This window comes from Hyla sarda, chromosome 9 (genome assembly GCF_029499605.1).
Source record: "Hyla sarda isolate aHylSar1 chromosome 9, aHylSar1.hap1, whole genome shotgun sequence".
Classification (NCBI taxonomy): Eukaryota; Metazoa; Chordata; class Amphibia; order Anura; family Hylidae; genus Hyla; species Hyla sarda.
In genome coordinates this window covers 112,415,579-112,559,757 of record NC_079197.1, presented here as the reverse complement: position 1 = coordinate 112,559,757, position 144,179 = coordinate 112,415,579, and the positions used below count along the sequence as shown (strand labels likewise).

The following is a 144,179-nucleotide window of genomic DNA, read 5'->3' as shown; positions in this document are numbered from 1 at the left end:
CACCCAGAACATGTATAAATACACAGGACAAAGTAATGACTAAATATAAAATCATCAAATGTTGCCAAGATGAAAGGGGTATTCTGGTGGAAAATATTTTTTTTCAAATCAACTGGTGCCAGAATGTTAAACATATTTGTAAATTACTTCTATTTGAAAATCTTAATTCAGTACTTAATGGGGTTATCCAGGAAAAAAAAAATTATACATCAACTGGCTCCTGAAAGTTAAACAGATTTGTAAATTACTTCTATTAAAAAATATTAATCCTTTCAGTACTTATGAGCTTCTGAAGTTAAGGTTGTTCTTTTCTGTCTAAGTGTTCTCTGATGACACGTGTCTCGGGAACCGCCCAATTTAGAAGAGGTTTGCTAAGGGGATTTGGTTCTAAACTGGGCAGTTCCCGAGACATGTGTCATCAGAGAGCACTTAGACAGAAAATGACAACCTTAACTTCAGAAGCTCATAAGTACTGAAAGGATTTCAGATTTTTTAATAGAAGTAATTTACAAATCTGCTTAACTTTCTGGAGCCAGTTGATATATATATATATATAAAAAAAGTTTTTCCTGGATAACCCCTTTAATCTTTCAGTACTTATTCAGCTACAGTATGCTCCACAGGGAGTTGTATTTCTTTCTGGAGTTCTTTTCTGTCTGACTACAGTCCTCTCTGCTGACACCTCTGTCCATCAGGGGCTGTCCAGAGTAGGAGAGGTTTGCTATGGGGATTTGCTTGTACTCTGGACAGTTTCCGATAAGGACAGAGGAGTCAGACAGAAAAGAACTCCAAAAAGAAATACAACTTCCTGTAGAGCATACAGCAAATGATAAATACTGGAAGGATTAAGATTTTTAAATAGAAGTAATTTACAAATCTGTACCAGTTGATTTAAAAAAAAAATGTTTTCCACTGGAATACCCCTTAAACATTAGCAAAAAATAAATAAATGCTAAATTTGGAAAAATGCATGCAAAAAAGATTCATATAAGAAATTAAGCTAACATTAAAGATATTCCCTTCTCTACACTTATGGCATATGAACAGGATATGCAATGAAAGTCTGATAGATGAGAAACCTTGAATCTCCATTTAAAGGGTACCTTTCATCAAAAAAACTTTTGATATATTATAGTTTAATGTATGCAGAATAACTTTCCAATAGCATGTTATTAAAAAATATGCTTCTTTCTATTTAATTTTCCACTTTGAAAAAATGACCACTAGGGGTCTCCCTACCAGTCCTTTTTTTATAGATTTCAGACTCATGCAGGAGTCCTAAATCTCAGACTGCAGCCGGGACACAGGCAAACTCCCTGGCAGTGAGCAGTGCTGAGTTTGTCTGTGTTCTGGCTGCAGTCTGAGATTTAGGACTCCTTCATGAGTCTGAAATCTATAAAAAAGGACTGGTAGGGAGACCCCTAGTGGTCATTTTTTCAAAGTGGAAAATTAAATAGAAAGAAGCATATTTTTTAATAACATGCTATTGGAAAGTTATTCTGCATACATTAAACTATAATATATCAAAAGTTTTTTTGATGAAAGGTACCCTTTAAACTAAAAATAAAGAAAAGAAAAAAAGTAATTGCATTAATAGGTAATAATTACTTTGTGCCTTACTTTGAGTTTTTGATTTTATTTTGCATACAACAGAATTTTGGTGCCTTGGTTGACTTATCCATTGCCAGTCCCCAAAATCATTAATAGAAAGATGTGAACACAAATCATCAACTTACCAAACAAAGCAACATCTATCAATAAAATAAATTATAAATATCAGTTAAATAAAAGACATAAAAATGTCTTTGCAGAGCTAACATATGTCCCTTTAGTCACATTTAAAATAGGGTATCTTTAGGTGGCACTGGCTTGTGGTATCATCATGTATCACAATGTCCCCGATGGTCCAAATAATGTCCACTGATCAAGAGGGTTGGTTTATTTATATACGAATCAATCAATCTTCTTCATGCCAAATATACGGTACTATTTACTCAGTTCTGAAAACATGACTCTTGTATGACTAACTCAACTATCCATATTCTTAGAAGCCTACCTTTGCTTTAACAGATAAAACTTGCCTGATTGTGTACCTGTCAATGCGTTTATTTGGTGTTTGATTTTAGCTTAAAATAAAAGTGCAATTAAAAAAGAATCATACACACATTGGGGGTCAAATTCAAAACTCTTCACATCAAAAATGTTGTGTTTGCGCCAAAATTGTGGCGAAAAAAGTTTACATCAGATATTCAGTGTTTTACATGAGAATTATCCAAGGTTTACTAGTCCTGCTGTGTCCATGCATCATCACCTATGTCATGGACACACTTCCTTAATTGACAGCTGTGAGTGCAAGGCTCACAGCTGGAGGAAAAATCCTCCCACTGTCAGCTTGTGTCTCGCTACTGTCAGAGAGGACAAGCTGGGAGTTGTAGTTTTGCTAATGCTAGGGGAGATGTGCATACTGAGGGTGCGGGCAGAGACCTGCACAGTGAGGCCACGCCCCCTCCCTTTGAGAGGAATTCAGACTAGTGAGCTAAATTAAAAGTGTAATAAAAAAATAAATTAAGGTGCTAGACACATAAAAATTAGATGTACATGGTCAGGATTAGGTAATGAGTGATATATATAAAAAAAAAATTGGGGGGACCTGACGGGTTTACGCTTTAGGCCCTAGAAATGTTTTATTTACACAGTGAGTGAGTTTGAGTGAGCACTAGTAATCATGGAATATTACATGAGATGTTTCCGCCAGAATTTTTCGTTATGTAAAACTTGGCGACAAAATCTGCAATTTTGCTGCCAAAATTGCAGATTTTTGGTGCCAAACTCGGCAATTATGGTGCAAAAAAATCCAATATGGCAGCAAAAAAAAAAACAATCATTGGGGAGCCAAATTTGGCAACTTTGGAGCGTAAAAACAAAAGTAGCACGGAAATGAACTCTTTAATTAATTAATATCGCTGGAACAGAAATTACAGTAGTTTTTGAATATCTCCTCCAAAGAGCAACATGTTTCATGCCTCTAATGGACACATCCTTAGATTCTTAGATGGACATTTATTCTCCTACAAAGAAGTATTGCAAAATCGGGAGCCCCAAGGAAGCCTGTAGATGGTTGAGGCAGCAGCAGACATCTCATATGTGCTAAAGAGTGTTATGCCTATTGAACACAGCTTGCCTAGGTAAGATCACTTCATATGAAAGAACCCTTTTGTTATTTTCTTGCTTGAGTTTCTCTACAAATACACAAATAAACTGTTACGCCGAGCGCTCCGGGTCCCCGCTCCACCCCGGAGCGCTCGCAGCGTTTTCCTGTTCGCAGCGCCCCGGTCAGACCCGCTGACCGGGAGCGCTGCGATAATGTCCCTAGCAGGGATGCGGGACGCGCCCGCTCGCGGTTCGCATCCCAGCCCGCTTACCAGACTCGTTCCCCGTCTGTACTGTCCCGGCGTGTGCGGCCCCGCTCCCTAGGACGCGTGCGCGCCGGCTCTCTGCGATTTAAAGGGCCAGTGCGCCGCTGATTGGCACCTGGTTCTAATTAGTGTAATCACCTGTGCACTTCCCTATATAACCTCACTTCCCCTTCCCTTCCTTGCTGGATCTTGTTGCCATTGTGCCAGTGAAAGCGTTCTTTGTATGTCCCAAGCCAGTGTTCCAGACCTCTTGCCGTTGCCCCTGACTACGATCCTTGCTACCTGCCCTGACCTTCTGCTACGTCCGACCTTGCTCTTGCCTAATCCCTTGTACCGCGCCTATCTCAGCAGTCAGAGAGGTTGAGCCGTTACTGGTGGATACGACCTGGTTGCTACCGCCGCTGCAAGACCATCCCGCTTTGCGGCGGGCTCTGGTGAATACCAGTAGCAACTTAGAACCGGTCCACCGGTACGGTCCACGCCAATCCCTCTCTGACACAGAGGATCCACCTCCAGCCTGCCGAATCCTGACATAAACAAATAGCTTGAAGGAATCACTTCTGGTACAGGGGGACTACAAATGGTGCCCCACCAGAAAACTCTCACATGACAACAGAGGTCAAGGGGATAAGCATAATGGTGACTTTTTTTTTTATTTTACCTTTCCCCCATCCCAAGTTTTCCATGTCAATATGGAGCAAAAAATAAATAAAAATGGTGACTCAGTGGGTAGCCATGTTGCTTTGCAGCACTTAGGCCCTGCATTCCATCCAATCAAGGATAACATATACACAGAGTTTGTATGTTCTTCCAATGCTCGGTTTCTCCCAAAATCTAAAACAAACATACCAATAGGTAATTTGGCCCTTGTGTTCTTGTCTGTGATATAGGACAATTAAATTGTGAGACCCCTTTGGGAATAGTAATGTTATGAATGGGGCAGAAGTACTATTTCAGATGCACCAAAATGTTCAAGCAATTTGCACCAATAAACTGGTGCTAATGCTAAGCATCCCATTTGTAATATGTTTAAGAAGACTTTTGTGTCTTGTACAATAAAGTAAATGGCTTTGTGATAATGGATGTGGTTTTAATTGAAAGAGGTGTGGCTTTTAGTATGTCTAAACAGATTTTTGAAATTTTGTTGCCAATAAATGAATGAAATGACTTAGGTTTTAGGTTATTATTTAAATGAAAGGTACTCCAGCATGCATAAAGCCAAATATACATTATACATTTTTTTTCAAATGCAGCCAAGGTTTAATGCTTAGTACTCAGTAGTGATATTAAAGTAATTTTCTGAGGAAATTACACTGGAATATGTTCAGAGTAATGGACCAGTTATCTGTCAAAAAATATCAATAAAAGGGGTTAAGTGGAAAGCAAAGCATAGTGTTATGTTACTTAATTTGGTTCTCTTTATGTCATCTTCCCACTTATGTGGTCATAATACTTAACATAAGCTGAAAGTGAATGTCAAACATTTCTTAACAGGATTTTGCAATTACTTTTTTTCAAGCTCCACAAATAATTAAATATCACATTAGAAAAAAAAAGCTCTAAAATATATGAATATTAAATACTTAATTCCATCTTTAAAATCCCTCTTTTCCAGTAAAATTAAGCAAGACAGGTTAATGACAAGATGAAACATGTAGCAAATAATTGAGACTGCGATATGCACTTCCTTCGCAAGTTGTAAGAAAACCCTTAAGAGTCCCATAAGGGATCTGTGCACAGCCTAATTTAAAGATTAAAAGGATTTCTTTCTCACTCTTTTGTTCTGAATATTGTGGTTTCAAAAAGAAACCCATAAAAATTAAAAATGATGACAGTAATATAACTTTGAGAATTACAAATGACAAAAAAAAAGAAAGAAAGCAAAAACATTTAGATAATGTTTTTTAAATCAATGTCACCCTTTTAAGAATACAAACACGCTACATTAGAAAGAAATAATATGCAAAATAAAGTATTTTAACACCAATTTATAGTCTAGCACGTGCATATGACAGCTTGTTTTAAAAGACTATACACAAGATACCAACCTTTATGCTTGCTATTATTGTCTTGCTCTTCATGTAACTAAGAACCATGCTAATTCATGGCACAGTTGTGTCTGAAAAACACCAACGTTGTCCACTGTAAACAAGCCACTAACAGAATATATTGTATTGTAGTAATTTCTCCAGATTCACAGATTCATCCCATCCCACAGGCCCAGCTAACATGGCTCTCTTTTTGCTCTGGATATTCTTGATGCCCCTGGCGAATTTCATTTTGCTTGCAAAATACAGATTTTAAAACAGAAATTAGTTATAATAATAGTTTTGATCACAAATGTTAAAGGAAAATTGACACCCAGTTCACTCACACTAAACTCAATACACAGAGTTAAGGAGTGGGTGAACCGAATTCAAATAAGAAATAACTTACCCGGATCCATGATTTGATTCCGGAGACTTGTTATTAGCCTCCATTGCTAATATGTTAATCACTGGCTTAGTACAATAGAGGTGGTACCCGTCATACCGAGCATCCCTGCCTCCATACCTTGGGCTCTGATATGTCTGCCCACCTCATGAATATTCATGGTAGACCCTTTGCCCATTTGAGTGTTCTGTGGGTAGGAATAATATTAAATAATATATATACAATATAATACAAAACAATATGATATATATATATATATATATATATATATATATATATACAGTCATGGCCATAAATGTTGGCACCCCTGAAATTTTTCTAGAAAATGAAGTATTTCTCACACAAAAGGATTGCAGAAACACGTTTTGCTATACACATATTGTCACGATGCCGGCTGGCAGGAGGTGGATCCTCTGTGCCAGAGAGGGATTGGCGTGGACCGTGCTAGTGGACCGGTTCTAAGTCACTACTGGTTTTCACCAGAGCCCGCCGCAAAGCGGGATGGTCTTGCTGCGGCGGTAGTGACCAGGTCGTATCCACTAGCAACGGCTCAACCTCTCTGACTGCTGAAGATAGGCGCGGTACAAGGGAGTAGACAGAAGCAAGGTCGGACGTAGCAGAAGGTCGGGGCAGGCAGCAAGGATCGTAGTCAGGGGCAACGGCAGGAGGTCTGGAACACAGGCTAGGAACACACAAGGAAACGCTTTCACTGGCACAATGGCAACAAGATCCGGCGAGGGAGTGCAGGGGAAGTGAGGTATAAATAGGGAGTGCACAGGTGAACACACTAATTAGAACCACTGCGCCAATCAGCGGCGCAGTGGCCCTTTAAATCGCAGAGACCCGGCGCGCGCGCGCCCTAGGGAGCGGGGCCGCGCGCGCCGGGACAGGACCGACGGAGAGCGAGTCAGGTACGGGAGCCGGGGTGCGCATCGCGAGCGGGCACCACCCGCATCGCGAATCGCATCCCGGCTGGAGGCGGTATCGCAGCGCACCGGGTCAGTGGATCTGACTGGAGCGCTGCAGTAGCGAGAGTGTAGCGAGCGCTCCGGGGAGGAGCGGGGACCCGGAGCGCTCGGCGTAACAGTACCCCCCCCCTTGGGTCTCCCCCTCTTCTTAGAGCCTGAGAACCTGAGGAGCAGACTTTTGTCTAGGATATTGTCCTCAGGTTCCCAGGATCTCTCTTCAGGACCACAACCCTCCCAATCGACTAAAAAAAAAGTTTTCCCTCTGACCTTCTTGGAGGCCAGTATCTCCTTTACGGAGAAGATGTCCGAGGAGCCGGAAACAGGAGTGGGAGAAACAAGTTTGGGAGAGAAACGGTTGATGATGAGTGGTTTAAGAAGAGAAACGTGAAAGGCATTAGGAATACGAAGAGAAGGAGGAAGAAGAAGTTTGTAAGAGACAGGATTAATCTGGCACAAAATTTTGAAAGGACCAAGATAGCGTGGTCCCAATTTGTAGCTAGGGACACGGAAGCGGACATATTTAGCGGAGAGCCATACCTTGTCTCCAGGAGAAAAAATGGGGGGAGCTCTTCTTTTTTTATCAGCAAACTTCTTCATGCGTGATGAAGCCTGTAAGAGAGAATTTTGGGTCTCTTTCCATATGGTGGAAAGATCACGAGATATTTCATCCACAGCGGGCAAACCAGAGGGCAAGGGAGTAGGGAGGGGGGGAAGAGGGTGACGGCCGTACACCACGAAAAATGGGGATTTGGAGGAAGATTCAGAGACTCTGAAGTTATACGAGAATTCGGCCCATGGTAGAAGATCTGCCCAGTCATCCTGGCGGGAGGAAACAAAATGCCGTAAATAATCACCCAAGACCTGGTTAATTCTTTCTACTTGCCCATTGGATTGAGGATGATATGCAGAAGAAAAGTTTAATTTAATCTTGAGTTGTTTACAGAGAGCCCTCCAGAATTTTGACACGAATTGGACGCCTCTATCCGAGACGATCTGCATGGGCAACCCGTGAAGACGAAAAATGTGTACAAAAAATTGTTTTGCCAACTGAGGCGCTGAAGGAAGACCAGGAAGAGGGATGAAATGTGCCATTTTGGAGAATCGATCAACGACCACCCAAACAACAGTGTTGCCACGGGATGGGGGTAAGTCTGTAATAAAGTCCATACCAATCAGAGACCAAGGCTGTTCGGGGACAGGCAGAGGATGAAGAAGACCAGCGGGCTTCTGGCGAGGAGTCTTATCCCGGGCACAGACAGTGCAGGCTCGCACAAAATCCACGACATCCGTCTCCAGAGTCGGCCACCAATAGAAACGAGAGATGAGTTGCACGGATTTCTTGATGCCCGCATGACCTGCGAGATGGGAGGAGTGACCCCATTTGAGGATTCCGAGGCGTTGGCGTGGAGAGACGAAGGTCTTCCCTGGAGGAGTTTGCCTGATGGAGGCTGGAGAAGTGGAGATCAGGCAGTCAGGAGGAATGATGTGTTGCGGAGAGAGCTCTACTTCCGAGGCATCCGAGGAACGAGAGAGAGCATCGGCCCTAATGTTCTTATCGGCAGGCCGAAAGTGAATTTCAAAATTAAATCGGGCAAAGAACAGAGACCACCTGGCCTGGCGAGGATTCAGCCGTTGGGCAGACTGGAGATAGGAGAGGTTCTTGTGATCGGTGTAAATAATAACTGGAAATCTTGATCCCTCCAGCAGATGCCTCCATTCCTCAAGTGCTAATTTAATGGCTAGAAGCTCTCGATCCCCGATGGAGTAGTTCCTCTCCGCCGGAGAGAAGGTCCTAGAAAAAAACCCACAAGTAACAGCATGCCCGGAAGAATTTTTTTGTAGAAGGACCGCTCCAGCTCCTACTGAGGAGGCATCAACCTCCAATAGGAAGGGTTTAGATGGGTCAGGTCTGGAGAGCACAGGAGCCGAAGAAAAGGCAGACTTGAGCTGTTTAAAGGCGTCTTCCGCTTGAGGAGGCCATGACTTAGGATTGGCATTCTTTTTGGTTAAAGCCACGATAGGAGCCACAATGGTGGAAAAATGTGGAATAAATTGTCTGTAATAATTGGCGAACCCCAAAAAACGTTGGATAGCACGGAGTCTGGAGGGGCGTGGCCAATCTAAGACGGCAGAGAGTTTGTCTGGATCCATTTGTAGTCCCTGGCCAGAGACCAAGTATCCTAGGAAAGGAAGAGATTGGCATTCAAACAGACATTTCTCCATTTTGGCATAAAGTTGATTGTCACGAAGTCTCTGAAGAACCATACGGACATGCTGGCGGTGTTCTTCTAGATTGGCAGAAAAAATCAGGATATCGTCCAGATATACAACAACACAGGAGTATAAGAGATCACGAAAAATCTCATTAACAAAGTCTTGAAAGACGGCAGGGGCGTTGCACAGGCCAAAGGGCATGACCAGATACTCAAAGTGTCCATCTCTAGTGTTAAATGCCGTTTTCCATTCATCCCCCTCTCTGATGCGGATGAGATTATAAGCACCTCTTAAGTCCAGTTTGGTAAAGATGTGGGCACCTTGGAGGCGATCAAAGAGTTCAGAGATGAGAGGTAGGGGGTAGCGGTTCTTTACCGTGATTTTATTAAGACCGCGGTAGTCAATGCAAGGACGTAGGGAGCCATCTTTTTTGGACACAAAGAAAAATCCGGCTCCGGCAGGAGAGGAGGATTTGCGGATAAAGCCCTTTTTTAAATTTTCCTGGATGTACTCAGACATAGCAAGAGTCTCTGGGGCAGAGAGAGGATAAATTCTGCCGCGGGGTGGAGTAGTGCCCGGGAGGAGGTCAATAGGACAGTCATAAGGCCTGTGAGGAGGTAGAGTCTCAGCTTGTTTTTTGCAAAAAACATCCGCAAAGTCCATATAGGCCTTAGGGAGACCGGTTACAGGGGGAACCACAGAGTCACGGCAAGGAGTACTGGGAACCGGTTTAAGGCAGTCCTTGAAACAAGAGGGGCCCCAACTCTTGATCTCCCCAGTGGACCAATCCAGGGTTGGGGAATGGTGTTGAAGCCAGGGTAGGAGAATTTCGGAAGTGCAATTGGGGAGGACCAAAAACTAAATTTTCTCGTGATGAGGTCCGATGCACATTAGGAGGGGCTCCGTGCGGAAACGTATGGTACAGTCCAATCTTTCATTGTTAACACAATTGATGTAGAGGGGTCTGGTGAGACTGGTCACCGGGATGTTGAACCTGTTGACGAGAGAGGCCAAAATAAAATTTCCTGCAGATCCGGAATCCAAGAAGGCCATAGTAGAGAAGGAGAAGGTAGAGGCAGATATCCGCACAGGCACAGTAAGACGTGGAGAAGCAGAGTTGACATCAAGGACTGTCTCACCTTTGTGCGGAGTCAGCGTACGTCTTTCCAGGCGGGGAGGACGGATAGGACAATCCTTCAGGAAGTGTTCGGTACCGGCACAGTACAGGCAGAGATTCTCCATGCGGCGTCGTGTCCTCTCTTGAGGTGTCAGGCGAGACCGGTCGACCTGCATAGCCTCCACGGCAAGAGGCACAGGAACGGATTGCAGGGGACCAGAGGAGAGAGGAGCCGGGGAGAAAAAACGCCTCGTGCGAACAAAGTCCATATCCTGGCGGAGCTCCTGACGCCTTTCGGAAAAACGCATGTCAATGCGAGTGGCTAGATGAATGAGTTCATGTAGGTTAGCAGGGATTTTTCGTGCGGCCAGAACATATTTAATGTTGCTGGATAGGCCTTTTTTAAAGGTCGCGCAGAGGGCCTCATTATTCCAGGATAGTTCTGAAGCAAGAGTACGGAATTGTACGGCGTACTCGCCAACGGAAGAATTACCCTGGACCAGGTTCAACAGGGCAGTCTCAGCAGAAGAGGCTCGGGCAGGTTCCTCAAAGACACTTCGAATTTCCGAGAAGAAGGAGTGTACAGAGGCAGTGACGGGGTCATTGCGGTCCCAGAGCGGTGTGGCCCATGACAGAGCTTTTCCAGACAGAAGGCTGACTACGAAAGCCACCTTAGACCTTTCAGTAGGAAACTGGTCCGACATCATCTCCAAGTGCAGGGAACATTGGGAAAGAAAGCCACGGCAAAATTTAGAGTCCCCATCAAATTTATCCGGCAAGGATAGTCGTAGGCCTGAAGCGGCCACTCGCTGCGGAGGAGGTGCAGGAGCTGGCGGAGGAGATGATTGCTGAAGCTGTGGTAGTAGCTGCTGTAGCATCACGGTCAGTTGAGACAGCTGGTGGCCTTGTTGCGCTATCTGTTGTGACTGCTGGGCGACCACCGTGGTGAGGTCGGCGACAACTGGCAGAGGAACTTCAGCGGGATCCATGGCCGGATCTACTGTCACGATGCCGGCTGGCAGGAGGTGGATCCTCTGTGCCAGAGAGGGATTGGCGTGGACCGTGCTAGTGGACCGGTTCTAAGTCACTACTGGTTTTCACCAGAGCCAGCCGCAAAGCGGGATGGTCTTGCTGCGGCGGTAGTGACCAGGTCGTATCCACTAGCAACGGCTCAACCTCTCTGACTGCTGAAGATAGGCGCGGTACAAGGGAGTAGACAGAAGCAAGGTCGGACGTAGCAGAAGGTCGGGGCAGGCAGCAAGGATCGTAGTCAGGGGCAACGGCAGGAGGTCTGGAACACAGGCTAGGAACACACAAGGAAACGCTTTCACTGGCACAATGGCAACAAGATCCGGCGAGGGAGTGCAGGGGAAGTGAGGTATAAATAGGGAGTGCACAGGTGAACACACTAATTAGAACCACTGCGCCAATCAGCGGCGCAGTGGCCCTTTAAATCGCAGAGACCCGGCGCGCGCGCGCCAGGACCGACGGAGAGCGAGTCAGGTACGGGAGCCGGGGTGCGCATCGCGAGCGGGCGCCACCCGCATCGCGAATCGCATCCCGGCTGGAGGCGGTATCGCAGCGCACCGGGTCAGTGGATCTGACCGGAGCGCTGCAGTAGCGAGAGTGTAGCGAGCGCTCCGGGGAGGAGCGGGGACCCGGAGCGCTCGGCGTAACACATATTTATTCCCTTTGTGTGTATTGGAACTAAACCAAAAAAAAAGGGAGGAAAAAAAGCAAATTGGACATGATGTTACAACAAACTCCAAAAATGGGCTGGACAAACTTATTGGCACCCTTAACTTAATATTTGGTTGCACAGCCTTTGGAAAAAATAACTGAAATCCTATAACTATAAATAAGCTTCTTACACCTCTCAGCCGGAATGTTGCACTCTTCCTTTACAAACTGTTCCAGGTCTCTCTTATTGGAAGGGTGCCTTTTCCCAACAGCAATTTTAAGATCCCTCCACAGGCATTCAATGGGATTTAGATCTACACTCATTGTTGGCCACTTCAAAACTCTCCAGCGCTTTGTTGCCATCCATTTCTGGGTGCTTTTTTACCTATATTTGGGGTCATTGTCCTGCTGGAAGACCCAAGATCTTAGACGCAAACCAAGCTTTCTGACACTGGGCTGTACAGTGTGACCCAAAATCCGTTGGTAATCCTCAGATTTCATGATGCCTTGCACACATTCAAGGCACCCAGTGCCAGAGGCAGCAAAACATCCCCAAAACATCATTGAACCTCCACCATATTTCGCTGTAGGTACTGTGTTATTTTCTTGATAGGCCTCATTCCTTTTTCAGTAAACAGTAGAATGATGTGCTTTACCAAAAAGATCTATCTTGGTCTCATATGTCCACAAGATGTTTTCCCAGAAGGATTTTGGCTTACTCGAGTTCATTTTGGCAAAATGTAGTCTTGTTTTTTTTATGTCTCTGTGTCAGCAGTGGGGTCCTCCTGGGTCTCCTGCCATAGTGTTTAATTTCATTTAACCCCGTAAGGACACAGCCCATTTTGACCTTAAGGACACAGCATTTTTTTTCCTCCTCACCTTCTAAAATTCATAACTCTTTTATATTTCCATTCCCAGACCCATATGAGGGCTTGTTTTTTTGCATGACCAGATGTATTTTGTAATGACATCACCCATTTTACCCTAAAATGTATGGTAAACCCCTAAAAATATTTTTTGTGTAAGGAAATTTAAATGAAAATCATAATTTAGCAAATTTGGGGGGGTTTCGTTTTCGCGCTGTACAATTTGCGATAAAAATTACATATTTTCTTTATTTTCTGGGTCAATACGATTAAAATGATACCCATGGTTACATACTTTTGTATTATTGCACTACTGTTAAAAAATCTAAAACTTTTTTTTACAACATAAGTATGTTTAAAATTGCCCTATTTTGACCATCTCTAACTTTCTTATTTTTCCGTATTCAGGGATGTGGGAGGGCTAATTTTTTGCGCCATGATCTTTAATCTGTTTTGGTACCACATTTGCATATATGTTGATCGTTTTTTATTTTTAAAAAAATTGCAGTTTGATGTGACAAAAAGCTGAAATGTTTTACTTTTTTTTATGTTAACGCCATATGGGATCATTAACATTATATATTTATAGTTTGGACATTTACGTACACTGCAATACCAAATATGTTTATTATTTATCTTTTTTTTTTACACTTTTTTGTATTAATATGGGGAAAAGGGGTGATTTAAAACTTTATTGGGAGGGGCTTTTTCCCTTTTTTTCACTATTTTAATAAACTTTTTTTACATTTATTTTACACTTTTTTAGTCCCCATAGAGGACTACTTATAGCAATCCCAAACCATTATAAGTGCCGCACTGCCGCAGATGCTGTGATCTGTATTTATCAAGGCATCTGAGGGGTTAATGGCAGACATCAGCGCGATCGCTGCTGACAGCCGCCGGAACCCGCCGGGAATGAAGCGAGCGCATCTCCTGCGCTCGCATCACAGCCGCACCGTAAATGTACAGCGATGTGCGCTAAGTGACACTATGCAGCGCCGTACATTTACAGCGCATGTGCTTAAGGGGTTAAATGTTGACAGATAGTTCACACTGACACTGATGCTCCCTGAGCCTGCAGGACAGCTTGTATATCTTCGGAACTTGTTTGGTGCTGTTTATCCATCATCCAGACTATCCGGCGTTGACATCTTTCACCAATTTTTCTCTTCCATCCACGCCCAGGGAGATCAGCTATAGTACCATGGGTTGCAAACTTCTTGATAATGTTGTGCACTGTGGATAAAAGCAAATCAGATGGACTTGTATCCTTGAGATTGTTGATCAATTTTAGTTCTCAAGTCCTCAGACAGTTCTCTTCTCCTCTTTCTGTTGTCCATGCTTAGTGTGGCACACAGAGACACATAATCCAAAGACTAAGTGAACTTCTCTCCTTTTTATCTGCCTTCAGGGGTGATTTTTTATATTTCCCACACCTGTTACTTGCCCCAGGTGAGTTTAAAGGAGCATCACATGCTTGGAACAATCTTATTTTTCCACAAGTTTGAAAGGGTGCCAATAATTTTGTCCAGCCCATTTTTGGAGTTTGGTGTGACATTATGTACAATTTGTTTTTTTTCTTTCCATTTATGGTTTAGTTCCAATACACACAAAGGGAATAAACATGTGTATAGCAAAAAATGTGTTACTGCAATTCTTTTCTGTGAGAAATACTTCATTTTCTATAAAAATTTCAGGGGTGCCAACATTTACGGCTATGACTGTATTATATTACATTTTAACCCCTTAAGGACTCAGGGTTTTTCCGTTTTTGCACTTTTGTTTTTTTCCTCCTTACCTTTTAAAAATCATAACCCTTTCAATTTTCCACCTAAAAATCCATATTTCGGCTTATTTTTTGAGTCGCCAATTCTACTTTGCAGTGATATTAGTCATTTTACCCAAAAATGCACGGCAAAACGGAAAAAAAAATCATTGTGCGACAAAATCGACGAAAAAACGCCATTTTGTAACTTTTGGGGGCTTCTGTTTCTACGCAGTGCATATTTCGGTAAAAATGACACCTTATCATTATTCTGTAGGTCCATACGGTTAAAATGATACCCTACTTATATAGGTTTGATTTTGTGGCACTTCTGGAAAAAATCATAACTACATGCAGGAAAATTTATACGTTTAAAAATGTCATCTTTTGACCCCTATAACTTTTTTATTTTTCCATGTACAGGGCGGTATGAGGACTCATTTTTTGCGCCTTGATCTGAAGTTTTTATCGGTATGATTTTTGTTTTGATCGGACTTTTTGATCACTTTTTATTCATTTTTAATGGTATAAAAAGTGACCAAAATATGCTTTTTTGGACTTTGGAATTTTTTTGCGCGTACGCAATTGACCGTGCGGTTTAATTAATGAAATATTTTTATAGTTCGGACATTTATGCACACGGCGATACCACATATGTTTATTTTTATTTTTTTTACACAGTTTTTTTTTTTATGGGAAAAGGGGGGTGATTCAAACTTTTATTAGGGAAGGGGTTAAATGACCTTTATTAACACTTTTTTTTTACATTTTTTTTTGCAGTGTTATAGGTCCCATAGGGACCTATAACACTGCACACACTGATCTTTTACACAGATCACAGGCGTGTATGAACACGCCTGTGATCAGTGTTATCGGCACTTGACTGCTCCTGCCTGGATCTCAGGCACGGAGCAGTCATTCGCCGATCGTACACCGAGGAGGCAGGTAAGGGCCCTCCCGGTGACCTGTCAGCTGTTCGGGACGCCGCAATTTCACCGCGGCGGTCCCGAACAGCCCAACTGAGCAGGCGGGTCACTTTCACTTTCACTTTAGAAGCGGCGGTCAGCTTTGACCGCCGCTTCTAAAGGGTTAATACCGCACATCGCCGCGATCGGCGATGTGTGGTGTTAGCCGCGGGTCCCGGACGTTGATGAGCGCCGGGACCGACGCGATATGACGCGGGATCGCAGCGCGGGACGTAAATATACGTCCTGCGTCGTTAAGGGGTTAAAAAACATGTTTTAATTTTTTTCCCCCCAATTTTTTTATTCCCTCAAGGCGACTGAATAGAAATGATCAGTGAGATCTGCTCACTACTTGTACACCATGCTCTGGCAAACTGCATAAGAAGATCTCACTTCAGCCAGCATGGAGGCACTCTGGAGTCCTCTGCCTTCCATAGCATCTCGCAATTGCATTGCGGGGGTAGTGATCGGAGACTTGACAGGATTTTGTACAGTCACCATCTAGCTGCCATGATCTCCGTAAGGAACCGAAGGGTTAACTTGCACTGAGAGCTTTTGTTTGGTCTTGTTGCTTTCGTTACGCCTGACTGGTCAGCTGACCTTGATTTTACACCTGGTCTGGACCTGTTTTAGCTGGCAGTCTACTCCCAGTCTGCTTTCTAAAGAGTTCTGTTTGTCTCATAGCTAGCTTTATACTGTATCTGTGATATCTGCCATTTTGACCCTTTGGCTATGACTATTCTCTGACTATTCTCTCTGATATTAGCGATTTTGGACTTTGACATCTCCTGGCTTTTGACGCGGATCGTGGATATTCATTGTGTGAATGTGTTAGTTTTGTTTTGTTAGTCTGACTGTTCCCTACTATTCCATGACCTGAGTCTGAATTATTGTATTTTATTATTTTGACATTTTACGTACCTTGTCTAGGAAGGGACTGTTACCATGGTTACGGACCTGTCATTTAGAGCAGGTATGTAGTAAGTAGGCAGGGACAGGGGAGTGAGAATAGTGTGCACTCCTTCCCTGCCCATACGTGACAATCGCATTTGATCTTGGCATCTAGAGGGTTAAACTGCCAGGATAGGACGGACATTCAGTATCAACAGTAGCCATACGTGACATTTTAGCAACCCCAACTACTGCCTCTGTTTAGTTGTTAGTCATGGACCCCATAACAGCTCTGGTTGGTCAGATGCAGAACCTTACCCAGTTGGTCCAGGATTTAGCTGAGAAGGTACAGCAGCAAGATAAATCTAAATCTCAGTCTAGAGTCAACCTGATTGACAGGTTGGAACACCAAGAGCAACTGATTCAAAGGTGGCTTGCCAGAATCCTGGTGCTTGAGTCATCACGCACTACTGATCCTACTTCTCCACCCTAAACTCCTTTAGAGCTACAGGTTAGTCTCCCGGATTTTCTGGAAACCGGAAGGAATTCAAAACTTTCTGTGAGAACTGCAAATTATACTTTAGGTCAAGACTAGAGATGAGCGAATCGAAGCTGATGAACCTTAATTTGTTACGAATTTCATGAAATATTTGTTTTGCAACGAATGCGAATATCGCCTGCGGTCCAGGATCCAGGGCATCTAAAATGGCGTAACCACATGTCAGTACATGGGGCAAGGAACGCTGGGAAGGTTGGAAGGCAAGGCGAGAAGGGAAGTAAGCGGGATGACCCTTAATCACATGCAGGATGCAGCCTATCTGCAGCCAGTCACCCCTGTGATGTCACAGCCCTATATAATCAGCAGCCATTTTGTGGCTCGTCATATAATTCTTTACATTACATACAGATAGGACGGACATCACTGTGTGTGTGTTACACCGAAAAGCTAATTCCAGCAGCGTTTCACATCCTAGTCACATCAGCGTTCTGGTGGACAGAGAGCAGTGTTTTTTTTTTTCACTGAAAAGGATTTTTACTGCATCCATTAACCTCCCTGTTACTTTCTTCAACAGTGTATTACAGAGAGGGGCAGATTGCTGTGTGTTGCCTCATACATTTCAACAAGTTGTCTCAACTTCATAAACCTTAGCAGAAGAGGTAGTAAAAAATTTGCAGTGCAATTCAGTGTCTTTGTTCCACGACAACTCATCTGCTGGTTATACTAGTCTGTACAGGGTATTCAGATTAATATTTTTTATCCCTAAAAGTCTATGGAGGTTTAGTAATAAATAATATTTTATGATTATATGGTTATTGTTATATTGTTAAAGGTGGTACAGAGTCCAGCTTGTCCTCAGTGTACAGAGCCCTGCTTGTCGTCAGTGTACAGAGCCCTGCTTGTCCTCAGTGTACGGAGCCCTGCTTGTCCTCAGTGTACAGATTCCTGCTTGTCCTCAGTGTACAGATCTTGTCTTTAGAGTACAGATCCCTGCTTGTCCTCACTGCACAGAGCCCTGCTTGTCCTCAGTGGACAAAGCCCTGCTTGTCCTCACTGCACAGAGCCCTGCTTGTCTTCAGTGTACAGATCCCTGCTTGTCTTCAGTGTACAGAACCCTGCTTGTCCTCAGTGTACAGAGCCTTGCTTGTCCTCAGTGGACAGAGCCCTGCTTGTCCTCGCTGCACAGAGCCCTGCTTGTCCTCAGTGGACAGAGCGCTGCTTGTACTCAGTGTGCAGATCCCTGCTTGTTCTAAGTGCACAGAGCCCTGCTTGTCCTCAGTGTACAGAGCCCTGCTTGTCCTCAGTGTACAGAGCCCTGCTTGTCCTCAGTGTACAGAGCCCTGCTTGTCCTCAGTGTACAGATCCCTGCTTGTCTTTAGCGTACAGATCCCTGCTTGTCCTCACTGCACAGAGCCCTGCTTGTCCTCAGTGGACAGAGCCCTGCTTGTCCTCACTGCACAGAGCCCTGCTTGTCTTCAGTGTACACAGCCCTGCCTGTCCTCACTGCACAGAGCAATGCGTGTCTTCAGTGTACAGATCCCTGCTTGTCTTCAGTGTACAGTTCCCTGCTTGTCCTCAGTGCACAGAGCCCTGCTTGTCCTCAGTGTACAGATCCCTGCTTGTCCTCACTGCACAGAGCCCTGCTTGTCTTCGTTGTACAGATCCTGCCTGCCTTCAGTGTAAAGAGCCCTGCTTGTCCTCAGTGTACAGGGCCCTGCTTGTCCTCAGTGTACGGAGCCTTGCTTGTCCTCAGTGTACAGAGCCCTCCTTGTCCTCACTGAACAGAGCCCTGCTTGTCTTCAATGTACAGATCCCTGCTTGTCTTCAGTGTACAGAGCCCTGCTTGTCCTCAGTGTACAGAGCCCTGCTTGTCCTCACTGCACAGAACCCTGCTTGTCCTCAATGTACAGATCCCTGCTTTTCCTCACTGCACAGAGCCCTGCTTGTCCTCTGAAGGAGATATATATAAAAAAGAAGAGATGCGCTCCTAGTGGAGAATCATAAGGTGGGTTGACGTGTGGGCGTGTCTTTTGCACCTTACCGTGTAGCGTTGTGCTGAGGGCACAACACTTTGATGAGCTTGTAGACTCGCTGGGGTTTGTAGTTGAAGATACGGGCGGCAGCCTGGGCGTCCTTCACCGTGACCTCCAGGTCGTGGTGTAGCTTTAGTATGAGGAGAACCGAAAAGATAGGACTTGCTTAGCCCTTGGCGCCTATTCGCCAAGTAACGATTCCAGCCGGTAGTAGTCCATAAAACAACTGGCCTTTATTGGTAAAAAAGAAGGGTGCAACACATTGGTTTCTTTTTTACCAATAAAGGCCAGTTGTTTTATGGACTACTACCGGCTGGAATCGTTACTTGGGGAATAGGCGCCAAGGGCTAAGCAAGTCCTATCTTTTCGGTTCTCCTCATACTGCTTGTCCTCTGAGCACAGAGCGCTGCTTGTACTCAGTGTACAGATCTCTGCTTATCCTAAGTGCACAGAGCCCTGCTTGTCCTTAGTGTACTCAGCCCTGCTTGTTCTCTGTACACAGAGCCCTGCTTGTCCTCAGTGCACAGAGCCCTACTTGTCCTAGCTTTTGTTTGGTCTTGTTTCTTTGGTTATGCCTGTCTGCTGATCAGCTGACCTTGATTAAACACTGGCGTGGAACTATTTTAGCTGGCAGTATGCTCCCAGTCTTTGATTGCTATAGAGTTCTGTTTGTCTCCTAGCTAGCTTTATACTGTATCTGTGATATCTGGCTGTACTTTGACATCTCCTGGCTTTTGACGCAGATCTTGAACATTGACTCATTGTGTGAGTGTGTTAATTTTGTTAGTCTGTCTGTTCCCTACTGTTCCATGACCTGAGTCTGAATTATTGTATTTTATTATTTTGACATTTTACGTCCCTCACTTGTCTAGGAAGGGACTGTTACTGTGGTTACGGACCTGTCATTTAGGGCAGGTACATAAGTTGGGCGAGTATAGTGTGCATTCCTTCCCTGCCCATACTTAACAATCGCATTTGATCATGGCACAAAGCCCTGCTTGTCCTCACTGCGGAGAGCCCTGCTTGTCCTCTGTGCACAGAGCCCTGCTTGTCCTCTGTACGGAGCCCTGCTTGTCCTCAGTGTACAGAGCCCTGCTTGTCCTCAGTCAGTGGATAGAGCCCTGCTTGTCCACACTTTCTGCACAGAGACACACTGGCAATAGCTTCAGGGATAGACAGAATGTTTTCACCCAAAAATATACACATTTGTTAACCAATGTAAATTACAAATATACCTCAAATGTTATTATCTACATTATATTAAAAGGTTTTGCAAATGACAGTGCTCATTCCATTCATCGGTAATGCTTATTTATAAAAAAAAATAGTGTGTGCACATAACTACAGCTTCTTTATTGCCTAAGAGTACATACATACTGTAGATATAACAATAGATTACATCTTATGCAGAAACTCTGGGTTTATTGTTCAATCCAAATGGTAGCATAGATATGAGTACTAGAATTTAATAAAATGTAATAGTCACCTCTTGGCAGTTGATTTTAGTATGTGGCACACTTTAATTACATGCATTCTTACATAATCAGGCCATTATTCTGGGACTTAGTGATAGATTAAAATCTGGATATAAATTAATGCTTAGTTATCCCTTGGGTTCCACAGATCAAATTAGGTTATGAATGTACTGTAATTAGCTTAGGACTTTAGAATTCAAATGAACATATGATGTAATGTGGTTCTCATTCATATCAAATTTATAAAATGATAGCTGTTTCAATAGCCATTAGGATAACTAATAAAAGGATAAAGATGAGAGGGTGAAGGAAAGACTATAAGGTTACCACATTCAATAAGCAGCGGTGGTATACTCTAGGTGATTAACAGCAGCCAAGAACAGTAAAAGTAGCATCCTAAAGTGATTGTCTTGAAAATCTTTGTAAATTGCAATTAGCTTGAGTCTTATCTTATACCCATAGGTCATGCTTCAGATTCAATCCAGGAGATTAGCTGTTATTGCCAGGGAAGCTGTCCATACATTTCCCCTGCAGAAGGTAAAGTAGTTTTACATACAAGTCATTTAAATCAATGGTGGTCCATATAATACATGAAAAGGCCCAGTATGTAAGTAGATATTATTGTTTACATGTTTTTCAGTCAGACCCACAGAGGGGTCCTCAAGTATTAAACCAGCCAGATCTGTAAAAAATATTTGTGCTCAGGGCTCCAGACATGTACTAGTGACTGAAAACGTTGCATACATACCTATCCAAAAACCTTAACTTAGCGGTCAGAGGTGTGCCATAAACTGCGTACAAGGGCACGCCTATAGAGGACATACCCTATAATAAAATAATAAAATAAGGGAGGGTTGGGAGGGTTACGCAAATGTTACAAATGCGCTGCCTAAATGGAGAAGGGGAAGTTATATACTCACGCCCCTCACTTAATCCCTATAAGCTCCACCTAGAGGTGCAGGGGGCGTGAAATACTTACAATCCTCACACAAATACAGCCCCATGGGCTTTAATACTTGTGCTCAGGGCTCCAGACATGTACTAGTGACTGAAAACGTTGCATACATACCTGTACGCAAACCTTAACTTAGCATACCGGACAGAGGTGTGCCATAAACCGCGTACGAGGGCACGCCTATAGAAGGCAAAAAGCAACCATAATAGGATGAATAACAATTCATAAAATAACAGCATACACCCAGCATCAAGCTTCACATACCCTAAAGTAGACTCTACCTTGCGTGACAGAAAGAGTATTATCTACCAACTAGTGAGTACTAGAGGCGGTACATGTACCTGAGAAGCTGTGGTAGTAACGTCCGTTTGTGAAAGAACGAACTGACAGTGATAACCGGAACTGACAGACGTACTAACTGAATATACCTATTAACATACTTACTTGTGACATCACTACAAAGGAACACTGAAGGGATAGCTCTATGGCATGCCTGACAAACACCAATTCCCTGCTTATTAAGAGGCAAAATAAACTGTTAGGTAAACGAAAAGCAAGAACCTATCCACATGATAAACCGTGTGGGGTCATATCACCTGTCGATCAAAACAAGTCTCATGAAAGCACCTTACCTGAAGACTTAGAATGTATAGCCAAACATACCCAAACTGCCAACATTCTGGCCCAAATGGTCTCGGGAGTGATGACCTGTCGCAGATGACAGGTCCTTGCGTAACCAACGTACCTGTAGACTTGACAAATGTTAGTGAAAGCATCATGCCTGTAGAGGTGACAGGTCTTTGTGAACCCATCGTGCCTGTAGATATGACAGGTCTTTGTGAAACCATCATTCCTGTAAACTTGAGCCGGTCTTTGTGAACCATCATGCCTGTAGAGGTGACCGGTCTTTGTGAAACTCTCGTGCCTGTAAACATGACAGGTCTTTGTGAAACCATTGTGCCTGTAGACGTGACAGGCCTTTGTGAAACCATTGTGCTTGTAGATGTGACAGGTCTTTGTGAAACCATCGTGCCTGTAAACGTGACAGGTCTTTGTGAAACCATCATTCCTGTAGACGTGACAGATCTTTGTGAAACCATTGTGACTGTAGACGTGACATGTCTTTGTGAACCATCGAGCTAACCATATGCACCTAATAAACATACTAACCGCATGCACAGAATAACATGCTAAAAAAAACGCTAACTGTAACCTTACCCACAGAAAAAAACATACTAACCGTAACATGTGATAAAACATGCTAAAACATGCTAAAACCTGCTAAGCAAATACACAGGATAAAACATACTAACCGAAATACATGATAAACATGATAAAACCCACTAACCGTATACACAGAATAAAACCGCTAACCGTACACACAGAATAAAACATGCTAACCATGTACTCAGAATAAAAAAATGCTCACTGAATGCACAGAACAAAAAATGCTTACCGTATATATATAACAAAACCCGCTAATGGTAAGTACAGGATAATATACCCTAACCGTATGGCTAAGATATATGCACTGAGTAAACATGCTAATACCACATGCTAATAAACATGCTAACCGTAATCACAGAATAAGTCAACCATATGCACAGCATGAAACATGCTAATCATAGGTACAGAATAAACCTGCTAACAGTATACACAAAATAAAAACTTGCTGATTGAAATGTTATTGCTCTAGAGACATGTCCGTAACAATAACCTATGTGGTGCATCCCCCTGCAGATGTGGCAGGCATAATGGGTATACAATCACCTAAGAATCGAGATGTTATTACTCTGAAAAGGTGTCAGTAACAACAACCTATGTACTACATCCCCCTGCAGACGTGGCAGTCATAAGAAACATATCCTCGGTATAGCTGCTATGAACGCATGCACAGTATGAATGCTGTGAATGAAAATCATATGAATGTACAGTAAGAGGCTGGAACACACACCCAAACGATTGCTACATAACTGAATAAACTGATAACTGATGCACTCCATAACACACTAACCATATGCACAGAATAAAACATGCTAGCCGTAAACAGGATAAACATGCTAACCGTTTGCAAGAAATAAAAACACACTAACCGTATGCACACAATGAAAAGGTCTAACCATATGCACATAATGAAACATGCTAACCATATGCACAGAATAAAACATGTTAGACATGTGCACTGAATAAACACGCTAACGGAATGCACAAAAACCTGCTAATCGTACGCACAGAGTGAAATACACTAATCATATGCACTGAATAAACATGCTAATCATGCACAGAATAACTTTGCTAACAGTATGCAAAATATAAAACATGCTAATCGAGATGTTATCGCTCTGAAGATGTGTCAGTAACAATAACCTATTTGGTGCATCCCCCTGCAGACATAACAGGCACAAATGGGTAAACAACAACCTATGAATTAAGATATTATAGCTCTAAAGATATGTCAGTAACAACAATGTACTGCTTCCCCCTGCCAACGTGGCAGGTATAAGAAAGGTACGTTCGATATAGCTGCTATGAAAAGTATGCACAATATGAAATGCTGTAATCATGTATTATAATGTATGTATTGCGAGATGTGGAACACACAACCTGCTAACTGTATATCCAGAGTAAAACATGCTAACCATATGCCCACAATAAAATGGTAACCATATGCACAGAATAAAGCATGCTAACCGTAAGAACAGTATACAGCCAACCGAATGCACAACATCCTGACCGTATGAATGCTAGGAATGTATGGACATGATGAACATATACATACTGTGAAGGCTACGCACCTATGCACCAAGCAAAGCTATGAACTAATGCATAGAATAAAATACTACAACCGTATGCATGATCAATGCTATGAACTAGTGCATGTACAGTATAAGTGCTGAGCATATGGACAGTGTTAATGTAAAGAATGCTATGCATTTACGATATGCTGTGAGGGTATGTACAGCATTAAAGCTATGTACAGTGAAACGCTACATATAAACAGTATGAAAAGCCTACATGTACAGTAAAATGCTATGCATGACCGATAAACTATGCTACAAGTGTATGTAGTTTAAAAACTGCTCCAAGCGTATGTATGGTAAACAATACAAGTATGTAAACACTATGATTGCTAGAACGCCTGACAGTAGACTAGGAGCATATGTACGATATGAATGTAATGAACGTATGAACAATAATGCTACAAGCATAAAACAATACAGTATAATGCTATGAGCTTATGTAGAGCATGAATGCAATGAGCGTATAAACAGCCCAAAGCCCCGAGCGTACCCACAGCACCACACAAACGCTATGCCCGACACTACAATGACATACACTTGGTATACAACTAAAGTGAATTATGCAAGGTCTAGAAACATAGAAACATAGAATGTGTCGGCAGATAAGAAACATTTGGCCCATCTAGTCTGTCCAATAAATTGAATCCTATCTATAGTCCCTGGCCCTATCTTATATGAAGGATAGCCCCATGTTTATCCCATGCATGTTTAAACTCCTTCACTGTATTTGCAGCGACCACTTCTTCAGGAAGGCGATTCCATACATCCACTACTCTTTCAGTAAAGTAATACTTCCTGATTTTACTTTTAAACCTTTGCCCCTCTAATTTAAAACTATGTCCTCTTGTGGTAGTTTTTCTTCTTTTAAAAATGCTCTCCTCCTTTACCGTGTTGACTCCCTTTATGTATTTAAAAGTCTCTATCATATCCCCTCTGTCTCTTCTTTCTTCCAAGCTATACATGTTAAGGTCCTTTAACCTTTCCTGGTAAGTTTTATCCTGCAATCCATGGACTAGTTTAGTATCTTTTCTGAACTCTTTCTAGAGTATCTATATCCTTTTGGAGATACGGCCTCCAGTACTGTGCTCAATATTCCAAGTGAGGCCTCACCAGTGTTTTGTACAGAGGCATGAGCACTTCTCTCTTTCTACTGCTTATACCTCTCCCTATACATCCAAGCATTCTGCTAGTGTTTCCTGCTGCTCTATTACATTTTCTTCCTACCTTTAAGTCTTCTGAAATAATTACGCCTAAATCCCTTTCCTCAGATACTGAGGTCAGGACTGTGTCAAATATTCTATATGGTTTTTACGCCCCAGGTGCATTATCTTGCACTTATCCACATTAAGTTTCAGTTGCCAGAGTTCTAACCATTCTTCTAGTTTGCCTAAATCCTTTTCCATTTGGTGTATCCCTCCATGAACATCAACCCTGTTACCTATCTTTGTGTCATCAGCAAAAAGACATACCTTACCATCGAGACCTTTTGCGATATCACTAATGAAGATATTAAACAAAATTGGTCCCAGTACAGATCCCTGAGGTACCCTACTGGTAACAAGACCTTGCTCTGAATATACTCCATTGACTACAACCCTCTGTTTTCTGTCACTCAGCCACTGCCTAATCCACTCAACAATACGGGAGTCCAAGCTCAATGACTGTAGTTTATTGATAAATCTTCTATGTGGCACAGTGTCAAAAGCCTTACTAAAATCTAGATATGTGATGTCTACTGCCCCGCCGCCATTTATTATTTTAGTCACCCAGTCAAAAAAATCAATAAGATTTGTTTTACATGATCTCCCTGAAGTAAACCCATGTTGTTTTTCATCTTGCAATCCATGGGATTATAGATGTTATACAATCCTATTCTTTAGTAGGGTTTTCATTCATTTCCCCACTATTCATGTCAGACTTACTGGAATAGAGGATGAGTATAAGAAAGAAACTGTGCTTCCTGTGGATGAAGCCTGGCTGCTAGACAGATTATAGAAGTTTGGGGAAGCAGAAGCAGCAGCAGGGACAAAGTTTTCTTAATATTGTGGGGCATCCCGACTCTCCCATGCGGCTTTGTTATGCCGCTCTATGTGTTTACATACAGATGTAGTTTCTACATTCAAACCCTGTCCGCAACTTACTTTCTGTTTTCACTGGAGATGAAAGTGGTATCACTTTATGTTCGCAGGTTTAATTAACCTAAGTACTCTCTTGTTGTACACATGATGCATTAACAACACGCTCAGATTTTCCTTTTTCAGAAGTATTTTAAGCTAAATCATGTGCCCCGCTACCACTCCAAACACAGTCGCATAGTGGAGGCCCCCGAGGTACTGGGGGGGGGGGCGTCTAAGTAGGGGGCCCCAGCAGTGGCATTGCTAGGGGCGCCCACCTGGCAGCATCTCTTTTGAAAAATCACTTCTTGTGCGCCGCTGCCCGCCAGGCTGGGGTGATGTGCTGTATGTGCATCGTGTGGTCCTCATTCACAGAGCGGCACAGCACACGGCAGTCAGTGGCTGTGGGCCTGGCTGGGCGACTGGTGACATGCCTGTCTCTAACCATTCCACAGACACTGATCCCCCCCTCTGCTGTGGCACGGACAGATGCAGGTGAGGAAGAGGCCGAGGATTGGGGGGGTGTTATGTGTGATGTGTATGCGAGGGTGTAGGAACTGGGGAGCGGGGTCACGGGGGATGGATCCCCCCAGGAATTCATGCTGGGAGACCAATAGTGAAATTATCCCCCCACTGGGCTGCCGCTGCTTTAAATGACTGGCATCAGCTGCTAGGTACCTGCAGGCAGCAGACTTGAACTCCTTCTGGGCCACTGCCACTTAAAGAAAGAGATGCATGAAGGGAGCAGACACCCCTGCTGGGCCATTGCCACTTTAACAAACTAGTGCATGCTGGGAGAGTTGCTGAGAGAGGCTGTACATCCTGAGTACCTGTACATCCTGAGTCCCGCTCCCGCGATATTACACGGGGTCACGCAGCGACCCCACATCATATCGGGTAGGTCCCGGTGTCTAACGGCGTTAGACGCCGGGACCCGGAGCTAATAGCGTGCGACGACGCGTCTTAACTGTAAAAAAAAAAGCATTTCTGGCAGCTCAGTCGGACTGATTGGGACCATCACAGTGAAACCGTGATGTCCCAATCAGCTAGGACGTGAGAGGAGGGCCGTTACATGACTCTGGCACGTCCGATCGGCGATTGCTCCAAGCCTGAGATCCAGGCTTGAGCAATCGGCCGCTGACAACACTGATCAATGTAATGCTATGGCTTTGCATTGAACAGTGCTGGCAATCAATGTACTGCATGTTATAGCCCCCTATGTATTTATTTAAAAACCATGTAAATAAAAATAAATATAAACATTTGTAGAATCGCCGGGTGTGTAAATGTCCAAAATAGGGTATTTTGGGAACCTTTTATTCCATAAAAAAAATGAATAAAAAGCGATCAACACAAAAATGGTACAGATAAAAACTTCAGATCACGGTGCAAAAAATGAGCACTCATACCACCCTGTATACAGAAAAATAAAAAAGTTAAAGGAGTCAGAACGTATACATGTAGTTATGATTTTCTTTCAGAAGTAATACAAAATCAAACCTATATAAGTAGGGTATCATTTTAATCGTATGGACCTACAGAATAAAGACAATGTGTCATTTTTACCAAACAAATTACTGCGTAGAAATGGAAGCGCCCAAAAGTTACAAAATGGTGCTGTTTCTTCAATATCGCCGCACAATGATTTTTTTTTGGGGGGGGGGGTTGCCGTCGATTTTTGGGTAAAATTACGTATGTCATTACAAAGTAGAATTGGTGGCACAAAAAATAAGCCATAATTTTGGTCTGTAGGTGCAAAATTTAAAGGGTTATGATTTTTAAAAGGTGAGGAGGAAAAAACGAAAGTTCAAAAATGGAAAAACCCTGAGTCCCCAAGGGGTTAAGCAGTGGTAAGTTTATGCTGGGAGTTGTAGATTCACTCATCATAACTGTAGAACTTACAAGTGACTACAGCACTGATGGGACATAGTGAGAAGAATATATAATAATAATTCAGATGGTACATACCACCATGACTTGTTTCAGTTAACTCTTCTCTCTGCAGAATGTGACGCCCAGATGGCTCCTCACTATGTCAGCGGAATATGATGCTCTATATCAGTGGTTCCTAACCATTTTCAGCTCGGGTAACCCCTTGGAAAACAAATTTCCACAGGGTACCCCTATTGAATTTGATGAGCAAAAAAAAAAAAAAAAAGGGGGGGGGGTGGTAAACAGCCGCAATGCACAACATCAATTTATTTATGTAGCTATGTAGATTACAGTGCTGCTTGTCTTCTAAAATCAGCGTCATTCCCTTCTCTTCTCCGGGTCATAATTTCTTACAGCCACAATTCTTCATCGTTAAACCCGCAAAACACACATATTAGGCTCCGCACTTTTCCTGCATCAGCCTCCAGATTCCCCTTTTACAAGTGAAGAGGTATGCAGGGGCGTATAGGTGTAAGGGGGTAAAAGAGGGGTGTAGAATAGTGTACATGAGTGACAGAGGGGTGTAGAATAGTGTATATGGGTGACAGAGGGGTGAAGAATAGTGTACATGGGTGAGAGATGGTTGTAGAGAAGTGCACATGGGTGACAGAGGGGTGTAGAGGAGTGCACATGGGTGACAAAGGGGTGTAGAGTAGTGCACATGGATGACAGATGGTTGTAGAAGAGTGTACATGGGTGACAGGGAGGAGTAGGGGGTGACAGAGGGGTGAACATGGGTGTAGAAGAGTGTACATAAGTGAAAGGGAGGCGTACGGGTGACAGAGGGGTGTACATGGGTAACAGGGGTGTTTGGAGTGTAGAGGAGTGTACATGGGTGACAGAGGGGCGTTGAGGGGTGTACATGGGTGACAAAGGGGGGTAGAAGAGTGTACATAGGTGACAGGGGGCGTAGGGGGTGACAGAGGGGTGTACATGGGTAACAGGGATCTTGGGGGTGTAGAGGAGTGTACATGGGTGACAGGGGGTGTTAACGGGTGTAGAAGAGTGTACATGGGTGACAGGGAGGCATAGGGGGTGATAGAGGGGTGTACATGGGTAACAGGGATGTTGGGGGTGTAGAGAAGTGTACATGGTTGACAGAGGGGTGTTGAGGGGTGTACATGGGTGACAGATGGGTGTAAAAGAGTGTACATGGGTGACAGAGGGGTATTCATGGGTGACAGATGGGTGTAGAAGAGTGTACATGGGTGACAGGGAGGCGTAGGGGTTGACAGAGGGGTGAACATGGGTGTAGAAGAGTGTACATAAGTGAAAGGGAGGTGTACAGGTGACAAAGGGGTGTACATGGGTAACAGGGGTGTTGGGGATCTAGAGGAGTGTACTTGGGTGACAGAGGGGTGTTGAGGGGTGTACGTGGGTGACAAAGGGGGGTAGAAGAGTGTACATGGATAACAGGGTGTGTAGTGGGTGACAGAGGGGTGTACATGTGTAACAGGGGTCTTGGGGCTGTAGAGGAGTGTACATGGGTGACAGAGGGGTGTTGACAGGTGTAGAAGAGTGTACATGGGTGACAGGGAGGTATAGGGAGTGACAGATGGGGTGAACATGGGTAACAGGGGTGTTCGGGGTGTAGAGAAGTGTACATGGGTGACAGATGGGTGTAGAAGAGTGTACATGGGTGACAGAGGGGTGTTCATGGGTGACAGATGGGTGTAGAAGAGTGTACATGGGTGACAGGGAGGCGTAGGGGGTGACAGAGAGGTGAACATGGGTAACAGGGGTGTTGGGGATGTTGAGGAGTGGTGTTGAGGGGTGTAGAAGAGTGTACATGGGTGACAGGGAGGCGGAGTGGGTGACAGAGGGGTGTACATGGGTAACAGGGGTGTTTGGGGTGTAGAGGAGTTTTTTTTATCAGGTTTTAACCCTTTTTGTAAAGCTGTACTGAGCATGCTCAGTACAAAAACGGATGTTAAAAACACCTGACAATAACTGATGATAACAGATGTTTTTTTTTTAACATCTGGTTCCCATAGACTTCAATGTAAAATTTTAACGTCTGGTCTTTCACCATTTTGTTCATGCACCGTCTTTTGTGCCGGCAAAAACGTAAACTTTTTTTTTTTTTTTTTTTTTAAATCAACTGGTGCCAAAAAGTTGAACAGATTTGTAAATTACTTCTATTAAAAAATCTTAAAGGGGTATTCCAGGCAAAAACTTTTTTTTATATATCAACTGGCTCCGGAAAGTTAAAAAGATTTGTAAATTCTAAAGTGAAACTAAACTAATGCCGGTTAGCTAAGGGGGCTGTACGGGATCGCTGCGGTGAAATCACGGCATCCTGAACAGCTATAGGACACGAGGAGGGTCCCTTTACCTGCCTCCTGGTGTCCGATCGCCGAATGACTGCTCAGTGCCTGAGATCCAGGCATGAGCAGTCAAGCGGCAGAATCATTGATCAATGGTTTCCTATGAGAAACCATTGATCAATGTAAAATATCAGTGTGTGCAGTGTTATAACCCCCTATGGGAGCTATAACATTGCAAAAAAAAAAAGTGAAAAAAAGTTAATAAAGATCATTTAACCCCTTCCCTAATAAAAGTTTGAATCACCCCCCCCCTTTTCCCATTTAAAAAAAACAACAGCGTAAATAAAAATAAAATTTTACATATGTAGTATCACCGCGTGTGGAAATTATAAAAATATATAATTAATTCAACTGCACGGTCAATGGCGTACGCGCAAAATAATTCAAAAGTTCAAAATAGCGTATTTTTGGTCACTTTTTATATCATGAAAAAATTATACGATCAATAAGTCCAATCAATACAAAAATGATACCGCTAAAAACTTCAGATCATGGTGCCAAAAATGAGCCCTAAATCCCATACGCGGTAAAATAAAAAAAGTTATAGGGGTATAAATTTTCCTGCATGTAGTAATGATTTTTTTCAGAAGTACGTCAAAATCAAACCTACATACATAGGGTATCATTTTAATCGTATGGACCTACAGAATAAAGATAAGGTGTCATTTTTACCGAAAAATATTCTGTTTAGAAACGGAAGCCCCCAAAATTTACAAAATGGCATTTTTTCTTCAATTTTGTCGCACAATGATTTTTTTTACCATTTCGCCATAGATTTTGGGGTAAAATGACTGATGTCATTACCAAGTAGAATTGGTGGTGCAAAAAATAAGCCATCATATAGATTTTTTAGGATTTGTAAATTCTAAAGTGAAACTAAACTAATGCCGGTTAGCTAAGGGGGCTGTACGGGATCGCTGCGGTGAAATCACGGCATCCTGAACAGCTATAGGACACGAGGAGGGTCCCCTTACCTGCCTCCTGGTGTCCGATCGCCGAATGACTGCTCAGTGCCTGAGATCCAGGCATGAGCAGTCAAGCGGCAGAATCATGGATCAATGGTTTCCTATGAGACAGACGCCACATCTCACCGCATCAGGTGAGAATGTCCGGACACCTCCGGCACCCAGCGGAGAGCGGGGACGCGTCTAAGCACTCTGCTTACAACTAACCGTGGAGATCACGGAGGCAGATTGCCCCAGACTGCAACTATATACCACGTGTGACTACTAGGGAAAGCCTATATTATTTCTCTCCACAGGTTCCTAAGCTGTATAAGCTCCGAATGAGCAAATACTGTAGGGATAGAAGAAATATTCTTTTTTACAGGCACCCATGTCAACTTATGTGGTATTATTGTCTATCATGATAGCGGTCTGATCACTGAGCTAGAATTTTCTTTTAGCTGTAATTGTGGAGCTAGTAGGGATATAACAATCCTCTAGCAAATTATTTACATGATCACTTTCTATACCTCCTGAGGACACCTGCTCAGTACCAGCAGGTAGAAACGCGTTGTGGTTTAAAACTATTATCACCTTGTGGTGTGCATGTGCCGCCTAGGGTGATTGGTTGCACTGGACTGGCTGGGCCCTGCAGAGGCCAGTGTAGACCAATGATACTAGTGATCTAACAAATATCATTTATACATCACTAAACACTAAAAAATTTTTTTTTAGCATTTTTGATAAATTAAAAGCTAAGTTTTATATAAGCACATCCCTGGCACATAGTATTTGCCCTATATATTTGTGATTATGCTGGATGAATAAGTTATATATTGGGGAAGACGTGGACCCCGTTGATCAACAACTACGTCTCTTTATACAATTTCCTATGAGAAACCATTGATCAATGTAAAATATCAGTGTGTGCAGTGTTATAACCCCCTATGGGAGCTATAACAGTGCAAAAAAAAAAAAATGTGAAAAAAAGTTAATAAAGATCATTTAACCCCTTCCCTAATAAAAGTTTGAATCACCCCCCCCCCTTTTCCCATTTAAAAAAAACAACAGCATAAATAAAAATAACATTTTACATATGTAGTATCACCGCGTGTGGAAATGATAAAAATATATCATTAATTCAACCGCACGGTCAATGGCGTACGCGCAAAATAATTCAAAAGTTCAAAATAGCGTATTTTTGGTCACTTTTTATATCATGAAAAAATTATACGATCAATAAGTCCGATCAATACAAAAATGATACCGCTAAAAACTTCAGATCACGGTGCCAAAAATTAGCCCTAAACCCCATACGCGGTAAAATAAAAAAAGTTATAGGGGTATAAATTTTCCTCCATGTAGTTATGATTTTTTTCAGAAGTACGACAAAATCAAACCTACATAAGTAGGGTATCATTTTAATCGTATGGACCTACAGAATAAAGATAAGGTGTCATTTTTACCGAAAAATATTCTGTTTAGAAACGGAAGCCCCCAAAATTTACAAAATGGCATTTTTTTCTTCAATTTTGTCGCACAATTATTTTTTTTACCATTTCGCCATAGATTTTGGGGTAAAATGACTGATGTCATTACAAAGTAGAATTGGTGGTGCAAAAAATAAGCCATCATATAGATTTTTTAGGTGCAAAATTTAAAGAGTCATGATTTTTTAAAGGTAAGGAGGAAAAAACAAAAGTGCAAAAACAGAAAACCCCTGGGTCCTTAAGGGGTTAAGGTATGAAGTACTTAAAGGGGTAATCCCATGGAAAACTTTTTTTTTTAAATCAACTGGTGCCAAAAAGTTAAACAGATTTGTAAATTACTTCTATTAAAAAATCTTAAAGGGGTATTCCAGGCAAAAACTTTTTTTTATATATCAACTGGCTCCGGAAAGTTAAAAAGATTTGTAAATTACTTCTATAAAAAAATCTTAATCCTTCCAATAGTTATTAGCTTCTGAAGTTTTCTGTCTAACTGCTCAATGATGATTTCACGTCCCGGGAGCTGTGCATGATGGGAGAAAATCCCTTGCATGATGGGAAAATATCCCCATAGGAGCTGGACAGCTCCTGGGACGTGAGTCATCAGAAAGCAGTTAGACAGAAAACAGCGACTCAACTTCAGAAGCTAATAATAACTATTGGAAGGATTAAGATTTTTTAATAGAAGTAATTTACAAATCTGTTTAACTTTCCGGAGCCAGTTGATATATAAAAAAAAGTTTTTGCCTGGAATACCCCTTTAATCTTTCCAGTACTTTTTAGGGTCTGTATACCACAGAGGAAATGGTTTTCTTTTTGGAACACAGAGCTCTCTGCTGACATCATGACCACAATGCTCTCTGCTGACATCTCTGTCCATTTTAGGAACTGTCCAGAGCAGCATATGTTTGCTATGGGGATTTTCTCCTACTCTGGACAGTTCTTAAAATGGACAGAGATGTTAGCAGAGAGCACTGTGGTCATGATGTCAGCAGAGAGCCCTGTGTTCCAAAAAGAAAACCATTTCCTCTGTAGTATTCAGCAGCTAATAAGTACTGGAAGGATTAAGATTTTTTAATAGAAGTAATTTACAAATCTGTTTAACTTTCTGGCACCAGTTGATTTAAAAAAAAAAGTTTTCCATGGGAGTATCCCTTTAACATATTAGTCTGTGCAGAAGGCAGATATGTGTTTGTTAGGTTGAAACTAGAAAATACAACATACACAGTTGGAAAACGTCTATCTGCCAAATGTATAGCAAGGGATAGCATTAATAGATATTTTAGCTAAAGCCAACTCTTTTTTGGAAGGGTACTTTATGTTGGGAGGAAATTTTAATATGAGCCTGCAGCCAACTATAGATAACTGTACAGATAGATCGGCCGTTCTGAATTCAGTCACGACTTTCAACTTTAGATGCACATCAGCTAGTAGATGTCTGGAGAATACTCCATCCCAAGGATATAACTCCCCAGCACATGGGACATATAGTCGCCTAGATATGATTCTGACATCTCCATATGTGCTGTTACGAAACCCAAAGGCATCGATTGGTAGTGTGGTGTGTGCATTGAGATCTCGGAAGGCAAGCGTCGATTGTGGAATTGGCGACTTAATGAGGTTTTATTAATAGATGAGATTTGTTGCTTATCTGTGATCAAAGCAATTGAGACATTTTTAGAGACCCACTCAACTGATTCAACTACTTTGCCTATTTAATGGGAAACATTTAAATGTGTAATTATGGGAGTCCTTGTACAGAATGGAATAAAAAACAGCAGGAAGTGCTCCCTAGTGTGATACTGTAAGATGTACAGGTAACGCAGAATGTGAATGTGTGCTTACCAAGTCGGGTTGTACTGCGTCCAAGTACAACCATGGATAAGAGTGCATACAGTGTAAAGTTCCAGCAGCTGCTCCACCTTTCACAGATAACAGATCCAAACCAATTTCCTCCAAAATGGGCATAGTCAAAGAGGTGCTTGAAACCGAGGTGAGAGTAAAACTTCTACTTTATTCCCATAATGCAACGCGTTTCGCGGGGGTTCCGCTTCATCAGGCATCAGATGCCTGATGAAGCGGAACCCCCGCGAAACGCGTTGCATTATGGGAATAAAGTAGAAGTTTTACTCTCACCTCGGTTTCAAGCGCCTCTTTGACTCTGCCCATTTTGGAGGAAATTGGTTTGGATTTGTACAGAATGGGGCCCGATTGAAGAAAGAAAGGGAGGCTAGACTAAAAAGGCTATTAAAGGACCTAGATGAATTATCTAAGCAACATAAAAAACATATAGCACAAGATACATTAGTACAGATGACCGTGATCAGGTAACAAATTAAGGTGCTTGCTATAACTGTGAATGCCTAGAGGCTTAACAAGACTTGCTGCTTCATGTACAAACACAAATAAATTAGGAAGGTCGCTTTCTTGCCTTGTGCGGCCGCAGACCTCTACAGTCTATATACCACGTATCAGTGACCCCGAGGGGAATCTGGTACATGACCCACGTAGTATTGCAGGAATCTTTGGGAAATACTACGATAATCTATATTATATTAAAGAGCACTATGCTGAGGGGAACTATAGGGGAAGATTTCAGATTATATTCACAGGAAAGCACTACCTACAATTGATGAGGAGATCGGAGTGCTTTTTCCAAAAAAGTAGAAGCAATAATGCTTTCTCTGAAAAGTGATAAAAGTCTGGGATCTGATCTGGTTTACAGCGGCTTTTTTTTTAAGGGTTTTGGATGCACTTATTGCAATTTATGACTAAGGTATTTAATAGTGTGCCACCCTCTTGTCCCTTTACAAGACAATCCCTGGAAACCACAGTAGTGGTCCTCCCTAAGCCAGGCAAAGATCATTCACAATATGGAAGCTACAGACCTATCTTGCTTATTAATAGCAATATTAAAATCTATTCAAAACTGTTGGCAGAGAGGATAAGTTAGATCATACCCAGAGTGATTGATCCATACCAGATTGGTTTTGTGGCCAGCAAGGAGGCAAGGGACAACACATTGGCCCTGATTTATTAATCTGTCTGAGACAGAAACTGGAGTGATTTTCCCAAGCAACCAATAATGGCTCAGCTTTCATTTTATCAGAGCGCCTTAAGATATAAAACATGAGCTGTGATTGGTTGTTTGGGAAAATCACTCCAGTTTCTGTCTCAGACAGATTGATAAATCAGGGCCATTGTGTTTAATGTGCAAAAGCACCGACCTGCCTTCTAGCGGTGGACATAGAGAAGGCCCCCATAGGGTTTGGTGGGATTTCATGTATTTTGCTCAGATTGATTGGGTTCCCTCTTAATCAGTCAGGTTATGGCTGTAACATCTGCGCTCCGACCAGACACGCTGGCGGTGAGCGCTCTCTGGTCATGTCCTCACTGCCGGCGGGGCTGGGATTCACATGGCGGGATGCGCCCGCATGCGAATCCCAGCCCATCATTCACCTCCCTTGTCTTTCTGTTCCCATAGCCCCAGCACATGTGCCCCCGCCTCCTAGGGCGCGCCCACGATGGAGTTCTTACATTTAAAGGGCCAGTACTCATTTAATTACTTACACCGGCACCCTCTCTTTAAGTATCAGCACCTCCCTTGGTTCCCTGCAGGATCTTTGTTGCCTTTGTGCCCTAAAGAAAGCCACTGTGTTTCTGTGTTCCTGATTTCTGTGTACCTGATCCTTGTTCCGTTACCTGACCCTGCACCTGTGCCGCCTGCCCTGACCTACTGCTACCTTGACCTCATCTTGCCAGTTTCCTTTTGTGCGACACCACATCCCAGCAACCTGTGTGGACCAGTCGTGCCAGGGGTAGCCGCCTTGGGTGCCGCCTGACGCAGCAAGACCATCCCGCTTTGTGACGGGCTCTGGTTAAAACCAGCGGCACATTAGACTCCGCTCCCTTGCACAGCTCACGTCATCATCCACACAGGCGCAGAGGATCCACCACCTGCCGTGAACCGTTATAATGGCCCTGTACTCCTTGCCTACTGGGCGATTTAAGCGTTAACAGAACCCTATCGGAGGCCTTCAGCATGAAGAATGGCACTAGGCAGGGTTGCCCCTTGTCTCCCATATTGTACATATTAACAACGAAACACTTAGCTATAGCTTTACTGAATAACCCAGATATTAACAGGGTTATGGTGGGTCAGATACACTATAGACTGGCCCTATATGCAGATAACTTATTATTATATATAATCTCCTCTGGTGTCTCTACCATCTACCATACGGGAGCTAGAGAGATTTGAGCGACTAAGCAAATTCAAAGCGAATCTTAAAAAGATGAAGGGGCTTAATATCACCCTGTCAGAACAAGAATTAGAAGGCCTTAAGAACAATTTCTCATTCACTTGGAAAGATAATAGTATAACATATCTGGGAATACAGATTCCCTCTCAAGTTAAAAACTGTTCGCTCTGAATAATCCTCCATTGCAGAAAAAGATAGTAGCAGACCTGCAGGACTTTTACAATAAATTTGTGTCATGGTATGGCCAGATAAATATTATTAAAATGGATATACTTCCAAAGTGCCTATACATATTTCAGACGGTCCATATCTGTGTCCCTGAATATTACTTTAGGGCGACCCAGCAGGCGCTTTCACAATATATATACATATCGAGTAATGGAAAATCACTAATAAAGTAAGAAACCCTGACTAAAAAGAAAGAGTTGGGAGGAGTTGGATTGCTGGACATAAGGTTGTACCAGGAAGCAGCAATAATCACAGACTGGGCTAGACTGGGCTCACCAGGTAGAATCTAAAAAGTGGGTGGCATTGGTGGCATGTTTGTCACCAATGAAATTGGAGGCAATTCCTTGGTTGGTGAATGAGGATAGAGAGCATATATCGGGTTGGCTGTTTCTAGTGATTAATCAGCTATGTGTTTGGAATAATTGGCTTAATAAACATGAAATCTCACAGAAACCGGGAGGTATGACTCTGATTTTTGACAACCCGACCTTTCCACCAGACCTCATGAACACAAAGTATCTTCAATGTTTGGATATAGAGGAGGGCAGATTAAAGGATTTATTAGTAAATGGACAATTAGTTTCACTGGAGAGGTGGTCAGAAACTTTTTCAAACTCAAAAATATCATGGCCTGAGTATTCACAGATTAAATCTTTTTAGGCGTTAAGCTTGAAGGCTATAAAAAATTGCAAGATAGACAAGATGTTTACAAATTCAGATGCATGTTCAGGGGCCCTGTCATCATTGTAACAATTGCTGTTAATGGCGAGTAATGTAGGAGGGCAAGATTTTTCTCCAAATGGGAAGAAGAATTGTGGGCAGCTTTCAGCGAGGTGGACGTGAGTAAAATCTGTTTATTCTCTTATGAGATGTTTATTTCAGCCAGTGTTAAAGAGAAAAATTACAAGATCATTTCAAGATGGTACAGGCGCCCCAAAGCTTTGCATAAATTGTTCCCAGGACAATCTGATATATGTTGGAGATGCAAAATAGAAGAGGGAACTTTGCTGCATAAATGGTGGGGGTGTCAGAAGATTAAGGTTTTTGGGATAAAGAATTTGAGATATTCCTAGCATACACGGGAAAAGGAGTGGAAAATACACCCCCAAATAGCGCTATTGAGGCTGATTCCAGGGTCAGTCGGGTCATTTAAATCTGGGGTTCTGAGATTTCTTCTGAGGAAGGAAATTGTCATTTCCAAAACACGTTAAATTGACCCATACTGGGCACTTTAGTGGCTGTGTAGAAGTGCTCAGCTCACCTCCTTTGTCTCCTGCTGCGTACGGACTGGTACGGACCGTACCAAGGACAAATATGCAAGGAAAGAACTGATGTCCAGCGCTGCTCCCGTGTAAAATCAAACTGCTTTATTGATTCACATACACCAAAGGTACAAACGACACTGTAGACAAAGGTGACGCGTTTCAGCCCACCACGGGGCCTTAGTCATACAACAAATATGAATGAAATGTATCTATTTAAAGGATTCAGAGGAGGTGGTTCCTCCCACAAGAGGAGGGAACTCTCCCTCTCCGTTTCAGGTGCAACCGTGATCAGGTATGGACTTAATTTAACTATTCATGTACCTCTGTCCTTTATGATTCATTTGTTACCACAACAAAGACATTTCTAAAATAGTCGTGCGTGTCACTATGTTGCATATGTCAATGTATGGATCAGGGGAACACCGACCTAATAAACATATACCGGTAGAAATGATAGTTATTTGTCCCCAGAAAAACACATTATCGCAAACATGACCGCACTGTGTACATAAGTCCTTAAAATCCGAAGACCGACAGGTGACACCCAACACAGAACTCATAGTCTGAATAATGTTGTTTTGTAGTACGATATAATATGATCTTGTACGTATTGGGGGTTCACCTGTCAGTCATGGTGTGTTATGAAAATACATGAATGACAAATAACTGTGTTATCAATATAATGATCAATTATGAACAAACAAAAATAAAGAAAAATAACACAGAACCACTATATAAAAAAGAAAACAAATGATTTCATAATGCAGTGGGGGAGGCTCTTACATAAAACATGTGAGACTACTTTGGATGGGATAGTGTATCTCAACTTGTAGTGAGTTGATATATATATCCAAAGTCACAAAAGACTGGTATGAATTATATGAAGGTATTGTTATCCTGCATACCCCATTCGACTCTTGCCATATAGGAATATTAAATTCCGGGGATGTGGGGCATTATCTAACTTAAAATCAATTGATATTAAATTATATATTAATTTTAGATAGATAATATTATTTTTTAATGATGCAAAATTGTGTCCAGTCTTTTATTTAAGTGTCCTACTACCTAATTTTAATATCCAAAACACCTCCCTATCAAGCAACTTTTGTCTGATGTTTTTGTACCTGAGATTTTGTGTCTGAGATTTTGTACCTCCCGCATGTTGCTCTGCACAATGCCGAGACACCATCGAAACATACCTAGAGTTGAAGTGCGGCACGTCAGATAGATGTTTCCTCATCCAAACCTTTAACGGGTTGGAGGTACAACCGACGTACTGCAGTTCACACTCGCGGCATGTAAAGACATAAATTACATTAGCAGTTTTACAGTTAATATACTGTTTGATTGGATTAACAGTGGAGGAATTGGACACGAAGTTGCAACAAGTGCACCTTGTGTGTCCGCATTTAAATGATCCCACATGTCTCAACCAAGTAGGTCTATCTGATCTTTTGTCAGTGAATAAACTAGGGGATATCATCTGTCCAATCGTTTGTGCCTTCTTAGATACACATTTGTAACCATTAGAAAAAACATTCTTAAAAGCTGCATTGCTCGTAATTATCGGCATATATTTGTGCACTATGCTGCAAATGTTCCGGTACTCATGACTATACTGAGTGGAGAAAGTGACAGGTGATCCCTCCTTGTGGGGTCCACATATAGGGTTGTCACTGACTCTACCTTTGATCAATGATGTTCGATCCTTACACAGAGCCCTCGTCCTTCCTCTTTCTATATCCCACGGCATGTACCCCCAGGCCAACAGGCGTTGTTTGATTCGGTCCGCCTCCCTCAAAAAGTCTGAATCAGTAGAGCAGTTCCTACGTGAGCGGATCATTTCACCCGCAGGTAGGTTTTTTGTTCGGCACTGTAGTGACGTCACTAACAGCCATATGTCATTCAAGTTATTCCACCGGAGCGTGAGAAACCAGTTGCAGATGCCGCTGGCCGGGGCAGTTTCCCGGTGCATGCCACCTTAGACACCACAACAGGAGCGCTATCACCTTAAAGTGTTTCTTATATATATTTTAAATTTAGTTTATTTTGTGTGTAAGGCTGGTGGAGGGATTTGGGCAGAATAGGGGCCGAAGTGTGACCAGTGGAAGAGCATTGCAGGGGGCCTTTTCTTTTCTTTTTTGGTCCGGGGCCCTGAGTGTTGTCAATCCGCCCCTGAGAACAGGCAACAAGTGGTTAACAACATGAGACATGAGGGTGTTAACCCTTGACGCTTGATGATTCTCTACCACTTTACTCTAAAAAAAAATTAAAAAATATATAAATAAAAAAGGTGGAACACTTGTGTAGTCGCCCAAACACAAACTAAAAAAATAAAAATAAAAGTGCCATAATTAATTGGTAGAGGTTCCAGGGAGTTCCCAATGCTGAGAGGGTCGTGGATCCCCCTGTGTATATGACATATAGTTTAGTTCCACAGCTCTCCCGCTCCTAAAGCCTTCTCTATGTTCGGTCACTAGAGACAGTTCCTGAGGCGTCCAGTCCAGCAATGCTACACATAGGACACTCCCGGCGTCCCCCGCTCACACCCCTTCCCTCGCGTTCCTCCACCGCCGCCAGACGCGCTCTTCAGCCACACCCCTGTCTGCTCCTTCACCTCCATGGCAACCCCGGCCAAACGCCCCGCCCCCTTTCCTGACGTTCGCCGTGAACGTTCCTCACAGTCTGAATTAATAAATAAATAACTATCAGGGGATGTGCGCTCTGATTGGACGAGGCCAGTGAATGCCGCTCTCCCGTTGGCCCCTGCAGCTATCAATCGGCGCTGACGTCATGGAGCCACTAAGTTAGGCTGTGCCCGCTGGTTGTGAATGGGCGTGCTCGAAGCCGCGGCCTCCGTCACGTGATCGCGTTTTAATGTTTACATTCGAGGCGGGTGAGGGGGAATCCTTTTGCCAGACGGGGGCCCGTTTCGGTTTCATTTCCCGGGAGGAGGCGGAGTGGGGGACGGCCGCGGCCAGCGGAGCTCATGCTGCGGTCCAACCACTGACGAGAGGAGACAGAGGCCTGGAGGGACCGCCTTATCCGCAGCCAGTGACCAGGGCATCGCGCCGAGCAACATGGAGGAGCTGGTGGTGGAGGTGCGGGGCTCCAATGGAGCCTTCTACAAGGTGAGGCCTGTGCATCCCCGGCAGGAAGTGTCCTCCACGGGCAGGGATGACACAGGAGAGCGGCTGCAGGCCGGGGCTGTGTGAGAGCGGGGACAGGCCTGCCTCTGCTGCTGCTGCTGCACATAATGACTTGCAAACTTCCCCTCCCTCCATTCATATGGCATTCCTCCCCTGTCTGCAGCGGCAGCACCATCCTCCACCTGCTGCCGGGCACCTGGGCATCATCCTGGCCGGGCATCCTCCCCTGTCACCTCCAATCCTCTCCCAGCCATCACCTGAGATGGAGCCCTCCCCTTCTAGGTTGTCCACATATATCATGTCATCTCCATACTGGGCAGGGCATGATGCCTATAGCCTCTAGATTGGCACCAACAGGACTGTCTGCCAGGCTGATGGCTACAATCACAGCTTGTGGTTATTTGACCATTTCTTAGCTGTGTCTTGTTCCTGGGAAAGCAGGGTAACTGCTAATGTGGTTCCGCCACTGAGGGGGTCATGTCATTGCATATAGATCAGTGTTTCCCAACTGGGATGCCTCCAGATGTTGCAAAACTACAACTCCCAGCATGCCCGGACAGCCGAAGGCTGTCCGGGCATGCTGGGAGTTGTAGTTTTGCAACAGCTGTATAATCACAATAACCCGGGGCACAAAATCCCTAATAGGAACCCCCCCCTTATTAAAATGTAACTTATTTAATTATGTCTTAAAATCAATGTGACCAGTGACTTTTAAAAAAAAACTATGCAGTACAGGCCCTGATATTCCAATTGAATTAGGGATAAACCCACTCATATACATGTGCCAGGGTCAAGACCCCGGAACATGTATATGAGTGGGTATATCCCTAATTCATGTACTAGGGTCAAGACCCCGGAACATGTATATGAGTGGGTATATCCCTAATTCATGTACTAGGGTCAAGACCCCGGAACATGTATATGAGTGGGTATATCCCTAATTCATGTACTAGGGTCAAGACCCCGGAACATGGATATGAGTGGGTATATCCCTAATTCATGTACTAGGGTCAAGACCCCGGAACATGTATATGAGTGGGTATATCCCTAATTCATGTACTAGGGTCAAGACCCCGGAACATGTATATGAGTGAGTTTATCCCTAATTCATGTGCTAGGTTCAAGACCCCGGAACATGTATATGAGTGGGTATATCCCTAATTCATGTACTAGGGTCAAGACCCCGGAACATGTACATGAGTGGATTTATCCCTAATTCATGTGCTAGGGTCAAGACCCCAGAACATGTATCTGAGTGGGTTTATCCCTAATTCAATTGGAATATCTGGGGCTGTACTGCATAGTTTTTAAAGTCACTGGTCACATCGATTTTTAAATGGTCACTTTCATTAAAACTAATTTTTGCTATTCCACTCCTTTATGGTAAATTAAAAAAATATTTCTGATATACTTTGGTTAAAAAAAAAGTTTTCTATGTTTTAGTTGTGCTTAAAAAACCTCAAGAGCACATTTCCCCCCATCTTATACAGAGTTAGGACTGAAGCCCAAATACAGGAAGTGCAGCCTGGAGTGCTGAGGGGGGGGGGGTCCAACCAACAGCATATGGCAGTTAAGTGTGAGAGGAGCTATGATTGGATGAGGCTGGATACACCCCCCTCAGCACTCCAGGCTGCACTTTCTGTTTGGACCTCGGTCCTAAGTCTGTGCATGAGATGGGGGGAAATGTGCTCTTGAGCTTTTTTTTTAATTTTTTTAAGCACACATAAAACAGAAAACAAAATATATTAGAAATATATATATATATATATATATATATATATATATATATATATTTTTTTTTTTTACCTTAAGGAGTGCAATAGCAAAAATTAAAGGACATCTGTAGTGCAATATAACTTATCCCCTATAAGTTATAGATCGCGGGGGGTCCGAGCACTGGGGCCCCCCGGGATCTCCCGGACGGGGCCGCAGCAGTATGCTGGAAAGGGGGCGTTCCGTCCCCGCATGAGGTGGCGGCTGACACGTACCCCATAGAAATACATGGAGGGGGCATGTCTGCAGCGGCTTTCTGCTGGGGACGAAACTTCACTTCCTGCAGACTGCCGCTGCCCCGTCCAGGGGGCCCCAGCACTCAGACCCCCCTTGATCTATAACTTATCCCCTATCCTTTGGATAGGGGATAAGTTATTTTGCGCTGGAATACTCCTTTAAATTTAATGAGTTACCCTTTAAGAAGTAATTTAAATAAAAGTTATGAAAGTTATGTTTTAATAAGGGGGGGGGGGGGGGTCCTATAAGGGATTTTGTGCCCTGGGTTATTGTGATTATATTGAAGTGTGATCCCTGACCCTACCAAGGGGAAATTTGTGTTTAGTTTTGCAACAGCTGGAGGCATCCTAGTTGGGAAACACTGTGATGGATATACGGTAGGCAGATCTGCTATTTTGGAGCCTGGCAACCTTAGATATAGCAGAATCTATGACAGTATTGGTGGTCATCCTGCTTTATCAGGGGTCTAGATCAGTGTTTCCCAACCAGCGTGCATGCGGGAAGTTGCAGTTTTGCAGCAGCTGGAGGCACACTGGTTGGAATACCCTGATCTTAAATAGGCTGGCCTCTTTTCTTCACTTTTTTTTTCTCTCTGAATCCTTACACCTGGTAAAAGTTACCCACCCATAAAGGACTCTGGTCCCTTTTCTTGCCTCTGAAGGACTGAAGCAAGATTACACCTATGCCACACAGTCACCGTCACAATATGGTAGGAAATTCCAACGGGTATATCAACCCACTTGTTCTACATTAAGCTGGCTCGCTTTTCCACTTTTTTGTCTCTGATCGAATCCCTGCAAAAGTGGCCACCCATAAGATCAACTCATGTGCAAAATTTGGTTTCAATCGGACAATATATTCTGTCTCCACTACGAGCTTCATGGGAAATGAGCCTTGAATTGTGTGGAAAAAAGTTTTTCTACAGCACCTTGCCTGTGTGTAGTATGTTGAGTTACCCAGAACCCATTATGTGGAGGAGGCTGCGTTTCGGGCTCCTCCCAAACCCCAACCAACCAACCAACCATATATGGAGCTTGTGGGACCTAATCGGAGTCGTCTTTATCAGAAACAATGGTAATAAATTGACCCTTATTGTCAAATTTGGGCAAGGCCTGTCTAAATAAGAGAGTATGATGTGCCCCTTGACCACTTACTCTCCCAAACACACCTGTAAGAAAAAGAGAAAAAAAAGGACAGCGCCTCGCATATTACCCAAGATACCGTGGTCCCTGAATGACTCAGGGCAGAGGGGGGGCTCTTATAGATGGCCGCTCACCTGACCACGTAGAATATGCGCATATAACCCCTATGGGGTATGGAGAGATCCTCTGGAAATGAACTGCTGGGCCCAAGGTAGGAATGGGTAGAAGGGAACTTCTCCCATATGGTGCATGCAGAATATAGGAAAATAAACCTTGTCAGAAGGCGCTGTTCAATACATCAGACAAATCAGGTGGAAGCCAAATAGAGATGAAAGTGCTAGGAAGCACTGTGTTTATTTAAATACCAATAGACGCGTTTCGGAGGATCATATCTTCTTCCTCGTCTGATGTATTGAACAGCGCCTTCTGACAAGGTTTATTTTCCTATATTCTGCAAACACACCTGTAAGGCTGGGTTCACATCACGTTTTTACCAATACGGGACTGCATACGGTTTGGGGAGCTAAAACCTTGCACTCCCGTATCCCTGCCGTATGCCGCCCGTATCCAATTCATTTCAATGAGCTGGCGGGAGTGAAACGCTGACTCCGGTCGGCTCATTTTTGCCCCGTATGCGGTTTTTCACTGCACCTCAAACCATGGTTCACTACATTTTAGGTGCGGTGGAAAAACCGCACACGGGGCAAAAATGAGCCGACCAGAGTCAGCGCTTCACTCTGGCTGGCTCATTGAAATTAATTACATACGGGCGGCATACGGCAGGGATACGGGAGTGCAAGGTTTCAGCTCCCCCCAGCTATATGCGGTCCCATATTGGTAAGAACATGATGTGAACCCAGCCTCACAAGTTTTACAGTCCTCCCCACTGTATGACATGGGTATTTAGTAGGGATGTCCCGATACCCGGTATTTGCATTGTATTGGGGACTCGTCTAATGTCCCCGATACCAAAGCCAATACCCGGTGGAGTGCTCCGCTGCATCATGCCGCAGCTCTGTTCTGCCGTTCCGATTACTGCTCTGCTCCGTTCTGCCATCTGCATCGTGTGGTCTTATGGAGGAGCATGTGACACCTCACGTGCTCCTCCATAAGACCACAAGATGCAGATGGCAGAACGGAGCAGCAGCAGTAAAGGGAGCGGCAGAACGGGACAGCGGAGCGGCGACAGGAAGTAAGCAACTAGAAGGGCTAAAAGTCGGGCCTTGCTGGCTAAAAGGGAGGTCCTGCTCACTAAAAGTCGGGTCCTGCAGGCTAAAAGTGGGGGTGTCCTGCTGGCTAACGGGGGGGGGGGGGGGGTTCTGCTGGCTAACGGGGGGGGGGGGGGTTCTGGCTAAAAGGGGGGCCCTGCTGGCTAAAAGGGGGGTCTTGCTGGCTAAAAGGGGGGTTTTGCTGGCTACAGGAGGACTGATACAATTGTCAGCAAGGGGGGGGGGGTGGGGGCGGGGCTGCTGTCAAATGTCTTCAACTATCTATACTACTTATAAGGGGATACCACCTACTATTAAAGATGGCAATCTTACATCAGAGTCACCTGCACTAACTTAAATTTATGTGTAGATAGTGCAGATGACCCGGTTTTACCGCTGCTCACCATGTGGTCATCGTTCTCCCCGCCAATACAAATTCCCTGTTCTGTCCAATGGAGAAGAGAGAAATCTTGGCTCATACTACAGCAGCCGCCTCCATTGTACACAACAAGGACCCACATATCATATGGTAAGCAGCGCCAGAAACCGGGTTACCCTGGTGTCAGATTCCCTTTAAAGTATAAGTACTTGTACTTGGTATCGGCGAGTACTAGAATTAAAGTATCGGTACTCGTATTCGGTCTTAAAATGGTATCGGGACATCCCTAGTATTTAGTGAAAGACCACCCTGGCACTGTGTTATCAAATTGGGAAGGTTTGTCCATTGTTAGGTTGTTTCATACATATCACAACACAGGAAGGACTGATGGTGACATCTGGATTATCCCAGGTAATAGTTTAATTAGAATCCTTAGCTTCAAAATTGAGAGCGGGAACAATCCAAGGCACATTTCCCATGTACAACATGAAGCTTGTAGTGGAGACAGAAGATATTGTCCAATTGGAAACAAATTTTGTACGCGAGTATCTCTTATGGGTGGGCAACTTTTGCCAGGATTCGATCAGATAAGAATGTAAAAAAAATTAGCCACCCTAATCTAGAACCAAGTAGGATTGTGACACCTGTTGGTGTCTTCTACCGTGATGGTGACAACAACATACCCTTATGCCCAAGTCTTCCAATACTTTCCAAGCTCTTTAGCATTACGGAACATCAGCCTGAGCCTGAACTTGCTTCACTCTCAGCAGAACAGTTCACCTCTATGTATGTATGTGTGCTAAGCTCCGATGGATGAGGACAAAGTATACTGACATCTAAGATCCAGACAATGTCAACATAGTCACAGATTACAAAGTATGTGTTACATATTGCACTCACTAAATCCATATTATTCTTAGGGGGGGGTTATCCAATGTTTAAAAAAAAATTATAATAAATCTGGTGCTGGGGGAAAATAGAAAAACAAGAAAAAAAAATGTGGTTTCAAATGTCAGGAAATGCTCAACCCCAAATGCATGTATATATACTGGGGGAGCAGATCCTGCCCTTGTGGCCTGTTGCGAAGTGCGATCCCCTGCATAAAATGCATACAATGGGGGATGCCTGCAGCAGACTACAAGTGCCACAATCCTACACCCGATGAAAAGTTTGGGAAAATAGAAAATAAATTTGTACTTTCCTAGACACAGTCCCCTGCAGCTCCTGTTCCTCTCCACCCAGTCTTCTCTATTCTTTCTGCTTCCAAGATGAGCACTTGATGCAGGACCTGCTGGCTCAGCCAATTACCGGCCCAGACGGGACATCACTGGCTGAGCCAGCAGGTCCTGCATCAAGCGCTCATCTCGGAAAAGAAGATTAGGGGTCCGGATGGAAAGGAACACAAGCTGCATGGAACTGGGGCTAGGTAAGATAACCCCTTTTAAAGGTGTTGTCCAGGAATCTTATTCCTGAAGGTCAGGATTTTTTTTTTCTGTCAAAGAGGTGGTGCAAAGCTGTTGGTAAGTGTCACAGCCTGGCATGCCTCCTTACTGGCACTCATCTTCCAGCCCTTCCTTGAATGTCATAGAGGGCTGGGAGGCGTGCCAGGTTATGACAGTTGAGCAGTTGAACGACCTTTTATTTTTTTTTATATTCCTATAAGGTCACATGAACGTTATAATGGGTCAGCCGTCTAATAGCTACAGTGGAGAGAAGCCTCAAAGAAAAGCTGTCCCTCTAGAGGACATAACCTGCTGAGGATTCTAGCTGCTGGACCAGCGGGTCTATATTAGTGTAGGTTTTCACCTGAGACATCTGTTGGTCACCTGTCAAGATGTGATGCCAACATATTAACATACAGGCCCCATTGACTTCAATAACCTAAACATAGTCAGTTATTGATTACGTCCTGGTCGTTTTCTGCACAACTTATTTTGTTTCAGACTTAAAACTGCAGCATGCTGTGCTTTTTTGGCTGAGATTAAAACATGTATGTGCAGGTAATGAATTCAATGCAGTCACTAGCTGTTTGCGTTGTTGAAGTCAATGAGGCAGTGCCTGTCTGTGCTCGTATACTTCAGCATTCTATTTGAAAGGTTATCCACGTATATGTGCCTCATGAAGCATATTGAAAAAGCCAGTCAAAGAACTGCCCCCCTGCCTCCTGGATTGCATTGAGTGCTTTTGTCTACACTGCTTCGTCCTGGACTCCAGGACGTTTTGGAGGGGGGAGGGGCTGTACACACTGCAGATGTGAAGAGAAGGGGGAGGGGCAGGAAGACTGCTGCCGGCTCTCACACAGCAGACATCAATAAGAGGCAGAAACATGCATTGCAGACGAAAGTGTCCAAGCATGTCTGTTTGTGTGTGTGTGTGTATGTATATATATATATATATATATATATATATATATATATATATATATGTGTGTGTGTGTGTGTGTGTGTGTGTGTGTGTGTGTGTGTGTATATCAGCGTGTCTATCTAATGTGTAAGAATATATGAACCCAGTGTGTGTGTGTGTGTGTGTGTGTGTGTGTGTGTGTGTGTGAGATAAAGGGGGACTACAATCATATCCTCCAGCTGTTTCAAAACCAAAACTCCCAGCATGCCTGCACAGCTAATAATGTGTAAGCATGCTGGGAGCTCTAGTTTTGCAATAGCTGTAGGCACCCTGGTTGGGAAGCACTGGACTGAGGAGAGGGAGGGGGAGTGGTTATCACAGTGAGTACCCGCCCCCTGCTTCTGGTGGACAAAATTAAGGTATTTCAGAAATAAAGCTAATTCTGAGAGAAATGTAGGTCACAGACACATACAAAGTACATGTACATGATCAGGATGAGATACTGAGCAACATAGAACTGTTTCGTTTTTTTTGAGTGATCTGACGGGTACGCTTTAAGCTTCCTATTTATATTGAAACTTATAGCCAGGTATATTTTATCATTACACCATTTTTAGGTAGAGTCCCTGCAGAAGATAAGCAAGTAGGGAACCTCCTATTTGGTAGATGCCCTCACTAAGTATTTTCCCCCAATAAGTCCTCTCTAAAAATAAAATACCACTCACCTTTTCTTTGCTCCTGTGCTTAGGCCTCTGCAACCCTCTTTTAATGGTGCAGGATCCTCTCCTTTATCCAGACTGGTGCAAGACCTGCCGCACAATGAAATCGTGTCATCACACCCAGCAGGTCCTGCACCACTCTGGGTAATGGAGCAGAGCAGAAGCTCCTGAACCACTCTGGATAACTGTGTGAACAATGAAGAGGCCAAAACACAGGAACAGAATAAAGCTGAGAGGGATTTTTATGCTCTGCAGGTACTGCAATGGATATTGGGGACATTTGTCCAAGTACTCATGCAAATGTCTCGGCACCAATGCCAGTATTGGGACATCCCTGATCCTAAGTGTTAACGCTCCAACAATTTTTTTTGGCCATAATGTCTGAGTACAAAAGGGTGTTCTTTTCTGAATAGTCTGTATGCTCTGATGAATTCATGGCTATCTTTAAGGGGTTATCCAGGAAAAAAAAATAATAATTATATATCAACTGGCTCCAGAAAGTTAAACAGATTTGTAATTGACTTCTATAAAAAAAAATCTTAATCCTTTCAGTACTTATGAGCTGCTGAAGTTGAGTTGTTCTTTTATCTCTAAGTGCTCTCTGATGACACATGCCTCGGGAACTGTCCAGAGTAGAAGCAAATCCCCATAGCAAATCTCTTCTACTCTGTGCCGTTCCCGAGACAAGCGGAGATGTCAGCAGAGAGCACTGTTGCCAGACAGAAAAGAACAACTCAACTTGAGCAGCTGATAATTATTGGAAGGATTAAGATTTTTTAATAGAAGTAATTTACAAATACTTTTGTTTTCTTGGAATACCCCTTTTTAATTGCAGTTTGGGACATACAGATAAACACAGGAGGGTACAGGTCACCGAAGCTGTGTAGACATTGGATCATATAGATACACATAGGATGCTACGGCTCACCAAAGCTACGTATGTACACATTTACCACAAAAAGCTTTCATATAGTGATGCAATATCTTTTTTAATCTACATCAAATCATTAATGTAATGTATGTTTAGTCTTTTAGAATATTGCAAGGCTGATGGTTTGTGGAAACCTATATGCAGAAAATCTTTTTGCAAGAGAGTTAAACTAAAGGAAGGAAAAAGTTAGTAAGATGTCCTTATATTTGGTGTCCTCTTCACCATGCCAGAGCTTGTGCTTCGAGGAATTTCCCTAAAGGCAGCAATGGACAGAAAATGACCACAAATGTGGTGTCCAGCCCTTCTACAGAGATTTCCTCAGATCCAGAATTAGTCTGAAGAAGTTCCTTGGTCACCTACCTGTGTCCTTGGCCATCCAAAAGAGTCATTTTCTTTTTTCTCACAAGTAAAACAGCTTGAAACTGTTTTTACAGCAAATGAGAACCCGGTTATAGTCACTGGATGATAGTTTAGTATTATAAGATACTATTTGTATTTACAATCACATTTTTCAGGTATTCAGATATGAAGATAAGAATTTCTCATTGTTTTTCAAGTACCTGCTGGGACAAAGTCAAGTCTGAGTCTTATTGAAAATAGAGTAGGTCTTGTGTCAACCAATAGATGCAAAGAACATTAGACAGGAGTTCACATAAACATCAAAGTTTGGGAACTGTAAATGCCTCAGACAGCAAATGCTATGAGTGTTCTTTCCCAGAGGATCAAAGCTTTTCTGAGGCAATGCTTCTCTGTCGTTATTCTTATAGATATTGCTAACTTATGAGGATAGATGTTAATAGTGTCCCAATAGCAGGACTCTATATAGTCATCGTATTATTGGGGGGACCTTTCTAACTCTAACAATATCCCTAACAGTAGGAATATTCTGTAAATTTATATTGCTTGATGCCTTCAGTCATGAAACCATAGGCTTAAAGGGTTTATCCAACATTATAAAATAAATGTCTATAAAATGGATTAGTGGGGGGGTCTACTTCCCAGCACTGCTTCTGTCAGTCACCTGTTTATAGAGCTGCAGTCTCTTCAGTGTTCTTCAGTGCTCATATCTGCGTTTTTACACTTTTAGCAGTAGTGGATGGTACTGCCACGTTGTCCTGGTTAAGTGAACAGGACAATACTGCACCTGTACCTTGTGCCACCACTACAAAATGAATGGCAGTATGGCAGATGTGAGCACTGGTTAACACTGAAGAGGGCGATCACCACGGACCTTTCAAACAAAGGAAAGGTGGGGGTGTAAGAAGTTGGACTACTGTCGATCTTAAAATGATGGCCTGAGGATAGGCCATCAGTTTCATAAGACTGGATAACGCTTTTATAAGTGTTCCCCGGATAGACTATTGCTATCAGATAGGTGGGGGTCTGACATCCAGTGCCCATCTGGAGAGTAGGCCATCAATTAAAAAAAATAAAATTGGATAATCCTTTTAAATGTAGTTTAAATAAGTTTTCCAAAGAAAACACGTTGATAACTTAGCTACAGGATAAGCCATTATTAGCTGATTGACGTTGTGCAAACACCAATTGAAGTAAATGGTAGCTGCACTACAGTAACCTGTCACTGCCACTACAAGATTTGATGATGCTGCGATTGTTCAGAAGAGCTGTTGGGCATGGGTACTAGAGGACTGCACTTGGCCGATCAGCTATTGATGTCCTATTCTGTGAATAAGCCATAAGTGGGTTTTCCATGGAAACTTCCTTTAGAGCTGACTATGGTCATTGTGAGGTATGATATACAATTGTGTGGTTTGACAGTAACTGGCATGTATTAAGTATGATGAGCACCTCAGTTTGTTCAGTGGGGGTCTGGCATTGATGAATGTCTGTGCCCTTGATCTTACTCAACCAGACCTACAGAACACCCATAGATAGGAGAAAGAAGGGTAACTTAGTGTAAGATACTAAAATGTAATAAGAGGGCTATCTATATTCCTTCACTTACACTACTTTATTCAGCTATCTTCTTAAAGCAAATATGTCATCCGTATCATCCGCACTAACCTGTCATACAGGCTTGTAGTGCGGGTAATACTGATCAAAATGATACTTACGGCATCCCGAACCGTCTAGCTGTTCCGCCGTAATTCCTCATTTTCTGTATATTCAAATTGGGTCCGTAGGGCATCGGAAGAGCTACGACACGAGCTCTGGGCACTTTAACGTAATCTTCGTTTGGCGGGCACTCTGTGGCTCAAGCATGTTCATAGTCCCCCTCCCTGCTAGCACGGCCGTGTTACTGTGTGGTGCATGTGCTGCTTCCTGGGGACACACTGGTAGGGAGGGGGATTATGAATATGCCTGAGTTTAATAGCATCCCTTTGCATCAGTTTACCCCAGTTTGTTCGTGTGGTCCGTTTAGTAGCAAAGGCGGGAGAGTTGCGGGACGGGAGACAACGGCTGTGTGAACCTAGCCTTACATCTTTATGTCCACTATCCTCTAGGAAAGCTCATGTCAGCCTTCTTTATTGTCCACCATTGCACAACTGAGGCCTAGAAAGTAAACTTTTATCCTCTGAGCTGTTTTATCACTTTATCTTCTGTACAGGAGGAGGTACACATCAGAAAATCGTCCTGATGTATACGGCTGTTGGAAATTTACCCTAATTCTTCCTATGTAATTTTAAATGCACTGTGAGAAGGTGAAGGGCATTGTGGTTGATGGGCGGTATGTGTCACTAAGACTCCTGGCCTTTGTGAAGTAAGAGCCAGTATTTATTCAGTGTCTGTGCTGCGATGCAGACTGACACTGTTGCTATAGTTTAGCTGGAAGGCCAATCCGGGATGGCTCTTACTGGGAATGGTCAAGTGTAGGGTGTGGGCCATTCCCCACAATCCAAGCTGTCTTTTTTTATTTTTGCCCTTAAAGGCAGGCTGCTTCACCAGCTGAGGGGGATTTGCTAGTTTCAGCTCACACGGATAGAGATAGCTGAGTGTGGAGTTCTTCCCTGAGAGTTTGGATTCTGGTGAGCAGAGTGCCTGGAGGCTTGGAAAAGACTTGCTTGATGCCGCATGGCATGGACTCAGGTGTGGGTTTTTGTTCCTTTTCCTTTGTTCTGCATTTAAAGACTTTGCGAAGTGTGAATAAAACACTGAACTTTGAGTTGAAAAGTCCTGTTTCCGTGCCTCTATACTGCAACCGCACCTGTCTGCAAAAGCGAGTCATCACAGCACATAACTTTACATTTCACTTAATTTTCTTGTAGGTCTAGTAATCATCGTTATGGGGTATTGTATTTCTCTATATGTAGCCTATTATACTTCCACAGCATGATTGTTTTTATTGTACTTCTTACCAACTTCTTCATGTCTCCTCTCTTTCAGGCATTTGTGAAGGATGTACATGAAGATTCCATAACTGTTACTTTTGAAAATAAGTAAGTACCTGGGTTGACGGTAACTAAGGCCCATTGTGCCCACCACATAGCTCATATCATATCTTCTGTTTCTATATACAAGCTTTTTATATGAGGAATGAACCCATACACTCAATATTACCAGGCATTAATACCCATCCGAACTAAAAGTAAGGATGGCGTTATCAGTAAGAAAACAAATAAAGTGGAGTTAAGATTATTTGTGTGAAGGTGAAGCTTCCATTATATATTCTAGTTCTTGCGGCTGAAGGCAGTAATGTAATTGCCTGGCAAATCATTCTACTATTCTGTAGCTTTCAGCCACTTTTGAATGCCAACTCATGTGTGAAGGATACACATCAGGCATAAGGTGCTACCATTACAGGAAGTAGTGTGCCTGCATGTTAATATATATATATAATCCCTTTTAAAATGTCAGCCTTTTTAGCATGTAAAGTTACAAAAGGTTAGTACCTCTTTTAAAAGTAAGCATACATTTATTTATATATATACACAATGTCCTGTAAATTCAGGAATCATAGAAGTTCGGTGACTGTGTAAACTTTTAAAAAATTTAGTAGGTGTGTAGAAATTGAGGCATAATATTGTACAATACTCCTTTGCGATTACTTTAATCGATCGGATATTTCCACATGTAGAGAGATACCAAAATTATTTTTGCACAGATGCCAGAGGCCGACAGGACGGGCACCTGTCAGACAGCTCCGTAAAAGCTGAGATTGCTATTGTGGCATTTAGGGGGTTTTCAGCGTGATTGCTGATATCAGTCATTAGCAGCAGGTTTCAGCCACAGATAGCATACTCCCTCACTCTGCCAAAATATATGTGTGGAGGACGTAAAGGGGTTAAAGAAAAGAAAGCAGATATCTAAGGGTGAATGCACACCACACTTTGTGCAGCCGGATTTCAAAACCACCATCTGCCACATCTCTTGCAGATCTATGACATACTCTATTCAATGAAATGGGCCCAAGGGACGCTGGTCGACTTATTTTTTATCCATATCCTTTTGACCCGGACTGAAAATTGTGGTCTGGTTTTCAGTCCTGGTCAAAAGCTGGATACGATTGGAAAATGAGCCAACCAGATTCGCTAGCGGACTCCCTTAGGATTGACTGGAGTACCGTGCGGATTCCGCAGGGATATGGCAGCAGGCTGTTTTGGAATTCTCCTGCTAGATGCACAAAACTTGATGGGCATGCACCCTAACACGGGTAAAGTAAGTCCTTACATATAAAAGTCAGAACCGCTAGGTATAAATTACTTTATACATAGAGGGCAGGAGCTTCTTTAGGATCCTATACAGTACACACATTATACCAGAAAAATTAAATGGAGCCGCCGTCACCTGGTGTTAAAAGTAGCAGCTAATTCTTGGACAGGTAAAGAGCGGTACAGAACATAAAATACTGCATGCACCTTAGAAAGGCACTACCAGACAGTCAGAGCATGCACTTCAGTAATACAGGTGTTTTACCAGTGAAATGCCCATTAACTATGATCACAAAGCAAGTAAGCCAGAGATGTCCATACACATGACATATATACAGTAACCTCCCGACATGCGATGGCCCCGACATATGATAAAATCGACATACGATGGCCTCTCAGAGGCCATTGCATGTCGATGTCAGCATTGGTATACGATGCTTTTATATGTCGGTGCCATCGCATTAACTGCTATCTGAAAGCGCAAAATGCTTAAGCTGCTGTCGGATAGCAGTTTAAGCATCCCTGGCAGGTTCGCTTGCCTATTTGCGCTGCTCCGGGTCCACTTCGTGATCCTCCGGTGTCTTGCGCATCTTCTCCAGGGTCCGGGCCTCGCTTTCCGACGTCGTTATTACGTCACTACGCACGCCGCGCCGGTGCAGCAGCGTAATAACCTCACCAGAAAGCGAGGCCCGGACCCTGCAGAAGATGCGCAAGACACCGGAGGATCGCGAAGAAGACACCGGAGCAGCGGGACAGCATCGGGAGCCCCTGGGACAGCATCGGGAGCGGTGAGGACGCGGTCCGGAGCGACGGGGACAGGCGAGTACAGCTTCCTATACTTTACATTGCACGGATCCCTCAACATACGATGGATTCGACAAATGATGGGTCGTTTGGAACGAATTACCATCGTATGTTGAGGGACCACTGTACATTTATTTTTAATCAATAACCCCTCAGATTTCCCGCTATTATCATGCTCATTCAGTTTGTCCAAAATGTGAATATTCTAATATTTGGGCATATGGGATTGAGCGGCTGCCTCACCTCTGAAGAACATTTATCTCCGAGCAAACAATAAAGTGATCAGGAATTAGCCAGTTTATTTAACAGGGTCTCCATTATTGGTGATCTCCTGAAGCAGGTAAACACTAAATTCCCAGTCCTGAATTACTCTAGATGTGGTATCTGTAGGCAGCTGTGTCACATGCCATCATTGTGTGATGAGCCCGGTAAAATGCAGTCACACAAGGGTGGCACATGTGAGTTTGCACTTAACGTAGGTAATAGAGAGCTGTGGTGCAATTGTAACATGATTTGTAGGTAAGTATTTTATTTTATGATGGTAAGTAGTTATTTTTTACATGATCGCTGGTTCAGGGGAGATGTATAATAAATATTGTTTGCAGTAAAGGTCAGCTGTTGTGCATACTAAATTACAAAGGACAATTGTGATGGACTTTCATTGCAGCTGGCAGCCAGAGCGACAGATACCATTTCATGATGTAAGGTTCCCGCCACCTTCAGGTTACAATAAGGACATAAATGAGAGCGATGAAGTTGAGGTAAGTTGATCATTCATTGTGGTAGTGGGATGTGCGTAACATCTTTATACAACACTCCAGCCCTAAATTTTAGTGCACAAAGGGGCATTAGCATTGTGAGGCTAAACAGCCACCCTGTTCCCCCTCTTGCCACATGGCTCTGCTATCCTTCCAAGCACCTGCTTTGGCGCAGACTCGCTGCTTTGTTACCAGCTGTTTTACACGTGGATTTGTGTGTAAACTAGAAGTCAATTTCTCTGTAACAATGAGATGCTCATAGAGTTGCACAGGGAAAGTGAGGTCTGCTTGACACACAAACCAATGTGTGAGACAGCTGGTTACAGTGCAGCGCGCCAGGACCAGAGCAGGGGAATGGTGCCGCGTGGTAAGAGGGCGAGTGGGGAAACTGTTTAGCCGCATCCTGCTAATACCTATTATGCACTAAAATTTAGGGCTAGAGTTCCACTTTAACATCCCCATCCTTGTGTTATTCTAATACATCATTATAATGGTAGATAATAAACTGTTTTTTTTTCCATTTATTCTCTTTAGTTTTTGAGGGTGAAAGGCGAAGATGATTTCATGGTAGGTTGTGAGGAATGCCAGCTTACTAAACAAAGCATATTCTTTTTGTGCAGACAAGCTTTGTGCCCTGTATTACACATCTATATTGTGTTTTGCTGTGTTGTGATCATGTTTGGGTTCAGAAACATGCTTGAGGTTTGTCATTTGGGCTGAAGATGCATTGTCTGCTTTCATAGGTTATATACGGAGACAAGACCTCTATTTCTGGAAACACCAGGGCCCAGATTTATCACTTTATTAACGTAACTGTCTGATTTAGCCCATAACAACCAATCACAGCTCAGCTTTCAGATCTTTACAAACTCTGGTTATTCGAGTTTTATTATGCTGAGCTGTGATGGTTGTTATTGGCTAAACAAGACAGGTAGGTTGAAAATTCTGGGCCCTGGTCTGTAGTTCTCCTGTACTCTACATACGTCAAGCCTTGTCTTTTAATACATTTGTTGGGGTATTATTTAAGTAGTAGTTCCTTGCATAGTAAATCATGTGTTGTAAGATCAAGATATGTTACGGCATGATGAAAAATAGTGTTTGATTTAAAATGTATTTTGTAGCAAGTTGTTAAAAAATTCAGAACATGGGTAGGGTCACACGTGCTGTATTTTGCTGTTTATTTTTCTACCTACTGAAGTCAATAGGTAGCAAAATCAGCACAATGCATCATGTCATTGGAATGACCGTTTCAGGACATTGGGGTAGCCTGTATAACAGTGTTTAATGTTGCTGTGCCCTCAAGATAACTCAACACACAGCCATTAATGTCTACACCTTGGCAACAAAAATGAGCACACCCCTAAATTTTCTTTACTCAATTCCTGTAAAATACCAGATGCCTGACCCCATTTAGGTCAGTGTGATCTGTCAGAACCTGGTTATGTCAGTTTTGTTCCAACCCAAAATTGGAGCACAATAGCAGTGTGTACCTAGCCTGAGGACTTGGACTACTGGAACCATGTCCTGTGGCCAAAATACATTTATTCGGTTCAGATGGTGTCAAACGTGTATGTGGCAGCAACCAGGTACAAAGTGTGTCTGGTCTATAGTTAAGCATGGTAGTGGGAGTGTCATGGTCTGGGGCTGCATGAGGGCTGCTGACAATTGGGAGCTACCAACATGTACTGTGACAAACTGAAGCAGAGCATGATCCCCCTCCTTTCCAAGACTGAGGCTAAAGGTAAGGGACTGGCCAAGCACATCTCCAGACCTAAACCATATTGAGCATCTGTGGGGCATCCTCAAATGGAAGGGGGGTAAGTACAAGGTCTATAATATCTACCAGCTCTATGATGTCGTCATGGAGGAGTAATAGACAAACAAGGAGAGCGCTCCTAGTGTGATAGCGTAATGTAAAAGCAAAGATAATAGACAAGAAAACTTGCTCACCAAGTCTAGTTGTACTGCGACCAAGTACAACTATGGTGAAGGCATGAAGTGACCCTGCAACGGGCGAAGAGCGGCAGCTGCTCCTGGACACACAGGCGAAGAAATTAAGCGGATCCCTCCAGGGAACAAACCAGGATAGAGGCAGCGCACAGGACTTCAAAGGTAAAATGGTTTATTTACCCGGCATGCCGGGTAAATAAACCATTTTACCTTTGAAGTCCTGTGCGCTGCCTCTATCCTGGTTTGTTCCCTGGAGGGATCCGCTTAATTTCTTCGTCATGGAGGAGTGGAAGAGGACTCCAGTGGCAACATGTGAAGCTCTAGTGAACTCCATGCCCAAGAGACTTGGGGTACTCTGCCCCTAGACATCTTATCCACTATTCAAAGGATAGGGGATAAGATGTCTCATCGCGGGAGTCCCGCCGCTGCGGACCCCCGTGATCGCTGCTGTAGCAACCCAGACATCCGGTGCACAAAGCAAACTTCGCTCCGTGCCGGATGACTGGCGGGGAGGAGGCTTGTGACATCAGCCCCGCTTGTGATGTTACGGCCACGCCCCCTCAATGCCAGTCTATAGGAGGGGGTGTGATGTCCGTCACGCCCCCTCCCATAGACTTTCATTGAGGAGGCGTGTTTGTGAAGTCACGAGCCTCCAGCGCTGCACCTGATGCTCTAAATGAACTCCGGGTGCAGCAGGGAGATTGCGGGGATCCCCAGCGGCGGGACTACCACGATCAGACATCTTATTCCCTATCCTTTAGGTAGGGGAAAAATGTCTAGAGGCGGAGTACCCCATTAAGGCAGTACTGAAAATTGATGGCCGTATAAAACACTTGACACTTTGGCCTCAATTTGGACATTTCCACATAGGGGTGTACTCACTTTTGTTGCCAAGGTTTAGAGATTAATGACTGTGTGAGTTATTTTGAGGAACACAACATTAAACTCTTTTCTACCGGCTTTTTACACGTTGTAGCGGAGTGTCATTTCTTCAGTGTTGTCACATTAAAGTACATAAATATTTACACAAATGTATGGTGGTGTACTCACTTATGTGGGATACTGTTACTTTTAACTCAGTTTCCTATTTTGAATTTGAAGGGGGAAAAAAAATTGCTCAGTTGATGAAGCCTACTAGATGTTCTATACACATAAGGGAAGCTGGCATGTAGACCTGTAATTGCTTGTCATGCAGGCAATGATTCGCCATAAACTTTATTACAGTATACAATAAAGTGACCAGCACCTGACCTTTAAAGCTTGATACTGATTGTTTGCTATGACAACCTGTTAGACCTTCTGGCAAGTTTGGGTGCATTCACATCACGTCTTTGCAATACAGTTCCGTATATGTTTTCAATTTGAAAACCGTATGGAACCATATTGAAAACCGTATGCATTGACTCTCCATTGAAAAACATATGCCAAAGATGCGTTCGGTTGCATCCGTTTTGCGTCTTGTCCGGTTTTGTCAGTTTTCTTCCCGTACCCAAAACTAGCCTACCACTGTTTTTGGTCTGGGTGAAAATCCGTATTGAAACCGTATACAGTTTTTTTTTTTTTTTTTATGTAGCAAAAAAGAAAGGTAACACGTAGCGACTCACCACTTCTGTAGAATCTTGTTTAATAGTGCTGGTAAGCGTACAGCTGGCACAAAACAACGGGAACGGGTGTGCAGGGAGGGCTAGACGTGGCGGGGGGAGCTCGAGACTCGAACTCCCCCCGCCACGTCTAGCCCTCCCTGCACACCCGTTCCCGTTGTTTTGTGCCAGCTGTACGCTTACCAGCACTATTAAACAAGATTCTACAGAAGTGGTGAGTCACTACGTGTTAACTTTCTTTTTTGCTACATACGTATGTGCTTACTTTCCATACACGTTTAGCACCACACCTCACCAGTCGGGAACGGATAGGTCCCATCACCTTGCCACAGTACGGAGAGCCATCAGTCAGCTGTGCCAGGTCTTTCTGCCTTTCTGTTACAGACTTTTTTTTTTTTTTTAACATGGGAGTCTGTGGGAACCGTAGAGAACTGTATGTGCTTATGGTTCCATCCAGTTTGCACCATTCGGTTTTTGACTTTGCACAGTTTTTTTTTTTTTTTGGGGGGGGGAATTTCAATCAAACAAGTGAAACTTTTACAAGTGAAAATTTCAATCAAACAAGTGAAAGGTATACTTTTTTTTCTTAAAAGAAAAGAACGGATGCAACCAGACATTTTTTTTCAATCCGTTTACGGGTTAAAATTTGTACACACGTTTTGATTCAGTTCAGTACGATTTTGAGGAATCAGTTTTTCGACAAAAACTTGACACTGGAACCGTATTGCAAATATGTGGTTAGTGGGGTTTGTTGGGATCTGTTAGACAGATTTCTCATGGGCGTGTTACAAAAGGAAATTAGACCAATGTATACAAATCCTTATTGATCTACCGTATATACTCGAGTATAAGCCGAGTTTTTCAGCACGATTTTTCGTGCTGAAAACACCCCCCTCGGCTTATACTCGAGTGAACTCCCCCACCCGCAGTGGTCTTCAACCTGCGGACTTCCAGAGGTTTCAAAACTACAACTCCCAGCAAGCCCGGGCAGCCATCGGCTGTCCGGGCTTGCTGGGAGTTGTAGTTTTGAAACCTCCGGAGGTCCGCAGGTTGAAGACCACTGCGGCCTTCAACATCATCCAGCCCCCTCTCACCCCCTTTAGTTCTGAGTACTCACCTCCGCTCGGCGCTGGTCCGGTCCTGCAGGGCTGTCCGGTAAGGAGGTGGTCCGGTGAGGAGGTGGTCCGGGCTGCTATCTTCACCGGGGAGGCCTCTTCTAAGCGCTTCGGGCCCGGCCTCAGAATAGTCACGTTGCCTTGACAATGACGCAGATGCGTCGTTGTTAAGGCAACGGCTCTATTCCGGGCCGGAAGCGCGGAGAAGAGGCGCCCCCGGTGAAGATAGCAGCCCGGACCACCTCCTCACCGGACCACCTCCTCTCCGGACAGCCCTGCAGGACCGGACCAGCGCCGAGCGGAGGTGAGTACTCAGAACTAAAGGGGGTGAGAGGGGGCTGGATGATGTTGAAGGCCGCAGTGGTCTTCAACCTGCGGACCTCCGGAGGTTTCAAAACTACAACTCCCAGCAAGCCCGGACAGCCGATGGCTGCCCGGGCTTGCTGGGAGTTGTAGTTTTGAAACCTCTGGAGGTCCGCATGTTGAAGGCCGCAGTGGTCTTCAACCTGCGGACCTCCGGAGGTTTCAAAACTACAACTCCCAGCAAGCCCGGACAGCCGATGGCTGCCCGGGCTTGCTGGGAGTTGTAGTTTTGAAACCTCTGGAGGTCCGCATGTTGAAGGCCGCAGTGGTCTTCAACCTGCGGACCTCCGGAGGTTTCAAAACTACAACTCCCAGCAAGCCCGGACAGCCGATGGCTGCCCGGGCTTGCTGGGAGTTGTAGTTTTGAAACCTCTGGAGGTCCGCAGGTTGAAGACCACTGAGGGCGAATGATGAGAAGAGGATGATGAAGGGGGGTGGGGATGATGAAGGGGGGGGGGTGTGGGATGATTACAAGGGGATGATGAAGGGGGGATGTGTGGGATGATAAGGGGATGTGTGGGATGATGACAAGGGGATGATGAAGGGGGGATGTGTGGGATGATGACAAGGGGATGATGAAGGGGGGATGTGTGGGATAAGGGGATGTGTGGGATGATGACAAGGGGATGATGAAGGGGGGATGTGTGGGATGATAAGGGGATGATGAAGGGGGGATGTGTGGGATGATGACGAGGATGTTAATGACGGGTCTGGATGATGACAGGGGGGGATGAGGTATTTCCCACCCTAGGCTTATACTCGAGTCAATAACTTTTCCTGGGATTTTGGGTTGAAATTAGGGGTCTCGGCTTATACTCGGGTCGGCTTATACTCGAGTATATACGGTAGTTATGAAGGGTTGTGGGACATCTGGTTATCTGTGCAGGTCACTTGTGCTCATTTTGTTTTTGTTTTTTTCCTGTACAACTGGAAAAAATACTAAAAAGGTTCAAATTTTTTCTAGAATTAAAAGGGGGAAATTTGCTGAGTTGCCCATAGCAACCAATCAGATCACTTTCAGAAGCCTTTTCAAAAAAATGAGAGACGCGATCTGATTGGTTGTTATGGGCAACTCAGCAAAAATTTTGAACCTTTTTAGTATTTTTTCCAGTTGTACAGGAAAAAAAAAATGAGCACAAGTGACCTGCACCGTTTTTATAATGGACAGGATTTGATGAATCTCCCCTTTGAGGGCAGTGAGAGGTTCGGATTATAGAAGATGTTAGTGTTAGATCATAAGCAGAGCAGAGAGAACATGTAGGATGGTAGACAGAGAGAAGAGAGTGAAATGGATCGCAACCGGACCCAGTAAGAGTGGGGATTTTGTGCTCTATTCTGAGCTGTATGGGTAACCAGTGTAGGGATTGATATAGGAAGAGGCATCGGTGTAACAGCTGGAGAGGAAGAGGAGTCTGGCTGCGAAATTTGGGATGGACTATAAGTAAATTTATAATAGGCAAGATGAGAATGAATCAAAACCACAAAAAGAGTTTAAGGCTGGAATTCCACTGAGGATTATTTTGCAAAAATGCAGTAAAAACACCAATTTTCCCGCACAGCGTTTTTTTCAGCGAAAAAACGCTGCGTCCAGATGTTAGCTGCAAGTCAATATTAAACTGCAAAATGCCATATCCACTTTGTGTTTTTCAGTTTGGCGTATTTTTTTTATCCTTTTGGCATTTTTCAGCAATTTTTAGCTCAGAGGCTGGTTCTTTAAAAATGCCCAACAAAACCTAGTTTGGCATTTTTTGCGCATAAATCGCGGCGTTTGCCTCCAATAGAGCAAAAAACACCAAGAAAAACGCCATGTTGGTTTTAACATTGGCGTTTTTGCCGGCGGTTTTTATTCTTTTTTGGACTTTAGCCATCCAAAAAAGTGATGGAGATACCTTTTTTATATAAAAATTTCGTAGGGTACCATTAAAAAATAATAATAGATACAGTAGTAATGGGAAAAAATGTATTTAACGAAATGTATCTTTTTTTATAACAATTTTTCTTAATTTTTTTTAAACGGATCAATTTATGTGGGCGGGCAGGGCAATAAAAATGTAGCCGACAATAATAAAAATGTAGTGTGTGTGTGTGTGTGTGTGTGTGTGTGTGTGTGTGTTTTTCACTTTTTTTCCCTCAACATTTTTTAGGTAGTACTACTCCCAGCATGGAACACACTGTTCCATGATGGGAGTAGTAGTACCTGTACTAATTGACAGATCGCCTGTTGCGATCCTCCTGTATAATGTATAGATGCGGCCAGCCGCTCTTCTATGGCCCCCTGCACTGCCGTATATATACACCTATTCATATTTCCCGCAGAGAGCTGTGATTGGTCAGATGGTTCCAGCCAATCTCAACTCTGTGGGAAATATTAATATGTGTATATATACGGCAGTGCAGGGGACTATAGAAGAGCAGCTTGCTGCATCTATACATTATACAGGAGGATCACAGTGGGTGTCAGGAGTAACACCCGCTGTGATCTGTCCTTAACTGCAAGTACTACTACTCCCAACAGTATTGTTTAGAAGCAGGCTGAAAACAATTTACCTTCCCTATTGTAAGAGCAGCAGGTCTTGTTCTGCTGTGTTCTTGGACATTTTTGATTGGAGATCAAGGAACTGGAGGGTGAAACCATTGGGGGTATACATTGTCCTAGAGCTTCACATATCTGTGGAGAACCCAGTGTGATAAACTGTAATAGAAAAGCCACGGTGACATGGTCGATAACTAGCAGCACCAGAGTTAAAAATGGCTGCCGAGGAGGCTTTGTTTGTTCTTGTATGTGACTTAGGCTTTCTTGTTATTTTACATATGTCTTTGAGGAAAAGTACAGACTAGTTTTCTTTGTTTCTAGGAAGATCTCTCAAATGTTTGAGTTAAGTCATCAATTCAGATGTGATGTGTTGCATATTGCAAATAAAATTCTTCTTTTTTGCATAAAGTTTTTGATTTAAATTTTTGTTATTTTTTATTTTATTTTTCAGGTTTATTCCAGAGCAAATGAGAAAGAGCCATGCTGCTGGTGGCTTGCTAAAGTTAGAATGATAAAGGGTGAGGTAGGAATATGTCTACATTTTTGTCTTACTTTGTTATAGTTTATGATTTAATACTGGGTGGAAAATTAAAGCAGAAAATATCATGATTTTAAAGATAGACGTCTCACATTTAGTTTTTCTTCCTGCCTAGTTTTACGTAATAGAATATGCAGCTTGTGACGCCACCTATAATGAGATAGTCACCATAGAAAGGTTGCGATCTGTAAATCCAAACACACCAGCAACAAAAAACACCTTCCACAAAGTGAAGCTGGATGTTCCTGAAGATTTGCGGCAGATGTAAGTATACTAAAAATAAAATAGAATGAGCTGCATCTTACTACCTTTTGAGTGGCCTTAAATTTCACTGTATAAAAATGTTATAATAAAGGGGAACATAGTGAGTTACCAGTAAAAATATTGGCAAAATATATGTATTTTATTTTTAAAGTTCCTACCACAAAATGTACTACTACGATATGCTATCAAATCACAATTCCTAGAACAAAGAACTTTTCTCTCTGCATTCCTCAAGTTTTTAGGGACAACCAAAAGTGCCCTTTATACTTTTCTAGCACTGCAGCCACTCTAGGAATTGTAGGAGTCCCAGCAGTCAGACCTTTACCAAACTGTAAAGTTGTGCATATCCTTGTGATATTGCAGTGTGGCTTTATATAAAGGGAAAATGACAGTTGTATTTATTGCTAAGAGCTGAAGACACTGTTGGATAGCTGTTAGGGTAGGGTCACATGACACGGGTCCGCAGCATAATATATGTAATATCTGCCGGTCACCTGACCTTTAGTATGCCTCCAGCTGTTTCTTCCCTAGTTGTAGCGGAAATCCGCCGCTCTGAGCAGTCACATAGGGCGAATCGCTGTGCGAGTCACAGCGCGCATTCGCAGTGTACTCACACATTGTGGCCTCACCCGAATGTCTGAGTAGACTGTGAGCAAGCGCAATGGCTCGCGTGCCCCTGTGTGACTGCTCGGAGTGGCAAATTGCCACTGCGAGCAGGGGGGGAAACAGCTGGAGGGATACTAAGGGTCAGGTCACTGGCAGATCTGCAGCGTAAAATACGCTGCAGATCCATGTCATGTGACCCTACCATAGGAGTATAAAAGTAAGCTGTATACAGTACAATGAAGAAAGGAGACTGTCACACTCACTACTCTTGTCAGCTCTTCTTTAATTCAGTATTGTGAAGCAGGTACAGTCATCATGATGCAGGAGTGCAGCCAATATACACGCTTCGTCTAGCAAACGCTCACGCATGAGCGTTGGCTAGACGAAGCGTATATATCCCCTGCGCCCCTGCATCATGACGACTGTACCTGCTTCACAATACTGATTTAAAGAAGAGCTGCCAAGAGTGGTGAGTGTGACAGTCTCTTTTCTCCATTGTACTGTATACATTTGGAACTTATTTTTTCTTGACTTCTCGGCACCATTAGCTGTCAGCTTTCAAGTCCCTCCTTCATTGCTGTCGTCCTCACCTCACCGGAGTCAGTATATCTGAATCCGGTAACACATTCTGCCAAACATATGCTGTCTGTTAATTCATTATAAAAGTAAGCTGTACCTTTTCTGGAGCTGATGGTGGTTGCCAAACTCTCCTTTTTATTTTTAGGCCATTTCAAGGTGACAGAGCCGAGCAGCTTAAATGCCACAGCCTAGCATGTCTCCTTGCTTGCCCTTACCTCCCGGTCACTCCCTGATAATATATAGAGCACTGTACTTTTGTCAAGGGCTGGAGGGTGAGTGCAAGCGAGCAACTGTTCCAAGCTGTGGCACTTGAGCAGCTTGTCACCACCTGCTTGACACTTGGCTGAGAAATAAAATAAAAAGGCAATTTCATATGTTCTCCATGAAAGATCCAGTTTGCTTTTATATCCAAACAGCTATCCAACAGTGTCTTCAGCTCATAGCAGCAAATGCATGTGACAGATTCCTTTTAATGGGAAAATACTCGAGGAAACACAAGTGTATAATGAGGAGAAAATCTGAATGAGTCCGGAACTACTTTTTTGATCAGTCCAGCCAAGACCCTGCATATAGGATACACACATTAAAGGTGAACTATCATACAGGACAACTTATCCCCTATTCATAGGATAGGGGAGAAGTGTCTGATTGTGAAGGGTGCTAGAAATCTCCTACATGGCACCTCGGCTCTCCCCATGAACAGGCTGTGTGGACCCCCGCACCAATTGGCGGCCAACATACCTTCCCATGTATCTCTATGGGAGAGCCTAAGATACAGCTTTCAGGTATCTTTGGCTGTCCCATAGAGATACATGAAGAGTGTGTGTTGGCTGCCGCTTTGTGCGGTGGTCGACATATTTCGTTCCTGGGGACTGCCGTGGTGCGGTGCAGGACATCGCGGGGGGTCCCAGCTCTCGGACTCCCTGCAATCAGACACTTATTCCCTATCCTTTGAATAGGGGATACATTGTCCTGCATGATTCTCTTTTAAATAGCTAGGTGCCCTAAGCACAAACAAATGAATCAGACAGTCAGTTAACATAATAATAGTTCAGACACTATGTATGGATGTATTATTTGGCTTTTTAATGTGTTTTTTGTGCTGTTTTTAGGTGTGCAAAAGAATCTGCTCACAAAGACTTCAAAAAGGCAGTAGGAGCGTTTTCAGTAACATACGATTCAGAAAATGGCCAGCTTGTCATCTTGGTAAGCATTTTAGTTATCCTTCAAAATCAAACGTAAGAAAACCTGTATTTGTCCTGGTGGGTGTTGGTCAGTAATACCAAGGCTAGATGGTAAAATATTTGATGAAAGCACCTCCAATGCTCAAGTGAACTGAGCCTGACATTGGGTTTATACGTATTATATTGGTCACTATTTTCGTCCAAAACCAGAAGTGAAACTGACAGTTTAAAAACTATAATGGAGAAAGGTGCACCTTTTTTTGTGTTTTGGACCCTCTCCTGATTATATATATATATATATATATATATATATATATATATATATATATATATATATATATATATATATATATAATTTTTTTTTTAAATTTATTTATTTATTTTTTTACTTTTTTAATTCTGCCGTGTGAACATAATCTTATAGGCACCTGCTCATCCAGTAGTGTCAAAGGGTCTTAAGCTGTTTATTTAGACCTAGGCATCTACATAGTAAGGCTAGGTTCACGCTAATGTTGGAGCTCCATTAACCCCTTAACGACAATGGACGTAAATGTACGTCATGGTAACATGGTACTTGGCGTACCATGACGTACATTTACGCTCCACCATGATTGCAAGCACCGCGATCGCGCGGATGTCCGCCATTAACCCCTCAGATGCCGTGATCAATACAGATCACGGCTTCTGCAGAATTGCAGTACTTTCAATGGATGATCGGATCGCCTGCAGCGATCCGATCATCCAGCATGGCGGCCAGAGGTCCCCTCACCTGGCTCCGGCCGTCTCCCGGGTCTTCTGCTCTGGACTGAGATCGAGCAGACCAGAGCAGAAGATGACCGATAATACTGAGCAGTGCTATGTCCTATACATAGCACTGAACAGTATTAGCAATCAACTGATTGCTATGAATAGTTCCCTATGGGGACATAAAAGGTGTATAAAAAAAAAAATAAAAAAAAAAATTGAAAAAATCCCCTCCCCCAATAAAAAAGTTAAATGTCCGTTTCCCCCCCCCCCCCAAAAAAAAAAAAAGCTTTAAAAAAAAAAATAAATGAATACACATATTTGGTATCGCCGTGTGCGCAAAAGTCTGAACTATTAAAATATATTGTTAATTATACCATATGGTGAACGGCGTAAACGTAAAAAAATAAAAAAGTCCAAAATTGCTGCTTTTTTGTAACATTTTATTCCCAATTTTTTTTTAATAAAAAGTAAAACCTAAGCAAAAGTGGTACTGATAAAAAGTACAGCTCATGGCGCTAAAAATTAGCCCTCATATCGCCCCATATACTGAAAAATGTAAGTTATAGGTGGTCAAAATAGGGCAATTTCAAACATACTAATTTTGTTAAAATGGTTTGAGATTTTTTTTAAGCGGTACAATTATATAAAAGCATATCACATGAGCATCATTTTAATCGTATTGACCCACAGAATAAAGAAAACATGTCATTTTTACTGGAAAGTGTACAGCTTGAAAACAAAACCTTCCAAAATGTGCTAAATTGCGGTTTTCTTTTCAATTTTCCCACATAAATAATATTTGTTTGGTTGTGCCGTACATTGTATGGTAAAATAAGTGATGTCATTACAAAGTACAATTGGTGACGCAAAAAACAAGCTGTCATATGGGTCTGTGGATGGAAATATAAGAGAGTTATGATTTTTAGAAGGCAAGGAGGAAAAACGAAAATTCAAAAATAAAATTGGTCTGGTCCTTAAGGCCAAAATGGGCCTAGTCCTTAAGGGATTAAAGACCCCTGCCGGAAAAAGTTGAATTGGGCGGTCTGTTGCACAACAGGTCCCGACGGGTCCTATTGACTTTGAATGAGGTTCGTCTGGCATCCATAGTTTTGCAGAATTTCAGCAGGGGAAAAACTAATTTTGCAGTATTTTTTTTTTCTTTTCGTGACAAATTCCTACACTCTTGGTATAGTTATCTGTAAAAGGTGCAGATAACTTCAAACATGATGTGTACAAATGCACCAGATTGATCATGCAGGCGCAACAGTAACGACTGACAGACATTCAGATAAAACATTGAACAAGGACATACGCTTAGATCAGTGTTTCCCAAAGGCTGTCCAGGCATGATGGGAGTTGTAGTTTTGCAACATCCCAAGGCACCCTGGTTGGAAAACACTGACTTAGATACTGTGATCAACACTGATTATGGCAGCTCAGTGGTTTACACTTGTTTAGTCTCAGCCAGCACCATCATTTAGGTTTTTTGAGGCTGCTTCATACTGGTAACCCAGGGCTGTCCTGTCAGTTTTGCCTGATAAACAGACCTGTAACATCCAAACAGAAAGTAATTCTGAAGGTAAGCACTGTACACTGGGCTTACAGTCCAAAGGGTGCTCTGCTCCTTGTGGTCCTGACTCCAAACCATAGATCCAAACAAAAGAGTAGAAGAGCGGCACTCCATTGAAATATGTGAGATTTATTCAGGGCTGTGGAGTCGGAGTTGAGGAGTCGGACAAAATTTTGGGCACCTGGAGTCTGAGTCCGCAAACAATGCTCCGACTCCTACTAAATTTAGATTGGAATAAGAAAAAAAAAGCAAGTTTAAATGTCCCAATTCAAAAAAAAAGTTATAATTAATGACTACTGTACTACTGTAAGAATAAAGACCAATGCATGCAGTGCCTCACGTAAACGCAAAACGAACACGTTAAGTGACCGTGAAAAAGCTTGCTTTTCATGTGCTTCACTATATGGCACGCAACGCACAATTAGGAGCGGCAATACTTATACTTTCCATAGTGTTGTGTTCTGCTGTTACAGAGAACCCATGGGTAACCTAGCCTCTCCCTGATAAGGGATTAAGTAAATATGTTTTTTTTTGCAGGACTAGAGACACTTGTATAAGAGAAGGGAATGGAGGGTCAATAGTTCAAGACTGAAGCTGTAAACCAGTGGAAAAAGGATATAAAAACTTGTAAACTCGATTGTTAGCTTAAAGGGGTACTCCGCCCCTAGACATCTTATCCCCTATCCAAAGGATAGGGGATAAGATGTCAGATCGCCAGTGTCCCGCTGCTGGGGACCCCCGGGATTGCCTCTGCGGCACAGCGCTGTCATTACTGCACAGAACGAGTTTGCTCTATGCGTAATGACGGGCGATACAGGGGCCTGAGCATCGTTACATCACGACTCCACCCCTTGTGATGTCACGGCCCGCCCCCTCAATGCAAGTCTATGTGAGGGGGCGTCACGCCCCCTGCCATAGACTTGCATTAAGGGGGTGGGCCGTGATGTCACGAGGGGCGGAGCCATGATGTCACGCTGCTCCGTCCCCTGTATCGCCCGTCATTACGCACAGAGAGAACTTGCTCTGTGTAGTAATGAAAGCGCAGTGCCGCAGCGGCGATCCTGGGGGTCCCCAGCAGTGGGACCCCGGCGATCTGACATCTTATCCCCTAAGGAGATAAGATGTCTAGGGGCGGAGTACCCCTTTAAACATGACTATGGGATTCTACTAGGGAAGTCATGTTTTATAATAAATACCCCTTCATGGATCCTCCCACTGCCCTATCTTCAGCAGCAGATCAGCACACAAACTGTTCAATACAGTAGACTGGTGGCTTCCCAGTCAGTAGTCCTGTGGTAATGACATGTATGTTGCCTTTCTTTCCTTCCAGGAATGTATAAAATACATTTGCATATTAATACAAGGGAGTCGGAGTCGGAAGTACAAAAAACTCCGGCGTCGGAACATTTATCTACCAACTCCACAGCCCTGGATTTATTCACCTAGTCATGTTACAGAGTGCAACGTTTCAGCCACAGCTTGAGAAAGGCCTCATTGTGATGCTGAAACATTGCACTCTGTAACATGACTAGGTGAATAAATCTCACATATTTAAATGGAGTGCCGCTCTAGTACTCTCAATCTTAATCCTTTCAGTATTTATGAGCTGCTGAAGTTGAGTTGTTCTTTTCTCTCTAAGTGCTCTCTGATGACACCTGTCTCGGGAACTGTCCAGAGTAGAAGCAAATCCCCATAGCAAACCTCTTCTACTCTGTGCAGTTTCCGAGACAAGTAGAAATGTCAGCAGAGAGCACTGTTGCCAGACAGAAAAGAACAACTCAACTTGAACAGCTGATAATTATTGGAAGGATTAAGATATTTTATTAGAAGTAATTTACAAATCTGTTTAATTTTCTGGAGCCAGTTGAGATATGAAAAATAAAGTTTTTCCCTGGAATACCCCTTTAACCCCTTAAGGACGCAGGACGTAAATGTACGTCCTGGTGAGGTGGTACCACCTTAAGTACTCAGCCCATTTTTACCTTAATGATGCAGCCAATCTTATTTTCGCGTTTTTGTTTTTTCCTCCTCGCCTTCTAAAATTCATAACTCTTTTTTTTATATTTCCATTCCCAGACCCATATGGGGCTTGTTTTTTGCGTGACCAGATGTACTTTGTAATTACATCACTCAGTTTACCCTAAAATGTATGGTAAACCCCAAAAATATTTTTTGTGTAAGGAAATTTAAACAAAAATCAAAATTTAGGGGGCTGGGGCTTAGTTTTCAAGCTGTACACTTTACGATAAAAAATACTTGTTTTTTTCTCTGGATCAATATGATTAAAATGATACCCATGGTTACATACTTTTCTATTATTATACTGCTTTTATAAAATCGCAAACTTATTTTTACAAAATCAGTATGTTTAAAATTGCCCTATTTTGACCATCTCTAACTTTCTTATTTTACCGTATTTAGGGATGTGTGAGGGCAATTTTTTTGTGCTATGATCTGTAGTTTGTTTCGGTACCAGATTTGTGTACATGTGACTTTTTGATGTGACAAAAAAAGCTGATTATTTTTTTCTACATTTACGCTGTTCGTCGTAGGGGATCATTAACATTATATTTTTATAATACGGACATTTATGCACGTTTATTATTTATCTTTTTTTTACGCTTTTATGTATTAAAATGGGGGGATAAAAGGGGATTAAAAACTTTATTGGGGAGGGGATTTTTCACACTTTTACTATTTTTTATTTATTTTTTAACATTTCCACAGGGGACTATTTATAGCAATCATTATATTGTTAATACTGTTCAGTGCTATGCATAGGGCATATTATATGTATTATCGTGATCTTCTCTGGTCTGCTGGAAGGCAGATCAGTGCAGAAGACCCTGGGAGAATGACGGAGGCAGGTGAGGGGACCTCCATCCGCCATCTTGGCTGATCTGATCCCAGCGGCAGTGCCGCTAGCGATCAGATCAGCCATTATAAGTGCAGCAGAGGCCATGATCTGTATTGATCACGGCACCTGAGGTGTTAATGGCAGACATCAGCGCGTTCGCTGATGTCCGCCATTACCGGTGGGTCCGCGGCTGCTAAGAGGTGCTATGCAGCGCCGTACATTTACGGCGCATGTTCTTAAGGGGTTAATCTATTCATGCAGATCTGTTACACATGTGTAGCAAAAGACAGTATGCGTTACATGCCGATTCACCATGATTTCACCCCTAGACTCAGAAAGTGGTGAAATCAATCACAAATCCTCAACCTAATGAGCGGCTGTGACTGCAGTTCTGACCCATGTCAAATTGCACCAAAAGGGGATTTACTTTTCTCCAGGCCACAACATAGCTACATTAAAAAAAAATGTTGTTGCTTAATCTACCTTGCTAAAGTACCTCCCCCCCCCTCCTCAGCAGTGCTACTCTAGCCACAGACCCACAGACGCCTAATGGCAAATGCAGCTCTGCTCGTATATTTAACCTGCCTGGTAAATGCATTTGTGAAATAACTTTACCCAGCATTAGGCTTTTCTGCTTGTTGAACATTTTAGTACGGGAAAATGAACACCCTTTTGTTAAGTATTTTTTATATGAATGTTCCCTTATCCCTTTACAGTCTGTTAACGAAGTTACCATTAAAAGGGCGAACATGTTGAGCGACATGCATTTCCGAAGCCTCCGGACAAAATTGTCTTTAATGTTAAGAAACGAAGAAGCCAGCAAGCAACTTGAAGTATGTAGATTGTAATGTCCATTTCACAGCTCAGCCGTTGTTGCCTTGTGGCTTTGTAAGGTGTTTCAGTACAGTATTCATCTGCCTTAATTGTATTGTGGATGAATGGATACTGAAGCCTTCTTCCCAGCCTGTTGTAAACATGATAAATACATGAAGTACTTGTGTTGTTGCAGAGCTCACGGCAGCTAGCCTCCAGATTCCATGAGCAATTTGTTGTACGAGAAGATCTGATGGGTTTAGCCATCGGCACTCATGGCGCAAATATACAACAAGCTAGGAAAGTCCCCGGGGTAACTGCTATTGATTTGGATGAAGACACATGTACATTTCATATTTATGGTGAGGTAAGGGTTGAACTGCTGGAAATAGCTAGAAGTCAACATAGAACAGTTATATAAATTTATTTGAACTTTATGTAACTATCTTCTCAATGATTCACTTGTTTAGGACCAAGATGCTGTAAAGAAAGCAAGGACATACCTAGAATTTGCTGAAGATGTAATCCAAGTTCCTCGAAACTTAGTAGGTATGTAAGTCTATCTTGTCATATGTGAAGTCTATATTTTCTATTCTTTGATACTGCTTTTGTATAATAATGATATGCATTAATCTCTGCACATGGCCCATAATCCATAGTAAATTGCAAAGTGGCCAATATCTAGCTCTTCATTCTGCTTAGTAAAACTTCTTCTCTTTTCAGTGTTTTAACCACAGGGTGGCAGCCTGTAATACAGTCTGATACTTCAATAGACAGCGAATCCTTTTTACGGCTTTGTTCTCCTCTGCCTTCCATCAGGGTTTCTCTCACATCTGATATATTTGACAGAGGCTTTTTGCAGCACTAATGATTAATAATTAATAAAGCATTGCAATCCAAAAGCATAAAATGAAATCCTGTGGTCTACAGGTCTGATGATTCCTTTTTTTATTTTTATTTTTTAAACATGGCTTGGGGTTATAGATAATCCTAAGCCTTTACCTAAGTAAATATTTATATTTATAAGTCGGAGTGTGAGCATTCATTTTATATGTCACCCACACATCCTCTGGTACACAGGGCAATGTGTGCAACAGATGGGGGGGCAGGAGTCACCAGGTCAAAAAACATGGTTGTGCACCAAACAAAAGTTTGCTTGTTTATCGGCTGATCACTGGAAATATTACACAGATTGATTATCTGTTTGATTAAATCATCCTGTATAATAGAGCCCTAAAACTACCTGGGAAAAGCACACAGCCAACTATTGTTTCTCCCTGCTTTGTCTTTAGTGCAGAAAATGGGCTTAAATTGGTCTCTATCAGGGAGAAACCCTTTTTCTCCCCATTTATTTTAACAATTCTTGGGGTCTCAGCACACAGACCCTGACCAATCAAAACTTTTCACATGTCTTTTTGATGCCAAGTTTATTTCTTAGCTTTTAAACTGTCCACGTTTTACTATTTTTTCTTTTTTCTTTTTTTTTTTCTTTATAAATACAGGAAAAGTCATTGGGAAAAATGGAAAACTCATTCAGGAAATTGTGGATAAATCAGGGGTTGTTAGAGTTAGGATTGAAGCTGAAAATGATAAAAATATTTCCCAAGAGGAGGTATGTATTTCCTTTATGATTTTTTAAATTTTTTTTTTAAGTTCCTTGCAGATTTATTTGGTACTTGATCCAAGTGCTCTGATTATTTGATGTCACAAAACCCTGTACACAACATTGTCGACTTATGTAACACACTGACTGCTTTATTTATTTTTATTTATTTTTTGTACCCTTTTTATGCTTATATGCAATATGTTTGTAAGAGTAGATATTGGGGTAATAACACGAGCTGATGCTGTTTTCTTCTAGTCTTCAAATGCACAAAATAATCTATTTACAACATAGAAGCTGTTTTGTTTCTCGTTTATTCATCCTACACTGCATTTGGGTAAACACGTATGCCATTTGAGCTGGAAAAAGCTCCTGGTGCCTATGGCAAACAGCTGTAGTGATCCTATATATGCCTTACATATAGAGCAGTGTGACCATGGCCTTGGCTGTGGTATTCTGGGCAAATGAGTACCGAGTATTCTATACCTTTTAAATATATGTAAATACAAATTATGAAAGGTGGATTTGTTTGTTTTGCTCTCCAAAAAACGATGTTGCACATGTACATGGGCTGTGCCTTGTATGACCACTCATGTGACCACTCATGTGACCACTCACCGCTTCCTATGGACGAGCTGCATCAGAAGTTTCCTAAAAGGTTCTAGAGCACTTGTTGCTTGAAACACATTGCCATTCTGATGTCGTGTGCTTGCTGTACAATTCTTTCATTTCCATGGATTAAATGTTTGAGCCAACACTCTTGAGAATTCCAGGACATTTGTGCATTAACTATCAAACATTTAGAAGGGTGAGATCATGCTGACTTTTTTTAGACAAGCTGCGTCTTACCGTAGAGGGTTACTGAATTTCTTGGTGCTATCTTTTAGAGGAATGATTCTTGATTTTGTTTTTTCTCTTGTGAAACTAGAAAAGGGAAGCTGTCAAAAGTTTAATGCTGCCCAAATTATGAACAGTGTCCTACTGTGCAGTGATGCAAGATCGACCTACAACTCCAGAGCTAATCATAGAACACCAACCAGGAATCTGGGCGACCCTCTACAGCTTCTTCCCATCCCATCGGCCCTGATTGATCAATCCCTATGTGGGTATAGGGAGAAATCAATCAGTCATGGCCAACGGGGCAGGGAGAAACCTCTGAGGACCTCCCCAATGTTCTAGGTCTGTGTTCTATCTAATTATCCTGAAACATTAAATTATTTCAGAGTAAATCATAGATTAATGTCTATGGCTTGGGCAGAAAAAATGGTTACAGTTTCCTTTGTCATAATGTAACACAACCTGTAAACTATCTGCAGCAAACAAATAATTAAAATGTAATATTTTACTTTTAGGGAATGGTTCCTTTTGTATTTGTGGGCACAAAGGACAGTATCACCAATGCAACCGTTCTGCTGGACTACCACCTTAACTATTTAAAGGTAAATTTTCACTGTTTAAGGTTTATACATATGATTTTAACCCCTTAACCTGTTGGGGACGGAGGACGTACAGGTACGTCCTCCGTATTTCCGATCACCACCGCTTGCCAGGATGTGATCGGACTGGGATGATTGCTGATATTTATCAGCAGGCATCCCGTGGCAATGCTAGGGGGGGGGGTGAACCTCCATGTCGGTGATCGCCGCAAATCGCCGGTCAATTCATACTGGTGATTTACGGCGATTCCGGGCCAATCGGGTCACCGGTGGCCTGGAAAATAAGAATGATCATCCTAAATAATAGGAGCGAGGGTCAGGGGTGCCACCTCCTGCTATCCCCTTCCATTGGTCGTTCAGACTGACCGACCAATGGCAGTTGGGGGCGGGAGGGTTAAAGTTAATTTCCCCTGCTCTGCCCACCGCTTGAAGTTCGGGCAGAGCGGGGGGGGGGGGGGGGGGGGGCTTATGGGAGTGGCTGTGGCGGAGGCAGGAGGAGTGCAGCCGGAAAGTGCAGTGGTGTAGGAGGCTTCAGTGAAGATCGCCGGTAAGTGATCTTCACTGTGGCCTAAAAGTTGCAAAACTACAACTCCCAGCATGCCCAGATAGTGTAGGTAGTGGTCCTCCAGATGTTGCACAACTACAACTTTCAGCATGCACTGACTGTCTGGGAATGCTGGGAGTTGTAGTTTTGCAACATCTGAAGTGGCACAGTTTGGAGACCACTATATAGTGGTCTCCAAGCTGTAGCCTTCCAGATGTTGAAAAACTACAATTCTCAGCATGCCCAGACAGTCAGGGATGCTGGGCAGTGTAGTTCTGCAATATCTTGCCTTTCAGATGTTGCAGAACTACAACTCCCAGCATGCTTGGAGTTGTAGTTTTGCAACATCTGGAGGGCTACAGTTTGGAGACCACTACTTAGCAGTCTCCAAACTGTTCTTCCCCAGTTGTTGCATAACTAAAACTCCTAGCATGCCCTTCGGCTGTCAGTGCATGCTGGCAGTTGTAGTTGTGCAACAGCTGCATGCACAATGGTTGGGAAACACTAAGCTAGAGTCTGTTTCCTAACTCAGTGATTCCAACCCGTGTGCCTCCAGCTGTTGCAAAACTACAACTCCCAGAATGCACTGACAGACTGTACATGCTGGAAGTTGTAGTTGGAGGCACACTGGTTGGAATCACTGAGCTAGAGTCTGTTTTCTAACTCAGTGGTTCCCCACCAGTGTGCCTACAGCTGTTGCAAAATTACAACTCCCAGCATGTACGGTCTGTCAGGGCGTTCTGGGAGTTCTAGTTTTGCAACAGCTGAACACGGGTGGGGGTTTACAGTGGGTTTCCGTCTACAAGTTTGAGCTGTTGCAAATATTCTGCCGCAGCTCAAACTCCAAGCAGAACTCTCATTGTGAACCCCCGCCTGTGTGAATATACCCTAAAAACACAACACTACACTACACCTACATAAAATAAAAAATAAAACGATACATATACCCCAACACAGTTACCGCCCCCCCCCCCCCCCCCCCCCCCCAATAAAAAGGAAAAATGTCTCATACAGCAGTGTTTCATAAACGGAGCCTCCAGCTGTTGCAAAACAACAACTCCCAGTATTGCCGGACAGCCATTGACTGTCCTGGCAGGCTGGGAGTTTTGCAACAGCTGGAGGCACCCTGTTTGGGAAACACTGCTGTAGGGTTTTGTTGGAGACAAGTGTGCCATCCTTGTATCCGGGTCTGCCCCTATTGCAGATTCCTAATTCAGGCCTCAAATGCGCATGGCGCTCTCTCTCTCACTTCAGTGCCCTATCGTATTTCAGGGCAACAGTTTAGGGCCACATATGGGGTATTTCCGTACCGAGGAGAAAATTGTGTTACAAATTTTGGGGGGATTTTTCTCCTTTTACCTCTTATGAAAAGGAAAAGTTAGGGGCTACACCAGCATATTAGTGTAAAAAAAAATAATAAAAAAAGTTTACACTAACATGCTGGTGTTGTCCCATACTTTTCACAAGAGGTAGAAGGAGAAAAAAAATAAAAATTTGTAACGCAATTTCTCCGGAGTGCGGAAAATACCCCATGTGTGGACGTAAAATGCTCTGCGGACGCACAACAAGGCTCAGGAGTGAGCCATGTACATTTGAGGCCTAAATTGTTGATTTGCACAGGGGTGACTGATGGTTACTGCAGTTTTGAAATTAACGCAAAAAAAAAAAAAAACACCCACATGTTACCCCCATTTTGCAAACTTCACCCCTCATGGTACGTAACAAGGGGTATAGTGTGCCTTAATACCTCAAAGGTCTTTGACGAATGTCCGTTAAAGTCGGACATGGAAATTTAAAAAAAAATTAAAAAAATCCCCTGAAATGCAGGTTTTACCCCAAATTTTTCATTTTTAAAAGGAAAAAAGCCTCCCAAAATTTGTAACACCATTTCTTCCGAGTATATAAATACCCCATATGTGGATGTAAAGTGCTCTGCTGGGGGACTACAGGGCTCAGAAGAGAAGGAGCGCCATTGGGCTATTGGAGAAAGAATTAGGCTGGAATTGAGCGCCATGTGCGTTTACAAAGCCCCCATGGTGCCAGAACAATGGAACCCCCCACCCCACGTGTCACCCCATTTTAGAAACTACACCCCTCCTGGAATGTAATAAGGGGTGCAGTGCGCATTTACACCCCACAGGTGTCTGACAGATTTTTTGAACAGTCATCCGTAAAAATGAAAAATTTTATTTTTAATTTGCACAGCCCACTGTTCCAAAGATCTGTCATATGCCAGTGGGGTGTAAATGCTCACTGCACCCCTTATTACATTCCGTGAGGGGTGTAGTTTCCAAAATGGGATCACGTGGGGGGGGGGGGGGTGCACTTTTCTGGCACCATGGGGGCTTTGTAAACGCATATGACCCCAACTTCCATTCCGACCAAATTCTCTCTCCAAAAGCCCAATGGCGCTCCTTTTCATTGTGGTTTGCCCGCAGAGCACTTTATATTAACATATGAGGTATTTCCAAACTCGGGAGAAAAAGCCCCCAAAAATGTGTAACCCCATTTCTTCTATTAACCCTTGTGAAAATAAAAATTTGGGGTAACACCAGCATTTTATTGAAATTTTTAAGTCTCACTTTAATGAAAGTTCGTCAGTTACCTGTGGAATGTTAAGGCTCACTTGCCTTTGTTACATTCCTTGAGGGGTGTAGTTTCCAAACTTCCAAACTTTTTTTTTTATTGTTCTGACATCATGGAGGCTTTCTAAATGCGACATGACCCCCCCCCCCCCGCAAAAACAATTTTTGCGAAATCCGCTCTCCAAAAGCCCAATGTCGCTCCTTCCCTTCTGAGCCCTCTAGTGCACCCACAGAGCACTTTACATCCACATCTGAAGCATTCCTTACTCGAGAGAAATGGGGTTACAAGTTTTGAGGGGCATTTTCTCCTATTACTCCTTGTGAAAAAAGAAAAGTTTGGGGTAACACCAGCATTTTAGTGTTAAAAATCCCAATTTTTTTTTTCACGTCCCACTTTAACGAAAGTTCGTCAATCACCTGTGGGGTATAACGAATTTACCCCTTGTTACATTCCTTGAGGGGTGTAGTTTCCAAAATAGTATGCCATGTGTTTTTTGTTCTGACATCATGGGGGCTTCCTAAATGCTACATGCCCCCCAAAAACAATTTAATCAAAATTTGCTCTCCAATATTCCATTGTCACTCCTTCCCTTCTAAACCCTCTATTGCACCCACAGAGCACTTACATCCACATATGAGGTATTTCTTTACTCAAGAAGAAATGAATTACAAGTTTTGGGGGCCTTTTTTACCTTTTACCCCTTGTAAAAATGAAAAAAAATTGGGCTACAATAACGTTAGTGTAAAAATTGAGATTTTGATTTTTCTCCTCCATTTTGCTGCTATTCCTGTGAAACGCCTATATGGTTAACAAACTTTTTGAATGTCATTTTGAATACTTTGAGGGGTGCAGTTTTCATAAAGGGGTCCATCATGGGGGATTTCCAACATAAAGACCCTCAAATTCACTTCTAAACTTAACTGGTCCCTGGAAAATTTTGATTTTGAAATTTTCGTGAAAAATTGGAAAACTGCTGCTATACTTTTGAGGTCCTCTTGATGTCTTAAAAAATTAAAAACATGTCAACTTTATGATGTCAACATAAAGTTAATATATTGTATTTGTGAATCAAAATGTAATTAATTTGACATGTCCCTTTTTCTTACAAGCAGAGAGCTTCAAAGTTAGAAAAATTCCAAATTTTTCCTGAAATTTGGGAATTTTTCTAAGAAATGATGCAAGTATCAACGGAATCAAATTTATAAGTAAAAGCATCCCAGAGTTATTAATGCATAAAGTGATAGAGGTCAGATTTTTTAATAATGCTCCCATCCTTAGGCTCATAATGGGCTCTGTCCCCAAGGGGTTAAATGGACACTGTCCGATACAAAAACTTCTGATATGTTTTAAAGCATGCAAAACCATTTGGAAATCATTAGAAAATTTTAAGCCAGTCAAAGAACTGCCCCCCCCCCTCCCCACCTGCTTGGAAACATACTAGTCCTGCTGTGTCCATGCATCATGGACACACTTCTTTGATTGACAGCTGTGAGCGCAGAGCTCACAGCTGGAGGGAAAATCCTCCCACTGTCAGCTTGTGTCCCGCTACTGTCAGTGAGGTCAAGCTGGGAGTTGTAGTTTTGCTAATGCTAAGGGAGATGTGAGCAGACAGCATACTGAGGGAGGGGGCGGAGACCTGCTCAGTGAGGCCACGCCCCTTCCCTTTGAGAGGAATTCAGACTAGTGAGCTAAATTAAAAGTAATACAAATAAAAAACAGGGGCTAGACACATAAAAATAAGATGTACATGGTCAGGATTAGGTACTGAGTGACATATTTAAAAAAAAAAAAAAAAAGTTGTTGGATCTGTGGGGTGGCTTAACCCCTTAAGGACGCAGGACGTAAATGTACGTCCTGGTGCGGTGGTACTTAACGCACCAGGACATACATTTACGTCCTGTGCACAACCGCGGGCATCGGAGCGATGCCCGTGTCATGCGCGGCTGATCCCGGTTGCTAATCGCAGCCAGGGACCCGCCGGCAATGGCCGACGCCCGGGATCTCGCGGGCGTCCGCCATTAACCCCTCAGGTGCGGCAGTGCGCGATTTGAATGAATGATCGGATCGCCCGCAGCGCTGTTGCGGGGATCCGATCATTCAGAACGCCGCACGGAGGTCCCCTCACCTTCCTCCTTCCGGCTCCCGGCGTCTCCTGCTCTGGTCTGAGATCGAGCAGACCAGAGCAGAAGATAGCTGATAACACAGATCTGTTCTATGTCCTATACATAGAACAGATCAGTATTAGCAATCATGGTATTGCTATGAATAGTCCCCTATGAGGACTATTCAAGTGTAAAAAAAAAAAAAAAAAAAATTTAAAAGTAAAAGAAAAAAAAATTGAAAAATCCCCTCCCCCAATAAAAGTCAAACGTCCGTTTTTTCCTATTTTACCCCCAAAAGGCATCAAAAATAAATTTTATAGACATATATTTGGTATCGCCGCGTGCGTAAATGTCCGAACTATTAAAATAAAATGTTAATGATCCCGTACGGTGAACGGCGTGAACGGAAAAAAAAAAGTCCAAAATTGCTACTTTTTTAATACATTTTATTAAAAAAATAATTATAAAAATGTATTAAGTTTTTTATATGCAAATGTGGTATCAAAAAAAAGTACAGATCATGGCGCAAAAAATGAGCCCCCATACCGCCGCTTATACGGAAAAATAAAGAAGTTAGGTCATCAAAATAAAGGGATTATAAACGTACTAATTTGGTTAAAAAGTTTTTGATTTTTTTTTTAAGCGCAACAATAATAAAGTATGTAATAATGGGTATCATTTTAATAGTATTGACCCTCAGAATAAAGAACACACATCATTTTTACCATAAATTGTACGGTGTGAAAACGAAACCTTCCAAGATTAGCAAAATTGCGTTTTTCGTTTTAATTTTCCCACAAAAATTGTGTTTTTTGGTTGCACCATACATTTTATGATATGAGTTATGTCATTACAAAGGACAACTGGTCGCGCAAAAAACAAGCCCTCATACTAGTCTGTGGATGAAAATATAAAAGAGTTATGATTTTTAGAAGGCGAGGAGGAAAAAATGAAAACGTAAAAATTAAATTGTCTTAGTCCTTAAGGCCAAAATGGGCTGAGTCCTTAAGGGGTTAAGGACTAACCCCATTTTGACCTTAAGGATCAGGCCAATTTTCGTTTTTGCACTTTCATTTTTTTTCCTACTCCCATAAAAATGATAACACTTTCAATTTTGCACCTACAGACCTATATAAGGGGTTGATTTTTTGTGTCCCCAATTGTACCTTTGTGGTGACATAATTTATAATTGCAACATATTCTGCTGCAAAGAAAAAAAAACTTATTTGTGGGGTGAAATAAAAAACAGAACAACATTTTGTAATTTTGGGGGCTTCCATTTCTACGCAGTGAACTTTCCGGTAAAAATGTCACCTTATCTTTATTCTGTAGGTCCATACGGTTACAAATATACCCAATTTATTTAGGTTTTATTTTATTTAATTACTTTAAAAAAAAAAAAAAACTACATGCACAAAAATTAGTAGGTTTAAAATTGTCATCTTCTGACCCCTGTAACTTTATTTTTCCACATACAGGGCATTTACTGATCAATGCTATGCCATCGACATATGCGATCAGCGGTGCCCGGCATTAACTCTGGGTCCTGGCTGGTGATTGGAACCGACCAGGTTGAAGGGTGCTCAGCTCGTGAGCATGCTTCAAACCCCGGTAATGGGACCAAGGCGTACATGTACGCCCCTTGGTCCTTAAGTACCAGGAAGCAAAGGTGTACCTGTACGCCCTTCATCCCCAACAGGTTAATGCACACTAAGGCTAGTTTCTGACTACGGAATTTCCGCTTGCTAAAATGTATAGTGTAGCGAATGGGTTTCCATTCACAAATTCACACTTCGGAATTTGTGAACGGAAAATCCGCTTGGAAATTTCCGCCTGAAGAATGGCGTTGCTCTTTCTTCAGGCGGAAATACTCGCAGAACACATTGCAGTCTATTGGAGACTGCAGTGTCCGCGCGGTCCTAGCGCCGACTGATTTCAGAAATTTTCTGCCCGGAGATTCCGTAGTCTGAACCTAGCCTCACAGTACTAAGTTTTGTTTTCCTGTTATTGTAGTAACTTTCTGTGGTCTCAAAACTGAGCTTTTCACTCTAGTCAAAATTATAAAACTTTACTCCACAAACTTTATATGTCTTTGGGCAACTCACACACACAATCTCACAGTATTCAAAGAGTTAAAAAGAACTCATCCTCTGAGTTGTATGTCTACCAAAGGGTATGCTTCAGTTAGTGTTTTTATTTTTTTTTTATTTTTTTTGTAGCAACATTTTGACCTAAATATCATGTGGAATTTCCCTTGTGGTCTGGAAATAATGTCTGAAACTGCCAAAGTAAAGATTGTTTTAATACAATTAGAATAGCATTTTATTATACTGCTGTATGTCACAAACTTGTCCTTATTTCAAATGGCAATAGGAAGTGGACCAACTTCGGCTGGAGCGGCTGCAGATTGATGAACAGCTCCGACAAATTGGAGCCAGCTCGAGGCCTCCACCAAATCGCCCCGATAAAGAGAAGGGCTATTTGAGTGAAGACTGTAGTGGCATAGGACGAGGCAGTCGACCCTATAACAACAGGGGACGCAATAGGAGGGGGACTGGTTATGCATCGGGTAAGTCTGTAAGCACTGCAGGCTTTTTTTTTTTCCCCTGATAACTTTTACTGAACTGTTGCATGTTTGACGCTAGCCAGTACAAGGGTAATTGTAGTCCACCACCAACCACTCTTACAAGAACAGCAGCACCTAGCTATTCAACATAAAACCAATCCCTTTGGAATGCTACTTGAGGGTGTATTCACACTTAAAGTATCCTGGGCATACGGTATTTAATGCACAGGATTAGAGGCACCATATTTAAAGGAGAACTCTGGCAAAAGTAAACTGATCACCTATCCACAGGATAGGGGATAAGTAGCTGATCTTGGGGGGTTGGACCACTGGGATCTCTGGGGTGGGACCCCAGCGCTCTGTGAGGAGCGTGTGTCATCTACTGGTAGATGGCATGTGCTTCATTCATTTCTATGGGAGCGCGGCTGAATGCTGTTCGATGATCGAGGGGGGGGGGGGGGGTCCTAGCGCTCGGACCCCTCCTCTATCAACTACTTATCCCCTCCTCTGTGGATAGGGGATTAGTTTAATCTTGACGGATTTCTCCTTTAAAGCTGTGTTCAGTCAATTAGTTTACATTGAACTCTGCAGAATACTATCTACATCTTTAAATCCTGCACATCAAATATGTGCATAATATTGTTCATGTTAATAGACCCTTTAAACATAACTTTTCACCCAGAATTATTGTGTTTAAATAACCTTGTGTAGTAATCAAGCAATCCTACATAGACAAAAACAATGTCAATGCTCCTAGCAAGAAAAATGGTGAAGGCAATGACAAATCATGGGTCAGGTCTCACCATACCTTCAACAATACTTGTTTTGGTCTTCTTGACAAATGGTGTGGCCGCCCTGAAAAGACCCTTACCCTTTTTCACCTCACACTGAAAATCACAACACAGCCCCCCCTCATCAGGTCTCACTCTGATCCATGGCTTTATCAAGAGGAAGCAAGACTTAAGATCTGTGGCCTCTTCTTGACAAAACCACAGATCAATGGGAAACGTATAGGTGGACTGTGTTGTGAATTTAATCTGGGTGTTAGATCTGTATCTTTTTTTGCATACTGCATAGGCCCACATTTATCATCTTTTAGACAGTTTTTTTGTGTCTAGAAAAGTCACAAAAAAGGTGCAAGCAGGGTTTATTTGCACCTTTTTTTGTGCGTTTTGGTTTACACATTTCTGCTGATTTTGAGTTGCAATACACATGATATGGAAGGGTTTTATGAACTGCGCCTTTTTGTGAAAAGGCACAAAGGCACTGAAAAGTCTCTAAAGTACACCAGCCCAGACTTAGCTTAGCTTTATGGTGTATGTGAAGAGTAAAATTTCAGAAAATGTTTACCTGCACAAAATTTATGAAATGATTTGTGACCATTTAATAAATGTGGTGCTCCTACACATCATCAGCACACAAAGAAAAAAAGTGTAGAAAAATTGCTTCACTTACACCTACAATGATAAATTCCCCCCCCACAGTGTTTACTTTCTGATTAGCCACTCTGTGTGGCCAGCTGGCCAACACTGGACTGTGATATACAATCTATGTCAGATCTAGGGAATTAACAGGTCTTGACACACAATTTTTTAGTTTTGTGTGTAAATTTCAATGAAGATAATGGTTTTAGTGATGTGGGAAATATAGAGTTTTCTGGACCATTATTTTTTGGTCTAGGAGTTTAAAAGCTGCATAAATAGTAAAGAGATAATACCTTGATAATTCACATGGGTTAATGTGATTTAGACAATGGAGGCTCAGTCCATATTCAGACACGTGTTCAAGAGAAAAAAATCACAAAGCAATTTTTGCGTTTTAAAAAAAACTTCCTTTAGTAGCAGCCTTCAGGCAAGAATTTTTAAGAAATACAAACAATAATCACCCCAAGGGCTCACTGATATGCGCGACAGTCCATCAGAGCTCCTTTCAATCTTCACCCTTTCTTGGGCATATGGAGTTCAGAGATCCTTCCTTCCTCTCACGAAGGAGAACCGCTGAATGAGCGCCGGACACTTCCGACGTTTCGGAGGTCACGCCCCCTTTCTCAAGTACTTGAGAAAGGTGGCGTGACCTCCGAAACGTCGGAAGTGTCCGGCATTCATTTGTATTTCGTACAATATTCTTGCCTGAATGCTGCTACTAAAGGAAGTTTTTTCAAAACGCAAAAATTGCTTTGTGATTTTTTTTTTCTCTTGAACACGTGTTTAAAAGCAGCATGTCATAGGACACATCAGATAATCTGTACACAGAAAAAACGAACTGTGATCAGAGGAGTTCTACACAGCACAAAAAAATAAAGGGAACACTTAAACAACACAAAGTAACTCCAAGTCAATCACACTTCTGTGAAATCACACTGTCCACTGAGGAAGCAACACTGATTGACAATCAATTTCACTTGCTTTTGTACAAATTGAACAGACAACAGGTGGAAATTATAGGCAATTAGCAAGACACCCTAATAAAGGAGTGGTTCTGGCTGCAGGTGGTGACCACAGACCACTTCTCAGTTCCTATGCTTCCTGACTGATGTTTTGGTCACTATTGAATGATGGGGGTGCTTTCACTCTAGTGGTAGCATGAGATGGAGTCTACAACCCACATAAGTGGCTCAGGTAGTGCAGCTCATCCAGGATGGCACATCAATGCAAGCTGTGGCAAAAAGGTTTGCTGTGTCTTTCAGTGTAGTGTCCAGAGCATGGAGGCGCTACCAGGAGACAGGCCAGTACATCAGGAGACGTGGAGGAGGCCGTAGGAGGGCAATAACCCAGCAGCAGGACCGCTACCTCTACCTTTGTGCAAGGAGGAGCAGAAGGAGCACTGCCAGAGCCCTGCAAAATTACCTCCAGCAGGCCACAAATGTGCATGTGTTCACTCAAACGGTCAGAAAGAGACTCCATGAGGGTGGTATGAGGGCCCAATGTCCACAGGTGGGGGTTGTGATTACAGCCCAACACTGTGCAGGGCGTTTGGCATTTACCAGAGGAAAAAAAAAAGACTGGCAAATTCGCCACTGGCGCCCTGTGCGCTTCACAGATGAAAGCAGGTTCACACTGAGCACATGTGACATACTTGAAAAAGAACGTTCTGCTGCCTGCAACATCCTCCTGCATGACCGGTTTGGCGGTGGGTCAGTAATGGTGTGGGGTGGCATTTCTTTGGGGGGCAGCACAGCCCTCCATGTGCTTTTCAGAGAGAGCCTGACTACCATTAGGTACCGAGATGAGATCCTCATACCCCTTGTGAGATCATATGCTGGTGCGGTTGGCCCTGGGTTCCTCCTAATGCAAGACAATGCTAGACCTCATGTGGCTTGAGTGTTTCAGCAGATCCTGCAAGAGGAAGGTATTGATGCTATGGACCCGCCTACCCGTTCCCCAGACCTGAATCTGATTGAGCACATCTGGGACATCATGTCTCGCTCCATCCACCAACACCACGTTGCACCTCAGACTGTCCAGGAGTTGGCGGATGCTTTAGTCCAGGTCTGGGAGGACATCCCTCAGGAGACCATCCACCACCATATCAGGAGCATGCCCAGGCATTGTAGGGAGGTCTTACAGGCACGTGGAGGCCACACACACTACTCATTTTGACTTGTTTTAAGGACATTACATCAAAGTTGGATCAGCCTGTAGTGTGGTTTTCCACTTTGATTTTGAGTGTGACTCCATATCCAGACCTCCATGGGTTGATAAATTTGATTTCCATTGATAATTTTTGTGATTTTGTTGTCAGCACATTCAACTATGTAAAGACAAAAGTATTTCATACGATTAGTTCATTCATTCAGATCTAGGATGTGTTATCTTAGTGTTCCCTTAATTTTTTTGAGCAGTGTATAACTTCATATCAGTATATGGCCTGACCTACTTTATAACTGCTCTACTGGTCCAATTGGTAGGACAGCAGTCTATACATAGAGGGACCTACAGATGAAGCAAGGGGGGTAGGGTTTAGTAGAGTGGGATGGTGTCTTAAGAGCTTCCCCAGTAGAAACTGATATCCTGACTACAGAGTGGAGAATGTACTTTACTAGTTGTTAGACTGGGATCAGATCACCCAGCTGCAGTAATGAAATGTATTTATGCAAAAAATGCGAAGATGAAATAGATGACACTATAGGAATGCTGATCGTGAAATATCATTATATGGGAAAGAAAAATTAAACTTCCGTTTCTTTAAACAATTTTGTTGGGTCATAGGTAATTGTTTGTTTGTAGAATCTAAATACATTTTCTTAATTTTTAAAAAAGAAATATGCACAAACTTTTTGTTGCAGGTACAAATTCTGAGGCATCAAATGCTTCAGAGACTGAGTCTGACCACCGAGATGAGCTTAGTGATTGGTCTTTGGCCCCCACTGAGGAAGAGCGAGATAATTACATACGACGGGGTGATGGAAGAAGACGTGGCGGACCACGAGGTCAAGGAATGAGGGGACGCGGGGGTTTCAAAAGTAAGATTTTTTATTAATTATTTTTTATCCATTTTGAGGAACAATTTACAACAAATAATTATACCAGTTTGACAAATACCAGTGTTTTGACCTGTCAGATTGTAAGATTTGTAGTGGTTTATGATGAGCGTAGGCACCCACTAGTTTATTGAAGTGAAGGAGCAGCAACATTCTATGACTTACTGACTTCATGTGATTTTAACTAATTAGTGAAGTCTCACTCTAATAATAAGTGTCAGGTGCATTGCTGAGCTCTTCAGATATTTAAGGAGGCTGCTGACTTTTTTTTCTATTTAAATAACTTGGGAGACATTGTTGCAGCATTAGCGTTTTAATATGTTGAAATATTTTGCTTTGCTTAATTTAGCAAATGATGACCCGTCTCGAACAGACAACAGACAGCGCAATTCCAGGGAGCCTAAGACGAGGACAGCAGATGGCTCTCTTCAGGTTAGTCAATGAGTATTGATGATATAGGAAGTTTTAAACACAATAGCATGCAAACAGGAATTCTACCACAGTTGTTTTATTTTGCAAACTAAAGCAGAAGACAGGACAGACCAAGCAAATACTCCTAAGTGTCTCAGGGCAAAACAATGAAAATTACAATTTTAGGGACACGTCCCCAAGGACTGCCCTAAACTAGAGACTGCTTAACTAAATTATTAAAACGTAACTTTTATTACAACCACTTAATTATAAATTGTGCTTTTGGTACCATAGTGAAAAAATGTTAAAAAGTCCGGTCATCCACTGTGTGACTACAACATAGGTCAAAATTGCCCATATGTCTTGTGATCAGTGTCACAGTGGGAAGGTCTAGTTAAGCCAGACAGTGTCGCCACCGCTGACTAGAGAAACCCCCCACCCTGTTCAAATGTTGCTATTGTGTTACTAGGATGCCGATTTATAAAAACATTATAGCCCCTCCTGCTGACGTTTCGCCAGTGTACCCTGGCTTTTTCAAAGAAGTGAGGACTCGTGAGGAGCGCTTCGGCTCTGCCATAGAGTTGTATTGAGGGGGCGTATCGGCCGCCGCTTCGTGCGGAGGTTGACACCCGCTTACTGGCCGGAGAGCCTGGCCCCCGTACAGAGAGATCGCAGGGGGCCCCAGCGGTCGGACCCCCCGTGATCTCAAACTTATCCCCTATCCTTAGGATAGGGGATAAGTTGTTCACCACTGGGTCACCGCTGGACTACTCCTTTTAAGGACTCGACCATTTTTTGCAAATCTGACCACTGTCACTTTAAACATTAATAACTCTGGAATGCTTTTAGTTATCATTCTGATTCCGAGATATTTTTTTTTTTTCGTGACATATTCTACTTTAACATAGTGGTAAAATTTTCTGGTAACTTGCATCCTTTCTTGGTGAAAAATCCCCAAATTTGATGAAAAATTTGAAAATTTAGCCTTTTTCTAACTTTGAAGCTCTCTGCTTGTAAGGAAAATGGATATTCCAAATAAAATTTTTTTTTATGTTTTCCAAAAGTAAAAACATGTCAATTTTATGATGCAGACACCAGAGGGCTTCAAAGTTCAGCAGTAATTTTTCAATTTTTTCAAAAAATTTTGAAACTCTTTTTTTCAGGGACCAGTTCAGGTTTGAAGCGGATTTGAAGGGTCTTCATATTAGAAATACCCCATAAATTACCCAATTATAAAAACTGCACCCCCCAAAGTATTCAAAATGACATTCAGTAAGCGTTTTAACCCTTTAGGGGTTTCACAGGAATAGCAGCAAAGTGAAGGAGAAAATTCACAATCTTCATTTTTTACACTCGCGTGTTCTTGTAGACCCAATTTTTGAATTTTTGCAAGGGGTAAAATGAACATTTTTACTTGTATTTGAAACCCAATTTCTCTCGAGTAAGCACATGCCTCATATGTCTATGTTAATTGTTCGGCGGGCGCAGTAGAGGGCTCAGAAGGGAAGGAGTGACAAATGGTTTTTGGGGGGCATGTCACCTTTAGGAAGCCCCTATGGTGCCAGAACAGCAAAAAACCCCACATGGCATACCATTTTGGAAACTAGACCCCTCGGGGAACATAACAAGGGTTAAAGTAAACTTAATACCCCACAGGTGATTCACAACGTTTGCATATGTAAAAAAAAAATACAAATTTTTACCTAAAATGCTTGGTTTCCCAAAAGTTTGACATTTTTAAAAAGGGTAATAGCAGAAAATACCCCCCAAAATTTGAAGCCCAATTTCTCCCGATTCAGAAAACACCCCATATGGGGGTGAAAAGTGCTCTGCTGGCGCACTACAGGTCTCAGAAGGAGTCACATTTGGCTTTTTGAAAGCAAATTTTGCTCTGGGGGCATGCCGCATTTAGGAAGCCCCTATGGTGCCAGAACAGCAAAAAAAAAAAAAACACATGGTATACGACTTTTGCATATGTAAAAAAAAAAAATTTTTTTTTTTTACCTAAAATGCTTCTTTTCCCAAAAATTTTACATTTTAAAAAGGGTAAAAGCAGAAAATACCCCCCAAAATTTGTAACACAATTTCTCCCAAGTACGGCGATAACCCATATGTGACCCTAAACTGTTGCCTTGAAATACGACAGGGCTCCAAAGTGAGAGCGCCATGCGCATTTGAGGCCTGAATTAGGGATTGCATAGGGGTGGACATAGGGGTATTCTACGCCAGTGATTCCCAAACAGGGGGCCTCCAGCTGTTGTAAAACTCCCAGCATGCCTGGACAGTCAGTGGCTGTCTGGTAATACCGGGAGTAGTTGTTTTGCAACAGCTGGAGGCTCAGTTTTGGAAACCGTGGCGTACCAGATGTTTTTCATTTTTATTGGGGAGGGGGGCTGTGTAGGGGTATATGTAGTGTTTTTTGCTTTTTATTTTATTTTGTGTTAGTTTAGTGTTTTTAGGGTACAGTCGCACGGGCGGGGGTTCACAGTAGTTTCTCGCTGGCAGTTTGAGCTGTGGCAGGAAACTTGCCGCAGCTCAAACTTGCAGCCGGATACTTACTGTAAACCTCCTCCCATGTGAGTGTACCCTTGTTACGTTCCCCGAGGGGTCTAGTTTCCAAAATAGTATGCCATGTGTTTTATTTTTTGCTGTTCTGGCACCATAGGGGCTTCCTAAATGCGGCATGCCCCCAGAGCAAAATTTGCTTTCAAAAAGCCAAATGTGACTCCTTCTGAGACCTGTAGTGCGCCAGCAGTCACCGACAGCCAATGGGCATGCTGGGAGTTGTAGTTATGCAACCAGCAGATGCACCACTACAACTCCCAGCATGCACTTTAGCTGATTGTGCAAGCTGGGAGTTGTAGTTATACAACAGCTGAAGGTACACTTTTCCATAGAAAAAATGTGCCTCCAGCTGTTGCAAAACCATAAGTCCCAGCATGCCCTTTTTGCTTGCTGGGAGCTGTTGCTAAGCAACAGCAGGAGGCTGTCACTCACCTCCTGCTGCTGCTCCTTCGCAGGACAGTCCCTCGCCGCGGACGTCGCTCCTAGGGCCCCGATCCCAACAGGGACGCCGGGGATCGGGGTCCCCAGCACCCGGGGTCTTCTTCCCGCGGAGCGGGAGTGACACCCGCAGCAGGCGCCCTGATTGGTCGGCCGGTAAACCGGCCGACAAATCAGGGCGATCGTGAGGTGGCACCAGATAAGATGTCAGATCGCCGGGGTCCCACTGCTGGCGACCCCCGGGATCTCCGCTCGTGACGTCACTGCCCGCCCCCTTAATGCAAGTCTATGGGAGGGGGCGTGATGGCCGCCACGCCCCCTCCCATAGACTTGTATTGAGGGGGCGGGTCGTGACGTCACGAGGGTATGTAGCCGTGATGTCACGATGCTCCGACCCCTGTATTGCCCGTCATTACGCACACAGCGAGTTTGCTCTGTGCAGTAATGATAGTGGGGTGCTGCAGCGGAAATCCTGGGGGTCCCCAGCATTGGAACCCTGGCAATCTGACATCTTATCCCCTATCCTTTGGATAAGGGAGAAGATGCTAGGGGCGGAGTACCCCTTTAAAGACACGGGATTTTTGCACTTTCGTTTTTTCCTCCTTACCTTTAAAAAAATCAATTCTTTCAATTTTGCACCTAAAAATCTATATGATGGCTTATTTTGTGGGCCACCAATTCTACTTTGTAATGACATCAGTCATTTTACCCAAAAATCTACAGCAAAACGGGGAAAAAAAATAGTTCGACAAAATTGAAGAAAAAACGCCATTTTGTAACATTTGGGGGCTTCAGTTTCTACACAGTAAATTTTTTTGTAAAAAGGGACACCACCTCTTTATTCTGTAGGCCCATATGATTAAAATGATACCCTACTTATGTAGGTTTGATTTTGTCGTACTTCTGAAACAAATCATAACTACATGCAGGAAAATATATACGTTTAAAATTGTCAACTTCTGACCTCTATAACTTTTTTTATTTTTCCGCATATGGGGCGGTATGAGGGCTCATTTTTTGTGCCATTTTTGTATTGATCGAACTTATTGATAGCTTTTTATAAATTTTTTCATGATCTAAAAAGTGACCAAAATGCGCTATTTCGGACTTTGGAATTTTTTTGCGTGTACGCCATTTTATTAAATTTTTTTTAAATGGGAAAAGAGGGGTGATTTTTTTTATTTTTTTGCAATGTTATAGCTCCCATAGGGGGCTATAACACTGCACACACTGATCTTTTACATTGAGCAAACAAGACAGGGCAAAGAGTGGGTCCGGCACTGCAAGCCACCTGAACCCCGTTCCGGGGAATGTCTAGCCGGCAACAAAGTCCTGCGGGTCTTTTACAGTGATCAATGGTTTCTCATAGAAAACCATTGATCGATGATTCTGCCGCTTGACTGCTCATGCCTGGATCTCGGGCACTGAGCAGTCATTCGGCGATCGGACAGCGAGGATGAAGGTAGGGGACCCTCCTGCTGTCCCACAGCTGTTTGGGATGCCGCGATTTCATCGCAGCGGTCCCGAACAGCCCCCTGAGCTAACCGGCATCGTTTTAGTTTCACTTTAGACGCGGCAATCAACTTTGAATGGCGCGTCTAAAGGGTTAATAGCGTGCAGCACCGTGATCAATGCCGCACGCTATTAGCCACGGGTCCCGGCCATTGTTAGGGGTCCCGCAGTGGCCCCGCGTTATAGAATGGGAGCAGACTCGGGGTGTACAGGTACGCCCTGGGTCCTTAAGAGGTTAATACGGCAGAAATACATTTGATAGGACTCTTTGATCCCTTATTAAACAGAAATGGTACCAATAAAAACTACAGATCTTTAGCCCCATGTACAGAGGAAAAAATGGGCGTTAGAAAGGCATCATAGTAGGGCAATTTTAAGCTCTAATTTTGTTTACAAAAAAGTTTATTTTACTACTTAAAAAAAAAATTTAAAAAATTGTAGGCCACACCCTTTTTCAGGGTTTCTGAGCAAAGTGGAGAGATGGTAGGGTTTTTTGGATTTTTGGTTGGAACTTCTGGCGCACGACACGTGGCAAAAAAACAAACTACAAAATCTTCTTTGAAAATCCTTAGTAATTGAGGCCCACTGTGTCATTTTTACAGAAAAGTGCACTGCAACCCTGCAAAGCAATACAAGCATATTCCATACAAATATCCTTTCTTGTTAATATGCAATGCATATAATGGTGCTATTTCATAACCCGAACCAGGTTGAAGAAAAAAAGGGTTACTCACCCTTTTGTGTTGTGTTCAAGCTTCTGGGTGAAATTCATGCAATGTATGTTTCAAAAATAAAGAACAATATTCCATATGCACTACACGGAGAAATCTTAATGCACAATAGGGATGACCACTCAATAATCAATCATTATCAACCTTGAGATATCTGATGGGCAGAACAAATAATACCATGAGATATATTCCCAAACATATAACTGTCACATATGTACTCCACAGATGGCACTCTCAAACAAATCCTACATGCATAACTTTAGTATATACTATTGTTGAGGTTTGCTGCTGGTTAGGCCTTGAAATGTGAGTGACTACCGCTGTTCAAATTAGTATACTGCTGAGTGTAGACACAAGAAATGAACACCAGACAAAAAGTTGGTATAAATCTCCTTCTCAGCAAAAGTTTAGCTCACACTGGCTAAGGAGCTGTCCCAAGGAGTTCTGTTTATTATACAGAAATACATTGTTTTTACAGTTGAAAAAAAAGGGGAGGTTAGTTATCACATCAGAATCATCGTGTTATGTTTTGATTGGTTATTTAAGTATGTGTGTCTGTGTATATATAATATGTAAACTTTCATTCTAAGCACCCAGTCGCTTCTCAATCATAGGTCACCATGCTGCAACCTCCCTATTCCAACAGAAAACTCCAGATGTATCCGTCATTCTGCACATATTTCTCAGATGTTTTGTCTCCAACTTCTTCTTTATCTTGCATCTTTGTGTGTTGTCCCAAGGTCTTCATCTTAGTTACAAGAAAATAGCAAGCTGATATGTCTCATAAGGATAATAGTGTTTTTCTGCAGCACTACATTAGCATATATATCTATTTTTAATAGATATATTGATCAGTAACCAAAATCATAATGGTCATCCTTATCACTATATGATTTCCTCTAGAAGATACCTCAGAGGTATATATCCAAGCAGTAGAGGTTCACATTTCCAAAATCTGCTGCATATAACAAATTCAAACCAAAAAGGCTAACCTGCCAACACCAAGTGAGAAAAACAGTGATCAAGTGTAAATAAAATCAGCATCTTGAAAAAAAACAATACCAATGCGTTTCTCCCCATTAGTCAAGGGGTTTCTTAAGGGTCCCATTTACCAGAGCTGTGGATGTGGTGAGGAAATTGAAGTCCCTCTCATGAGAGTGAAACAAATGCCTCACTCTCCCACCTATTATATTCTATACTACTCTCCTAACTGATTTACAGCCCCTCCTACATGCTACAACTTTATAACAGAATCATAATTATATCTGTTAAAGAAATCCTAAAAACATGACCTGTTTGTGGGTACTTGAGGACTGGGCTTGGGGAACACTGGTGTGGTGGATCCGGCAGATATTTTGGTAATCCATCCTGATTTGGTCAGCGCTTGTTTAGAAATTTTGTGTTAAGGACAAGCCACTCCAAAGAAATACAGCCATGTGGAACCTCAAATTCTAGAAAGCATTTGCTATATAAAAAATTTATTTAAAAAACAAAGCCTCTTTTAACAAGTGTGGAGTGACCAACTTGACACAAAAATGTAATAATTCAACGTTTTGTTTTAGATCCGAATTGACTGCAATAACGAGAGAAGTGTACATACTAAGAGCTTGCAGAACACACCGATTGATGGTAATCGACTTCGCACTGGCAAAGACCGGATCCAGAAGAAAGAAAAGTCTGAGGCAGTGGACGGGCAGCAGCTGGTGGTTAACGGCGTACCGTAACTTTACTTGTCTCCTGTCAATCCTTCACACTCTAAGCAAATTCTAAGATTCATCATATTTCACGTTATAGAAGCCTGTTAGGCCAAAGACAAATAGGCGAGAAGACATGGGGCATGAAACAAAGCGTTCCTGTTAGCCTTATTTTGTTAGAATTGGCTATAAACAGTTTTCAAAGGTCAGACATTGGAAACCTATTTGCATTAAATATCAAACCTTCTGAGGCTTTCAAGTACATATTGCACTTGACTTAAAAACCAGAAAAAAAATAATAAAAAAATAAAGGTATTTTTTGTTTAAAAGAGAAAATAAATGAAAAAATACTAAGCTGTGTGTTGGTATAATTGTGTTCAGTTGCACTATTTTCAGGCAGCTGATTAGGAACAGTAGACCACAGAATCACTGCTGTCCTTCAGTTTTCAGACTGAAGGCTTCTATTCAGCCTGGCTCATGTTTCCACTTATGCAGTATGTCTTACGCCATTCCTTCACCTCCAACTCATTGGACAATATCTTAGTGGGACCTAATAATTGTGCAACGTAATGTCATTTCTCATTTGGTTAAAAAAGAAAAAAACTATGGAAAAAAAAAGTTGTATGATCTGTGCCTTTTTTATAACTCGACATGTATGGCTAGTGTTTTGAATGCAGGAATCAGGGGAGGAAAATGTAAGTGTAAAATATACAGTATGTAGCAATTCTTTAAGCCCAATAGAACTCTTAAGGTGAGTGCATGCTTTCCATACATACGTAGACATTAGCCTCGGCTGCAAGCAGTAAACATTTTTGTTTTGCACTGATATATTGGCAATTAATAGTCACGCCAGGGACCCTGTGTCTTCATAGACAGAATAGATAGGACCATTTTTTTTAATGTTGTGAGCAATGATTTAATTCCAGAGTGTTGGGGGATTTGTGTCTGATGGGTGAGTGAGGGTCTGTTTAGTATCTTGATTTCATACCGATTTGAAAGACCCCCGACACACACACACACACACACAAACAAAGGGTTGGTAGATGCTTGTGTACACCCTAAGACCTTACACTCACCATGACTGATGGATTCCCCTAACTGTAAAGAAACTAACTATATTTCAAAAATAGGGTCTTCTAACATAGCAACTATACAATGTAGCTTTTGTCCTTTTTCATTTCATATGCTCCCTTTCTTTATTGCCTATGAACTCACAGCATGTACTGAATAAGAGCTTCTCCTTATCTGCTGAGACTTTCAGATAAGCCCCGCTTTCTCATGTTCTACCTGAAACCAATTTTCGTTTTGGCTTCTTGCATACAAGTGAATACACAATAGCAATTTTGCTGCACTTAATTTAACAGATCTAAAAAAATAAATGAAAAGAGACTAAAGTATTGCCAAACACTAATTTTAGTTATTTATTTCTTTTGGGAATGTATAGTATTTGGAAACTGAATGAATTGGTACATTGCACACATCATCTCTACGCTGGTTTGGTTTAATATGCTGTAGATAAGTAACCAAGGTAGTCTAACCTTGTTCATGCCATGAGGTATTCTCCTCTGTACATAATAGCTACAATCTATTGGACTTTATGTTGACATTTGTTTGGTTATAGTGCAATATATTTTGTATGCAAGCAGTTTCAATAAAGTTTGATCTTCCTCTGCTAACTGAATTCGGTTGACTGTTTAGAATTAAACCATTAAAGCCCTTTTTTCTTTCTTCCCTTTTTTTTTTCTAAAAGTGTGTCACCTATACATGTGGAAGTGTGTGGTCTACCAGGTTGTCAGATGTCTCGTTCTGTCACTGGGAACAATGTACAGACGTAATAGAACTAAATTTGTCACTTATGTACCCATTTTCCTTTGTTATGAGCTTAGTCTTGTAACATCATTATATCAGTTTTTCTGTTAGAGTTCCAAATCCCCTACTGCTAATTATACAGCCCATATGACTAGACAGACTACGTTTACGCTTGTGTATTTTAGATTGTGTTTTGCTTCAGTAATTGTAACCCAAAACTAGGACTGGATCTAAAGTGGAGCAATTCTGTCCAGCACACTTTTTAGCTGGTTTCATACTTTTTATACGTTGTACATCTTGGCAAACCATTAACCTTTCTAATATACTTCATAAGAAAATTATTTCCTTTTTATAGAATTCATGGCTTATAAAATCATGGCTTTGTCCAAGCTGAAGCACAGGCATGGACAAAGTGCAGTAAGTGATGGTGGGCTGGCACTCCTGTGTTCTCTTCTGTCACATAGAACTCCTCTGTGCTCTATACTGTCTGATAGGATTGATCTGTGCTCTCTCATGTCTGATAGTACTCCTCTGTGCTCTCTCCTGTCTGATAGTACTCCTCTGTGCTCTCTCCTGTCTGATAGGACTCCTCTGTGCTCTCTCCTGTCTGATAGGACTCCTCTGTGCTCTCTTCTGCCTTATAGTACTCCTCTGTGCTCTCTCCTGTCTGATAGCATTCCTCTGTGTTCTCTCCTGTCCTATCAGACAGCACAGAGGAGTGCTAGCCCACCCTCACTTACTGGACTTTGTCTATGCCTGTGCTCGAGCTTGGACAAAACCATGATTTCTATATATAAAAAAAAATGTAAAAAAAAAGTCTGATGTATATTAGAAAGGTTAATGTTTTGCCAAGATGTACAACATATAAAACGTTTTTGTATCTAACAGTGCCCATTTAAACTTACATAGAGTACATTAATGGTAAATATATATGCACACATATTCTGTGATTTTACGGACGCATTTTTTCATGAAATAAATCTAAAAATACACAGTGTAACCATTGCCTTGTGCTGTTCCGTTATTGTGCCAATGGTACCACTGCAAGTTATGGTCCAATCTTGGGTCTATGGACTCAGACTGACGGAATCATAATGATTTATGACTGTGTCAGTTTGGGTTTCTTAACCCACAGTCCTGCTGGGACTTTGGGCCATAATATGAATGCATGTTGCGCTGGCACTCATGTAAAACCAGCTTGACTTGGTGTAGAATCCACTCCTGGCTCTGGCTTCCAGATATTGATGAAAAATACTGAATTATATTCTTCTGTGTGAAAAGTAACATTCTGTCTGACAGTAGGGGCAGTTTATTTTTCTGTGATACATTGAACCCAATGATAACCCTATAAATTGGTTGTGTTCCGTAAAAGCTTTATAAATGTTCAGTGAGCTGACTTTAGTGGCAGCTGCAGACTTTGTTTTGTGTTTAGCCAAACATAGGATTGGACACCAAAGAAATGGTAACTATAAGCTTTTCCTTTATCTTTATACTTTTCCTACACAAGCAACTGTTTGTGTGTGTGTGAATGCACCCTAAGGCCCCATTAACACGGCAGAGTTTCCAAGCGGAAATCAATTGTAAATTCTGCGCAGAAATTCTGCTTACATTCCACGACAATTCAGTTCACAGCACATATTCTGGGCAGATTATCAGTCTCGGTGACTTCCGTGTGCTTTGGACTCAGAATTCTGCCAAAGAATGAACATATTCATTTCTTCTGGAGAATCCGGAATGTATAATATTCTTGTTGGATTTTCTGCCGTGTGAAAAGGTCAGCAAACATTCCAATGACCGCACTGTTAACTTCATCTAGTAGAATTCCCAAGGAGAATTTTAAGGCTCATTCCATGGTGGAATTTCGGCGCTCGACACAGATTCTTGCTGGAATTTAGAGTACTCCGGGGGAAAACATTTATTTTTATATATATATATATATATATATATATATATATATATATATATATATATAATTATATCATAATATTTTTTTTAAATCAACTGGTGCCAGAAAGTTAAACAGATTTGTAAAGGACTTAAATAAAAAAAAAATCTTTACCCTTCCAGTACTTTTTAGCAGCTGTGTAATACAGAGGAAATTCTTTTCTTTTTAAATTTCTTTTTTGTCTTGTCCACAGTGCTCTCTGCTGACACCTGATACCTGTGTCAGGAACTGTCCAGAGCAGGAAAAAATCCCCATAGCAAACCTATGCTGCTCTGGACAGTTCCTGACACGGACAGAGGAGTCAGCAGAGAGCACTGTGGACAAGACTAAAAAGAAATTTAAAAAAGAAAATAATTCCTCTGTAGCATACAGCTGCTAAAAAGTACTGGAAGGGTAAAGATCTTTTTAATAGAAGTAATTTACAAATCCGTTTAACTTTCTGGCATCAGTTCATTTAGAAAAAAAAAAAGTTTTTTCCACCGGAGTACCTCTTTAATGGGGTTCTGCATTGAATTCTGCATTGAATTCTGCAAAAACTATTGACCAGTTCTGGAATGCAGAAATTTTGCTGCAGAAAGTCTTCAGTGTGAATTGGACAGTAAAATCCCCATTCAGCGCAATATGCATAATTTCCAAGCTGAATTTTTCCAGCACATTCCGCTTGGAAATTCCGTTGTGTGAACATAGCTTGAATTCTGCTCGGAAATTCTGCCATGTAAATGAGCCCTAGCATGAAAAAAAAATGAAATATTATGAAAGTGATATCATGAAATCTGCTCAGAATTAAAAAAACAGCATACATGAAACAATAAGCAGCATTGTATGTGCACAATAAGGAATGAGTATGTGCTTTGTGATATTTTTTTTTTTAAATAAATATATAGGGAATTAGGAGACTTGAATATGTCCAGTGATCCGGATAGGCTGAAGTAGGGCACTGATCTTTACACTTACTGGATAGAGAAAAAATGTTGCATGCATAATTTTTTGGTCATTTGCCAGATTACCAGACATACATCTCAGCCTTATAAAAGATGGCAGAGACAGCTCTGCTACATTTGTAGCTCCTGCCATAGTCAAATCTTCTAGCTCCTACTAGGTTGAGACTGGGTACCTGAAAGAATGACTTCCTCCATTGGTGTGTTGCATGGGTACATTTAAAAACTTCTATTCAGTTTTTGGGAATTTTTAATGTTTACTCGGTTATGTGTAATTCTAAACATTTCCGTGATGCAAAACAATATGATAACTTTTAGTTTCTGTGTTGCATCGTAATATGAATTTATGCATCTTCCCATCATGTGGGACATTTCTGTTTTATACTGATATGTTTTGTACTGAAACATTTCTGTGTCACTCAGAACTAAGCTGTGAAAAAGACCAATGCTTTGTAAACATGACAGAGCTGGGTAAGTGTAGAGTGTCTGCTCCATAGTCTATTTTTATTGGCAATTGATATTTATGTATCTAATGACTTGGCTTTAACAATCGACAATTCCATAATTCCACAACATTGTTTTGAAAATTTATGCCTTTGTGTTCTAATTGAAAATGATATATTTTTCCCTAATAAACCTGGTGCTGTTCTATAGTCCAGTAATTTTTTTTTTATAATGTTTTATCTTGTAATTTGTCTGGTTGTGTCCAGGGTCAGACTAAGGGCTATTTCATAAAAAGGCATCTTCCCCTAGACAAAGCTGGTTTGCCTGTGAAGCGTTGGGGAGGCAATTGTGTGTGTTCTTAAAGGGGTACTCTGCCCCTAGACATCCAATCACCTATACAAAGAATAGGGATAAGATGTCTGATCACAGGGGTCCGGCTGCTTGTCACACCCCCTCCCATAGACATGAATGAATGGATGGGCTGTGGCGTGATGTCACAACCAACGCTGACTGAACCTAGCGTTTTGAACAAAAAAAAAGTTCAGAACACCAGGGTGCTCCCTGGAGATCGCAGAGGAGGTCCCAGCAGCCGGACCTCTGCGATCAGGCATCGTATCCCCTATCCTTTGGAGAGGGGAATAAGATGTCAGCAGTTATCAGCAGCCAGGACCTGTGGCTAATGCTGGACATCGCCGTTCAGGCAGATGTCCGGCATTAACGCTTTAGTAACATAGTTCATAAGGTTGAAAAAAGACCAAAGTCCATCAAGTTCAACCTATAACCCTAATGAGTTGATCCAGAGGAAGGCAAAAAACCCTCATACTAGAGGTAAAAATTCCTTCCCGACTCCAAATATGGCAGTCAGAATAAATCCCTAGATCAACGTTCTGTCCCTATAGTTCTAGAATCCATAACCTGTAATGTTATTACTCTCCAAAAATGCATCCAGACCCCTTTTTGAACTCTTACAGAGTTCACCATGACCACCTCCTCAGGCAGAGAATTCCACAGTCTCCCTGCTTTTACAGTAAAGAACCCCCGTCTGTGCTGGTGTAGAAACCTTCTTTCTTCTACACGTAGAAGATGCCCCCTTGTTATGGATACAGTCCTGGGTATAAATAGATCATGGGAGAGATCACTGTACGGTCCCTGATATATTTATACATAGTTATTAGGTCTCCCCTAAGCCTTCTTTTTTCAAAACTAAATAACCCTAATTCTGATAATCTTTCTGGGTACTGTAGTCCTCCCATTCCCCGTATTACTCTGGTTGCCCGTCTTTGAACCCTCTCCAGCTCCCCTATATCTTTCTTGTACACTGGTGCCCAGTCCTGTACACAGTATTCTATGTGTGGTCTGACTAGTGATTTGTACAGCGGTAGCATTATTTCCTTGTTGTGGGCATCTATGCCCCTATTGCTGCACCCCATGATTTTATTTTCTTTGGCAGCAGCTGCACGACACTGGTCACTATAGCTAAATTTACTATTAACTAAGACTCCTAAATCCTTTTCCATGTCAGTCGTCCCAAGTGTTCTCCCATTTAATACATAAAATTCCAGCCTGGATTTTTCTTCACCATTGTGCATTACCTTACATGTATCAGTGTTGAACCTCATCTGCCACTTCTCAGCCCAAACCTCCAACCTATCCAGATCCTTTTGTAACAGTGCACTGTCCTCTATAGTGTTTACCGCTAGATGGACCCCTATGGTACCCCCCTAGTAACAGTCACCCAATCAGAATAAGTACCATTAATAACCACCCTCTGTTTCCTATCATTGAGCCAGTTACTTGCACACATTCTCCCCCCCCTTCTCATTTTATGCACCAACCTTTTATGTGGCACCGTATCAGATGCTTTGGAAAAATCCAGATATACGACATCCAGCGATTGCGCGTGGTCCAGTCTGGAGCTCACCTCCTCGTAAAAGCTGATCAGGTTAGTTTGACAGGACCGATCCCTCATAAAGCCATGCTGATATGGGGTCATACATTTTATTAAAATACTCCAGAATTGCATCCCTTAAAAAACCCTCAAACAATTTGCATACAACGGAGGTTAAACTAACAGGTCTATAATTCCCAGGGGTCACCTTTTTGATTGCTTTTTAAATATTGGTACCACATTTGCCATGTGCCAGTCCTGGGGAACAATACCTGTTACTATAGAGTGCCTGAATATTAAAAATAGGGGTCTGTCTATCACATTACTTAATTCCTTTAGAACACTGGGGTGAATGCCATCTGGACCTGGTGGTTTGGCTATTTTGATTTTTTTGTAGGTGGCACTGTACTTCTTCCTGGGTTAGACAGGTGACCTGTACTGGGGAGTTTACCTTATCTTGCTGTGTTTCAGCTGGCATTTCATTTTCCTTGGTGAACACAGTGGAGAAGAATTTGTTTAATATACAGTGATCCCTCAACTTACAATGGCCTCAACATACAATAGTTTCAACATACAATGGTCTTTTCTGGACCATTGTAACTTGAAACCAGACTCAACATGCAATGTTATGGGCAGTCCAGGGCTGCGAAACATGTCAATGGCTCAAAGAACTGAGCAATAACATTGTGCATTCACTGGAAAAACCCCTGTATTACTGCAGCATATGCACTGAATTCCTATCTGGTAGCGACCCCTACAGTACAGGGAAGTATTACATGTTCTGTACTCTTAACCTATGCCACGGTTAGCTGCTCCTTTGGACACCAAGTGGGGGCAGCTCCATTTTACTTTTTTTAGGAGATTGCGTGTACTGTACAGGACCCTGAAGAAGCTCCTGTCCTTTGCATAGACAGTGATTACAGCTCCCAGCAGATCTTTCTTACTTTTATATGTAAGGACTTGTTTTATCTATATAAGTTATCTACTTATTTTTGTTTAATCCTCACTTTTTCCTATTTTTTGGATGACATTTTGGGGCTTCAGAACCAATTACCAGGTTTCCATAGAGTTATGGTCTCAACATACAATGGTTTCAACATACAATGGTCGTCCTGGAACCAATTAATATTGTAACTTAAGGGACCACTGTATTTACTTTTTCCTGATTCCACGTTTATAATTTCTTCCTCATCATTTTTTAAAAGGCCCACACTTTCATTTTTTATCTTTTTTGCTATTTATATAGTTAAAGAACATTTTGGGGTTAGTTTTACTCTCTTTGGCAATTAGTCTTTTCGGTCTCTATTTTTGCGGTTTTTATCTGTTTTTTACATATTTTACTTTTTTCTCTATAGCTTTTTAATGCTTCCTCACTGCCGTCTTGTTTTAGTAGTTTAAATGCTTTATTTTTGTCATTTATTGCCCCCTTAACATTTTTGTTCATCCATATTGGTTTTCTTTTATTTCTGAGGCTTTTATTCCCATAACGTATATACATCTTGCAGTGAAAATGTAAGATATTTTTAAAAGTCTCCCATTTAGTGTCAGTATCCTTGTTTTTGAGGACATTATCCCTTTTTATATTGTTAAGGGCTTCTCTGAGTTGATCGAACTTTGCCTTCCTAAAGTTCATTGTTTTTGTGGCCCCTCGAGAGATTCCTTTATTGAAGAACAAGTTATAATGTATTAGAATATGGTCACTATTTCCTAGGTGTCCTTCTACTTGCACATTAGTTACTAGTCAGTAGTGTTGCTCGCGAATATTCGCAATTCGAATTTTATTAGTGAATATCGCATATTCGCGAATTCGCAAATATTCGCGCATATAGCGCTATATATTCGTAATTACGAATATTCGTTTTTTTATATATTTTTTTTTCCCAGTACACATCACAGTGATCATCCCTCTCTGCTTCCAGCTTATGTGGTGTAAGAAGGCTCTAATACTACTGTGTGAGACTGGTGTGCGAATTTTCGCATATGCGAATTTTCGCATATGTTAATTTTTGTATATACAAATTTTCGCATATGTTAATTTTCGCATATGTGAATATTCGCATATGCGAAAATAAAACGAGACTTACGAATATGCGAATATTCGCGAATATGACGAATATTCGTCCATATATTCGCGAATATTTGCGAATTCGAATATGGCCTATGCCGCTCAACACTACTAGTCAGGTCTGTTGGTTAATATTAAGTCTAGTAGGGCGCCCCCTCTGGTCAGACCCTGCACCATTTGGAACAGATAATTGCCTTTAGCTATAGTCAGAAACCTGTTTCCTTTATGAGATTCACAGGTCTCAGTCTCCCAATTTATATCAGGATAGTTAAAGTCCCCCATTATTATCACCTCATTTTGATTTGCTGCCTTGTTTATTGGCCTCTTCTATTATGTTTGGTGGCTTATTGCAAACCCCTATCAGGATTTTTTTTATTTTTATCTCCATATATTTCTACCCATAATGACTCCACATTATTGTTTCCCTCCCAAATATCGTTCCTTAGTGCAACCTTCAGACTCAATTTCACATACAAACTCCTCCCTATTTCCGTTTTGTCCGATCCTTCCTGAATAGACTATAACCCTGTATGTTGACCGCCCAGTCATAGCTATCATCCAACCAAGTCTCTGTTATATCCACTATGTCATAATTTTCCTCCGACATCAATCACTCCAGTTCGTTAGTTTTATTGGACAGACTTCTGGCATTAGTCATCATGCAATTCAATAGTGTATGTTTTTTCTTCCTATGAAGCCTATCCTATTAACTATTCTGACCCATCCCTCCGTTCCACCCCGGGTATGTTACTTAGTCTCCCCTCTCTATTTACGCTCTTCCCCCTATATGTTGTAGGGTCCCTCCCCCCCAGTCACTAGTTTGAACCTCCACCCTTCTAGCCATCTTCTCCCCAAGCAGCTGCACACTTCCCATTGAGGTGCAGCCCACCCCTACAATAGAGCCGGTAACCGACAGCGAAGTCGGCCCAGTTCTCCATGAACCCAAACCCCTCCCTCCTACACCAGCTTCTGAGCCACTTGTTTACCTCCCGGATCTCCTGCTGTCTCTCTTTAGAAGCAACGATCAAAGTTGATCACCGTGTCTAAAGTGAAAGCTTCCCAACAGCTCAGTCGTAAAACAGCTCAGTGGTAAAAACTTGATGTCCCGATCAGCTAGGACGCATCAGGAGGGTGCCTTAGCTGCCTCCTGCGCACCCGATCAGCGATTGCTCCAAGCCTAAAATTCAGCCTTGAGCTATCGACTGGCGATAACACTTATCAATGCTATGCAATAGCATTCATGAGTATATTTAGTCAATGTAATGCATGTTATAGTCCCCTATTGGGGCTATAACATTGCAAAAAATAAAAAGTTAATAAAGATGATTTAACCCCTTCCCTAATAAAAGTCCGAATCACCCCCCCCCCCCTTTTCCCATAAAAGAAAAAAAAAAGTGTCAATAAAAATAAATCTGTGGTATTGCTGCGTGCATAGGTGTCCAAACTTAAAAAATATACCATTAATTAAACTGCATGGTCAATTGCGTACACACAAAGAAAGTCCAAAATAGCGTATTTTTGGTCACTTTTTATACCATAAAAAAATGAGCCCTCATATAGACCCGTATGCGAAAAAATAAAAAAGTTATAGGGGTCAGAAGATGACAATTTTAAATGTATTAATTAGAGATGAGCGAACTTACAGTAAATTCGATTCGTCACAAACTTCTCGGCTCGGCAGTTGATGACTTTTCCTGCATAAATTAGTTCAGCATTCAGGTACACCCGTGGGCTGGAAAAGGTGGATACCTTTTCCAGCCCACCGGAGCACCGGAAAGCTGAAATAATTTATGCAGGAAAAGTCAGCAACCGCCGAGCTGAGAAGTTCGTGACGAATTGAATTTAAGGAAGTTCGCTCATCTCTAGTATTAATTTTCGTGCATGTAGTTATGATTTTTTCCTGAAGTTAGACAAAATCAAACCTATATAAGTAGGGTATAATTTTTAACGTATGGACCTACAGAATAAAGATAAGGTGTCATTTTTACAGAAAAATGGTCTGTGCAGAAACAGAAGCCCCTAAAAGTTACAAAATGGCATTTTTTTCTTAAATTTTGTCGCACAATAATTTTTTTTTTGTTTCACCCTAGATTTTTGAGTAAAGTGACTGATGTCATTGCAAAGTAGAAATAAGCCATCATATGGATTTTTAGGTGCAAAATTGAAAGGGTTATTATGATTTTTAAAAAGTAAGGATGAAAAAATGATTTTTAAAAAGTGGAAAAATGCTTGGTCCATAAGGGGTTAAAACAGCAGTCACTTCTTGCTTTGGTACTTGCCATAACTAGGGACGCTACTGCTAACTCGTTCAACAGGCTAGACACATAATTGAGGCCTGATTGCTAAAACGTAACTATTTCTATAATATTTCATGCACAGTGATTTGCTAGGTTTTTAATATTACAGCATCTGATGTTATTAGGGGTGGGAGAGACTCATTGGACCACCTGCGGCATGATCATTTTCATGAATAAATGTCTGTCAACCAATAAAAGATTTAAATCCTCTCCCCCCCCCCCCCCCCCCTCCCCTTTTTTTTTTTTTTTCCATTTTCCCCCCAAGAAAATTCTAAAAATAAAATCAACATATGTGGTATCGCCATGTGCGGAAATGTACAAACTATTGAAATATGTTAATGATACTGAACGGTGAATGGTGTAAACATTAAAAAATTAATAAAAGAAGTCAGAAATTTTTTGGGGGTCACATCACATCCCAGAAAAAAAAGAAATCAAAAGGTCACATATACGCAGATCACTGCACAGTCAGCCCCGTATAGCCCTGTATACAGAAAAATAAGACAGTTTATAGGCTTCAGAAGACCATTTTAAGCACATGAATTTTTGTACAAAAAGTTGTAATTTTTTTTTTTTAAGTAGTAAAATAAAATAGCACTTTTATAAATTGGTAGTTCATATGTTTCAATCGTATGAACCTTCACAATAAAGTGTTAATTTTAGCAAAAAAAGTGCACTGCTTAAAAAAGAGAGCCCCCACACATTTTTATTTTTCAATTTTGCCCCACAAACAAATATATAGATTTGTTTTTTTTTTCCACCATCGATCTTGTGGTAAAATGAGTGATGTCCTTACAAAGTACAATTGGTGCAGCAAAAAACCAAGTCTCCATATGGTCAGTAGGAGAACATTTAAAGTGTTATGACTATTAGAACCAAAGGAGGAAAAAACGAAAGTGCAATGTCTTCAAAGGGGTACTCCAGAGGAAAACATTTTTCTTTTTAAATCTACTGGTACCGGATAGTTAAACAGATTTGTAAATCACTTCTGTTAAAAAATAGTAATCCTTCCAGTACTTATCAGCTGCTGTATGCTATACAGGAAGTTATTTTCTTTTTAAATAAATGTTCTGTCTGACTGCAGTGCTCTCTGCTGACACCTCTGTCCATGTCAGGAACTGTCCAGAGTAGGAGAGGTTTGCTATGGGGATTTGCTCCTACAGGACAGTTCCTGACATGGTCAGAGGTGTCAACAGAGAGCACTGTGCTCAGACAGAAATTTTAAAAGAAAAGAACTTCCTGTATAGCATACAGCAGCTAAGTTCTGGAAGGATTAATATTTTTTAACTTTCTGGCACTGGTTGATTTAAAAAAAAAATTCTACTGGAGTACCCCTTTTAAGGCATATTTTATTAAAGGAAATTTGTCATCAGTGTCACCAGCACTGACATATCGATACAGACAGTTAGTACAGGTGACACTGATGACCACAGTACTTACCTTGTCAGGTTCCATGCTGTCGTTCTCCAGCAATCCTCTTTGCTATCTTCAGCTCTGGGATCAACTTGGAGCATGGCCGTTCCCGCTGCTAGCAAACAGCAGTGGTGACGTCACTAAGCTCCGCCCATGCTTCAAATCGGGCCCTGAGCTGAAGATACCGAAGAGGATTGCTTGAGAACGACAACACGGAACAGGACAAGGTAAGTACTATTGTCATCAGTGTTACCTGCACTACCTGTCTGTACCGACATGTTAGCGCAGGTGACACTGACAGATTTCCTTTAAACATTTGTGTGATGGGTGGTACATTTTGCACAAGTATACTGAAGTGTGAAATGAGAATGTGTAAGAAAGCCTTTTCTGGAACTCTGCTTGTGCTGGTGTAGATTTGCACATTTTTTGTAGGTTTGCGCTGTGTTTTTATACGATTTTCACACATGATTAATTCATTACCATTGTTTGCACATCCTAGCTAGTCACTTTTATTGAAAGCACGGTGAGAACAGATGTTTGAGAAGTTCACAAAAATTGGAAATCAGTGGAAATTGTGAGTGTGGTACACAGAGGTAATAGAAGCATATTACACAGTATATGGATTTTGGGGTTAGTCTTTTATAAAATTAAGGGATTTTTGTACAAGTTTTTATGGGTGACTTTTCATTATTCAAACTATTTTTAACATACATGTCCATATTTAGAGAGATGAAGGAAGGACTAAAAATCCCAGGGTGCTCAGTCCTCAGGGCCCGATCATGGCCATAGAAATCCAATCAAGTGAAGGTGGAAGACGGCACTCCAATCACCCATCCAATAAAAAGACATGCGATGTTTCAACTTCACAATGAAGTCTTCTTCAAGTAACTTTTGTACAAGTGTTTATATGTGACTCTCTTTTTTCATAACATGCTTGTGTTGGTTTTTGGGTCTGTTTTTTTAGTTGAAATGGGTGGGGGAGGGGGGGGGTCATTTATATGCTCTGTGGAAAAACTGAAAAAAGGTTTTTGAGAAAAAACACCAAATCTGTAGTTTCAAAAAGAAACACCAAGAACACACAAACACACACAAAACAACACAAGTGAAGAAATACACCATTAATATAAGTTTTATATTTCACAACTAGTTTTCAGCAAATATCTTGCAGCTCATGTTTTCCTAGCAGTTACAAAATGCTGCAAACAAATAAAAAATTCTGTGTAAGAAACCACCCTTAGGGGTCATTCACACTTCTATGTTAATAATATATGTTCATTACATTATTCATTTGCAAACAATGCCAGTACACTTAAATCATTTTGTTCACATTTGCAAATTTTTATGCACATTTTTTTTTTTTGTAAAAAATCTACGTTTCCATAAACTGTGTTGGTCCCATTTTTAGCCATTCATTGTCAATAGGTTGAACTGTTGTTTTGTAGGTCAAATTTAGGTATTTGTTACACTCATTGAATCATTAATCGTTTAACAAGAAAAACTAAATAACTAATACAAAATATAAATGTATACACTAACAACAGACAAGAATGAGGAAGAATAGAGTCAAGAACAAAAACAAATTAACCCTAAGGAGGATAAGGGGTCCTTAATTAGAAAACCGGTCAAAGCCCGGAGAAACACAACCCCTATATATTGTGCCCACCTATACAATTTTGCTTTTATTTATTGTCAGATAAAACCCTATAAACAGTGAGTTAAACTCATGCTGTGACGGTGATATTATAAATGTCAGATATATATCACAGGGTTGCAACCTGTCTTAATAGAACAAACCGTGCTGCAGACACCTTTTTATGGCACCATCACAGTGTGCGATTAAAAGTTATTACTTTGCCACCCTCAACCTGTTTAGCCGTAACAACGGCATTGCCAAGAGGCTGAAAATTGGCAAATAAATAAAAGTAAAATTTTATAGGTGGCACAATATATAGGGGTGGGAGTTTCTCTGGGCTTTGGCCCAGGAGTTGGTAGTTTTTCCGAATAATATAGTCAACACTTATTTACCAATAATGACATCTCATTTAGTATGTGACCTCCAAAGTACATACAAAAACCAACAAAGTCACTTGATAAAATCCATATTTTCATATTCCTACTAGTGATGTCGCGAACATAAAATGTTCGGTTCGCGAACCGTGAACGCAAACTTCCGTAAAAGTTTGTGAACCGGGCGAACCTTCATTGACTTCAATGGGCAGGCAAATTTTAAAACCCACAGGGACTCTTTCTGGCCACTATAGTGATTTAAAAGTTGTTTCAAGGGGACTAACACCTGGACTGTGGCGTGCCGGCGTGGGATCCATGGCAAAACTCCCATGGAAAATTACATAGTTGATGCAGAGTCTGGTTTTAATCCATAAAGGGCATAAATCACCTATTATTCCTAAATGGTTTGGAATAACGTGCTTTAGCCCCCCTTTAGGCAGCACATAGATTCCCCCATATTAGGCAGCATATAGTTAGAGCCTCCCTTTAGGCAGCTCATAGATTCCCCCATATTAGGCAGCACATAGTGGGATTTGAACCCAAGGCCCCAGCGCTGCAAGTCAGCAGTGCTAACCACTGAGCCACCATGCTACCCTTACTATACATCTAATATGCACGGTTGCTAAAATGGACAGAGATGTCAGCAGAGAGTACCAGAAAAATTAGGCATGTACACATGGCTCAAAAATTTGGTATTGTTGCAGCCGCAGCTGTAGCAGCGCCCAGAAAAATTGCAGCAGCATAAAATGTACAGCACCAGAGGCCAGAAAAATGTACCCATGGCTGAAATATAAGAACAAGCGCATATCCAAGAGTCCAGAAGACTCTATAATGCAGGACGGAGAAACAGGCAAAGAAATTATTTTCTAAATAACATTTTTCATCAAATAAAGAAACAGAGTTCATCCCTCTCTGTATTTTATTTTTGAAAATGTAAGTTTAAAAATCACACACAACAAGCGTTCCTTGGTGTAATGGTTAGTACTCTGGAAAATTCAAGTTTAAATGATCAGAAAGTCCAGAAGACTCTATGATGCAGGACGGTGAAAATCACAGAGAAATCCTTTTCCAAAAATTTTTTTTCATCAAATCAAGATGAAAGCAGCGGCCAGAAAAATTGCAGCAGCAGAAAAAGTGCAGCACCAGAGGCCAGAAAAATTAGGCATGTACCCATGGCTGAAATATAAGAACAAGCGCATATCCAAGAGTCCAGAAGACTCTATAATGCAGGACGGAAAAACAGACAAAGAAATTATTTTCTAAACAAAAAATTTTCAGCAAATAAAGAAACAGAGTTCTTCCCTCTCTGTATTTTACTTTTGAAAATTTAAGTTAAAAAATCCCATGTAACAAGCGTTCCTTTGTGTAATGGTTAGTACTCTTGAAAATTCAAGTTTAAATTATCATAAAGTCCAGAAGACTCTATAATGCAGGACGGTGGTGCGGTGTGACTCTCCGCTTTGAGGCAAGTCAACCCCAAGATGGCATGACACTGCCGTATCCGGGATGTGGAATAGCACCTGTGAAGCTAGGGAGGGTGCCAGTGATGTGGAGCAAGACGCAGCAGTAGAAGAGGACTTTGCATACCATGCTTTGCAGACCAGGTATCAGTGGTCAGATGGACCATGCCAGACATGCCATAATTTCCTTTTGCACAATGGAGTAAAGGTTGGGGATTGCCTTTCAGCCGGGTACCTTCCACTGTGGTGTCCCAATGGCTACAATTTTTTTTAAAGGCCTCAGACTCCACCAGCTTGTATGGTAAAAGCTGGCGGGCTAGCAGTTCCGACAAGCCAGCTGTCAGATGCCGGGCTAGGGGGTGACTTTGAGAAATTTTCTTCTTGCTCTCAAACATCTCCTTGACAGACACCTGACTGTGGGCGAGAGACGGAGAGGCGGATGGTTGAGAGGGGGCAAAGAGGGCAGCAGTGGTTGACCTGGCTGAAGATGCTGGACCAGGAGGAGGATGGCGGCTTTGACTTTGTGTGCTGCTTGTACTGACGTGTTGATCCCATAGGTGTTTGTGATGGGACATCATGTGCCTTCGCAAAGCAATTGTGCCTAGGTGGGTGTTGGACTTCCCACAACTCAGTTTCTTCTGGCACAGGTTGCAAATGGCCTCGCTGTTGTCAGAGGTAGACACACAAAAAAAATGCCACACTGCTGAGCTCTGCTATGACGGCATTCTGGTGGTGGCAACAGTATGCGTTGATTGGCGTCCAGTCTGGCTGACCCCGGGTGCTGATGCATGCTGTCTGACTGTGCCACTAGCTCCTTGCGACGACCTCCCCCTGCTTCCAACTCGTCTCCTCCTCCTCTCTGTCTCCCCATATGAACTTTCCCCCTCTTCTTCTCTTCTAGCGGGCACCCACGTGGCATCCATGGTCACATCGTCATCATCAACACCTTCACCGCTATCTGACACCTCAAGAAAGGAAGCAGCAGCGGGTACAACATCATCATCACACCGTACGTCCATGTGTGTAATGCTGCCTGACTGAAACATATCCCTGTTAACTACATCCTCTGGCAATAACGGTTGCGCATCACTCATGTCTTCAAACTGATGTGTAAATAACTCCTCTGATGGATCAAGTAAAGCTGCTGTGGTGCTAGTGTTGGTGGTGGCAGCAGGCAGGCAAGTGGTAGCATGAGAGGTGCCCGAAGCTAAGCTAGAGGAGGAGAAGGACGGTGCGTCAAGGTTCCGAGCGGAAGCTTTAGTAGTAGATTGGGTGTCTTGTGATAGCCAGTCAACTAAGTTCTCAGAACTTTGGGGGTTCAGGGTACGTGGCCACTGAACACTGGCCATTCTAGGGCCAAAGGGAATCCCAGCACCACGATGGCTCCTGCGGGGTGGCCTTCCTCTGCCTGTCATTTTTTTGTTTAAATTTGATTAAATGTGATTTGCACTAGGGTGACACAATTTGCCCTGCAGGCAAGAAAAATGGCAACTGTGACGTGAACTAACAGTGACGACTGATTTTATTTAACAGCCCAAAAAGTTTTATTTTTATTTGCACAACTGTCACACCTAATGTGATTTGCACTAGGGTGACACAATTTGCCCTGCAGGCAAAAAATGGCAACTGTGACGTGAACTGACAGTGACGACTGATTTTATTTAACAGCCAAAAAAGTATTTTTTTTTATTTTTTTTATTTGCACAACTGTCACACCTAATGTGATTTGCACTAGAGTGACAATGAGCAAAAAAGCTTGCCAGCCGAGTTCCCCTTTTATGCAGTGGTCCCCAACCAGGGTGCCTCCAGCTGTTGCAAATCACACGGACTGATATATTTCAGCCCTTTGAATACTGTAGTAGTTAGTTGCTTTAAAGAAAAAAAGCTTGCCAGCGGAGTTCCCCTTTTATGCAGTGGTCCCCAACCAGGGTGCCTACAGCTGTTGCAAAATACACAGACTGATATCTTTCAGCCCTTTGAATACTGTAGTAGTTAGTTGCTTGAAGGAACTTAAGTTTGGTTCTGGAGTATCCCTTTTAACCAGCGGTTCCCTCCCAACCTTGGTGCCTCCAGCTGTTGCAAGACTAACGGACTGATATCTTTCAGCCCTTTGAATACTGTAGTAGATAGTTGCTTGAAGGAACTTAAGTTTGATTCTGGAGTACCCCTTTTAACCAGCGGTTCCCTCCCAACCAGGACTGATATCTTTCAGCCCTAAAAGGGCTTTTTTGGGTGCTGTCCTTAAAGCAGATGTTACACTAGTGCTTTAGGAGTAAACTGGACCCTGAATACACCCCCTAGCAGAAACCTAGCTATCGCTTTCCCTATACAGAGGGAGCAGCTTCTCTGACCCTTCACTTCCTAAGCCTGCAGCATGCCGAATGAGGCTAAAATGGCGTTTGTGCAAGAGGTAGGAGGGTCTGCAAGGGAGGGACTTCTGCTGATTGGCTGTAATGTGTCTGCTGACTCTGACTCACAGGGTCAAAGTTTACTGCAATGTTAAAGTATAGGGGGCGGATCGAACTTCACATATGTTCACCCAGCGATGCGAACGCGAACATGCAAAATTCGCCAGGAACTGTTTGCCGGCGAACAATTTGCGACATCTCTAATTCATACTAATTATAATGGTTAAACTACAAAGTCTCAAAATATCAGAGACAAAAGAGGTTCTACTATAGAGGAAAAAAAGTGAATTGTGTAAATCACTTTTAAAAATCTTAATCCTTCCAGTACTTATCAGATGCTGTATACTACAGAGGAAGTTGAGTTGTTCTTTTCTGTCTGACCACAGTGCTCTCTGCTGACATGGGGATTTGCTCCTGCTCTAGACAGTTCCTGACACGGACAGAGGTGTCACCAGAGAGCACTGTGGATAGCAAAGAACTATACAACGTCATCTGGAGCATACAGCGGCTAATAAGAATTAAGATTTTTAAATAGAAGTAATTTACAAATCTGTTCAACTTTTTGGCACCGGATGATTAGAAAAAGAAAAAAAAAATGTTTTCCCCTGGAGTACCCCTATAAAGGTCAAGACAAAGGTCTTATCACAATATATATATATATATATATATATATATATATATATATATATATATATATATATATATAAAGTCCAAAAGAAAAGCTTATAATAAAGCTTAAAAACCCAAACTAAGTAATGAGGTGTAGCGTCATCCCTTGGCTCCACAGTACTTTACTTTTTGATTAGTTTGTATGTCACACCTCATTGCTTGGTTTGGGTCTTTATTCTTATATGATATTTTGAGACTTTAACCCCTTAAGGACCAAGCCCATTTTGACCTTAAAGACCAGACCAATTTAATCTTTGTAATTTAGTTTTTTCCTCCCCGCCATCTAAAAATCATAACTCTTTTATATTTTCATCCACAGACTAGTATGAGGGCTTGTTTTTTGCGTGACCAGTTGTCATTTGTAATGATATCACTCATTTTACCTTAAAATGTATGGCGCAACAAAAAAAAAATACTACTTGTGTGAGGAAATTGAAAAGAAAACTGCAATTTTGCAAATTTTGGAAGGTTTTTATGCCGTACAATTTACAGTAAAAATTACATGTTTTCTTTATTCTGCTGGTCAATATGATTAAAAAAAATATACATGATTACATACTTTTCTATTATTGTGCCACTTTAAAAAATTGCAAACTTTTAAACCAAATTAGTACGTTTAAAATCCCTCTATTTTGATGACTTTTTCAATCTTCCATCCAAGCAGCGATATGAGGGCTCATTTTTTGCACCATGATCTGTACTTTTTATTGATACCAAAAAAGCTGCAATTTTGGAAAAAATAAATTTCTACATTCACGCCGTTCACTGTACGGGATCATTAACATTATATTTTAATAGTTCAGACATTTATGCATGTGGCAATATGTTTATTTATTACAAAAAAAAGACACATTTTTACAATTTTTGTGGATAAAATTGGAAAAAGGGACAATTTACATTTTTATCGGGGGAGGGTATTTTTCAATTTTTTTATTACTTTATTTTAAAAACTTTTTTTACTTCTTTTTTTTTTTATTACACTTATTATGTCCCCATAGGGGACTATCTATAGCAATCACTTGATTGCTAATACTGTTCTGTGCTATGCATAGGGCATAGCACTGATCAGTATTGTCGGCGATCTCCTGTCTGGAAGGCAGATCAGTGCAGAAGACGCTGGGAAGGAACCTCCCTCCGCCATGTTAGCTTGTCTGATCCCCTCAGCCGTGCGCTGGGCGATCAGATCAGCCAAAACTGTAGCCACACTGCCGCAGATGACGTGATCTGTATCGCGAATGTCGGCCATTAGCGGCAGGTCCCTGACTGCTCAGCAGCCGGGACCTGCTGTGCACTCGATGCTCGCGATCATGTATAGGACGTAAATGAACATCCTGGTGTGCGAAGTACCTCCGCCCCAGGACGTGCATTCATGTCTGTGGTCGTTAAGGGGTTAATTATGTGTTTTAACCATTATAATAAAATCTATATTTTTATATTCATACTTAGTAAGTGACTAAAAGTTCACAGATCTCCCAGCTCCGTGGCACTCTGCCTCTCATGCTAGATCCTCTTTGCTGACCTCAAATCCTCACTACCATCTCACATGGCTGAAAACTGACGTTAAAAAGAGCAATAAACAACAAAAAATAGCATTAAAACAATACAAATCTGAAGGGTCAGCTTTAGTTTTTAAAAATTACAAAGAGCTTAAAGGGGTACTCCGGTGGAAATTTTTTTTTTTTAGAAATCAACTGGTGCCAGAAAGTTAAACAGATTTGTAAATTCCTTCTATTTAAAAAAATCTTAATCCTTCCAGTACTCATTAGCTGCTGAATACTACAGAAAAAATTATTTTCTTTTTGAAACACAGAGCTCTCTGCTGACATCATGAACACAGTGCTCTCTGCTGACATCTCTGTCCATTTTAAGAACAGTCCAGTGTAGGAGAAAATCCCCATAGGAAACACATGCTGCTCTGGACAGATGTCAGCAGAGAGCACTGTGGTCGTGATGTCAGCAGAGAGCTCTGTGTTCCGAAAATAATTTTCTCTGTAGTATTCAGAAGCTAATAAGTACAGGAAGGATTAAGATTTTTTTTATGGAAGTAATTTACAAATCTGTTTAACTTTCTGGCACCAGTTGATTTAGAAAAAAAAAGTTTTCCACCGGAGTACCCCTTTCATAAAATCTGTAAAGGTATAATAAAAACAGCAACAATTCACAATGAATGGCAGATGGCCAAAGAAAGCGAAACAAATCCCAAATATTTTTTTAGATATATAAATGCAAAAAGAAAACAAGGACAGAGCATGTAGGACCCCTGAATACTGATAATGGGGCAGTGGTCACTGGGGATCAAGAGAAGGCAGATACACTGAATAGATTCTTTAGTTCTGTATATATAGCAGAATTTTTGTATCCCTTAGATGTGTTACTCCGCACAATCCTATCTCTGAGCTCTACAGGCAGCTATTTTCCACCTCATGGCTTAGTTTTTGCTATGATATGCATTATAAGCTGTAAAGCCGTGTATAGACAGGGCTGTGTCTTCTATATCATGCCCAATCGACTGAATTTACCACAGGGGACTCCAACCAAGGTGTGGAAACATCTCAGAGATGATCAAGAGAACTAGGAACTGAAAATACAGACCATTATTAATTGCTATATTATGTTTTCTAATGGCCCATAACATTGACAGTCCATAAATCTATTACTCTCTGATGTAGTGCATAGTGTTGAGCAGCATAGGCCATATTCGAATTCGCGAATATTCGCGAATATATGGACGAATATTCGTCATATATTCGCGAATATTCGCATATTCGTTATATTCTCGTTTTATTTTCGCATATGCGAATATTCGCGTATGCGAAAATTGACATATGTGAATATTGGCATATACAAAATTAACACGCGCGTAAATTCGCATATGCGAAAATTAGCATATGCTAATTTTCGCATATACGAATTTCCGTATATGCGAATTTTCGCACGTCAGTCTCACACAGTAGTATTAGAGCCTTCTTTCCACCACACAAGCTGGAAGCAGAGAGGGATGATCACTGTGATGTGTACTGTGAAGAAAAAAAAAAAAAAAAAAAAAACGAATATTCGTAATTACGAATATATAGCGCTATATTCGCGAAATTCGCGAATTCGCGAATATGCGATATTCGCGAATAATATTCGAATTGCGAATATTCGCGAACAACACTAGTAGTGCAGGGCTCTTTATTTTGCTTTATTTTGTGCTTTAATTATATAGTGACAGTTTGGTGTAACCATAGATAAAAATACCACCTGTTTAAAAGAATTATATATTAGGTTTTTTTTTAAACCTAAGAAATGGAAAAGTTAAATCATTGCAGTTTCCTTTCCTTGTTGTTTTTCATCTCAATTATTAGTTGCTTTGGCAACTAGGTGACAATACAGGGAAATGCTCAGCAACTTAAACCAGAAAAATATACATTAAAATGAACTAAAACACTTTTCAACTGAGCAGCCAAATTGCTCTGAACAAATTCTTTACATATAGATGCCATACATTTTGCCTAAATTGCTATCAATTTATTAAACTGTGTTATTTTCCTATTCCTCCTAACATGGTTGATTCTACATAAAAAAAAAGATAACATGAATACACACTATACAAAAAACTAAACTATAAAAATCATTGAACCTCTAGATACTTTAAGTGCTGTTCTACTTTACAGTAGAGAATTGCTTGAACACCAATTTCGGCACAACTGAGATCTTACTTTATGGCGTTTAAGAGTTCACACTTTGGAGATTCACGGCCAGTGCCGACTGAATCGGTACAAGGACTGCATGGACATTGCTCTCCCCATAGATGGCAATGTCTGCGGAAAGAAAATCTGCAAAAACATTGAACAAGCTCAATATTCTGGCAGAATGTTTCAAGCTGATTTTCCAGGCAGAAAGTCTGCCTCAAAAATTCTGCAGTGCGCACTGTGCTGCAGAATCCCATTCCCAGCAATGGGACCCTGTAGCACCGGAATTTCCAAGCGAAGTTTCAAGTTCCGCTCAGAAATTCGGTAGTGTGAACCAGGACTATCTTTTTCATATTTGTCCATTGGCACAGCCATATCAGTTTATTGTTTTTTGGAACAGGTTGTAGTTTTAACCCTTTTTTTGCTCTGTGCCACAAATGTACATTGCAGCAGGAATGTAGTTAATGCTCAGTGCCTTACCTTTACAGCACTGGGCTCAGAGATTGAACCCACGGGATTGGCAGCAGAAGGTGGTGGTGATACACAGCCAGGATCCCACCACAACTGCTGAGACTGGGTCGAGCTCTGGTAGTTTATAACCCTGTAAATGCTGTGGTCAGTAGCGACTGCTGGATCTATTGACAGAAAAAAACGGCACCCCATGTAGCACATCACATCATGCAATTACGATTTATGGAAGTTTAGCCACACCTAGGGTCTTACAGGCTGCCTGTCAGTGTGTACCTACCAGGTATAGTAAGCAAGAGTACATTTTTACATTTGTGTGTAATTTTAACACAGTGCACTTAAAAAAAATGCCCTATTCCGAAACCTATATTTTTGGGGGGGTTTCTAAATAAGGGTTGTGTGAGGGCTCCTTTTTTAGTTGAAATTTTTAGTGGTACTATTTTATGGTAGATTTTTTATAGCTTTTTATTCATTTTTTACTAATGCAGGATTTAATATAACAGTAGCAGTTATGGAAATTGTGGAATTAATAATGTTATATTTTAATGTGGCATTTCCATTTTTTTTTGGGAAGATAGGAGAAGGTGAGCATTTTTATTGTGGACTTTAATAGACAATCATTAAATAATTTATATGATCAATCCAATACTATTTTGTTTATCAGTTAAATTGTTTTTTTTTTTTTTTTTTTTTTAGAACAGCATACTCAAAGTGGTACTCCGCCCCTACACCTGTTGTCCCCTATCCAAAGGAGAGAGGATAACATTTCTGATCACGGAAATCCGGCCACTAGGACCTCCCGTGATTTCCTGGCTGGCGCTGTGGAACTACGGACATGCCTGGGGCTTACGTGATCATGATGTCATGCTACGCCCCCTTCATTCATGTCCATTCATGTCTCTCACATGACATGAATGGGGTAATGTCACGATCATGGTAGCCCCAGGCTTCTGTGTCCTTATTGCCACAGCACCGGCCCGAAGATTGCTGGGGGTCTCAGCAGCCGCCCCCCCCATGATCAGACATATTACCCTCCTTTGGATAGGCGATAACTCAAGGTGGTTATTGACGGTGAGTATCGGCTGCTGTCCATAGTTCTGGAGCATGCATATGCTGTATATGTACAGAGGATGTCGCCATGGGGTTAAAGTAATTTAACTATAGACTTCAAATGCCCTTAAAAAGATTTAAAAAAAACTTTACCCTAAATCCAACTAGTTGATTATCCCTGCCAGATCTGCTGTGAGCCACTGGCCTAAGCAGTCAAGTGCTGTACATGCAGAAAATGACCGCTGACCCCAAACAATGTCCATATTATGAAAATGTTCCCAGATCTATAAGACATCAGGTAAACAACTCATATGTTACTTCTATGCATGACTGCTAGTCTTCTTGTCCCAGTTTGGATGATTCAAGCCAGATTTTTTCTACAGCTCTCGTAAAAAAGATGTCTCATAAATTCTTATTCCCATTCCATGAAATATTCTAATCCACAACCCCAAATGTGCGCTGTCTGTTTACTAGACTTTTTAATTTGTATATCTCCATGGATAACATTCCTTAACCAGATAAGCCATTTTACCCATTTCCATATAAATCGAGTGTATAAATAAATTTATTGCACAGCTCATGTTACAGAGATTGGTTCTAAGCCATTCTGCCTTCAGTAAGCTGGAAACTTGATTCCAATGTATTTCATATCACTGTACTTCAAGGCCACAAACAGTGAAAAATAAGATTGTACCGTTTGTAATTTCTGGTAAGACTGCATTACACATGTACTGGAAATCTACAGCAAGTTCATCGCCACAGGAAATATATTTTAAAGCATGACCATTGCTTATTAAATGTACAGGGACACATTTCCTATTAAATACCAATGGTTTCACATTGCACTCATGAAGAGTATGTAATCAAGAATTCTGGTTTCTAAGATGCAAACAGACATGTTTTTTGGAACTCAGATACAAAGCAATAGAATGTTTATTCATGACAAAAATATTTCTATTCAATTTTATACTAATGATATAATACCGTAATTTATAATGGATAAATATTTTGAAAAAAATATTTTCGTTGATAGTTTACTGTGAAATATATCTTGCATAGCCTGTGATATGGAAATCAATTATTGTATAAACTGGTTAATGAAACATTGAATGCATCATCAACAAAAGATTACTAAACCATGTATGAATCAGGAACCGACAAAGTCATGTCCGACAAAGACATGACTTTGTTAAAAAAAAAAAAAGGGTTGGCTTTATTGTACATAAAGGTTAAAGAGAACCTGTCATGATCTTGTTAAATTTTATAATCCTCCCAGTTCTCCTGGTTTTCTACCTTGATATTGCTCTGTCTTTTCTGCTCAGTCTCAGTCAGATTCACAGACTGGGAAGAGGCATTCCTCAGAAGGCGTGACATCATACACGAACAGAGAACTTCCTCCTTCACTCTGCTACACACAGCCCAGAGCAGTTCAGTGTGTGAGATGAGCTATGATTGGCTAAGGCTGCACGCACACCCCCTCAGCACTCCAGACTGCATTTGTGAAAAAGGCAGCTCATATATACGTTATTATTCTTTTAGAATACACTGGATGTTTCTTTTGCTGGACAACCCCTTTAAAGCATAACTTCGATCATCCTCAGTTGGCAAGATATATGTTTAAATCTCCCGGCAACTTTGTTTTAATGAATCTGTCCTGGCCGAAGGATCTTGCATTGCTGGCTTGGACATAAAGACAATCACATTTAGTGTCAGTGTCCATGCCCTTCTCAGGTGGATATAAATTTCCAGTCAGTCTGTGTTCAGTCTTTCTGCACTTGCTTTTATATAACTCCTTGCTTGACTCATCCTGTGTATTCTGACCTACGGCTGAGTGGCTTGACCATTCTTCTTGTTTCCGAATTCTTACTGCAAGCTCTCTTGGTTCAGTTTTTAGGAACCAGTTCAGTTTGAAGTGGATTTGAGGGGCTTTCTGTATGAAATCCCCATATGAATGACCCATTATTGAAGCTGCAACCTTCAAGGTATTCAAAATGACATTCAGATTGTTTTTTTTAACCCTTTAGGTGTTTCACAAGAATAGCAGCAAAGTGGAGGAGAAAATCAAAAATTTTCTTTTTTACACTAACTTTTTCTTGTAGACCCATCATTTTATTTTTACAAGACATAAAAGGAGAAAAAGCCCCCAAAATGTATAAACCAATTTCTCTCGAGAATTGAAATACCACATATGTAGACGTAAAACGTCTGCAAGTGCACCACAGTGCGCAAAAGAGAAAGAGCTAAATTTGCCTTTTGAAGAGAAAATTTTGTTGAAATAGTTTTTGGGGGGCATCTCGCATTTAGGAAGCCCACAGGGTGCCAGAACAGCAAAAAAATAAAATAAAACACATGACAAACCCCAAGGAATGTAACAAGGAGTACATTGAGCCTTAGCACCTCACAGGTGATTTTGACGACTTTTAAATTTTTATTTTTAACACTGAAAAGGGGACAATAGGAGAAAATGCCCCCCAAAACAGAATTTCTTCTGAGTATGGAAATACTCCATATGTGGATGTAAAGTGCCCTGTGTGTGCACTACAATGCTCCGAAAAGAAGGAACAAAATTTGACTTTTGGAGAGCAAATTTAGGAAGCCCCCATGGTGACAGAACAGCAAAAACTCCCCACATGGCACACTATTTGGGAAAATACACCCCTCAAGGAATGTAAGCTATGTAACAAGGGGTTCAGTGAGCCTTAACACCCCACAGTTGCTTGACAAACTTTCATTAAAATGGGACGTGAAAATAACTAAAATGCTAGTTTTACCCCAAATTTTTCATTTTCTCAAGGGGTAATAGGAGAAAATCCCCCCCCCCCCCAAAAAAATGTTTGGGGAAATACCTTATATTTTGATGGAAAGTGCTCTGCAGGCGGATAAAATGGCTCAAAAGAGAAGGCGCGCCACTGAGCTTTTGGAGAGAGGAATCAGCTGGAATTGAAGTTGGGGGCCATGTGGTTTACAGAGCTACTATGGTGCAGAACAGCTGAACCCTTCCACATGTGCCATCATTTTAGAAACAACAACCCTCAAGGAATGTATCAAAGGGTACAGTGAGTATTTACACCTCACAGATGTTTTGAACAGTGGGCCGTAAAAATTGAAATTTTTATTTTTTTCACTCAAATGCTGGTGTTATCCCAATTGTTTTTTTTTCGTAATGGGAGAAATTAGGTTACAGATTTTTTAGGTCTTTTTTTTCGTACAGAAGTATGGAGTATACCCCACATGGGGATGTAATGTACTGTGTGGACACACAACAGAGCTCAAGAATCATAAAGCTATGCAGCTGCCGTTACATATATTCAGTGGAGAATTAAAAAAAGAAACACCCACAAGTGGCTCCATTACAGACAGTACACCCCCTTGGTAAAGGTTTATAGGAATGAAGTGGACATTTGGAACGGACGGGTGATCCCTAAATTTATTTTCTAGGAATGGATGAACTTTAGTTTGGGAAAAATAAAATTGATCAGAAATTATCAAGAGTATAGCCAAAAGTAAAAATTATGCCCGCCCCAAACCCTATGCTCTCAATCATCATTCCGGGAATGTTCTGTGTGTGGCTGTCCCTAACCTGTTGCCTCAAATGCGCACACCGCTCAGATGAGGGCACTGCGCATTTGAGGCCACATGAAAACTCCCGATGCAAGTGACTCGGTGACCCATGACCCATTTTTTGGAAATAATACTCCAAAAAGTTTTGTCAGGGGTATTTTTTGAAGGTTTTTTGGGGGGCTTTTTTGTGGTTTAAAATTTGAAAGACAATGTACTCTGGACTGGTACATTGGGGTCAAATTATGGGAAATTAAAATGGGGTAAGAGGATTAGAAATTTAGTACTCCATGGAAGTGTGGTACTCCCTGAAACAATCTTTAAATGGGTTATCCAGCATAAGGTGATTTTAGTACATACCTGGCAGACAGTAATGGACATGCTTAGGAAGGATCTGCGCTTGTCTTGGGCTAAATGGCTATGCTGTGAGATTACCATAACACTGTGGCTATCTTTCTGTGAACTTGTATTTCCTGTTTTCAGCTTTCTTGTTTGCCTGCAAATCCATGATACAATTTTTTGGGTTCAGTACGGGAAATCCTTCCCTCGTACACTCTAAACTTGTAAGTGTACCCCAAGGAAGGTACTTTCACAGAGTTTATAGAGTTTCATGCCACACCTTGCCCGCTTAGTGGGAATGTGTTGGCAGGAAATAAGTCTCCCTTCAAAGCTAATGAGAGACTTATCAATAGAGACCTCCTTTTGGGGTATGTAGGGCTCCAAAAATTTGGCCCCAAAGTGATCAATGACCAGCTTGAGTTTGTACAGGCTGTCATACGCAGGATCATTCAAAGGGGGGCATGCTGCATTATCAGAATAATGCGAGCATTTCCGTATGGCCTGAAAACATCCCCATATCATGGCCATACTGTAGAGTAGGGTCTGGTAGAAGATGTCCCCACTTCAGTTTTGCTTGACACTAGGTTTTTTCACTAGGCCCATGTGCAGCATGAGGCCCCAATATGTCCTCATTTTGGCTGCACTGACAGGGGTCCAATCATTGGGCCTAGCCAAAAGGGAATCTGGCTGGTGGGCGACAAACTGTTAGGCGTACAGGTTTGTCTGCTCCACCATTAGATTGACAAAGTCGACACTGAAAAATTGACTGAAAAAGTCAATTTCAGTGAATCTGACAATGTCAATCCAGATTCCTGGGTTGCCAACAAACCCAGGAATCACAGTCCTCTGGGGCACTCCAGACAAGTTCAATGGTAAAGGGTACAGATAAACTTGTCTGGGTGGTCAGACAACTAGTATCGGTGCCAGGGATGCTCATACTAGTGTGGGTCACTGTATCACTTGTATGGGGGGTTTGTGGCCTCGCACGGCGGCGTCTCCGCCACCTTCTCGGGGTCTCATCATCACTAGATGGCATATGCCTCCTCCACCAAAAATACACTACAGGCCATTTTATCAACTTCTAAGGGGGAGGAAAAAAAACTGCAACAATCCCTGAAATAATGCCTATGCCCCCCCCCCCCCCCCCCCCCAAAAAAAAAAAAAAAAAGCAGATCAGGGACTGCGCTGATCAGCGGTGGGGTGAGCAAACAGGGTCTGGCCAATGTTAGCAAAAAAAAAAGTTTAGTGCCTCCAAAAAAGTTGGGGCAAACCACACAGAAGACTCAGAATTTGGGGGTGCTGCTCCCAAAACTTTTTTTTTTGCACACCTTCACGATCCCTACCTGCACTAAATCTGTCCCTAAGCTAATCCAGTGCCAGATGGCACAGATGTTGCTCAGATGGGCCCATATTGACACAGGGGGCTTCACTGGCACCAGGCTCTGCTTTACTCACTCACTTCCTAGTGTGGTTGGGCAGAGCAGGGCAATGGGAGGTTACCCCTCCCGCCGGTGCCCATGATAGGTCGATCATACTGACCGACCAATCACAGTGGTCCTGGGGGTGGCATCACTGCCAACTCCCAACTACGTGTGGAAGGTGGTGTGTCTTATACCACCCATCACCCTCCTCTCATTATCAGGTCACCGGAGAACTGAATGACCTGGAATCCCTGCAATTCGCTGGTCAGAATTGACCGGCAAATAGCAGCAATCGCCTTCATGGGGGGGTCTCAGGACCCCCCCTAGGCATTGTCCCTGGATGCCTGCTGAACGATTTTAGCAGGCATCCCATTCCATTCATTGCCGGATTACCGGCGGTGATCGGAAATGCCAAGGGTATACAGGTACACCCTCGCTTCTTAAGTACCAAAGACCGGGGACATACCCTTACAACTTTAGTCGTTAAAGTGATAGAGCATTTGTTCCCCCAAAATATAAACATTTTTAACCGTTGTATATTACAAATATATATAGTTATTATGTATATTATATAAAATGTTCTTGCACATAATAAGTACAAGTCATCTCATTGCACTGTCTGTGTCAGGAAGCCTATAGCTATCAAGTGCATGCCCTGGGACAAGGAGACAGTGGTTCTCTGTTCCATGATAGTTTTCAACTGTGTCTGTATTGTGAAGGGTGTGTGCCCTGGATCCCTGGACAAGCCTCCCTTCTTTGCCCAGTCACAGTCACTTCCCTCATGACCCTCTGACCGCGAGTGTTGCTAATTTCTTATTACACCTAGGACACTCTAAGTAGGGGGTAATTATTGTTGCTTGTGAAGCTCAAAACTTGTGTAAAAGAAAGCTCCATCTGAGCCCCCCCCCTAAAAATGGCCCATGAAATATACATTTCGTAGGGTTTAATTTATTGAACTAAGTTTGAAAACAAAAATATAAAGTTCAGTCACTAAAAGATCCAATAAAACCTTGATTAATATTCTTATTGGTATTAGGAAAGTAACCATTTAAGTCTTAATTTCCTATACAGGTAACTATAAGGCTGCATTCAAAATTTGGCTGCAACAGGGGTCATGTGACTAAAAATTGCAGCGTCATACTGACGTGTTTGTGCTGTGTCAGGGCTAAGGTAACTAAATGGGCCACAAGTGGCTGTCTCCATGACCCAACAGTTGCAATAATTGTCTCTGTACCTACAATACATTGAAGGGACTGACTCATTAAAATAAAAGTGTCTGTGCTCATGTTATGCTGCTGTCAACTAGAGCTGTAAGACCTAAGGAACAGGTGCCCTTTAAATAAACCTAGGTCTCTAGGTTAAGTGTTCATTTAACTGGAGCTTGTTGTGATGCTTATAAATAAGTTCTTCATTCACATGTTTGTCAAATATTCTCTGGGATATATAGAACTTTATTATCTGGGGATTGTTTTTTATTGCTGGGCTTGACTGTCCAATCCCATTAATGATAAATGTCTGAATATTACAGGCGTAAGAGACAGGCAGGTGAAATATTACGGAGAAGGAATTTGGCTCTCAGATTCAATATGCCTCTCAATCCATTCCTCAAGCACTCTTAAGGATATCTATGTCTAAGCACAAGAGAAGCAATTATTGTCTCTATCAATTAGTTGAGGTTTGGAATACACTTAAAACATGACCTGGGGGTACATGAGCTGAAAACATTGAGATAGGTGGAGTGAGAAGAGTAATATTTGAAATGTCCACCAGATGGCAGCAAAAGACTTACTCAATTTTAAGGTGTTGCGCAATTGAAACTCAATAGTCAGTTTTTTATGGGTTATAGTGAAATTTGTATTCTCTTTCTTGGTGTTATCTAGAATACCTATGTGTATGTTTCATTTTTTGCAAGGTAATAGTAAAATTAAGTTACTCTATCTATCTATCATGTATCTTATGTATTTTTTTAACTTATTTAACCCCTTAAGGACCCAGGGTTTTTCTGTTTTTGCATTTTCCTTTTTTCCTCATAAACTTCTAAAAACCATAACGCTTTCAATTTTGCACCAAAAATTCCATGTTATGGCTTATTTTTTGTGCCACCAATTCTACTTTGCAGTGACATTAGTCATTTTACAAAAAAATCTACGGCGAAAAAATTAATTGTGCGACAAAATGGAAGAAAAATGTCATTTTGTAAATTTTGGGGGCTTCCGTTTCTACACAGTACATTTTTCGGTAATAAGTGTGCTGCTGTATTCTCCTGTTGCTGTATATTTAGCCCAGCAGCCTGCACCTGCAAGCCAGGTTTTTGCAATAGTATGGAATTAATAGTGCTGGCCAACTTATTCTTTGGTTGTATTACACATACGGGGGAGTGGCTACCTCCATGTTGGCTCCTGCACCCCACCCACCTCTATTAGGTGTATATTAGGTGCCTTGGATGTTTCAGACCTTGCATGCCTGCTGTACTGTTCACACAGAGGCATATTCACAGTGTAGGGTCCGTCCAAGAATGAGGTCACCTTACCGCGGTGGGACAGTCCACGCTATTTGGCGCCAAATTTGCAAGCTAAGTACCTCATAATTTCATAGTTTCATATCTTCATTTATTGCATTACAGCTGTATAGCTTTTCATGTTCTATCTATATACTCATGTTTTACCTATATACTCATGTTTCATCTATATCTTTGTGCTAGCAGTGTGCTGCTGTATTCTCCTGTTGCTATCTATCTATCTATCATGTATCTTATGTATTTTTTTCACTTATTTAACCCCTTAAGGACCCAGGGTTTTTCTGTTTTTGCATTTTCATTTTTTCCTCATAACCTTCTAAAAACCATAACGCTTTCAATTTTGCACCAAAAATTCCATGTTATGGCTTATTTTTTGTGCCACCAATTCTACTTTGCAGTGACATTAGTCATTTTACAAAAAAATACACGGCGAGGCGGAAAAAAAATTAATTGTGCGACAAAATGGAAGAAAAAATTCCATTTTGTAAATTTTGGGGGCTTCCGTTTCTACACAGTACATTTTTTGGTAATAAAATTACATCTTATCTTTATTCTGTAGGTCCATACGGTTAAAATGATACCCTACTTATATAGGTTTGATTTTGTCGTACTCCTAAAAAAAAATCCTAACTACATGCAGGAAAATTTATACGATTAAAATTGTCATCTTCTGACCCCTATAACTTTTTTATTTTTCCGTGAATGGGCCGGTATGAGAGCTCATTTTTTGTGCCGTGATCTGAATCGGTTTCATTTTTATATTAATCAGACTTTTTGATTGCTTTTTATTCATTTTTTCATTATATAAAAAGTGACCAAAAATACGCTATTTTGGACTTTGAATTTTTTTTGCGCGTACGCCATTTACCGAGCGGTTTAATTAATTATATATTTTTATAGGTCAGGCATTTCCGCACGTGGCGATACTACATATGTTTATTTTTATTATTATTTACACAGTTTTTTTTTTTTTTAAATGGGAAAAGGGGGGTGATTCTTACTTTTATTAGGGAAGGTGTTAAATGATCTTTATTTATTTATTTATTTTTCCACTTTTTTTTTGCAGTGTTATAGCCCCCCCCTGGTGGCTATTTCACTGCACATACCGATATCATACACAGATCATTACCGTGCATTGACACGGCAAAGATCAGTGTAATCAGCGGTCGATTGATCAAGCCTGGATTTCAGGCTTGGAGCAATCAATCGCTGATCAGGCGCGACGGAGGCAAGTGAGGGGACCTCCGCTTGTGTTCTAGCTGATCGGGACATCGCAATTTCACCGTGATGGTCCTGATCAGCCCGACTGAGCTGCCAGGAAGCTTTTACTTTCATTTTAGACGCAACGATTAACTTTGAATGCCGCGTCTAAAGGGTTAATAGCGTGCAGCACAACGATCGGTGCCGCACACTATTAGCTGTCATTAGCCGCCGGGACCGACCGGGAGCTGCGTCCTTAAGAGGTTAATATTGACTAAATAATGAAATGATGCAACTTTCTATCATCTATTATTTTTAGATTCCTCAAAACTTTTTAAATTTCTCATCCTGCTGTGTGAGCCAGGATCATGTCACAGAGCCTCATGTCACAGAGCCCTGCTTGTCCTCAGTCTACAAAGCACTGCTTGTCCTCAGTGTACAGGGCCCTGCTTGACTTCAGTGTACAGGGCCCTGCTTGTCCTCAGTGCACAGAGCCCTGCTAGTCCTCAGTGTACAGATCCCTGCTTTTCCTCAGTGTACAGATCCCTGCTTTTCCTCAGTGCACAGAGCCTGCTTGTCCTCAGTATACAGAGCGCTATTTGTCCTCAGTGTACAGAGCCCTGCTTGTCCTCAGTGTACAGAGCCCTGCTTGTCCTCAGTGCACAGAAACTGTTTGTCCTCAGTTTACAGAGCCCTGCTTGTCCTCAGTGCACAGATCCCTGCTTGTCCTCAGTGTAGAGAGCCCTGCTTGTCTTCAGTACACAGAGCCTGCTTGTCCTCAGTGTATAAAGCCCTGCTTGTCCTCAGGGCACAGAGCCCTGCTTGTCCTCAGTGTACAGAGCCCTGCTTTTCCTCAGTGTACAGAGCCCTGCTTGTCCTCAGTGCACATTGCCCTGCTTGTCCTCCGTGCACAGAGCCCTGCTTGTCCTCAGTGTACAGAGCCCTGCTTGTCCTCAGTGTAAAGAGCCCTGCTTGTCCTCAGTGTACAGAGCCCTGCTGGTCCTCAGTGCACAGAGCCCTGCTGGTCCTCAGTGCACATTGCCCTGCTTGTCCTCAGTGCACAGAGCCCTGCTTGTCCTCATTGTACAGAGCCCTGCTTGTCCTCAGTGTACAGAGCCCTGCTTGTCTTCAGTGTACAGAGCCCTGCTTGTCCTCAGTGCACAGAGCCCTGCTTGTCCTCAGTGCACATTGCCCTGCTTGTCCTCAGTGCACAGAGCACTGCTTGTCCTCAGTGCACAGTGCCCTGCTTGTCCTCAGTGCACAGATCCCTGCTTGTCCTCAGTGTACAGAGCCCTTCTTGTCCTCATTGCACACAGTCCTGCTTGTCCTCAGTGCACAGAGCCCTTCTTGTCCTCAGTGTACAGAGCCCTGCTTGTCCTCAGTGCACAGTGCCCTGCTTGTCCTCAGTATAGAGAGCCCTGCTTGTCCTCAGTGTACAGAGCCCTGCTTGTCCTCAGTGCATAGAGCCCTGCTTGTCCTCAGTGTAGAGAGCCCTGCTTGTCCTCAGTGTATAAAGCCCTGCTGGTCCTCAGTGCACATTGCCCTGCTTGTCCTCAATGCACAGAGCCTTCTTGTCCTCAGTGCACAGAGCCCTGCTTGTCCTCAGTACACAGAGTCCTGCTTTTCCTCAGTGTAGAGAGCCCTGCTTGTCCTCAGTACACAGAGCCTGCTTGTCCTCAGTGCATAGAGCCCTGCTTGTCCTCAGTGTATAGAGCCCTGCTTGTCCTCAGTGCACAGAGTCCTGCTTGTCATCTGTGTACAGAGCCCTGCTTGTCCTCCGTGTACAGAGGCCTGCTTGTCCTCAGTGCACATTGCCCTGCTTGTCCTCAGTGAACAGAGCCCTGCTTGTCCTCCGTGTACAGAGCCCTGCTTGTCCTCAGTGCACAGAGCCCTGCTTGTACTCAGTGTACAGAGCCCTGTTTGTCCCCAGTGTACAGAGCCCTGCTTGTCCTCAGTGCACAGAGCCCTGCTTGTCCTCAGTGCACAGAACCCTGCTTGTCCTCAGTGCATAGAGCCCTGCTTGTCCTCAATGTAGAGAGCCCTGCTTGTCCTCAGTGCATAGAGCCCTGCTTGTCCTCAGTGCATAGAGCCCTGCTTGTCCTCAGTGTACAGAGCCCTGCTTGTCCTCAGTGTACAGAGCCCTGCTTGTCCTCAGTGTATAGTGCCCTGCTTGTGCTCAGTGTACAGAGCCTTGCTTGTCCTCAGTGTAGAGAGCCCTGCTTGTCCTCAGTGTACAGAGCCCTGCCTGTCCTCAGTGCACAGTGCCCTGCTTGTCCTCAGTGTAGAGAGCCCTGCTTATCCTCAGTGTACAGAGCCCTGCTTGTCCTCAGTGTACAGAGCCCTGCTTGTCCCCAGTGCACATTGCCCTGCTTGTCCTCACTGTACAGAGCCCTGTTGGTCCTCAGTGCACATTGCCCTGCTTGTCCTCAGTGCACAGAGCCTGCTTGTCCTCAGTGCACAGAGCCCTGCTTGTCCTCAGTGCACAGAGCCCTGCTTGTCCTCAGTGTACAGAGCCCTGCTTGTCCTCAGTGTACAGAGCTCTACTTGTCCTCAGTGTACAGAGCCCTGCTTGTCCTCAGTGTACAGAGCCCTGCTTGTCCTCAGTGTACAGAGCCCTGCTTGTCCTCAGTGTACAGAGCCCTGCTTGTCCTCAGTGTACAGAGCCCTGCTTGTCCTCGGTATACAGAGCTCTGTTTGTCCTCGGTATACAGAGCACTGTTTCTCCTCAGTGTACAGAGCCCTGCTTGTCCTCAGTGTACAGAGCCCTGCTTGTCCTCAGTGTACAGAGCCCTGCTTGTCCTCAGTGTACAGAACCCTGCTTGGCCTCAGTGTACAGAGCCCTGTTTGTCCTCAGTGTACAGAGCCCTGCTTTTCCTCAGTGTACAAAGTTCTGCTTGTCGTCAGTGTACAGAGCCTTGCTTGTCCTCGGTATACAGAGCCCTGTTTGTCCTCAGTGTACAGATCCCTGATTGTCTTCAGTGCACAGAGCTATGCTTGTCCTCACTGTACAGAGCCCTGCTTGTCCTCACTGTACAGAGCCCTGCTTGTCTTCAGCGTACAGAGCCCTGCTTGTCTTCAGTGGTCAGAGCCCTGCTTGTCCTCACTGCACAGAGCTCTACTTATCCTCAGTGTACAGAGCCCTGCTTGTCCTCAGTGCACAGAGCCCTGCTTGTCCTCAGTGTACAGAGCCCTGCTTGTCCTCGGTGCACAGAGCCCTGCTTTTCTGCCCACACTACCTGTGCATTGTCTCAGCACAGAGACACACAGGCAGTAGATGCAGAGACAAGACAGTCTTTTTTCACCCCCAAATATACACATTTTATAACCAATGTATGTCACGTACCGGCAGGACTGATAGTGGATCCTCTAGACCAGAGAGGCGATGGCGCGGGTTGTACTGGAGGACCGGTTCTGAGTAGTTACTGTTCTTCACCAGAGCCCGCCGCAAAGCGGGATGGATTTGCTGCGACGGTAACTACCAGGTCGTATCCCCCAGTAACAACTCGACCTCTCTGGCAGCTGATATGGCTTGGCACACAGGGAGTAGGCAGGAGCGTAGTTGGACGTAGCAGAGGTCAGGGCAGGGGGCAAAGGTTCTAGAGCAAGTAGTAGGTAGCAACGGGTTCGGCAACAGGCAAGGCAATATAACACAGTAGGGAACGCTTTCTCTAAGGCACAAGGGCACAAAGATCCGGCAAGGGCAGGAAGGGGCAGGTAACATTTATTGGGAAGTGGCCAGAGGTCAGGGACCAGCGCACCAATCAAAGGCGCTGGGAGGCAGAGACTGACGGCGCAGGGGGCAGGGAGCCAGGTAAGACAGACAGAGCCACGGCAGCCGCATCCCCGACACAAGGGAACCTGTGCTCCCGGTCACCGGGAGGGGACCGGAGCGCACGCTGTGACAGTACCCCCCCTTAGGTCTCCCCCTCTTCTTGGTGCCCAGAAAACTGAGGATGAGACTGCGGTCCAAGATGTTCTCCTCAAGCTCCCAAGACCTCTCCACAGCCCTCCCAATCAACCAGAAAAAATCTTCCCCCCGAGAGATTTTTACTTTTGATGATTTATTGTTTAAACAGATGAGGGGTTGTGCTATGGGGACTCGATTTGCCCCCAGTTATGCTAATCTGTTTATGGGGCGATTTAAGTCCCTGATAATGGCACAGTCCCCTCTTTTTCGTTATGTTAGTTATTTTCGTCGTTATATAGACGACCTAGTCTTTTTGTGATCTGGCACTGCAATTGAATTTGTGAACCATCTAAATATTAATAATTGGGACATTCGTTTTACCATGCAATTTTCTACTACTTCTATACAGTTTCTTCACCTAGAACTATGTAAGTCTGCTGACAATAAAATCATCACGAAAACCTTTTTCAAAAAGGTGGACGTGAATAGTTATATTAATTATGATAGTGCACACTACCCCAGCTGGCTCAGGAGCGTTCCCTACGGGCAATACCTGCGCATACGTAAGAACTGTTCTGCCGACTCAGACTTTTATGCGCAGGCTGCTGTCCTTAGGGAACGCTTCCTCGAAAAAGGTTACCGCAAAAAACTTTTGACTCAAGCTTACAATAAAGTTAAAAATAAAGGACAATCAGAACTAACAGTTCCCCGAAAAAAATCAGTGACATCTATATATAAATTTTGATTTAATTTTATAACCAATTTTAATAAGGAATCGTTTAACATCAAAAAAAATATTATCTAAACATTGGTCCATCATCAGTAGTGACCCTATTCTTAAAACATCCATTCCACATACTCCCCAGATTATTTATAGAAGAGGGTTGGTCCCAGTTCAGATGGCGTCCTCTTGCTGCCCTTGCAGCAAGGGCCGTTGTCTTTGCTGTAGCCTAATCAAAGAGACTTCAGTGGAGTTTAAATCCTCACAAACTGGAAAAGTTTTTTCCATTAAAGGTACAGTCACATGCGACTCCATGTTTTCAATAAATCTGATCACATGCGGTTGTCAGCTACAATATGTGGACCGCACTGTGCAGACAGTGCGGTCCCGCATAAATAAACACCGTTTCAACATTTCCCATGGGTTTATGTTGCATGGAGTTTCGAGACACTTTTCAACTGTACATAATAACTCCATGGATTCGTTTAAACTAATTATTATCGAAAGTATTCCGCAGAATACTCCGAATCGTTATCAATGTTTAATCAACAGAAAATCTTACTGGATACATAGACTCGCTACTTTAACCCCAGGGGGTCTCAATGAGACCATAGAAAATGTACGTTAATTGTGTATATATATTCATTATTTCTCCATTCACAGTATAGCTATCATATGTATTAAATAACGGTATGCTATATATATTATATCTAACAGCAAAGGAATGACTAGATACTCCGAAGTAACTTAAAATATTGTACTAAGTCCCGATTATGAAGAATTTTTCTTATCTCCTTATATATATATTATGTTGCATAAATCTATGTATATGGTTTTATTTATTCATAGTACATATACAATTTTTACACATTAGGTATTATGTTTTTTCAGATATGCCTATTTCTATGTATACTTTCTATTTCTGTAATTTTTGTGTTTTTATCTGTGTTCTATTTGTGATGTGCGGAGGTTGGCCCCGACACATTTTAATTTTAATTGTGATAGGAAGGGGTTAATCCCCACATATAAAAGCAAGATGTGAATGCTCATTTGCATGCCTGATGAAGCCACGCATGCATGGTGAAACGCGTTGCATTATCCACAATAAAACCCTCTGTGAAGGTATCTTACCTGTCTGGTGTCCTTCTCCCGGTCAGCGCCAATGAATTCCTGAACCAGAAGCCCGCCTTGTTCACTGTTCTCCCCCGAGAGATCATGGTCGCCAAGATCTCCTTGACAGAAAAAATATCGAAGGTACCGGCAACAGGGGTGGGAGAAAAAAGCTTGGGAGAGAAGCGGTTAAAGACAGCAGGTTTAAGAAGGGAGACATGGAAAGAGTTATGGATTTGGAGGGAGGAAGATGAAGCTGGTAAGAGACCTGATTGATCCGACTCTTGATTTTATAGGGTCCCAAGTAACGAGGGCCCAACTTGAAACTTGGGATTCTAAATCGGATGTATTTAGAGGAGAGCCAAACCTTGTCACCTGGGCGAAATTCCAGAGGAGCTCTGCGTCTCTTGTCGGCTTGGACCTTCGTACGAGCGGAAGCCTTGAGGAGAGCAGCGTGAGTTTCAAGCCAGACGGTGGAAAAGTCCAGAACAAGACTGTCAACAGCAGGTACAGAAGAAGGAGTGGGATACTGCGGCAGAGGTGGAAGAGAATGACGGCCAAAAACTACAAAGAAAGGGGACTTGTTAGAAGCTGAGGATTGTTTGAAGTTGTAGGAGAACTCCGCCCAGGGAAGTAGATCCACCCAATTGTCATGGCGAGAGGATACAAAGTGGCGCATATAGTCACCCAAAATTTTGTTCACCCGTTCTACCTCGCCGTTGGACTGAGGGTGGTACGAAGATGAAAAGTCCAATTTGATCCCGAGCTGACCATACAAAGAGCCCTCCAGAATTTGGAGACAAATTGTACCCCACGATCGGAGACAATAAGTTTGGGTAGGCCATGGAGACGGAAGATGTGTTGGAAGAATTGTTTGGCTAACATGGGTGCAGAGGGTAGACCGGGCAGGGGTACAAAGTGAGACATTTTGGAGAAGCGATCTACCACGACCCAAATAATGGACATGCCATGGGAGGAGGGAAGATCTGTAACAAAGTCCATAGCGATGTGAGACCAGGGAACTTCAGGAACAGGTAGAGGCAAGAGGAGACCCGCTGGTTTCTGACGAGGCGATTTATCCCGGGCGCAAATCATACAGGCCTGGACGAAGTCCAAGACATCTTTCTCCAAAGAAGGCCACCAGTACCTTTGGGAGATTAGTTGGAGAGATTTTTGTACCCCGAGATGACCGGCAAAAAGGGAAGCGTGGCCCCACTTGAGAATTTGCAGCTGCTGACGTGGAGGTACGTAGGATTTTCCCGGAGGAAGAAGGCGCAGGTCCACGGGAGCAACGGCAATAAGGCGTTCTGGTGGGATGATATATTGGGGTGTTAACTCGTCGTCCACCACATCAGAAGAGCGAGACAGAGCATCTGCCATAATGTTCTTACAAGCAGGATGGAAATGAATTTCAAAATTAAAACAGGCGAAGAGCAAAGACCAACGAGCCTGATGGGGATTTAGTCTCTGGGCAGACTGGAGATAAGCCAGGTTCTTGTGGTCCGTGAAGATGTTCACAGGATGTGTGGCGCCCTCGAGTAAATGTCTCCATTCCTCCAGTGCCAACTTAATGGCCAGCAGTTCTCTGTCTTCAATGGAGTAATTTCTCTCCGCGGGAGAGAATGTTTTAGAAAAGAAGCTACAAGTTACTGTCTTGCCCCATGAAGACAATTTTTTTGTGAGGACAGCTCCAGCTCCCACCGAGGAGGCATCCACTTCGAGAGAGAAGGACTTGGTGGAATCTGGCCTAGAGAGAACAGGTGCTGTGGCAAAGGCGGCTTTCAGTGACTGGAAGGCTACTTCAGCTTGGGAAGGCCAAGATTTGGGGTTAGCTCCTTTTCTTGTTAGAGCCACGATAGGGGCCACCAGAGTGGAATAATGAGGGATAAATTGCCTGTAGTAATTAGCAAAGCCCAGGATTCTTTGTATGGCTCGGAAACCAGAGGGGCGTGGCCAATCCAGAACCGCGGAAAGCTTGGCTGGATCCATTTGAAGTCCTTGGGCTGAGATAATGTATCCCAGGAAAGGCAGAGAGGACTGTTCAAAAAGACATTTTTTTAAGTTTGGCGTATAAGCGATTTCTCCTAAGACGAGTGAGAACTTGTCGCACATGGACCCGATGTTGGTCCAAATTGGAGGAAAAGATGAGGATGTCATCCAAGTATATGACCACGCAGGTATAAAGTAGGTCCCTGAAGATGTCGGTGACAAATTCCTGGAAGACGGCAGGCGCATTACAAAGGCCGAAGGGCATCACCAGATACTCAAAGTGCCCGTCCCTTGTGTTAAAGTCGGTCTTCCACTCATCTCCCTCACAGATGCGGATCAAATTATAGGCCCCTCGAAGGTCCAATTTGGTGAAGATCTTTGCCCCTCGGAGACGATCAAATAGCTCAGAGATTAGGGGCAGAGGATAGCGGTTATTGATAGTAATTTTATTAAGTCCTCTGTAGTCAATGCAGGGACGGAGAGAACCGTCCTTTTTGGTCACGAAGAAGAAACCGGCTCCAGCAGGGGAAGAAGACTTTCTTATGAATCCTCTCTGCAGGTTCTCACGTATATAGTCGGACATGGCAAGAGTCTCAGGAGGTGAGAGAGGATAAATTCTGCCCCGAGGTGGAGTCGAACCGGGCATCAGGTCGATCGGACAGTCATAGGGTCTGTGAGGAGGAAGGACCTCAGCTTGTTTCTTCAAAAGACATCTGCAAAAGAATGGTATGGCTTGGGCAGACCAGGAGGCGGAGAAACTTGCGGGACCTGTTTGACAGGACCAGGCTTGAGACAATGGTCAAAACAGGAGGGACCCCAATGCAGGATCTCACCTGTAGTCCAATTCAGGACAGGACAATGACGTTGAAACCACGGCAGACCCAAGAGGAGTTCGGAGGAGCAGAAAGGAAGGACAAATAACTATAAAGTCTCTGTATGAAATATTCCAATGTCCATCTGCAGAGGCTGGGTACGGAACTGCACAGTGGCAGAGACCCTCTCACCGTTAACTGTAGAGATGAGAAACGGCTTGGGAAGACGGATTACTGGAATACGGTACTTGTCAACCAAGGAGGCGTGAATGAAGTTGCCAGCTGAACCGGAATCCAAGAAGGCGGTAGCGGAGAAAGAGGACTTGGAAGAGACGTACAACTGCACGGATATGGTGAGACGTGGAGAGGATGAATCCACATCTAGCAACGCCTCTCCCACGTTTACTAGGTGCGAGCGTTTCCCGAACGCGATGGACGGAGAGGACAATCTTTAAGGAAGTGCTCAGTACTGGCAGAGTACAGACACAGGTTCTCGTCTCTGCGGCGGCTTCATTCTTGTGGAGTCAGGCGTGACCGATCCACCTGCATGGCTTCCACGGCGGGAGGCCCGGTAGGGGGTTGAGGTGGACGCAGAAAAGTCAGAAGAGGGTAGCGTCTAGGACGAGCCTTTTCCTTTTCATGGAGGAGTTCCTCTTGTCTCTCGGCGAAACGTTTGTCGATCCTAGTGGCCAGCAAAATGAGGTCACTAAGGGTGGAAGGTAGCTCATGTGCAGCCAGAACGTCCTTTATCGCACTGTTGAGGCCCTTCTTGAAGGTGGCACAAAGGGCTTCATTGTTCCAGTTCCGTTCAGAGGCCGGGGTGCGGAACTGAATAGCATAGTCACCCATGAAAGAACCTCCTTGGGTCAAGTTAAGTAAGGCAGTCTCTGCGGAGGTAACCCGGGCAGGCTCCTCAAAAACATTCCGGAACTCTTTGCAGAAGCTCTGGACGGAAGAGGTGGCTGGATCTGCACGGTCCCATAGTGAAGTAGCCCAGGCCAGGGCCTTCCCGGACAATAAACTGAGAATAAAGGCTACCTTGGCTCGCTCAGAAGGAAACTGGTCAGAAAGCAGCTCGAGGTGGAGAGAGCACTGATAAAGGAACCCACGGCACTGCTTCGGATCTCCGTCATATTTATCAGACAGGGACAAACGGATCCTGGAACTGGTGGCAACTGCAGGCGGAGGTGTAGCGGCAGGTGCAGACGGAGGAGCTGGCTGTTGCTGAGAAGGCAGGAGCTGCTGCATCATAGCAGTCAACTGGGCCAACTGTTGACCCTGCTGGGCCACAATGGTGGTGAGGTCCGCTAGGCTTGGCAGGGGAACATCAGCGGGATCCATGGCCGGATCTTACTGTCACGTACCGGCAGGACTGCTAGTGGATCCTCTAGACCAGAGAGGCGAGTTGTACTGGAGGACCGGTTCTGAGTAGTTACTGGTCTTCACCAGAGCTCGCTGCAAAGCGGGATGGATTTGCTGCGGCGGTAACTACCAGGTTGTATCCCCCAGAAACAACTTGACCTCTCTGGCAGCTGATATGGCGTGGCACACAGGGAGTAGGCAGGAGCGTAGTTGGACGTAGCAGAGGTCAGGGGGCAAAGGTTCTAGAGCGAGTAGTAGGTAGCAACGGGTTCGGCAACAGGCAAGGCAATATAACACAGTAAGGAACGCTTTCTCAAAGGCACAAGGGCACAAAGATCCGGCAAGGGCAAGAAGGGGCAGTTAACATATATTGGGAAGTGGCCAGAGGTCAGGGACCAGCGCACCAATCCAAGGTGCGCTGGCCCTTTAAATTTACAGAAGGCGGCGCGTGCCCTAGAGAGCGGGGCCGCGCGCGCCGGGAGGCAGAGACTGACGGCGCAGGGAGCGGGGAGCCAGGTAAGACAGACAGGGACGCGGCGCGTGAGCGAGGACCAGCCGCCATAACAGCCCTGACACAAGGGAACCCGTGCTCCCGGTCAGCGCGTCTGACCGGGAGGCGCCGGAATCCCGAGCAGGGAGGCCCGGGGGGGGGGGCGGGTGCTCTGGTCCGGGGGAGGGGACCGGAGCACACGCTGTGACAATGTATAATACAAATATACATATAGGGGGAGATTTATCAAAACCTTTCCAGAGGAAAAGTTGTCCAGTTGCCCATAGCAACCAATCAACTCACTTCTTTCATTTCTAACAAGGCCTCTGCAAAATAAAAGAAGTGATCTGATTGGTTGCTGTGGGCAACTTTTCCTCTGGACAGGTTTTGATAAATCTCCCCCTTAATGTTATCCTTTTTTTTTTATTTTTTAGGTTTACATTTTTTGGCAAGCAAGAATACATAGGCCCAGATTTATCAAACTGTGTGAGAGAAAAAGTGGAGTGATTTCCCCACAGCAACCAATCACAGCTCAGCTTTCACTGTACTAGAGCTCGTTACCTGAGCTGTGATTGGTTGCTGTGGAAAAATCTCTCCACTTTTCCTCTCACACAGTTTGATAAATCTGGGCCCATATGCATCAGAATTTTACAATTTGCATTACATAGCCAGAAAATGTAAAATCAACCCCGCCACCCCCCACGGGGGGGTGGAAGGAGGAAAAAACCTATAATTTTTTTAATATTAATATCTTAATTATATAAAAATATATTGTATATGACTCCGCCCATTTAATTCTCCATTCAATAATACGAACAATTGATTTCCTGTCCTTACTTTGCATCACAGCGAGGATTGGCTTTATAGGAAAGAATACATGTTACAAACTCTCCAAAAATGTTGCTTAATATGTTTTCCAAAGTAACAAACATTTCCATTCTTCATACAGTGAACACTTTATACACCTGCCTGGAGGGAAATCTGGATTATTATTCATGGGAAGGAATTTATTTAATATATTTGAAATTTTAGTTCAACGAGAAAATGTTTCCAACTATTTTCTTTTCAATTTACTTTTCATTGAGTGTATGAAAAAAAAGACAACCAAAGTAAACATTCCATATACCATGAGTAAAGTTAACAGTACAGGATATATAGAAATCAAACACACCTACATATACTATACTATATATATATATATATATATATATATATATAACCACATAGGGTAGGCAGTACAACCTCAGTAATTGGCATAAAGTAAACCGGGGTGCAGGCTAGAAACGTGGTCCCAGTCGCAGACCGCTTCTAACGATGAAATATTTAGCAAATAGCAGCACACCCAGACGGCATAAAGTGCAAAGAACAGAGCTTTATTCGCCCATGTCAATACAATACGACGTTTCGATGGTTTCACACCATCTTTATCAAGCATGCTTGGGCGTGGGCGAATAAAGCTGTGTTCTTTGCACTTTACGCCATCTGGGTGTGCTGCTATTTGCTAAATATTATATATATATATATATATATATATATATATATATATATATATATTTACAGTAGAACACTCATGAGAAATAAAAATCCGCTAGTGAGAGATTTCCCCTATTGGGAAAAAGGATCAAAAATTTTTCTATATGACCAAATACTGTACTGTACTCACTCTGGAGTGAGTACAGTACAGTATTTGGTCAGTTAGAAAGATTTTTGATCCTTTTTTCCCAACAGGGGAAATCTCTCACTAGCGGATTTTTATTTCTCATGAGTGTTCTACTGTAAGTAGATACCTATAAAACATGATAAAATGCAATATAACAGTAGAATCTCCCAGTGCTGTTTAATCACCCGTTATTATTCCCCTGTACCATTTCATCCCCCCATGTCATTTTGTTCCCCCTCTTGATCCCTCCAATGCCACTTCATTCCTCTCTCCCTTGAACCCCCTGTGCCATTTTATTCCCCCTTTTACTGTACAAGCAAATCCCTTGAAGTTTGAAAAGAGAAGCTTGGATTTTAGCACTATGGCCCAGAATATGTTCAGGAAATCTGTGGGGACCGGTTCTGTTTATGAGGAGTTAGTGTAAGGATTCCTTACTTTAGCATAAATCTGAATACTAATTCTAAACTTTATAATTGTAAACTTTTTAACATGAAAGTGTGCAAAGGTGGCATAAAGGAATGGGTGCCAATGGGGAGAGAGCTGAAGCTAAACATGTTGTATTATTGCGCCTAGAATAATTTATAGACCAAAATGAAACTAATAGGAGGTGAAAATACAGTAGATGTGTAGTTACATACAGTACTCTGAAAAAAGTATTTGCCCTTTTTCTGATTTTTTATTTTTTTGCACATTTGTCCTACTGAAATGTTTCAAATCATAAAACCAATTTTAAGATTACACAAAGATAAACTGAGTAAACACAAAATGCTGTTTTTAAGTGATCATTTAATTTATTATGGGAAAAAAAGCTATTTGAACCTTCATGGCCCTATATAAAAATATAATTGCCCCCTCCTAAATCATTGATTTACTGTGTTTACCGTAATTACATTGTTTGAAAAGTTTAGTTTTCAATGTCACCTACCACTCCCAGGCCCGATCATTGCCAGACCAAGTGAATTAGGCCAAAAGATCTCAAAACCGGGAGACATCATGCTGCGATCCAAAGAAATTCAAAAACAGAAGGGAATCAAAGTAATTGACATCAGTCTAGAAATGGTTACACAGCCATTTCTAAGGCCTTTGTGTGCTGACTAGGGGGTAATGTATATGTAGACTTATGAGTAGCAACTATGGTAAGAGCTTGTGTCGCCAAGAGTGTTAACCTCCACACTCCAAGGATGAAGCTGTTGCTGGTGCCAAGAGCTGGGTAAGGAATGCAAGGTTTGGGAAACCACTTGTAACTTTTACTTCAGGAATTGCAACAGGGTAATGCACATAGGACAGTTCAATTGTAGTGCAAATTTGCTGAAGCATGCTATAGGAAACCACAGATGCTGTATTGCTCTGGGACTTGTAGTCCTCCTCAACTAACATGTGACTTGGACAGACTTGACTGAGCTAGCCTTGAGCTGACTAGTCTGACTGATGGAGACTTTACTGGAATTAGGCTTGACTTGACTTGGGAGCTGACTATCACTGACTCTTGCAACATCTCGTGTGGAATTCAATGTAAGGGCTTATTGCCAGGGTGGACTTGTATGACCCAGAGTGGCCAAAGGATCTCCACTCACATTATCCTTTTCTTTGGCTATGGGGCCCGACGGCTCTCTTGGCACTTGTTCCCACAGCTGACTGGAACTTGACAGACAGACGACCTGGTTGACGAGATCCTGGTAATGGGTGATGCCGCTCAGGCACTGGAATCTTTGCATCAACTCAGTCCTTTAGGCCTGTCCTCTTATAGTGAGGTCCATGTCACACAGCAGAGGTGTGGACTGGACCTCCACTCACTCTACTCTCCTTTCCTCCACACAACTAACTCCTCCCCGTCTAGATAGATCTAGGAGAGCAGGGCAGAAGGCCCTGATCGGTGAAAATGCACATCTAATTCCCCGTGCACCCTCTTCACAGTTACAGTTAACACTTTACATGACAGTTAATATATAAAGACATTAAATGTAGGAAAATACATCGGCATAAATCCCAAAATTACATAACATTTAAACCTGAAGCTGTAGGCTGGAGCAGTCACAATAAAGGGGCATCCACCTGACAGGACAAGTGGACAACAGTGTTCCATACCGGGACACCAAATTTGGGCTCTGTTAAACCATGATGAGAACCACTATTCACAAATAGTGAACATTTGTAACAGTGGTGAATGTTCCCAGGAGTAGCCACACTACCAAACTTACCAAAAGTTCAGTGAAGACTTATCCAAAAGGTCATAAAAGAACTCACAACAACATCTAAAGAACTGCAGGCATCACATGCCTCAGTTAAGGTAAGTATTCATACAATGTTTAGTTCATCCAGTTTAGTCTGTTACCCTATAACATTAATCCAGAGGTTGGCAAAAAAAGAAAAAATAATATTAAGTAGAAGATTATTTTTCTCAATTTAGGGAGTATAATTTCTTCATGACTCCAATCTGTAATATTGTTACTTTCCAGAAATGTATCCAGACCCCTTT

The 144,179-nt window shown here is 42.4% G+C and overlaps 1 protein-coding gene across 2 annotated transcripts; it reads left to right on the top strand.

Annotated features, from left to right (window-relative positions):
- The first annotated feature begins 41,503 nt into the window (after positions 1–41,503).
- FMR1 (fragile X messenger ribonucleoprotein 1) lies at positions 41,504–99,816 on the top strand. Of its 2 annotated transcripts, none has more exons than XM_056537989.1 (16): positions 41,504–41,771; positions 53,867–53,919; positions 56,603–56,696; positions 57,228–57,260; positions 64,707–64,778; positions 64,909–65,057; positions 67,355–67,448; positions 73,317–73,433; positions 73,610–73,780; positions 73,884–73,962; positions 74,916–75,025; positions 76,369–76,455; positions 84,058–84,253; positions 88,536–88,712; positions 89,080–89,162; positions 95,950–99,815. In XM_056537989.1, exons 1-16 carry the CDS (start codon positions 41,721–41,723, stop codon positions 96,109–96,111), a joined length of 1,728 nt encoding a protein of 575 aa, XP_056393964.1. In that variant the 5' UTR covers positions 41,504–41,720; the 3' UTR covers positions 96,112–99,815. The 2 variants fall into 2 exon arrangements, with proteins under 2 accessions (XP_056393964.1, XP_056393965.1); XM_056537990.1 differs by lacking the exon at positions 41,504–41,771 and adding an exon at positions 48,197–48,322 and having other exon boundaries at positions 95,950–99,816.
- The last annotated feature ends 44,363 nt before the right edge of the window (positions 99,817–144,179 follow it).

Coding starts and splice junctions, on each gene's coding strand:
- FMR1 (XM_056537989.1), top strand. CDS start 41,721: ATGGAGGAGCTGGTGGTGGAGGTGCGGGGCTCCAATGGAGCCTTCTAC. Junction 41,772..53,866: donor CCAATGGAGCCTTCTACAAG/GTGAGGCCTGTG, acceptor CCTCTCTTTCAG/GCATTTGTGAAGGATGTACA. Junction 57,261..64,706: donor AAGGCGAAGATGATTTCATG/GTAGGTTGTGAG, acceptor TTTATTTTTCAG/GTTTATTCCAGAGCAAATGA.